Source organism: Falco rusticolus, chromosome 2 (assembly GCF_015220075.1).
Source record: "Falco rusticolus isolate bFalRus1 chromosome 2, bFalRus1.pri, whole genome shotgun sequence".
In the NCBI taxonomy this organism is placed as follows: Eukaryota; Metazoa; Chordata; class Aves; order Falconiformes; family Falconidae; genus Falco; species Falco rusticolus.
This window is the reverse complement of record NC_051188.1, coordinates 56,337,653-56,458,179: the sequence shown is the minus strand read 5'-3', so window position 1 is coordinate 56,458,179 and position 120,527 is coordinate 56,337,653. Positions and strand designations below refer to the sequence as shown.

Sequence of the window (120,527 nt, the reverse complement as noted above, 5' to 3'; positions counted from 1 at the left end):
ATCTACTACCACTCTGGGAAACCTCTTCAGTGTTTCACCACCTCATTGTAAACAATTTCTTCCTTATATCTAGTCTAAATCTACCTTCTTTTAGTTTAAAACCATTACTCCTTGTCTTATTACAACAGGCCCTACTAAAAAGTCAGTCCCCATCCTTCTTAGAAACCCCCTGTAGGTACTGGAAGGTGCTATAAGGTCTCCCTGGAGCCTTCTCTTCTCCAGGCTGAACAACCCCAACTCTCTCAGCCTGTCTTCATAGGAGAGGTGCTCCAGCCCTCTGATCATCTTCGTGGCCCTCCTCTGGACTTGTTCCAAGAGGTCCATGTCCTTCTTATGTTGGGGGCCCCAGAGCTGAACACAGTGCTCTAGATGGGGTCTCACCAGAGTAGACGGGGACAGTCACCTCCCTCAACTTGCTGGCCATGCTTCTTTTGAGGCAGCTCAGGATACGGTTGGCTTTCTGAGCTGCAGGCACACATTGCTGGCTCATATCCAGCTTGTCATCCACCAGCACTCCCAGTCCTTCTCCGCCGGACTGTTCTCAATGTCTTCAGCACCCAGCGTGTATTGACACTGGGGGTTGACTGAACAAAGGTGCAGGACCTTGCACTTGGCCTTATTCAGCCTTATGTGGTTCACATGGGCCCACCTTTCAAGCTTGTCAAGGTCTCTCTGAATGGCACCCTGTCCCTCAGGCGCATTAACTGTACCACTCAGCTTGGTGTCATCTTCAAAGTTGCTGAAGGTGCAAATGATCCCACTGACTGTGTCCCTGATGAAGATATTAAACAGCACTGGTGCCAGTATGGACCACTGAGGGACACCACTCATCACTGATCTCCATCCAGACATTGAGCTGTTGACCACTTCTCTCTGGGTGTGACCATCCAGCCAATTCCTTATCTATTGATCAGTTCATCCATCAGATCCAATCTCTCCAATTTAGAGACAAAGATGTTTCGGAGGATTGTGTCAAAGGTCTTACAGAAGTCCTGATAGATGACATCAGTAGCTCTTCCCTTGGCCACTGATCTAGTCACTCCATCATAGAAGGTTACTAGGTTGGTTAGGCAAGACTTGCCCTTGGTGAAGCCATGCTGTCACCTCCTTGTCCTCCATGTGCCTTAGCATAGCTTTTAGGAGGATCGGTATGTTGCTACAACTATTTTTTAGATTGTACTTCATAAAGCAGAATATTTTAAATGCCTTGCTGCAGAGTAAGCTCTGTACGAGTAAGAGGAACTGATCTAGATGACGTATGAGCATATCTGAAATGTGTGTTTAAAGGTGAAGCGAACTTGAAATCTAAGTAGTCTGGCCCATAAAAGCTACAAAGTATGAGTGATCACTCTAACAACTAAGTTGGGGAGAAAACCACTAAAGAGAAATCCCCATACATATCTGCAACTGCAAATAAAACTGTACTTGAAGAAGTTCAGCCTCTGCCATCATCCAGTTAAAAGGAAATAAAATGAAAAGTCCACAGGCCACAGGAGGAGTAGCCAGTGTGCTTCTACTGTCGCCCATAAGCACTTAGCATGGACTCTTTGAGACAACGGCTGAGGAATGGGCAGGGCCATCAGCCCAGGGCTTCTCCAGTGATTGGTCTTGGAAAGTTCACTCTCATGGAGGAGGGAACTGGTTCTCTATTAGAAGAGTTCAGCCTCATTTATTTCCTCTAGAATGGGTATAAAGGAATTACTTTTAAGGTCAATGGAGAGGGAGAATGCTTTCTATCACACCCTGTAGTTAGAAAACCTACCGGAACCTGCTCAGGGCTGACCACTTTTTTTCCATGTGAGTCCTCCTTTACTTGTACTTGCTTACATGGCTCATCTTTTGAGCACATTCGGTTTGAGGAAGGACACAAAACTGGACTCGCCTTTCACCATTTATCTTAAACCTGGAAATGAATCTGTAGGCTCTACCTAACGCCTGTCCAAGAACAGCTTGTTATCAAGGCTTGCAGACAGAGAAATTAAAGCAATGTTACTACATTGGATGGAGCAGGGTACAGTTGTTGCACATGAATGATTTGCATACAGGGACAGTCCATTCCACTGCAATTGCATTCAGACTAAGTTATATGGACATCACACCTTCATTGGCATAATAATAATTGAACAAAGCCCATGTGAAGATAAGCCTGAAGACATTATATTACATGCCAAAGGGTTACCATATTTCTTCATTCCTTCCTATAACGTGGTAAGAGATAAGAACATCTTGAATTCACCTATAAAATTTGTGTTGACAGTTTTAATTACTTTCTCAAGAATTTTATGAGCTGCTCTTTGCCTCCATGAGTACATGGGCACGTCAGGTGACATGAAAAACATTTGTAGGCATCATGGTAGGAGAAAAAAAAGCTTCAATATGCGAGCTGAATGTACTCCGAATACCTACAGAGAAGAACAAGGGTTTTAACTATCAGATTATTTAAGCCAATGTCATGATTTTGTGATTTCTTGTCCATGATGGTCTTTTAAAATCCATCAAAATTATTGTTAAGATTGACAGGCCCTTGTGAAAACAGGTGGGATACATGGACTGAACTCATCTGGGTGTTAGTATCTGAGACACCTGCATGGGGCTGGCAGACTTAAGAGACCCTTCCAGACCTGTGCTCGTCCACAGCAGCAGCTTTAGGCCACGTGGGTACCCTGCAGTGTCTGAAATGATACACAACAGCTACAGAGAAAAGGTCAGATCCCACCCTAACAGCTTTCCAAGGGTGACAAACTTGCTTGCTCGCAGTCCTGAGCTGTGCTGTCAGCTACCAGCTTCAGCATCTCTGAGGGTGCTCTGCTGGCATTCAGTGTGGGGACTGCAACCATAAAACAGGGACATAAAAGGATTTCCTCCGTCTGCCCCTCTGTGGAAGGAGAGGCATTCATGGCAAATGCAAACTGGGGCTGAGCGTAGGCACGCACCTGCACGGCCACCCCTGGGGGCTGTTCCTACCGGGTGAACCTTACATCATTGTGGTCACCCCTGTCACCACCACATCCCAGCACCTGTTTGGTGATCCTCTGAAGAACCACTCGCCACACGGGCTACACCCCAACTGTTTTGTGGCAATTAGGCTAAGGAGGACACTCACCGGAATTTGTATTCCTTAAAAGTAGTATCCAAATCCAGCTCTTTGAAGATGAGAGGAGCAGGGCGTCTTTCCTGTAGTGATTTTCCTAAATCATAAAGCCAAGTGTATTTTCCTCACTCTGTAAGAAGCTTTGGTAGAAATAATGCAACTGCAACACAACGTTGCATAAGCAGCTTGCAGCCGTATCCTCCCTCCACATTTCTTAGTGGGTTTTTTTCCCCTGCTGCAGCAAAAGGTATTTTCATTTAACTAAATGTGTAGTTTATTTTCTACAATTTCCATGGTTTCTACAATTACGAATTAGAAGAGTAAGAATTTAGAAGACATTTCTGTAATTTATTAATTCACAGATTATCTAACTATGTACTACCACTTTCTGCTGTAATACATTACATACCAGCAATAATAACTGCTGTAATGCAACAGCGGAGATGGCATTGCCCTCGCACCCCCACTCCAGCAATAAAAATCATCTTGACCCATGCAAAAAGCCTCCAGAACTGTCAATTATCTGACCTTAAAAAGGCAGGTTACTCGATAAAAGGCTTGGCTAGAGATACGATTGCAGACGTAAAAAGCATGGTATGCATATGATCAGATGCCAAGGAAGGTTTTCAGCAATTCCAGGCAGGGCATTTTTGGGGGGTCCCATGAATTCATGCAATAAATGCCACTCAGTGCCCACACTGTCGAGCAGCCTTGCCCACAAGTCCTTTTTTTCCGTCATCACCCACAGTACAGAAATGTTGGGTGGTTCCTAGGCTTTCTTCTGGAGTGAAACAACTCTTCCTGAAACAAAACCCAGCTGCTGTTTTAGTAATTTGCTCAGTGGACACTCCCAAAATGCAGCACGGACAAGGCTGAACCAGTTTTGGCTTCCTTTGCTGTGTACAAACTCATGCCAAGCTGTCCCAGCAGGCTCTGATCCGTCAAATGTCACATCCCCTTTTGTTTCATGCTATTAATTTCAGCAGGCTGCAAAAAAAACCCCAACAAACAAAAACCCAAAAAAACCCAAACCACCCCAGCCCTCAGATTACTTCAGACTGTTGAACTGAAAACCAAAACATACTGAAGATAATAATTATGCCTTATGGTCATGGCTACATCATGTGGGGCCGGAGGAAGTAAGACAGCCGAAGGCTGTGAGCATGGACCCGGCCATCCTGCTGTAGAGAAGGCTGGTGCTGAGGAACACGATGCTGCTGCAGCGCTTGGGCTGGGGTGAGGGTCTGCTCCTTGCCGGGGAGCAGCTTTTGGCATCAAAGCTGTGGCCACCTTCCATCTGTGAAGACGTGCCTAGCAGGGGAGATACCAAAGGTTTCTAAAGCCTCTTTGGAAGTATCTTGCTTCATTTTGGAAACACTGACAGTATCTGGCAGGGGCATGCTCCGCACACAGAGGTGTATGAAGACCGCTGGTTTGGTGTGGCTCTCAAAGCTCAGGGCTCCCACCAGCGCTTCTCCACTGCCGAAGAAGTACCAAAGCTGACAAGAAACAAAGCAGCTTTGAGGTAAGTAAATTGACACGTCCTGACCATTTGTCCTGGTTTCAGCTGGGATAGAGCTAATTTTCTTCTTGGTAGCTGGTGCAGTGCTGTGTTTTGGCTCTGATGTGAGAACAATGTTGATAGCACACTGATGGGTTTGGTTGTTGCTGGGTGATGTTTATACCGAGTCAAGGGCTTCTTGGTTTCCTGGGCCCTGCCAGCGAGAGGGCTGGAGGGGCACGGGACATTGGGAGGGGACACAGCCAGGACAGGTGACCTGAACCAGCCAACGAGGTATGCCATACCATGGGATGGCATGCTGAGCATATAAACTGGGGGAAGAAGGAGGAAGCTGGGGACATCCAGCATTACGGCATTTGTCTTCCCCAGTAACCATTAGGGAGCCCGGCTTCCCTGGGGATGGCCGGACACCTGCCTGCCCGTGGGCAGCGGTGAATGGATTCCTCGCTGTGCTTTGCCTGCGTGCGCGGCTTTTGCTTTACCTATTAAATTGTTCTTACCTCAACCCTTGAGTTTTACACTCCTTTCCGATCCTCCTCCCCATCCCTCTGGGCGAGGGGGAGCGAGCGAGCGGCTGCGTAGGGCTGGGTTGCTGGCCGGGGTTAAACCACGACACCATTCTCGCTGCTGACAGCTGCCCAGGGTGGGGTTTAACAGAAGAAAGTGCCAGCAGGCAGGGCTTCTGCTCCCGAATCCTTAGCGTTGAATTTGAATGGTTTGCTGCTCCTGCTCTGCAGTGCCCTTGCAGCCCACGCCTGCTCCAGTCCTTCTCTGTCCCTGCACACCATCCCCGTACCTCTCTCCTCAATCCCACATGCTCATTCTCAGCAGGCTTCTGGCTCAGTGTGCTCGTGATATATCCAAACTGACTGGTTGACCTGGTGGTTTTCCACATCACTTGTGACCCTGGACTCCTTTCAAACCAGCCCCTTGCTGACAAAATGTACACAACTGTATGAGACAAGCTCTTGTTGATTCTGCAGGAATTGTATTTCCTTTCTTTACAGCATTACGGGAAAAAAAAAAAAATGGATCAGAGAAGGAACTGTGCAGCTGCAAGCCAGAGGTTTTAATCCCTCCTCCATCACTAGCTTGCTGTTAGATCTCTGCCCTTCGGCAACTCCTCTGTAATGCTGCCCTCCCCGGAGGAACCGGCAGGTAACGGGGGTGATTTTTCTGTGTAATACTGAGATGCAGGCAAGGAAAGAGGATGCAGAGGATGCAAGGGCGAAAAAAAATCCTCTGACAGTTAGGCATCCGCGAGCCATGCTGCTGGGGTAACACTGCCTACCCGCACCCCAGATGCAGGGCTGGGCAGAAAGGGCACGAAATAGTTGCTTGGGGCTCAAGCCACATGGCGCAGCACCCTCGGCAGGCAGGAGAAGGGTACGTGCGTCCTCATGCAGCACCTGCCTGTGTCCTACACCTGGGGACAGATGGCGCTTAAGCATTGGTTACTTGAACATGCAATTAAGCGGAAAAAAAAAAAAGTAAATTTAATAAAATAAAAATAATAATAATAAAAAAGTCTTTTTAAAGACTCCTCCGCTTTCTTTTGACTGTTTTTGTTACCCCAGGCCCGTCTTCCCAGAGCCGCACCACAAGAAAGGACTGCCCGGACTCCACTCTCATTTTAAAATGCTTCTTTTTATTTCAGTGGTTGTACATTGGGTGAATGAATTTAACGTCACAACAGAAATAGAATGGCTATTTAACAGACCACTAGTAGTTATATGCTGAAAAAGAGTGAACGGAGGGGTTTCTTTTAACTGTTACTGAAATATTCATCGTACGCGTCGTCAATTTTGCTGGATGAGAGAGGCAAACAAAAAGGTATTTTGGTGAGGTGCTGTATCCTTTGAAGAAAATAAGCACTGAGACATCTCAAGTCACTCGAGACTGTGTCTCAGCTACAGTATTCACTGTCTCTGTGTTGGCCCATCTCATGGTTCTCTTAGGGGGTTTTATTTGTTGTTTTTCTTTTTTAATTAAACAAAGCATTTAATCATTTTCATTAGACTTTTTTTTTAAATATAAACAAAGTTTTGGCAAATAATATTTATACAGAAAAATAGTTTTAGATCTTCCCAAATTTTGAAATAGTCTATAAAATTACTTTATAAATAAATAAAATGCAGAATCTGTTGTACACGTATTTGCACATCTCTGTAATTGCCTCCTTACTGTTCGCATAGGTTTGTACTTGTACAGTTTTCAGGAATATTACAAAGTCATAAAGTCGGAAAGTGGATCTCTTATTAAAAATACATTTTCTCTTTTTGTCTGTCAGTTTATCTGGATGAAAGACCTGATGTATCTGAAGCTTCGTCATCCATGGGCAAAAAAATAGTAGAATTGGATTAATTGTAAAAAACATAGAATAACAGTTATTTTGAAACATAAAAAGTTCACACAAAACAATGTCTTGAAGACTTATCTACATAAAATATTTAAACAACATGGATAATTTACCATTTAGTATTATACAATAAGCTACCCAAATGCCTAAATTAACTATTATAAAAAAATAAAAACAACTTTGACAGATATAGGCAAGTTGCAGTGTCAACTACCTAGTTATAATGACTGAGAAAGTCTACAAATATTAGTGTTTTAATAGTATATAATGGTGATACCTTAACTGCTAAAGTAACAAGTTAAGATACGTTATTTTTCCACAAATTAAAACTAACGCAACGTTACAAGCACTATGTTAATTTTACAATCGAATTGTGATTATTTTTTTTTCTTTCGGATGATCAAATCTCCAGCTTTATATATAAATAGATAGTAATTAGACATTGGACAAACAAGATTTAGCCCGGAAAATAATTTCCTAGACAAATAATTATATGATTAGTGCCTTCAGTCGTTCAGAATAGGCAGTGCTGCCAAAGTTTAAAATAGTTTACAATCAATCTGAAGAGGTTAAGTTAAAATACTGCAATCACTAATAATGTCCACATAGAAAACTTATGCTGCAAACAATTATACATAATATCCACTTATAACAGCTGTCTTGTTTTTTTAAACAATAATTTAAAAACTATGTAATTTATGTGATACATGTGCAACATATAAAATGTGAAATATGAAATATTTGGTACAATAGTGCTTGAAACAAATCTCAAATCAAACAAATGAAATTTTAATTATACATATATAATCACCTTGTAAATCAACAAAGTATTTAAAAAAGTAAACAACATTAAAATCTGCTTCATCCATATATATGTATGTATGTATATATAACATGTATATAATTGTATTAAAGATATCTTCATACTTTTGTGACATAAAATATGTTTTTAAAGAAAAACAATTAAAGGAACTATTTTTTTTCTCCACTCTAATCTGGTTACAATCTTATAATCCAATTAAAAAATGCAAATACAGTAACGATTTATTAAACTGAATCTCATTCTACATTCTTAAGTGTTCAGTTAATAGTCTAGATTAAAGTCACCTACAAAGTTTCGGTGACTCTACTGAATTTTAATTAAATTAGAGTATCATACAAATCTCTTCATCTACAGCCTTCTTTTTTGCCTTTTCTTTTGCTAGTTTGGTCTTTTTGTCATTTTGCTGTTTGATTTTACACTTCTAGAAGTTACTTCTTAACAGCTTGGATCTTTTTGGTAACCTGACTATGAGTTTGAAAGATTATTCGCTCCGGTGAGATTTGACTGTTGGCATCAGGCTCACTTTCATCAAGTCTGATGTGACAAAATTTAGGCACTTCTGCAAAGTCTCTTTTAAAAACATTATAAATATACTCGTAAAATAATATTCTCAAGACTTTGTTCTTTTGGGGATTGAAAGGGGTATGAAGGTCATACTGTGCAAAATTTTTTAATTTTCTTCTGCTATTCTGCTATGATTCAAATGCAACTTCTCCATACAAGCCAAACACCAACCATGTGCATCTAAAGAATTTGTGCTTTACTTTGGATTTCTGGCTAAAAATACTCAGACTGGCAGGGTGATGTGCAGGACACTGGGCTGCGTTTCACTTCCTCTGTCTTGGAATCAACTCACTAGGGAGGCAAAACCAAGATTATCATTTTTTAACCGAGAAGAAAAAACCCCAATCGTAGTTCGGGTGAAAATTAAACTTGCAAGTGGGGTAAGTTTTTAGCCAATACAACTCGATTATTGCTCAGCTCGGAAGACTCATGAACGCTGAATCTCACGAGACTAACTTAACTGGACCATTTCCGTTAGGTATCATTATGGAGAAAAGACAGTATTCGCAAGAATTAAACTATGCTTAGAAAATCTTTAAAACTAAATGTTACCCTTTATGTCTTGAAACATCACAGCTGGTATCAGGTAGTTAACTATTTTAGGTTGGAGTATAGTAAGCATACCATATTTAATATTCATATATGACATAGCAGCACTAGCTTTTTTGAGTTTGTGATTTGTCCGTAAGAACAAATTCTTGACTTAGCATGCAGTTTGTGGCAACTCTAGAGAGGAGGAGATGGGGTAGTATGTACAGTAGCCGTGCTTGGCCGTCCGCAGGGAGGCTTCGTGACACTCCGTTCCGCTCCTGCCGGCTATTTCAGGATTATCTGTTAAGAGAAAGGAAAGCGTGATCGCGCTTTTAGGTGACGTGGGGAGAAGCAGTTGGCCCAGATGGCCGGTGCTGGACTAACTAAGCTCGGGCGCAGCTCGCACGGGACAGCGTCCCGTATCCTCACGCTGCCCGGGAGGCGTTTGCGCTTCACAAACCTGGTCGTCTTCCTGCCGCGCACACATCCCCACGTGCGCGAGAATGTGCAGAGGGGGCGTTTCAAGGGTCAAAATACTGGAGATGGTGCCGAAGCCGCAGAGGGCGGGCCCGGCCGCAGGCGGGTGTGCACCCTCGCGTCCCCGCGCTCAGCGGAGTGGGAAGCAGCCCTGCGCCTCCCCAGGAAGCTCGGAAGTGCATCGGTGCCCGGTGCGATTCTCCAGCTCCCTGCTCCCACCAAGTCAGGAATGACAAGGGGAAACGGTGGAGGCAGGGCCCTTGGCACTAACGAGCAAAAAGGTGTATCAAAAGGGCCGGGTGTTTTCAAGAAGCTAAACTTTAGCTAAAGTGCTAAAGTGTCTTTTCAATGCACTTTTAGCAGCTGCTCATTTCCTGAAAGTATTATCTGCAGGTCAGCAAACTCGAGAGGCTTTTTTCATGCTTCCTTATGTTGGGGGGATCCAGGGGGATGACCGTAACGGTACCTCTGTGCACCTAGCTAGTCACTAACCTCGCTGCTTTACCTCTACCCTGTCTCTAAACTGAAGGCACAGCAACCGTTTTACAGATGCAAACTCTTGCACTTCCAGTACTGCGAAGGTTAAACGCACAACGTGCCCAGCAACGGACTCAGCCTGCTCACAGTATTGGAAAATGGTCGGGGTTTCCATCGCCTGCCTGAAACAGCTGCTGGTGAAAGTGATGTCAAAAGCCAGGGGTGTGATGTTTTATCCCACCATTGCCAATCTGTGCTCTGGACTTAAGCACAAGTCAAGGAATTAGAGTGCAACGCCTGCTCTTCCCGTTTGATTTGGCACTCGACGTATTTTTAAGCTGTATTTGTAGGTGGTATGCAAGACAATCATGACAGCACTTTGACCTACTTGTGTGTTACAAAGCTACACCGCTGCTTAATGCAGTATTTATTTAAAAAAAAGGGGGGGGGGGGCGGGAAGTGTTTTGAAAATAACTTCAGCAACATACTACCTCTGACATACAGATTGCAAAAAAGAAACACGCTTGCCTCTGTGTGGAAGGTGCTTGTTCTAAGTCCCCTGCCCGTCCACCTCACAGCTGTAACCACCTCGCTTTCTGTACACAGCTACTACCTCCCGGACCCCCCCTCACTTGCCAGAGTGCCAAAATGTCATCGCTGATTACCATCAGCACTGAAAATCTGGTGACACGCGAGGCCCCATTGTAATGGCACTGTACAAACACCTGCTGCTCCAAAGGGCTTAACATCTAAATACATCATACATACAACAAGGACATATATTTTTAATGAACTTCCACCCATTGTGAGTTTGTTAGCTTATCGCCTGTCTTCTGTTTCCTACTGAAATAACAAAGAAATACCTTTGCTGAAATAATAAAGCCCCGCCTGCGATAACCCTGGTCCATCTACAACACAGTGACTTGACAGTACGTACAAAGAACGTGGCCGTGCTGAAAATAAGAAGTGACCGAGATTATCAGCACCGATATTTTTAGCACGTTACAACCCAACATGTCAATGTAATTAATAAAGCAGCTTTAGCTATACGGGTTAGCCATAATCACACAAGTGTATTTAAGGGATCCTAAGGTCTGCTTTAATGGGACACAAACTGAAATCTACTCAAGTGTAAAACCCCAGAATTTCAGACGGTGCAGCTGCTTACATCATACGCCAACTTTTGAGGGTATAAACTTGCATTTTCCTACAGCTTTTTTCCTCCCTGTACAGGGAGACAGATTGCTGACCCTTGTGCCGAGACATCCTAAAAGGTCAGGGAGCCCCACAAGACCGACGCTCCCAATTCCCCCAGCACGTGACAGAGAAGGCAGAGGGCCTCATCTCAGGCTGTTTCTTGGGAAACGAGTAGGACTACCCCGGCACTTTGATTAACTCAAGTATATCTCACCCTGCCACGTGCCAGGCAGGATGCAGGGGTCCTGGGCAGCGTAAAAGAGCAGGGACCCCTTCTCCACCCTGCTCCAGCGAGTGGCAGAACCCAGGAAAAGGCTTCCACTCCCCTGTCCCTATTCCTGCCATTTCTCCCCTCTTGAAACTGGGGACACAGCGAAAACAATGTAAACACTTTCCTTTTGTGCGCCAGCATGTCCTGTTTACACGGCTGCGGGTGCAGGAGGAGCAGCTGGAGCTCTCCCCACCATGCTCCTCTGACAGCGGCTATGGAGCTGGCTTGCTCCCACTGCATCGTCCTCGCCGCACCGCCGCTCGTGCATGGGATGTAACTAGGGCATGTCGCACCCCAGCTATTTCTAGTACACGTAGGAGTCCACCTAGGGAAAAAACCCTCCAGTCTCTCCTTCAGAATAGGCTTCTTCAGTGCAGAGATGCAGAACCGAGGAGCTACTGCTTTTTTTTTTCCTTTTTTTTTTTTCTCCCCCTTAGCCACAAAGTGTAAAATGTACCCCGTAGTCTTTAATTATATGTTCACACCCTATTTCTGAAAAGAGATCACAACTCCGCCATAGCTGCATACACATGTATCAGCTTCTGCAACTGTTTTTTTCTCTGTGTCTGACAGAGAAACCTAAAATGCTAAACTACTTTACATGGAACCCACACTGCGAACCTCTTCTGTTTAATCTATAAATGAAGTAATAAACTGCGATGGAAGACGGAGACTATCTGAACCTGCATTGCTGCTAATTACTCCATCGCTTGCATGCTGGAAAAGGCGAAGCTGTACAGAACACACTGATGAAGGAACATCCCTGCAAATGCTACTACAGGCTGCACTCCCTCGTTACAACAGGTCCAACAACCCTCATGTTCTGTACTGTTTGAAGAACAACATCTTAGATGTACATATATATGACTTGTCATATTTGCAGTGACACTGTTGTATCATTACACTTCACAGCAACTTGCTATAATGTATCGACACTTTTACCATAGAATATATATGCATGAACAACTTCAGAATGAGTGTGCATTGTCCCCTGTACAAAGGTCTACAGGTCAGCCGTGGGAAAACATTTTCTCATGCTCTGTATGGGTAAGAGCCACAGCTGTGGATACAGACGTGCCAGAAAACATACCTTCTGCTGCTGCATTAAGGGATCTCGTAAGAATACTATTTCTAGCATAAGCAGAATGGCCTGGCATTTATGGTCAGGAGTAGTAATGCACAAAAGACTTAATAACAGTCAAGGGCATTTTTTTGGAGGCAATCACAGACATAGGGTATGCTCTCCATTGCCTTCATGCTTGGTACCTGTCTGACATGCCAGAAAGCTGGCTACCCTTCGGACTAAAATCGCTGAAATTGTGCTGATGTCAGTTACTAGACCTCACTGAAACAAGCAGCACACAGAGCGAGCCTAAATTTCTGCAAACTACTTTCTAACCACCAAAAAGCATTCACTCTTCCAAATTTTCCAGCTCCTTAGAGGTGAGATTTTCAGCTCCCAAATGGCAAGACTTTCTCCCTTTTCCATCAGAGCACGGCTCGTTTAGACCTTTACCTTCAGGACCTCCGAATGACCACAGTGGTCATTAAGCCCCCTGCACAACACGGAACAGCCCTGAATTCAGCCAGGGTTGCTCCCAAGGGTGATATACTTCTGCAGTGTCATCCAGGGGAATAACAACCAAGAGAGATGTTACTGCCAATGGTTTCAGCTTCTCACTGAACTACCAACCCACGGCATGCAGCAGACAAATCGACATCTGCTTGGGACTTCCTCACACTCAGCAAAGGCAGCTGTGATCTGTTATCGTCCTGAAACTTAAAAACCTAAACCTGAGAAACTCTTTTAAATTAAGGTGGAAATCTCACCTTTGTGAACTCTTCTGACACCCAGGTTACTACGCGCACTGCTTTACTTGATACAGCTCACAGAATTAACCAAATTACCTGGAATCACAGCTGGGTGCTGGGAATTTAAGGAGAGAGGTTTTCTGTTTTGAAGCTACAACTCACAAAGCTTCTTTATACTCTCTGTTTAATTCTGTTTCCAGTTCCAGATTTAGTATACGACGACGAATACAGAAGATTTACCATCCTGCATGAATCCAGTGTACATGAACTCTTGTTCATCTACAGACCTGTCATAGTGGGTCAGCTGGAAAACATGACTTTGCATCTACCTCTGACATGTTTCTCTTTCAGAAGTTTTGAAATCATTTCCCCAAATCACACTCTGATCTGTAAGCATCATTACACTTTAAGGGGGCACTAAGACTACATTTGACCTCCACATTGCAAAGCAGTTATCCCTCCAAAAATGAACTCATACACAGGAAAAACATTTCAGACTGCTCAGCCTTCCATTTTAAAAGCAATGTAGTAACCGGAGTTTCTTGCAGACAAGATTAGTCTCTTATGATTTCAGATATGTACAGCTCAGCTGGTCACCCTATTTTACATCTTCCCAGCCTACCTCTGGGAACTTGTTTTAGCATGAGACAGATTATCAACTCATGATGCTTTTTCCCCCCTCCACCAAATGGGAGAGTCTGTGGCAAATAGTTCACACTGAGGTATTTAGCTTTCAGGCACCTGCACTGGGGCAGATGAATCCTTCCACAGTGACATTTTCTGTTTTCATGCTTTTTACACAAGTAGCAGACTGGTCAGATATGTCTAGGGTATACATTAAAAATGACAGATATTTTCAGACAGACAGCTTGTATCAAGCTGTCTCATAACTTCTCCCGCTTTCTAAAAATAAAACTAACACCAAGTATTTCTTCCCTTTGACATGAAACCCAAGACTATTTATATTTCACCATGCCTTTGGGAAATGCCTCCATCTCTTTTATTTTTCATTTTCTCTTAGAATGCTGTTTTGTGGCATGTGCCTTGTTCTTCAAAATGAATCAGTCTTTTTTTTTTTTTTTTTAAATCAGAAGTGGACAAGGATGAGTAAATATTCAGGCATTTACTGAGAGTAATCACTATCGTATCAGTGATGCTTGGTCTTAAGTCTTAAATAGCCTTACCAATGAACTTTTTCACCTCCTATTTCTCCATAGCTTCAGCAGCAGCACAGAGCCTCAACCCAAGCTTTCCAATCCCCCTCCCCAGGACTCCCACTGACACTCCCCAACGGGATGGGATTTGCTCCTGTCCTCAACTGGCCCACAGCTGAGCCAGCTCCAGCTCCCACCTGCATGAAAAGCAGCCTGCCTGCTCCCAGCGCTCGGGCTGGAAAGGTGCGTAGGGGTACACAAGCCTCATCTTTCCCACCACAGCTGCTGTCCTACCCCCCCCCCTGGTCCCGGCACCAGCAGTAATCCCCCTTGGAAGTCCCCTCCTGACCTACGCAGGTCTTGCCACTGCTGCAAAAGACTCCCTTCATTGTCTCTACACTTGCACATGTGTGCATCCATCTAACCTGTTTTTCCATTTCAAAATTCACGGTCAGCAGTCTGTACCCTTGTAAAACTGGTGAAACTAGCATCTTTCTACAGGGTCACCTGCAGACACTGAAAAGAAACCAACCCGAATAAATGCATCCCCATACAAAACCTAAAGGAACTACCAATAGGGTTGGAGCGACCTGCTGAAAGCACTTTGTTACTCCTGTTATCGCTGCCGAACACTTCATCAGTTTTCATAAACACACTGAGCTCCACCTTGCATCGCTGGCTTCTTTTCTTTGCTGCTCCTCCTCTCTTGATGGCCAGAAACCTCATTCTCATTTCCAGCATCTTATGATTTAAGGTACACGGGTTTTGTTTTTCTCACTGACTGTGAATGTCTCCTCAACTCAGGGGTGAAGAAGGATTTTTATCTTATTGCTTCTCCATTAATCCAGTGCATCCCCAATATATCTGTCTACTTTGCACATCAAAAAGATGACCTCTGGTTTGTATATAAAGGGTGAGATATCTAGGCCACAGCTTTCCTTGGCTGCCTGCCCATACAGTCTAACATAGGGGGCATCTGGTGTTTCCTGAGGACTGGAAGTCCTACTCGCTTGGATTTCTCACAGCCCATCCCCTGACACAGTAATTCTGGTGCCCTGCTCCATGCCCTCTTTTCTTCCCTAAATCCTAGTTCTGCCTGTCCCATATGTTGATAATATACTTCTGGAAATGGCTGAGGGTCAATGTCCACGCTGAAGTGGACACTACCTAGCACGTTTTCATTCCACCAGGTACAAGTTCTTGGCCATCAGGGTGTCATAAAGCTGACAAAGACCTTGTCTGAATCCAGCTCTTCAGGATAATCTGAAGAAAAGATCAAGGCAACTACGGGATCCCAAAGGGCTCAAGGGTTCAAAAGCATCATTCTTCTCATTTGAATAGTCACAGGCTCCCGACAGCAGAGTCCAGAGCCACTTGTGCTGCCAACTCCTTAGCATGCTTATAAGCTTCAATAGGTATTTACTCAAGTAATCATAGAATCATTTAGGCTGGAAAATATCTTCAAGATCACCGAGTCCAACTGTTGACAGGTACTTACTCACTCCAAAGAAACAGGACTGGTTGTTTTAAAAATGAAAGCAATCTGGCTTTATTTATTCTTCTTTGAAGTAATAAATAATGCAGTACTAAAAATTGATCATAACATACTCTAATACATTCTACCAAAATCTATTTTTAACTAATCATCCAGGCAGCAGACAGACTCCATAGAAATGAGAAAAGCACTGCTGTAATATTTTAGGAGCACCCGTCCAGTGACTGTTTTGAATAGGCACTCAATTTCACCTTTCAGCAGGTCTGAGCTACTGTAATCATCTGTTTTTCACTTCCTACTTTCCGGTCATTTTCCTTCTCTTTTTGAATTTTAGAAACTGCCAGAATAGGCTTATGTGGAGGAACTGAAAGCGCAAGGGAGTGAAAGGCCAAGCACAAGCTGTGCATTACCTGTGAGAGTGCCCGTATTCCTCTTGTAGGGGTGTTACTTCTCCAAACCTGCATTTTCTTAGGCCTCCTCACCTGGCTTTTTTTTTTTTTTTTCTTTTAACAAAACCTGCTTTATATCTTTTTCTCACACCTCATGCATGCCCAAAGCATGCAAGACAGGGCTGCCAGTACACATAGGCATTCCTTTTAGGTGAAGAGTGCCACGGCACGCAGGGCATGGCTAGCAGGTTCCCCAGCAGTACCCAAGGCTCTGAAACCTCTCCTCTCCCAAAACCTGGCGCTCCAGTTCAGACTCCCTTCCCAGCAAAAGGTGGTCCACTGCAACATCCAGAACTAAACTGAAACATAGAGAGGTACCACATTCCTGTTCATCAAGGATATTCGTCAGAGACCGCACTTAAAACATTTGTGGCAGTTCTATAAAACTCATTACAACTTCTCTGAGGAAATCTTTATGTTCCCGACCTTTGACTGCTTAGCGCTTCCTTAATTCCTTCTTGTCTGAATACTCCCACATAAATAGAATATATATACTATTGTGTGTCACTGCAGGTAATATTGTGGCAAAAATGAAGCCAGCCAAACAATCAACAAATCTCTGCCTCGAGCTGGAAGTCATGACAGGCACAAAAACAAACAAACAAATGAACAAACAAATAGATGCCTCTATTGCGGGGACTTGAGCAGCCTCCTGCACACTGAAAGCCAAAGACTGGCATTTCTGGTGGGCAATAAATCATACACTGAGATAAAACCATGATATTCGTTTAATTCAAGGGAAAGTAGCTGGAACAGCTAGAGATGTCTAGATGCAATTATTTTGAAGAACAGAATCCCAAACAAGCTCATCTGGAGTGCTGCACTGCACTGTGTTGTTAAAAATTTATGACGGAAAAAAACCAGACTCACATGAGACCCTGTGTACATGCTAAACACAATGAAACAAAATAATTTTCCCCCAAATGCCTACAAAATGAGCTGACCTCAGAAAAATGTCCCTATGTTTAAATAATAAATACATGCCCCAAAACGCTTTCACTCAACTTGTCGAAGTATCATTTGTTGACAACAGAAATCAAGAACACAAAAGAGAGCTACCATGTCAAACATAAATACTTTTTTTTTAAATTGCAGTGATATGAAAGCTAAAACAGTCTGCAACAGGAAAGGGAACTATGTCTTTATTTTTGTTATGTAAAAGAAGTGTTTGCCTTTGCTGACTGCTGATGTGATGTGATGGTGCCATCTAGCAGGATACCAGAGGAAGTCAGGTTTCAGTCCTCTACAGCAGCAGGGCTGTGTGTGTGTGGGGAATTTCTAAAAAAACAAACCCAGAGATTTTCCATTTCTTCCCACTGGCTTCTTCTATATGAGCATCTGATCTAAAACTCTGTATGCAACCCTGCCAGAAGTCTTCATCATCTACACAGAAAAAAACACACTATCTTAAGACAGAAAAAAATGTTATTAAAAATAAACCCAAAACTTGGTTAAATTTTGCATGAGACTTTGTTTTTAGAGCTGCTTTACATTTTCAAGGGTAATCTTTTGGCCTTTCTCCTTTCCTGCCTTAAAGTTTAATAAAACAAAGTTCTGCCACATCTTCTGTAACATCAGTTGTTTCAAGGCAATTCAAAGGGTCTTTTCTTGACACTGCTTGAGATTTGTTGTGGGCTTCAAGATAAGGAATTCCCACTTCTTGAGTCTGCAAACTGTTAATTCTGAAAGTTACAGATACTTACATGTAACTCAGCATCTTTAGACAAAATAACTTGATTGCATTAAGGCCTGTGATTCTTGGGTGTGCAGCATGAAAGAGGCAGCAAGCCACTGAAGTTTGCCTATCCTACCGTGGCAAGCTATTGCTATTCAAATACTTTCTCCAGAGAAATGACTCTTCACAATGACGGATCGTTTAGGTTCATTTTTTCAGCCTGGTGCAGGTACAAGGCAGGATGTTGAGTCCAGCATCCCTGACGCCAAGGCCTGCCGGTACCTCTGTGCGGAGCAGCACTGCACCACAGATGGGCTTGCTAGACGCCCAGCACCGTTCCGCCCAGGGCACGCTCCCTGCGAGCACCTCCTCTGATGATGTGTCTGAGAAAGGAACCAGTTCCTCCGTCTCCTTTTTTGGACTCTTTCATATCAGATTCAAATTGCCCTTTCTGTTGCTAGAACAGAATTTTCTATAGGAGCATTTAACTTGGTACTTTATAGAATTTTTAGACCAAAACTTTCAATCAAAGAAAGCAGACAAAAATTGTTCAGATACTTATTATTCACTGCAGAATTGCTTTCCTACCTGTTCCTCCATTCCCTTAGAAACTGCAGTTGAAGCTTTTAAAATCACTAAGAATTTTGCATAGGCTCTTATTTGTAACGTTGTATACTGGCACTAAAGATGTAAATAACATTTGTTTCCCCTTCCCACCTTCCTTCTCAAAAGCTTGCCTTTAGCCAACAAAAAAGGCCGTTTACTACTACCTTCCAGATTTTTCAATTAATTTTCTCAGTATATTGCTACTTCTCCCCGTTTACAAGTTCAGCAGGTTTCCACCAGGAAGAAGGGGAGTGTGAGACAGGAAAAGCCTTGTCGGCAGCGCTGAGCACGGCCCTCCGTCCTGCCAGGTGGCTTCCTGGGGTTACGTGGGTAGACTGGAGGGGCAGCCCTTTTTCGGGACACCAGGCAATATTTGCAAGAGGGAGAAACTGGCACTTCTGCTTTGTGTAGAAGAAAATAACTTCAGGAGGTGCAACATGACATTTCAGTCTAAGGAGACTGCCTCCTTTGGGAGCGGTGGCTGCCTTTGTGGGCACCTTGGCAAAGAGGGGTGCTCTGTTGCTGCAGGTCGCAGCTCCCCTCCCTCGCTGCCACACGTTAATTCCCGTTAAACATCTGGCATGTTTGTATTTCATCCTGTTAACTACTTTTTGAATTCTGGGGCAAATATTCTAATTGTCCTTTTGTTTGTGGCATAACTTTTTATTTTCACTTCATTGTATTTTTACAGATTTTGACAAAACTGAAGGCTACTGAATGATTTCATAATTAATATCTGCATAATTGCCACCTAATTTAGTGCAAACACTGATGCATAATTTAAAACAGCTGCGCTAGATAATCACAAGGCTTAGCATGAGACAGCCTGTTGATCTTATATTTCTTTTCAGACATGGCCTATGAGTATTTAATTTTCCTACTGGAAATGTTATTTTTTTTTCCTTCTTGACTAAAGGTCACATAAGCAGTAGAATAATGCTGTCACTAAATAACATCTTTAAGCAGCATTCTCTGTAATGCTATTTTTATACCGTCAGTCTTTGTCCCACTTCCATTGCTACAGAAAATAAGGCCATGTACTACTGTTCTCTATTGATGTGAGCAAGACTGTTTTCATTAAAGTAATTTGGAATTTGGTTAATTGTCCTGTAATAAGCAAGAGCTTAGGAAACACCCGCTGAGCTTGAGGACACAGATAAAAAAGGCCCAGAAGTGCCAATGCCTTAACCTACCGTCGCAGTCAATGGGGTGATACGACCTAGTCAGTAAGCCAACGGAGCCTGGAGATCACTTCATGTGATCACCCACTGCTGCTCATTTGCTCACCAGGCTTTTAGTACCACTGGGCTAAGGTCTCCTGTCTGTCATCCAGCTGCCAGTTCAGAAGTATGCAGATTGTCTAGCTCCTGTACTGCATCTGTCAAGCTTGTCAAAATGTCCTGGATAACCTACAGCTCCAAGGTTATCTTAGGACGATCTTAAACGTCAGTAGACACATGTTTAGGCAACTGAACCAAGCCCTGCGTGACTTTTGAAGGTTGAGCCAGACTGTTCTCCAGAATTCATCTGACTGTGTTGATAACCTTCACAGCCTACACTGGGTACTTAAATCTTCTACCTTGCACGTAGACACCCATACCCAGACACCAACACCCACAAGTCTTAATTTCGGGCTGAGTCCTAACCTTTTAATCCTTGTAGGGCTCACCAATGCATATACGTACATGAAGCAATAGTAAGGCTTTCTACTCAGAGATTTCAAGTCCCCCAAAGCAGGTGTGTTAGCATTATTCAAAACTGAAATTCAGTCCCAGAATTTAGAATGACACCTCTCTCAAATGTTAGGATAGATTATCCTGAACATTGTTCCTCTGTTAACTCATCTTTGGAGTGCAGAGTAGAGGAAGTCACATTTCTCTGCATCTGTATTAGCATGAACATCAACACCTCCAATCTTTTTCCCAAGTTTCTAATCCTGTATTTACTTATAGAACAAGTATTAAAACAAAAAGAGAACCAAACTTCCAAATCCAATTTTCCTTATGGTCTTATGACTTCAGTATCACCCTGAAATTACAGTAGTGTACATAAATATAAATAAAACTCAATAAATATTGTTTTGTTCCTCTGCAACTACCTGAAAGGAGGTTGTAGCAAGGTGAGTGTTGGTCTCTTTTCCCAAGTAGCAAGTTATAGGATGAGATGAAACAGCTTCAAGTTGTGCCAGGGCAGGTTTAGATTGGATATTAGGAAACATTTCTTCACTGGAAGGGTTGTCAAGCGCTGGAAGAGGCTGCCCAGGGAAGTAGCTGAGTCACCATCCCTGGAGGTATTTAAAAGATGTGTAGATGTGGCACTTAGGGACATGGTTTAGTGGTGGACTTGGCAGTGTTGGGATAATGATGGGACTCAATGATCTTCAAAGTCATTTCCCACCTAAATGATTCTATGATTCTACCTGTGCGTGAAGCTGAGCAGGTAACAGTTTCCTTGCCTGCTCGAGTATTGCTAGTCCGCTAGCTACAGGAGTAATAATTAAAAGCTTTATAATAAAGATCTCTGAAGTATATATTTACACACAATGACTGTATTAATACTTTAAATAAGATGTTTCACATATCTCTGCCCTCACGCATGCACTAGAGGGAGCTAGGATCAAACCCTCCAAATACTTGCCCTAATGCTGCTTCTCACCGTCGTTTCACACTACTTGGAACTTTGCTGGTTCCATCCTCCAAGAACAAGCTGTCAGCATCCCCAAACAACAACTGAATGGAAGTTTATTAAGGATCTAACCCTTAAGCGAGATTAAGCAGCTGTGGCTTCCAGCCCCACTCTGGTGGGAATGGCTGGAGCAGTTGTGGAGGGGGAAAGAGCAAAAGGGAAAGGACCAGTAACCTCTTGACTGGTCATGCTCCTGGCCTCCTCACGTACCTTTGGAAGTCCACCTGCCTTTCACTGGAAATCCCAAGCTGAAGTCCCCCACCTCCACCTCCTCTCATCACAGCCTGGCAACTAGAGTAAGTAGGGACACCCCCTCACAAAGATGTCCACATGCCATGAACAGCAACACCACCAGTTCTTGTATCAACTGAGTCAGTTTTTAACCAGGATTTGTAAAACAGGATTTGCTAAAGCATTTTTGCTCCATCCTGTTTTCATTGCACTGAGCCCAAAGTGATTCTCTTCCCCTCTGAAGGACACTGCAAGAAAATTATTTTGGTTTTAAAACCTGACTTCTATGAGTCAGGAAAAGCAAGAGACTTCCAATTTTCAATATATTCTTAACTGTCACCCTGCACGGATGTACTACAGTAAAGCCTTTAACCCTACACAATGTTCTCACGTGCCTCATGCCATACATTGAACACGCAACGTAGAGCTGCTGGCCGAGCATGACCAATTGTGAGTGTCAATGCAGGCACATTTTGAGCTGTTACTTGTGTTATTTTCAGAGAAAGGACATACAGAAGACACGAGACACAGTTCATCTTTTTTCAAAACACAAGCTGACAGCACATACTAAATAATTTACTGGAACCAACAGAGTTGTTCGGGTTTTTAGCCATGAGCTGAGACTCTGTAACTTTTGGGATGCTGACTTGTCCTTCCACTGGTGCTTCAAAGACACAAGGATCATCACACTCCCCCAAAGAAGTCCAGCAATCTCTCCCGAGGCCAGAATACCAAGCCAAATGACACTGAGTGAAATGATTAAGCCCTGCTACAACTTTTATTTCATGCCTGGCTTTGTGAGAAGCCATGGGAACTGAAATGGGATGAACCAAAGGCTGCAGGTTGATTTAAAAAGTGCAGTAGAGACACTAGAAAGAGGAAACTGTATCCCACAAGTATGTAAAGCAGAGTGGCACAGACCCGGAAAGAAAATTTTATCTAGATGGGAGTAAAAAAAGTCCTTTTCTGAACAGAGGAGGGTTTACATCCATACAAGAGGACACAAAGGACATCACGACCATGAACAAAGTCTTAACCCAAGTTAATTACCTGCTCCTTCTGTGTTTCTTGGGCTAAAGAAATACTGAGAGTAAGGACCACAGAGTGACTACGGGGCCCTTCCCAGTGTTGCAGCTTTGTCTCCAACTCTTAGGAGGTTGGAAACAAACAGCAAACTTGGAGATCTGCCTTTTATAAAGCAGCAGTAACTACTACTACTTTCCCTATGTTCAAATACAGTTTTTTACAGTAGCTTTGAAAGATCTGCAATGACTAAAAGAAAGGGAAGAGTGAGAAGAAAAAGACAGGAATGGCACATGCTACAGAAGCCAACAAGAAAAGCTGCTGGGGTGGGGCTCATCTCCTCCACGTGCAGTTGGTGCGGCTTTGGTTACACATCTACGCTCCTTCCACAGGCAACAGAACAGAGGCAGGACCCTCTAGGGCAATTTACCTTGCCCTAACACGGACTTCTAGAAAGGTAGATGAACTGGATGCCAAACTTCCAAATGGCTGAAGTCAAACAAGTGAAAACCCATCCCCGTGTTAAACCATACTTTAATTTCAGCATGAAGTTAGATGTATACAAATATATGCAGCCAACTAAATACACACAGACACTTCTTACAACCCCTGTTAAAATTTAAAATGCTTCAATCCTCCAATGCAAGCAAAATCTGCAATGGGAAAGGAAGGGCTCTGCCTGCTACTCTGCTAGATGAGAAAGTGCATTAAGGCACACCTATGCCTCCCCAGTTGCACTAGTTACTTGTGTACCAGTATTCCAATTTTAACTTAAGAAAAATAATTAAAAAATAAGGCTGTTTACAGGTCCTTTTGTAGCACATGCATTTATGCTACTTCAGCCACCATCGGTCCCTCTGGTGCTCAGGAGTGTGGATAGTGGAGCCGCCCTGGCTGCATTCCCATGCTGGAGAGTGTCCCCAGCTGACCACCCCCCCCCCCAGACTGCCCCTTGGCATCTTCAAGTCTCTCTGTCACCTCTTTGGGAACACAAAACTACACTGGGTACCACCAAACCGTTTTCTGTTGCCGATGCTGTTCTGGGAAGGACAGTGAAACGTGCCATTTGCCTGCTGTACTTTCCCACTCGTCCTAAGCATTTTTCCGTCAAAAGAAGCCAGCTCTCAGAAAAGAACACACAAAATGACAACCCTCTTTGGGTGAAAATGCTAGAAGCACAAACACCACAATGTCGGCAAACGAGCCTTTCAAAAAAAACGGAGAAAACTGACTGGTTTGTGTTTCTTTAAGAAAGTAGGGTGTATTTCAGAGGTAGTATATTTTTCCTAAGTTATTATAAATAAACTCTTGAGGCAACTTCTATTTTTCCATGGGATACTTAAATAATTTTGGGACAGACAGCAAAAAAAGGTAAATCCGCTGGTCTAACATTATTAAGCAAAACGTTTTCACCGATTTCTTTGTCATCCCTTGGCAGGTGGAGGGGCAGGGTTTCTACTGGGTCTGCAACAGCTTGTCAGTCTGGCCAGGAGCAACACCAGGAAAGGTGAAGGGGTCAGAGCCCTTTGCTTTCTCTTGGTGAGCAAATCTGCTTGCTTCCTCCACAGTCTGACCTCTCAAAACCTGAGAGAAAACAGCTCTCGGGTTGAAACACCCGAGCATGGTCCCAGAGCAACAGAAAAGCCAGAGCGACCCAACTGCTGCGCAAGCCCCTCTCCTGGCAGATGCTGGGCACACCGGGGGTGGGGGAATCTCTACAGCCCCCGAAGGGGAGGTCAAAGCTACACGCTCTGAGCTGCAATAGATACATTCTCCCTGGGAATCGGGTTCTACAGGAGGAGGGGGGAAACCCTACCAAAATGAAAACTGCCATTAACATGACAAACCACAGAAGAAAAGGAGAAAGTATCATCTTTCCTAGCCTGCCTCTGCCAAAAACCCTAGGGGTTCTTTGTAACAATGTCCTTCCTTAGGGAAATACAATTCCCAGGTTCAAAATACACTTTCAAACATTAAGCAGGCATAGTCATAATTTTCAGCACTTCAGTGCTGTTTTGGTCACTAGCATTTACTGAAAACATTCAGTATTTTTTCTGGTTTTTTGCTAGCTGCCTTGTTCCCGCTTGTGAGTTTAGTCAGCTTCCATGCTCACAGATTAGTCACTTCCACACACCCCATGGAGAAGGCTACATTAACACACCTGAACGTTTGAAACCTGTGATGATTTTTCTTTTGAACTTAGGAGTTAATAATAGACTTTTGTAAGCAGTCCAGTCCTACAGTGATTCTAACTCCAGCTGGGTTAATTACACAATAATTAGGTACAAACATCGCAACACAAAACACAGCTACATCATTATTTGCAACAAATGTTAACTCTAAATAAGTGCAACCTGTCCCACAAACACTTGCTATAAACGACTTAAAAATAAAATTAAAATTTGATGGGGTAAACACAGAAAGAAAAAAAATTCTCTGGGAGAATTTTTTTTGTTAAAAAAAAATTAAAATAAAAATCTCAGCACTCATTTAGAGTTCGGGATCTTGTGAAAGAAAGCTTTAAAAGGAGCAAACCTGATTTGCTGTGGCTGTTGCGGCGAAGGGAACACTTGTTGCAGGAGTTGTTGCTGCAGAGACAGTGGCGGCCGTAGCGTTGTGCATCATGGGTACTTTCAGGAGGGGAACCATGGAAGCAATGAACAGGAGGGTGCAGCATTATGGTAAGAGAAGTGGTATTTTTGGCATGGTGAATATCAAGAGCGGCAAGCCATCGTCATGGGTTAAACCGGCAGATGGCATGCAATCACAGTGCAAAGCGAGAAAGCGTGGCGGAGAAATAAAAAAAAAAGGGAAAATAGCTTATTACAAGTACAATTAAAGGAAGGTTGTCAACACAATCGGCGATTCCCAGAAAAAAAAAGCAAGGACCGTTGAAAACACGGGTGTTATGTCTAAGAAGAAGATTGCTTGTGCAAACGAGGTGTCTATCAAAACTGCCTGTTACCTGAGAATTGTTACATGAGCAATTTGTTTTCCCCCAGTATTGATTTAAAGCCCCGCATAATAAAGTTCTACTAAAAAAAAAAAAAGCCAAGAGCGGTTTGTACTGGGAAGAAAACCAATAAATGTTTACCTTAATTTTCAAATGCAATTAAAAACCGAATCATTTTCACTTAACTTCACTTTGAAGTAAGCCTGAAACTTGCCATCTTCCTTCATAATGTTATCTACCCATTTTTTCTGCTAGCTCTGCCTGTTAAAGACTTTATCAGAGTTAAATTACTATCTGCTTTGAGGCAAAAATCAGAAGGATGATAATAATTTTCCTGATCTAAATACTACTTTGCTTAACCTAAAAAAGCAAGGTTGATTTTGTGAAAGTCATTGTTTTTGCTCATTTTAAGAATGAATTTTAATAAGCACCTTCATAGGAGAATTATTAACTTGACGTTTTAAAGGCTTGGTACTTTAAATGCTTATCTGAGTAGTCCCACACACACAAACAAAAATATCACTGGGACAGGGCTACAGAATATAAGAAAGATTACTCTTCTGTCTTAGAGGCTATATTATATTGCATTGGACTTCCACTTTGCATGCTCAAAATATTAACTCCAAGCTGCAAATATGTTTAACAGAGGAGTGAGATTCAGATCGCGGGTTTCAACAGAGCCTCTGTGGATCAAAGTAGGCATTTCTGGGAAACGCTGATAAAACTTTCTAACACACAGCAAAAAGGAGAAATAGGCACACCACTATGAAACTTTAAAACACTGATGAAATTTGCTGGCTTTTCTCCAGTATTTTATGATTTTATAGTACTAGACAATATAAAATATAAAGAGAAATAAAACTTTGAAAACTGAAAAGCAGACTGGAATTCATGGTATTATGCTTTTGCAGTGTAGTTGTTATAGCAGGTGATATCACATCTAAACTGCAGCTTTCATCTATAAATCTAAACACTCTGCGAAGTCAACCAGAATGACAAGCGAACCTTTAATTCTAGTCAGTGTCTGAATCTTGCCTAGGATTTTTGAAACAAGTGAACATACATCATATACAGTATAAAAAGAGATCAATAAAGAAATTTGGAACCTACCAATACTGGTAGCGGGTGTCATGCACAAAACTGACCCTGCGTGTCATGCAATGATAGGTGAAAAAAGTGGATAAAGGGAAGAAACAGGTTAGCTGTTTAGAGTTAACATTCAAAGTGAGATTCAAGCATAACCACAGAGAAGTAAGTTAGTTAAATGAAACTGTAAGGTCATTCATAGTTTTGCTTTAATACAAAAAAAGGTGATTATGACCTTGCTGAACTCCCAAGCATATCGTGCGACTTTTGGCACTTTCTGTGTATATACCAAATACTTCATAAACCTTTTTATTTGGTACTTTTATCCTTCCACTTAGTACTTTTGCAGCAACAGGTTTTTCTTTGCAGAAACATCTTTGGTCAAATGTCACATTATTTGGGAATTTTAGAACTCGTTGCGTAATTCAGACAGCTCCATGTTGTGCGGATCAACACTCCCCAACTTTTTGATGTGCAGCAGAGAAAGAAGTTAAAATGGAATTAGCTGATATTGTTCTGCAGGGGCTTTATGAAATTTGTGTTTGATGTTAATGTGCTCATTCTTAACACAACACCAGAGGTGGAGAGGTGCTTCTGACCAAAGAAAACAATACTTTGACAACTCCCCAAGCTTAAAACCTTAAAGTGTGTAATGTTCCAGCAAAAGGCTCCCAGCGCACTTCAAAGGTGCTCTGGAAAGACTGCCATGTAGTTTACTTTTGGTGCCCTTAAACCTTTCTGGGAAGACCAAACAAAAAAAAAAGAGCAGCAGCGGTGTATTTTCAGTACAGTGCATATAGCAAGCTGGTGAAGGCAAGCAGGTAAGTAGACTAGTCCCAGGTAGATGCATATTTGATACAAAATCAAATATGCTTCCTGTAGTCCTGCTTAATTACTACCACAGCCCCGTATCAGACCATCGCAGTAGCAGTGTTAACTATGAATGACCTTACCCAAGAAAGTCCCCAAAGAATACACAAAGTTCGTCCTCTAGAGGCTACAGAAACACTAACAAACAGCAATGGGAAGAGAGAAAAGATCTGTTGTTTTTAAGATCATTCACCAAACAATAAGGAGAAGGTGACAAAGCAATCAAACAGATGTAAAACAAAGTGCAGAACTTCAGAGGTAAGCCATGCTAAGTCAAGCCCCACACTTCTTATTAGAGGAGCGAGTGGTTAAGAAAGCAAAGAAGTTATATAAAACAATTAAGTTTTATATATATACCAGCAGCAAAACTTGTCTTAAAATTTAACTTAACACACACACACAAGGAACACATTTGAAAATTATACCAGTTCAGAAAATACCGCATAATCATTTTAAATCCAACAGATAATGTCATGCATTGTTCCTTAGACCTGGGCGGCGTAACAGTCCTTACACCCACCAAATCCAACCTTCCCAGGAAATGTGGGAATGTCAGACACAGCACCATTAACGAAAAGCTCATGACACCCACTCATATAGAGGGGGTCCCCTTTCCTAGCCTCCTCCCATACACCACTCCTCTCTCTAACATCCTTTCTAGGTGCTGATGGTGTTTGCAAAGAGTAGGGTGTTCAGCACTTTGAGAAAGGTTTTCAACTCTGGGCTTGGGCTCCATCTGCTATGTTATCCCTCTGTTTCTTCTTTTTTCATGCACTTGTTTTGGGGATGCCAACAACCTGGCCTTTAAGGTTTGGTTCCAAGACCCACCCTTCCTACCACCAGAAATTTGTAAGATAAAACTATAATTACAAACATTAGTTGTAAAGAGGGATGGACAATAAAAAGCACAAAGAATGAGCTACTTAAGGAAGCATGAGCACTCCAAAAGTCTGGAAAATATCCAAACGCTATTTCACTGAAAAAGGTTTAGACTACTGTATTTTCCATAGTTAATTTAAAATCCTTGTCAATTGCAAATCATAGCAATAAGCCCTCAGAGAGAGGGCTTAGGAGAAGGAATAATGCATATATCATACTGCAGCTTCTCAGGGTTACAATGTAAAATAAATTTGTGTATGTTTTTAAGCACAGGGCAGTCTTCCATTCATGTCCAAATAGGCAGGCTCACAATTTATTATTTTTTTTTCAAACACTCCCATAAATGTCAGTATGTTTTCTGCCACAGATATTCTGGTGCACCAATGTGCTAAAAATATGGCATGTATAATTTACTATTATAAACAAAGGGGCAGGCTCCAAGGTTGTTACTCAGGCCTTATAGAAAAATTCCATGAAGTCAAAGCCATCTGTGTTTGTTTTCATCTTTAGAAACATATGGGAATGCTGATAGATCAGGAAATCATCATGTGTTGCATTTCATTCCTTGTTTAACCGATATTATTTCTATATACTAAAATAACATCGCTGAAATGTCAAGTGCATTTGCAAACACATAGTTTTAAACGATTCTGAAAGTTCACACTCGATTAACATTCTGGTACAAAACCATATAACTTATTATTTACAAAGGAAATCGGAGAATTCATTAGGCAGGATTTTACCTTTGGGAAGTTTGGAGTGGGGGTGACCGACTTAATTTAGAGGGTTATGTTGTTATTGTTTACATGAGCACCTAGCACATTCTTTCTCTTGCAGTGCTAAAGAGAAGCCCTGCCACCAGCCACGGTGCAGTTCAAGCCATCTCTTCATGCTCTGACTTTTACAGAGCTCTGAGCACTGAAATGCAAATTACGTTCACTCGTCTTCAGATCACCCCTATGAAGAATTAGAACCCCAGCTACCAGCCGCAAATGCTAGGAAAAGTTCTGCTGGTGTTCCAAAAATGAAAACCACAAAAACGCCTCTGATGCTTCAAAGCCCTTTAATGGAGCTGTGGGGAGCAAAGTGTTTTGCTGCGGCTCCCACGCAGGTGTCGACTAGAAGGTTAAGCCCTGTGCTCCCCTTCTTGCTCCACTCGTGGGCAGCCGGGGTAATCCCTGCGGCTGTGACACAGCACCCGAGGGAGCAGGAGGATGCACCTCGGCCACAGCATACTTCCTGCAGCACCTCTGAAGCGTGATGATCTTTCCCAGCATTTTTGTTAGCAGAACTTTGCCCTCTCATCTCCGAGGAGAGCGCTGGCAGACATAAGTCAAAACACAGCCAATTTAAGGTAGGAAAAAAGGGGAAAACTCTGGAAAATGATGAACGAGGCTAAGAATGTGAAAAGCAGCCTGACAGCATATTGAAATTTCTGCTGGAGTTCTCTTACTTTGCAAGAGGAATTAAAATAACGTGTAAACATCTGTGCAGACTTCACTTCGAGTAGGGTAGGGAGCATCAAACATCTTCTGTTAAGTGCAGCTGCCTGAGATGGAAGCTGCCTGAGGAATGCGAAACTGGTTCAACAGAAGTACAACATACCTGTTGGGATAAACGCTGCGTGTTGCTGCAACTGAGCATTGGCAAGAGCCTGTTGATAGTGCAAGACACTGGGATTGAAAACGGCACTGGCACTATTGCTTTTTTCAAGTGCTTGTCTCTTTGGTAAAGGGTGAAGAACACCAGGAGGAAAGGCCTGTGAATAAGAAAGTTAGTTAAAATGGCATAATTTTCAAGACGTTGTCTGTAACATATACATAAATACAACAACTTATTGTTTTTTAAAGCAGCTGAAGATGCCTCGCCATGCATATTAACTCAAAGCACAGCAATGTAAAATGAGTGAAATTTTGTTACTGATAGCAAAAGCATGGTACTATTAACCTAAAACTGTAGCAGCACAACTACTGAAAAGAAAGGCCTTTAAAGCAACGAAAATGGCATTGCCTTTAAATAGGTTTTCAAATATTACAGGGAGAAAAAACCACTTGTGTTTCATTGCCAAGTATTTTATTTCTTAAATTTAAATATTGTTTCCTATTATTATACAGATTAATGGATTACGTTAAGCACTTTCAATTACAGAAGCAGTTTTATCTCAATTCCACTTTTCATGAGAGGATATTTAAAAAAATGAAACCATGTTAGGAACCAAACTAAATCGTCTGCATTTATTACATATGAGAATGAGATGGATAAATAGAGTTTCTGGTAAATTAACGAGTATGTGAAATTATTTCCGGTTGATGTTCGAAAGTAAAGCGATACAAATTTCATTAGTTGCTTCTCTGAAAAAATAAAAAATAAAAAAGCTACATGCAAAGCAAAAGGTGAAAGGTCAAAGTACCAGGTCTACAGTTGCTTCGAGAGGTCGCTTCATTGCTTTGGCAGTCGACTGAGTCTTTTAATAACAGGCAGCGAGCACATGATGGCAGTGGGCCAATGGGATTCAAGCGAATTAACATACAGGTAAACAGCAAGCAGAGGTGCATCATGGGAACGGCATTGCATTTGTGGATAGGTGAGAAGGAAAAAAATATTCTGAATGCAATATACAACATACAAAACACTAGGCATGCACAACAACAAAAATGTCTTCTAAAGAAATGAATATTACATTTTGAATTAGTACCGAAGCAAAAATGCATCTACTATACCTTAGTTAAAAGCATATAAGAGAGTAAAATATAGATGTTTGAAATTCAGGAAAGTTGAGTAAAACAGCAGCTTGCAGACACTATTAAGCATCGTATAAACACTTCACAGAGATGCAGAGAGTTTTAAGGATACGCCTATAAGAATTCCTGATAAGTTAGTTAAGTCACATTTTAAAGTGGAAAAATCAATTTAGAAGGCTACGTTTTCAAATACAAAGAACTAGTGAAAGTTGTAATGCATTACAAATGCTATTAATATCAGTGCTTGCAAGGTGAGGGTATTTTAATTAAGATAAGTGCATCACTCAATAGATTTGGGGTTCAAAATAAAGAGAGGTTCTCCTTTGCCAATACAAAGCAGAATAAATAATATGTCCAGTTACACTAACTTATCATTAATTCCTTTTTTTTTTTTCCCCTATAGTTGGGTCATTTTTGAAAAGTTTTTTGCCTTGTAACTTACCACATTACATTCAGAAGGAAAAAAATGTCTTTCAGAATTTAAAACGTATTTTTAAATTTTGCTACAACCTTCAGTACTAGCTTCTGGAGCAGGGAGTAAGAATACGGCTCTCAGTTCATAAGCGAACATTAAAGTATGAGTTATGATACTAGTCCAGCATTATTAATCTTTTTAAAAGAAAGTATTTAGGCATAATACATAGGCATATACATTTATGTATACTTCCATAATAAGATCAAACTTATGGCTGATATGATGGCACTGTAAAAAATCATCTCATATAAAATATCACTTTCAAGTTTTACAGTGTAAGTAAGTCTTACAAACCTTTAGAAAGGAAAGGAAAATTTACTTAGAAATCAGAAATTTTACTTTTGTTTTTTGAACACAGGCTGGTATTTAGCTCTCATTAGGATATGTAGATTATGTCTATCTTGACATCAGTATGTGGAAACAGGAACAAAAGTAGAAAAAAAGTAACAGAGGACAACGCACAAAATGCTTACAAACAGCCTACGGCCACAAGCTTAGCTAGTGCCAACAGGGTATTTTGCACGATAGCCCTCACTTCACCTGTTCCTTATTCCTGGCTCTGTTGCACCTATGTTGCATGAGGCTTTCCGATGCCCTCCCCAGCTCTCTCCTTCAGCATGTTTCTGGATGAAATACCCTGACCTACGGGATCTGCTCACCTGTCCAGGTCCAAGACTCAGACATAACAAGAAACACCTGGTGCAAAGTGACCATCTGGAGAGATTTCTTGCGTCTAAGCAGGGTGCTGTGCAGCCAACGTGCGGTACCCCCCATGGGTACCCCCATGGAGGACATCACTCTGTCTGCACGGGACACTGCCTCAGATCCACTCCGTATCCATCATGGATGGTAGGCTACATGGAGGTGAAGCACTAGAACTGAATTCAGCATTATGTGATGATGAAGTCCACACATTCAAATCAACATCATTAAGAGTAAAGCGTTTCAGTTAATTACCTTCATTAATCAGATCTTATCTGAACTCACTTGTTAACTTATCAACTCTGTGCTTATGACTGCCTTTCTCCACTTCTGCTCCATGCTTTTTTTAACCTCACCTCCCTCTTTTGAAGCTTTATTCCTGGCTTTCCCCTCATCTTCCACAGCAAGTTCAGTCTCACAGTTTTCCCCACTTGAAGGTTTTAACTTGATCTGTTCCTAGACCTACTCATCAACCTTGTTTCCATGTAGTCTCTCACTCTTTTCAGGCTTTCAGACCAACCGTCCGTTCTTCTCTCCCACCTTCGTCTTTTCTTCCATTTTGTCCTGATGGTAAAACCTCCTTTGCCTCACTCTGTTCCATCAGGTTATCTCCTGCTCAACATTTGATCTCCTACATAACTAACAACCAAAAAAATCAATAGCTACAGACTCAAGAGGAAAAGGCTATGGAAAGGAAATAAAAATAATAATAAAAATGATCAAACATATTGAGGCATAGTATTTCTCTGCCATACATTGCATTGGTATGCTATAATGTCTCCTAGAATACGAGCAAGATCCACACTGTGGATGCCTGCATGGATGCGCATGGAGCTCCTGACTAAACTCAAACACAAGAAGGGAAGCACACAGAAGGGGGAAGCAGGGACTGATGGCCCCAGAGGAACAGGAACACAGCCTAAGCATGCAGGGATGGGCTGAGGGGAGCCAAAGACCACCTGGAGTTGCATCTGGTAAGGGATGTGAAGGACAACAGTAAGGACTTCTCCAAGTGTATTGGCAACAGAAGGAAGACTAGGGATCATGTGGGTCTGCTGCTGAATGGGGCCAGAGATCTGATGACACAGGACATGGAGAAGGCTGAGGTACTGAACATCTTCTCCACTTCAGTCATTACTGGTAAGACTGGCCTTCAGGCCAGTGGGAGACCAGTGAGAAAATCTGAAGTGAAGATTTACCCTTGGAGGAGGATCAAGCTAGGGTATGTTTAAACAAACTGGATGCACACAGACCCACAGGACCTGACAGGATGCACTGATGGGTGCTGAGGAAGCTGGCCAACGTCACTGCAAGGCCACTCTTAACTACCTTTGAAAGGTCCCTAAGACTGCAAGAAAGTAAATGACACCCCTATGTTCAAAATGGCAGGAAAGAAGGTCTGAGGAATGACAGGCTGGTCAACCTCACCTCAGTCCCTGGGAAAGCAATTGAGCAAATCCTCCTGAAAACCATCTCCAAACACAAAAGCCAAGAAGGTGATCAGGAGTTATCAGCATAGACTTATGAAGGGGAAATTGTGCTTAACCAATCTGACAGCCTTGCATGATGAGACTGGCTTAGTGGGTGAGAGGTGAGCAATGGATGTTGTTTCTCTTGACTTCAGAAAGGTTTTCAACACTGTCTCCCATTTCATACTCACAGACAAACTTACTTAGCATGGGCTAAATGGACAACAGTGAGATGGACTCAAAATTGGCTCAACTGCCAGGCTCAAAGGGTTGTGATCAGCAACACAAAGTCCAGCTGGAGGCCAGTGGTGTAAAACTTGGAGGAGTGGTTGACACACAAGATAGACATGCTTCCACTCAGAGGGACCTGGAAAAGCTGGAGAAACGGGCACAGAGGAACCTCACTAAGTTCAACAAAGAGAACTACCAAGCCCTGCACCTGGGAAGGGACAAGCACAGGCACTGGTACATGCTGGGGGCCACCAATGCTTGGCAGAAAAGGCCTTCAGTGCCCTGGTGGACACCAAGCTGAACATGAGCCAGCAATGTGCCCTCGTAGCAAAGGCAGCCAACAGCGTCCTGGACTGCATCAGGAAGAGCCTCACTGGCAGGTTGAGGGACGTGATCCTTCCCTTCTACTCAGTACTGGTGAGGCTGCATATGGAGCACTATGTCCAGGTCTGCGCGCTCCAGTACAAGACAGACATGGACATTCTAGAAAACAGCCCCATAAAGGGCCCCAAAGACGATTAAGGGACTGGAGACCATCTTGTATGAGGAAAGGCTGAGAGAACTGGGACTGTTCAGCCCGCAGAAGATGCAGGGGGATCTCACCAGTGTATATAAACACCTGATAGAGGACTAAAGATGGAGTCAGACTCTTCTCAGCAGGTCCTACTGACAGGACAAGAAGCAATGGGAACAAATGTAAATACAAGAAAATCCATTTAAATGTAAAAATTCTTACAATGTTTTTATTGTAAGCATGATTTAACCATGGAGCAGGTTGTCAAGAGAAGTTGTGGAGTCTCCATCCTTGGGAGACTGTCAAAATCCAATTAGGCACGTCCTGTGAATTTTCTCCAGCTCATGCTGCTTGAGCTGGAGGATTGGACTAGGTGATCTCTAGAGATCCCTTCCAACACCAACTATGAATTCACATTTTAATTTAGGCTGTACATTTTTCAGTGACTATTTATGCTCTCTAATGCACCATATGAATATTTGGAGCTCCCCAAGTACCATGACAGATGACACTGTCTTCTAATGCACTTCACAGTTAAGCTATACAGAGTCTACAGCCTCCTTCACAGTCCCCTTTCGTTTTACTTCAAATGATGAGGTCACCTAAGATACTGCGGTAAAAATTCCTAACCTTCAGGGTACAGAAATACAGACAAAGCATTTTCTGCAAAGGTTCCAGACTGCAGGATTCATTGACCTTCAGTGGTTTCACAAGCTTTGCCTACAGTGCTCTAACCCTATCCACAATGCTCACCTATATGAGCACCCTCTGGACCACAGCAATGCAGCCAGCTCCCCCAGGAAGGAAAACCTCTCAGACACAATTTCTGTCTGGGAGCAACCTCAAGCTACACAACCTACACATAAGCACTTGTATTTCAGCCTTACTTTCGCTCTCTAGATCCAATTGAGTATTCTTAGTCATTCTTGGGGGGCCTTGCAGGCATATGGTTTTTCTACCACTTTTTTGTTGTTATTGCCATTCCAGTGATTTTTCATTCACTCTATCTGATTGTTTCAAATCTATAAACAAAAAATAGCTGGATTGTAAAGAAGCTTTTCTGTCTGGTTGTCTAAATAAGCCTTTAAAATATTCTGTACGTATTTTTCTGCAAAAAGTTACTGAATTACAGGTCCCTGCCTTCTCCTGTGACATTAGAGTGCCAACATTTCAATTCTGTGCTTCATCTTGCTTTGGGGCTAATGTGAGTCCAATTACGGCTTATTTAAAATCACAGGATATATATCCAACTATTACTGAAGCACAAAAACATTAATCCCCTCATCTCTCTCCTTTCTTCTTTAGTACACTGCCTAGAAATATTACATTCTCTAAATAGACAATAAATATGGCACAATAGAAGCTAATTAGAATAAGAAAACCAATCTCCTTTGCTTTAATTTCCAGATGGTATAAAAATTCTGCCAGCACAGGAAAGTTTAACTAAAAATCATCCAATTCAAAACAGAGACTGGGGATACTACAAGAGAAAGAATATTAAAACTTAAGAAATGTTCTTCTGTTTGGCGGTTTACTTTCTTGCATAACTTACCCTTTGTCCCTCATAAAAGTCTGGTCTTTGCTAATTTGCTAAATACAATAGCTTGGGGTAGTTATACACTGTACTGTATTGTGTTTCTGGTAGGCTTTTTAACCAGAGAATAACTGTATTGTCTGTAACTATTGTATGCACTGCCCACAAGTCCACAAACCACATCTGCTTAATTATTCGTCCACTGCCAGCAATGAGGACAATGATTCTTTGATTTGCTGCCAGAAATTTTGTCTCCCAAGTCAGATCCTGCATGCTCGATTTATTTAACTTTATCAATACCACTCTATTTAAATGTATCAACTTCCGTGGTAGCAACCGTAAGAGAGATCCAATATTGGTAAATGAATAGGCTGACTTGTCTAAACAGTTTTAAGTAAGAGCTCAAAATATGTGAGAATAGAAAGCCCTCAATCTCTTCTGACTATAGTTACTATGCTTTTTCTTAATGATTCCCATCTTAATTTACTATTTTCAGACCCCACCATTCAAGTAACTTGCCCATGACAGTGGGAGAGGCAAGAGAAGTCTCTAGGCATGAGATTCATCTAACCAAAGTTCAAAAAGATACAGTTGATACTCTTTAGTCAGCAGGGACAGATGTGTGTCCACAGAGAGCAGTTCCTTCTCATTCTCTGACAGACACTAATGGTAGATCAGATGAATGTGCTGGTTTTTCTCTACTACCTATAAAGCGAGACCAAGGTGGCTAGACTAGGCTCAGGTATCTGTCTGGCATCTAAGGTGGAGGGAGTTGAGTCTTAATGCAGGTTTCTTTTCTACTGCCAATCTCCGAGGCAAAAGCTCTCTCTTTGCTTTTCTTCCTTTTCTTCCAAATTTCCACATGTGTAACTATCGTCAAAGAGCTAAAACCCCCTATGTGCTCCGGTTTTCAAGCTTAGCTTATCATTTTTGTTTCTGTTTGGAAATATTACAGGCAAATTTAACATATAATCAAGGCAGAGAACAGAAGTGGTATAGAGCGTCATTTGCTTCACTGTCTTGGATAGAAATACAGCATCAAAATAAGGGCATAAAGAAAAAAAGTGCTTCCTCCCATCAAGCAATAGTAATAATTTCAAAAATTCTTATATTTTAAAAAAAAAAAAGAGGCAAAAGAGAAAAGAAAGTATAAGCAAACAGCATTAAGTTGAAGCAAAATAGGCATCAAAGAGCTTCTGTCAAAAAACAGGCAGCCATATATGCCAGCACTTACCATCACAGTCGCAGCTGCCGCAGCTGCCTGGGCTGCCACCGCAGCCTGGTTGGCTTGGTGTTGCGCCGCTTTGATTTTGGCCTGCAAATGTGCAGGAGGGTGAAAATACTTGCATTTCTCCCTCATGCATCGACCTTTTATGTAATCCATACACACGGTTACGGTGTTGTCGTTTGTGTCAATCATTGTGCTGTCTGCTGGATGCGCAAAGCGGCAATCAGTCTCTCCACGCGCACAGTTTCCCCGCTGGAACTCCCTGCACACCTACGTGCAAAACAACACGCGTTGCAGGGGAAGAGTTTGGCGCAACGCGAAAGGGCAGGGAGAGCCCCATGCCCCAAAAAGACAGACCTGCCCCCTTCCCTGGTTAGTTCAAGTTTTTCAGGGAATTCAATTTAATAAATGCTTCATCTTCTTCTTGGAAAGGGAAAATGCATCTGTTTTACCCTTGATGTACTTGGCTTCTCAGGTAGCTCTGTGGTACGGCAGCTACATGAACTTGACATGCAACAGAAGCGTTCCCAAATGCCTTTCCTCTTCCCTGTCTAGAAAACACCTGGGAAGGATACTTACTGAAGTAACTGCCCCTGCAAAATTAGCTGGGAATCACAAGACATTCAATCCCTTTCTGGCTACAGTTTATATTCTTGCAGGTCCACTGGTAGGGAAGGAGTTCCTCTTGCTGAGACCTAGGGAGGGTATGCAGCAGATGCACTCTATTTTTTTATGGGGTCTACAAACAAAATTGAGAGCCTCCATAAAAAATCATTTTCAAAAACGGACAGAATGAACACACTGATTTTCCTAAGGAGAAACACGCTCTAGCCACTAGTGTTTAGCCTTTTGGGAAAGGACATTCATTTCTGCAAGACCCATTTGGCCATCTCATGTACTTGGATCACAGATTCCTCTGAGCCCGGCCATGTGGAGATCCACCAGCACCAGGGAGGCTCTGCACACAGCTGGAGGCTTGCCCCTTCAGCCTGCTGTGGGGTTTGTAACATTCGACATATCGATTTGTACCTCTAGGCTGAAGGGCTATACCATTCCTCTAATATCAATCCATAAGGCTACGGATTTGTGGGTTTGCTACCACCAGATCCTTAATATCAATGCATAAAAACAGGGATAGAATTAATACTGCCGTAAAAAAGTGCTTGTTTGATATTTCATCCAGGCATACCTTTACAGGCATGTATACTTGAGGTATTTCAGAGGAGATGAACTTTACCAATGATGAAAATTCATGCTGATGCCTGTGTATTAAATTCGAGCGCATGCACCACCTTAAAAGTAACAGTGTTTAATTACCACTGTCTGTAAGTGTAGAAATCCTGCCCAGTTTTTACTTGTAGCAACTAAATTTAAGTATCGTTTCTAAAACAATGGAATTTTTCCCCTGCAGGATCTTTCACACAGCCTAACTGAGGATGCATTTCTAGTCATGGCAGTGTTTACAATACCTCCAGTTTATCAGTCCTGAGGAGTTTCTGGGTAGCAGTTGAACCGGGGACTGAAACCGGTGGACTTCCAGGAACAATGACAGGCGGCGTGGGTAGGATCTCAGTTGGGACTAAGCCAACTCCTGGTGTTACTGGCGTTAGGTAAGGAGCAAAGCTAATAGCCGTGTTCGTTCCTATTGTGGGACCCACTGGAAATGTGGGCTGCAAAAGGAAAACACAGACACAGATGAAAAAAAACATCCCCTTAATCAAGAGCTCACTAGTTGTCTTTTGCATGTTCTTTCTGGCACCGATTCATTTTCTTAATGAAAAAATTTCAAACAGCTGGAAAAACACATGGCATACTCTCTTCTTTTAATCACGTAACACATTCCAGCAGCATATGAAGAACTGCCTTTGTAGCTCTATTATTGGAAAAGAGGCTGCCGATGCAAAGGAAGTCGTACTTTGAACCTGAATCTCTATGGAGGTCTAGCTTACATCGCAGGCTTATTTACACATCTAAAAGTAGAAATAACATACACTTTATTGCTTTTTCTCAATACCTGTTTTCCTTGGGAACACAGGCTATTTTTCAAAGTAACAGATTTCATAGGTGAAGTGCTATTAACTATATTAAAGCCATATTTCTAATAAGAGTATACATAATGAGTTCTTTGGCATGTACCTTCCATCTGTTTGCATGCTGTATTTTGCCACCTCCTCCAATTATATGTTACTATGGCTCTCACATTGAAAAAGCTCACCTTTGCAGATGTTTGTGTGCTCAGCTGCCACCAGTGGCGAGCAGAATAAATATTATAATCTCAGCCGGACACAATATTTAGAAAGGGATTACTCAGGCTTAGCTAGAGTTCATCTGACGAAAAAATCTGATTGGAAGGAATGATACGGTCTAAAAATCTGTTTCATGCCTTCCTACAGCGAATCAGTGAAGTCATGACCAGAAGAAAGAGCACTTGTGTGATGCTAAAACGCAGCCCTACCAAGGCAGAATGGTGGGTTTGTTACCACCAGTTCCATGGGGGGTGGAGGCAGAACATCACCACAGTCAGACCACGGCGAGACCTGCAAAGTGCTTTAGTTCTGCAAAACTGACATTTACCCCAGAGAGTGAAGCTATAATTATAAATGAGGAAAAACTATGCAGAATACAGGACACAGATCAGCTTTGTCAGAAATTAAGTTCCCAAATAAGTCAGCAGCTAGAAATGAACCGCACAACAGCAGAACACTAAGGAATGACAAAGGACACTAAGGAACAAAGGAGGAATGTCTTTCTCCTCAACATGGCCCGCACGGCCTCTGCTGGAGAAAGGAAGCCAGCCACGCACAGTAGGTAGAAAACACACAAGAGAGCACAGGAGCAGAGGTTTATTTCTGTTTGGTTCTGGTTTTGATATTTTTTTGTCTTTGGAATGAACTACTAAATTATAAATGAACTTGACTTAGTACCAAGAAGATGCTTTGAGCAGCAGATCAGTTAGGATACCCAACTGTATGGAAATGGCATCTACCTGCCCTAGAGAGTTGAAAGTGAATAATGCTCTGGTTTTATCAGAGATCAAAACTGCTTGACATCAAACAGCCCAGTTTATATGTCAAGTGCAAACCAAATTCTTAAGAGCATAATAATGAACATTTATATGAAACAAGAGTTCAACTATGTTGAGGACAATATGTGTTATGTAAAATACAAATAACAGCTTTGTATCAGACATAATTTTAAAAATAAATCCACATGTCAAGTGACTTCTATGGAATTTTCTTTCATTTTTTAATGAGTGGTCAAGGCTGAGTCATCTTAATCTGGCAACTTATGCGAGACAGAGAAATAAAACCCGGCGCACTTATCACAGCCATCAGTACAGATTGCATTACATCAATAAAACTGTAAAGTTCAAATGATGAAATGGGTTAGTAGAAAAAGGTATAATTTTGCCACTTCAGTGTTTCTCATAATACTACGAGGTAGAATCTACTACTTCATCAGAACTTCTTCTGTTTAAAACTCAAGCAGTAAAAACCCAGGAAATAGCAGAACACATTATGCCAGTATACCAAGATACATTTTGATGACCATGTACCAGAAATTCAGGGACTTCTGACACCCAAATTTTGTTCATGCCTCCCACCTTACAGCAGATGTTTCTCACATTTGAAAAAGGCTTCTGGGATGAGCTTCCTGTGACCAAATACAGACGTCTTGCTCTGAGAGGCTTACACTTGGCTCCTGTGATAGCCCGTGGAAAGACAAAGGCACTTAAAAAACCAGATCATCTAATCCAAATGCAGGCATCTGAAGCAAGCCGAGTGAATAGTAATTAGAAGTGCCTATGTCTTTTGATAAACTATAAACGGACCTTGGAAGCCCAACTCAGAAGTTGATGCCAACACTCCAGATGCCTCAAGTTAGAGAAAGAAATCCTACTCCAGTGGGATGCCTAACACTAGGCATTCAGATTGAGAAAGCATCATTAGCAGCCATGTGTGAAAAGTTTAATTCTGATTATTTGCCTAACGAAGCTTTGGAAGTCTGGTACAATGAGGAGCTCAACTGCAAGGGCAGCCCAGAGCAACTGATCATTTTAATGTGTATCCAAAGACGCTGCTCATGCATGTAAGACTCTGGTTTTATGTCACCTTCTGGATTTGAAGTGTTCCGGGCACTATACACATTACCTTAAGATAAAATGTCAAGTTTGTAAAGTGCATGCACCAGCAATTCTGTCTTATCCTGGGACACTTCAGATCTCAAGAGAGTAAGAAAAGCCAGAATGACATTAACCTTTGTTCCTGGTACTGGGATTAAATACTATTTAAAGTCATTCAAACTCATAGACTCCTGAGAAACTTTGCATTCCTACTCAAACAGCTTACTAGCTGCTGCTGCTGCTGCTGCTGCTGCTGCTGCTGCTAATAATAATAATAATAATAATAATAATAAATAAAAATTCCCCTCCAGAAGGATTATTGGCAACACCCTCATAAATCTAGACTAAACCTGACATGAACTCAATGAAGGGGAAAAAAAAAAAACAAAAAAGAGAGGGAGCAAATGCAAATTATTGTGGGATAAAAAAAATATATCAAATCCACAGCAACACTCCATTATATCTTCTAATGCAGATATAAATGACCATATCTCTAGCATCTCGGCAATTCCTTAAGTCAACAGATGGGGACTATTTTTATTGATAGTAGTTTAGAGAACTTCTGTGGGTCAGTATAGTCTTCAACTTTACTTACCATTAACACCATCAGAGAAATATACTTACCACTGGCTGTAGTGGTGTCCCTGGAAACATGAACTGCATTTGCTGGGCAAGCATTGCTGCTGCAGTTTTTTGTTGGATTAAGTTGTTCCTGCCATTGATTTCCAGTTGAGTTTTTAAGTGTGTTGGTGGGTGAAGGTACTTGCAGTTCTCCCTTGTACAGCGACCCTGGAAAAAGAAGTCACACTAATTGGTCTGCTGCTTTTGATGATAGTTTAATGCCTTCAAGCAAAATATTACACCATAAACTAAGCAAGAACTAATGAAATACAGGGTGTTTCCTGGGAACTATGTAGCAGGCTTGGGAGGAGCTGATGGCCTTAAGCTCTGCCTCAGCCCACTACCTCTGATTGATCACTAAGGCTATTAGCCATGAAAAACAAGAGAAAGACTTTGAAACAGCATTTTCATTGTTAAGTACTGATCACTGCCCTACAATTAATACTCTATTATCCTGACCGCCTGAACTGCCTCTCATGGTATCCTGGCTAGAGTATCTGGTGTTACCATAACATAAATATCTTTTATAAATTACTTTACATTATGAATAACAAATTTAAGCCTTCTTTAAGAGAAATTAAGCTTTTAAGTACATTGTATTAAAAAATAATTGTGTGCTCATCACCGTAAGGATCTAAAGTGACCACTCTCTGCTCATGTTCTCTTGTATGTTCACCCTTATTCCAGTTCACTGCCTTCCAGCCTCCTGTTTTTATTACATCAGCACAACTTTGAACTATTTCCATTCAAGTATAAAAGAACAGAAGTCAAGCTGGCACTTTTGCAACCTAAATTTAGAAGTGGCGCATGGAGCTAAATCTGAAGGCACACAGCAAAAGGAGACCTCCTGATCAACCTGAAAGCAGGAATTTTTAAACAGTTACGAGACAATAAAAACAAGGGTGGGCAGTCACCTCTGAGATGGCTTGTGTTGGAGGAGACGGACATGGAGCACACCTCTACAAGCAGTGCATGCTGACCAAAATGTAAGTAGAGCAGCATATTATGTGCTGATATGTTTTCCCCCAGAAAGAGAAATCGTGGAGTGCACTGGCAGGTTATGCAGCTATGGGGCAGAAACTGCTGAGATCTGAAGCTCCTCCATGACACAGCTCACAAACAGTCATAAAATTTTAAGAGTTGTGGCCAGAAGACCTAGAGCATTACTCCAACTGCGCTTGACACACTCAACTTGTAGAAGGTAAGTTTCCAAATTGAGATGTTTTTAAAAACCACCTTTTAAACTTTCTGTGCACTGGTATAAGGGCTTTACAATTTGTAGCCACGCAGGAATATCCTCCTATCGTCAAGAAAACATTAAGATCCCTATACAAGCACATCACACAGTCCACATGTGCACCGACTCTCTGTATGCATACACACACACGCTCTGCTACAAAACCTTCAGTACGCTTCGAGTGTCCCAGAGTAAACAGTGTTAATGTTATATACTGCTTACTCAGACACCAAAACACCTCTGATTTTGCCTGTAATCTGCTGTAAGGATGTAGCAACTACCTACACAGGAGTGACAAACCTGTTCAGGAAGGTTCTCATGCACCAAGGCCCACTGGAATGCCACCAGCCATTTCCACACAATCAAACTACTGAGAACAGACCCTTCCTGAACTGCGCCTGGCCACTGCTCTGGAGTATGCTGAATGGCAGAGGCCAGAAGAATTAAAAAAAAAAATAAAAATTTGAGAAAAGACACAGTCTTGGCACTCAGGAACACTTCTTGGTGCTGTTTTAATCTGCTAGTATAGATGCAGCCATTGTCAGGACATCATGCCTTCCTTCTGACTTCTGTTGTGTGAGTCACTAATCCTGTCTGGTTTAATGAAGTACACAAAAGGAAAACTACTCCGTCAGCTGGCATGAACAGAACCAGAAATAGTCACAATTTGATGGACGCAGAAGGCGGCTGGCTCTTCCATTTGGGGGGAGCAAGGCTGTCGCCTTCATAACCTTAAGCTGGTGCATGCTCAGTGCAGGCAATGAGCATGTACGCTTTTGTGTCGGCTGATGAGGCCAACCGATTAAGACATTTTTAACTGGGATCTATTTAACCCTAACCAACTTTGTATATGAATGGTTCATACATCAAATCTGAAAATTAGAACAGCAAAATCAAATCAAACTCCTCTACCTCATGGAAATACCTACCTATGGAAACGAAAGTGCTCCTCAAATAAAGATTGAGAGCAACTCTCAACCACAGTGTCTTCTGAAGTACCTTAAGTCTGAAGAGTGCCTTCAGACAGCCCTCCACTTTTATCTCTGAAAGCACACGGCTACTATATACCATCACTTCAAGCTCTGCAAAGCAACCCACAGTGCACAAAAGATTGGTTATTTCAGAAAACTTTCCAAAATAATCCAACCATACAAAAATGTACTGTCCTCTCTAAACTTATGCATGTATGTGCCTCATTTACTAGTTTTTTGAGCTCCTGGTTACCAAAGAACGTACTATAAGAGAGCTGTGTGGCCCCGTCATGCTACTATAGAAAGCGCTGTAAACAGATCAAGCCTTGTTGAAATTAAATGACCCAAAATAAACCGCAGTGGAATGAGCACTGAAAATAGTGAGCAGATTAATCCAGCCCTAGCTACCAAAATTAAATAAATTCTGAGACCAGCTTTCTGGACCTACAACAGTTGTGGGAAAACACCTATAAGCACTTTTCATTCCCTTTTTAACATATGCTCCATGTCCCTGTGAACTCCTGATGAGATTAGTTTCAGAGAGGAACAGGGCTGACTCCCAAATACCAATCATTGCAATAACAAAAATTCAAACTTGTAGTGTCCATCTTAGTCAAATGGGATCCTGGATTTTTTTGTTTATTAGAAAGGCAAATATTAAGTCCAACTGAGATGACAGCACATATGAACCAAGCAGCAAAGCAGTCAGCTGTACACAACATGCAGGGTTATTCAACATGTTGGTTGGGTCAACATCTACAATAAGAGTCCACTTTGGATTCTTGCAAAAAACTACTAGGCTAGCAAGGTCACCTTGTAACAAATACCGAGACAAAACTGAGTGCTTTAAATTTAGGGTGCATCAGTATCAAGCCTCTGGAGTGAGGCTTGGTTCATCACTGCTTGTAAAACCACAGCAGCTCAGGAACTGCTCCACAGACACTCAGTCCCCTGGTGCACGGCAGCACAAATTCCATCAGCAGGATGAGGCAGGCAACAGGGAAAATAATTGCTTCATACAACTTTTAACCTGCTCCCACATATGAGTCAGAGTCCTGAAACTGAGGGCGCAGACAGATTGGTTTGAAACTCGTTCCCTAGAAACTCCTGTCATCCATGAAGCGAAGGTTATCAACAAGCACATCGTAAGTTGTTGTGCACTTCCCATGCGAGTTCACCTGAAAATACCACTTTCAATGAGCTGTCTCCTTATCTGCAATGGGTAGTAACAACAAACAGATTATCACACTAAATTCCCAGCACTCTGCGACTCCCCTCATCCTACAAGGATGGTACCTGCCTCTGACCTTTCATTTCCCTGCCTTTGTCCTCTAGAACTAGCCTAGCCTAATGCATAGGGCCACATTTGAGGAGGGTAATAGAAAGTTTTAGCAGAAAAACTACTTTTCTGCCGCTGATTATCCAGACTGGGAACAAGCTGTGGCTTGCATTGAGGGTGCGCCACAGGCTTCAATTCAGTATAGAAGTGAGAGAGGGCAAGAGCGCACCAAGGAGCTGGGGACTCAAAGGACTCCAGTGCCCATCACCCAGGCACTGTAGTAAGAGGCTCCACTTCTGCAGGGGCAATGGTCTTCGGAGCTGCTACCTGGCTGGCTTAATATCAAAACCACGTTCTTGAACAAGCCATGACACATTCCTGTCTTTATTTTTTGATTATTATTATTTTAAATGAATAATCTCCCTATTAAGAACAACAAGTAGTTTGCTTAAAATCAATGGCACAAGACAGCCCACAGACTGTATTAAAAAGCTAAGCATGTGCTAAGAATTATAATTTTAAAACAAACAAAACAAGGTGAGTGCAGAAGTAACAGCCCATAACTTTGCATATTAAAATACTAAGAACCCACTTCCTGTCTAGAAGTTGTATGGCCACATCGTGTCTTGAATATTTTATAAATCCACAGCTTTCTTCAGTTTTTTACTTTTTCTTTAGCAGCAACAAAAATAATAATTCATCCAGGCCCAGGCTGGGAATTGCTTATGCATAATAAATTAGTTCGGTTTTACTTACTAAAATTACCTTTATCTTTCATAAAAATAAGATTTTTGAATAAAATAAAATTTTAAAAAAAGCAAAAAAATGTTTCTTTTATCTCTTGAGCCAAGAATCAACTAATGCATCCACAACCATTTTGCTCAGGTACTGCATTCTGCTTTTAAGACAGGGTTCAATACATATTCTTAGCATGCTTATCATTGATGTCCCATTCATAAATGTAACACCCCCAACCTGTACAGTCAATACCGAACTGCTGTAAGACACTTTTCTGCAGCACAACATGGTGGGGGTTTTTTGGCAAAAGGAAAAGCTAACTCGGGTTGGAAAGGACATCGAGACGTCCCCAGTTCAACCTGCTCAGAGCAGGGTCAGTCCTGGGCCAGACCAGGTTGCTCCAGCCAGGTCTTGGAAACCTCCATGGGTGGAGCCTGCACAACCTTTCCATGCAATCTCATCTACTGCTTAGCTGTCCTCACAATGAAGATGATTTGCCTTATATTCAGCCTGAACCTGTCTAGTTTTGACTTACTCCAGCTGCCTCGCATCCTCCCGATGTGCACAGCTGCGAGGAGCTGGGCTGCACCTATGGACAACCTCCTTGTCTTTGAAGGCTGCTCTTACAGGAGAAGCATCACCATGCAACGTCGTCATGTTTTCTTCTGTTAGTGTGCCTGTCTCAGGTTTGAACCCTAAGGGATATGTGTTAGGCTTTCTAAACCATACCAGCTAAATTAAGACTCCCTCTACACCTTACCTCATACTTTGGGATGACGGCAGCCATGGTTACCTGCCATCTTATCAAAGCACCACTGTTATCAATCATCAAACCAATCCAATTATTTATATTTTCCTTAAGTAGTTGAAATGGGGAAATTCCAGCCTGAAGCCAAGTGTACAAATCCAAAGTTAACTGAGGCAACTCACTGATGCTGTTAGTGGGAAATAACAGAGCGTGCCTCCCCCATTACTGCACAGTCTAACATCTGGCACGGGGCACCCCATCACCCTTAAAAGACAGGTTATCCCACGAGGAGCAGAAACAAGGAGGCCTGCTTCCTTGCAAACGTCAGTCTCTTGCCCCCAACCTTGCTCCACCCACCCACCTCTGTTCTCCCCAAACGCCCACCTCCCTCCTTCCTTCTCCCGCAGAACACCCTCCCACCCCTCCTAACTACAGACAAGGAAACAACTCACATGATAAATATAACCTGCTCAAGCTGTGCGTGCCCTGAAGGGCCAGCCAAAATGTGCATGTGGCTGGCAGGCCATGCTCGGGAACAGCTCATGCACGCTCTAGCCTTTTCCTTAACGGGGCAGTAATGTGGATCTCTGTCTTCTACCCAGACACTAATTTTTGCATAACCACTAAGAACTTTACAGTATGTCTTTGAGCTGCCTGCTTCCGGCGACTTTGCCTGAAATTGGCCAGGGTGTTCAAAAGTTATTAGGGTGTGAGGATGATGCTGGCAAAAACACAGATAGTGCAATTATGCAAAACCTGTTTCCTTAAGAAAACAAACTAAAGGTAACAAATGCTGATGAAATTCCATGATCTCTCAGGACTAAATATGGAGTCTTATGGGGGAAGAAAAGAAAAAAGGACATGACTTCCAAGACATGGATGGTTTTAGAAGGCATGTGAGCAACCGGTTCTACAAGGGCAAAAAGATTTTCTGGTTTCCATAGACACTCTGAGGTCCAAATATCTCCTGGAGTTTAGATACACCAAAAAAATATTTTAAAAAAAAAGTAATAATCACCTGATGCCACAACCACCTCTCCTACTGGAAGAAAAAAAACCCCAAACCGTACAATTTTCTGTGTCGTGCAGCTTCAGCAAACTTGTACATGCCTGTAAAGGTCAGGTCACATTTTAATAAACTAATGCACTTGCAACTGTGGGCATGCTGGTGAGCTAGACATCATCTGCTTGGTATTGATATTACATACCTGAAGATATTACATACTGTTCAAACTTTGACAGAGCAAGAGGCCACTGTCTGGGGCAGTGGCAGCACACAGCAAGAACAGCCACAGAGACAGCAGTGCCAGCAGCTGCAGAGGTACCTAAGCCATAAACACTCCTCTGGAAGACTTTCTGACAAAGAGTACAAACTGTTTCATCTCCTTTGGGATTCCTCCTAGGCAGCCCCTCAGCAAATTCTGGTTGGGAACGTGTGTGGCCTCAATCAATCAATTTAACAATTTCACCATTGCATAATCAGGAACTTCTCAATTCCAATAATCCCAGGCTCCCTGGGGCTAAAAATAGTCCCAGTCAATAGGAGGGCAGGGTGTTTTGAGATACTCAAGCTCCTGCTCCTGTCTATAGACAGCCACACTAACTCTACCACCCCAAAACATTCAGTTCAGGTATTATTTTTCAAATGCAGAAATACCAAAAAGAAAAAGAAAAAAGAAAACCCACAAAAAACAACTAAAGAAAACACTGACTATGTATTCATATGCAGAGGGATGATTCCTCTTGTTCTACAGGCCTTGCATTTATGCATTTCCCTATATATTTTAGTACATGAGAGCTCAATAACCAACGGCACTTTCAACACTCAAGAAAAACCACTAGACTTCAGTTTGGACTGAGTTTACAACTATTTTCCATCTAGCATCACAATGTGGGAATTCAGTGTTCCTATGCAGGTCTATCTGCTTCCCAACTTCTCTCAGAAAGTAAAAAACCAGATAACACATTTTCATTAAAGTATTCCCTTTGCACTTGCTGTGAATATGTACCATCTCACAGAATCTGTAGGGCTACACATGCCCACAGAGTTAAGCATATGTGGAAGGACTTAGGGGATTTAGTTAAGTTTTAAGAATGACTAGTCATAGATTTTTAAAAATGTAACTTAGCATTTTACTTCTTCCTTAAGGTATAAAAAAAATCTTCAAACTTTTTTAATTTTGCATAATTTCACATCTAGAGTATGTTGACTTGCAAATATGCATGCTTATGAAAACACGATTCTTTTAGCCTAAGTAGAAACATATCTAATTTCATAGAAAGAAATGGAGATCAGAATAAGATCCCTTATCTTGAAAATGAGACATACTTGAACTATTTAAGAAAAAGAAAAATAATGTCAAAAGGACCAAACTGTCCTAGTAACAGAAACACTAAGCTTTTAATGGAGAGTTCAAATTCCTCAGACTTCACTTGGTGCCATACACCTGACCAGCACAAAGACCTAGATGAAAAAAAGTATTTCAAAAAAACACAAGCATCTCTTATATTGCACTTGAAATATTTCAGCTGTTGGATTGTTGGATCTATTTTCCTGTAAAAAAAACCACCAAAAAACCCAACAAACCAGAAAACAAATAAAACCAACAAAAACAAACTTGGAAACTGCTGATAAATTAATTCTGTACTTCTAAAGCCACCTTGCAAGTCCACCCACTGAAGTTGGTGAGTGTGCATACATATTTATATGCACCTACACACTTCTGTTTCTAGAAAAAGTGGAAAGCAAATTCACTTTCTTACTTTAAAGTAGGAAAGGAAGAGAAGGCAAAAAATTCTCAGGTGACTTCAGCTTGCTTCAGTTTCCAACAAGCCAAGAAAACCCATTAGCTGCTCTTCTGAAAATTTCAATTATTTGTAAGAAACTGAAAGCTGGTAAAATAAAAATGATCATTTTATTCATAAAGATAGAGAACAAGAACTGTCTGTAACCGACAGAAAAAATAGAAAAATACTGAAGAAAAATGGAAGTCTTACAAAAAAATGGAATGTCCAAATGATGTAAGAGTCTTAACACTAAAGACTTAACAGGAGATATTCATTTAAATGGAAAAAGACAAAACGTTCTGCTGAAGAGCACATTTGCAATGCACAAAGAGCTTTGAGTCTCTCAAGATGATCTTTCAAACAAATGTTGAGAAGGATGGCTATAGAGAATGGTTTAATAATTTGCCTTGCAATATCAAGGGAAGTACACTCAACAGTAAATTGCTCAGAAGAGAGAGAACTCAAGCAGATTTTTGCAGACACCAAAAAATAAGACACTTATGAAACTGTAAGCCATTTGACAAACATCCTTGAGATTACTCTAACAAATAAGACGAAGAAAATTCAAAGAAACAAACAACAGTTTAAACTAACACCAATTTATTTTATTTCTGTGTTTACTGCCTTGAAAATAATTTGAGAATAATAAGGAAATAAAGATTATTTCTTCCCCAATTACGCAGCTCCTTTTCTTTTTCTTTTCCCATTTCCCCCCCTCACTGGCTCTCAAATCTAAACCAGTTATTTTTATCTAAGTTTCATGTTTGGCTACCAGCGTCAATCAGTACATCACAAGCAACTGTGGACAACCCCTGAAATAAATCTCTAACGCACACAGGCAACTTTCATGGAACGAGAGGCAGCCAACGCATAGTACAGGGGAAGACCCTTATGGAATGAACATAAAGCAAGCAGAATGAAGCATGACCTCATTTAGTTAAAATTCCTCAGACGTCTGATTTCTATTACATGGGTGGTGAGACCCTTCACAGGATGCGAAGTCACCTTGTACAGGGCTCTAAAAAACACACAGCTCCTCCCGTGGAAGGACCAGGTGCAGCCTGCCATGCAACTCCAAACAGGCTGCAGTAGCAGAGCAGTGATTTATGCCCTCCAACTCTGCCCATTCAGAGAAATCAACGTATCCACAGATAGAACATTATAGAACATTATAGAACAAGTGTCTAAAATCTCTATGGAGTCTCATGATACTCAGCATTGCACACAGTTAACTGATGGCTGGGCAGCTTTAATGTACCTACCCATCACAACGATCAAGTGTTTCCATGGAAGACAGAAGACTGCTGTGTAAATTGCAAATGGGGCCACAGGGTAACTGCAGGTGACATGGATTTTTTGCTGGTAAACAACATACTCCACCATTAAGTTTTAACTAGACTGAACTGTAAAAGAAGAAGAAAAGAGCTTGGAAAGAGGCAATTTTCTTCAACTTTTCTCAGTATCTCAAGAGCGGACAAAAACAGCCATTCCAGAAGTAATGCCAGTAAAGAAAGGTAAGTTGATTGACTGCAGGTCAGCTGGCAAGAGAAAAGGCAACAGCAGTGTAGCAGAAGAACAGAAGACCAAGCAAGAAGATGGCCATGGCATGGTGCAACTTCCTGATGTACCTCTTCTTTACTCACCTCCTTTACAATTCCCATAAAAGCCTTCAAGCAGATGTATGCTGACTTTAATGTGCAACCTTGCTCATATGAACAGGACCGAGATTAAACTCCCTTGGTATGGAAACATCATTTTGCAGTGAAAAGGTAGGCAAAGATAACTGCAGAACAGACAGTCAAGCCCTGAGACACCCTACTGCTCTCTCGGTGGCCTATGAAGGAAAGCCACCACGTCTAAGCACATAGACTACACCCTCCAGCATCCATACCACATGTCTAACCAGGTTAGAAAAGAGCGAGCAAGTAATGAACACAGGTCTTCGCTGCTGCGATGGCTGTGAGCCTAGATGGTGAGCAGCCCAGCAAGGACAAGGCAACGGGCTGGTACGCTGGCAACGGTTCCCTCAACAATGCAGCAGGAATCTTAATGTGCCTCAGGAAAAGCCATAAAATCAGTTATATGGCACCAAAAAGGAGCAGGAGACACGCCTTGGCAGTGAGGAGGCTGGCTGATCGGATCAGAAGCAAACAGCAGACTGCTGTAAAACTGAATTAGCTTTCTACAGCGAGTCACCTGCCCAAGGTGACTTGAGAAGATGGTTCATTTGAGAGTTGCGAATCAAAGATTTGGAAAAGGCCTGTTATTTGGAAGAGTCCCACCGTGTGGAAAAGGCCATCAGTATGATGTAGCAAGTCCCTCAGGTACCAAGGGACCTCACTGGTGTTCCATAGAGAAAGGTGGATCTAATGTACCAGGAGCAAGTGACTGCCTTGGCCACCAGCATGGCACAAACCTCAGCTCTCAAGCTGGATGCCCAGCAGCCATGAACTGCTACGGGGATGACCTGTTCTGCTGCTGGCAAGCCCCTCTGCCACTTCTGGCAGGGATGCTTTCACCCTGGCCAGGCCACCCCACACCTGTGTGTGCGCCAAACAATGCACCAGGACTCCCAGTCCAGCTCGGGCTCACTGGCCCTCTTCCCTGTTGGGGATTCCACACTTTCTTGGCCAATCACTTTAGAAACAAATGGAAAAAGCAATGGTCGAGTTAAAGACAGAAATTGCCGAGAACGCTGCATGTAATTGCAGAGGTGAAAAGTACACTATCTTGTCCCTCTGCAGAGGAGGAGTGTTTACCCGCCCTGAGTGGCAGTGCTGGAACTGCAGCTACGTTATTAATAAATCATTGGCTTTGCTCCCTGGATGAGCTAGCAAGGGCTGGAGTCTGACACCAGCTCACCCACTGGAAAGTTGCTGAAAATGCACAGAAACTTCTTGGTTGTGTTAGAAGCTCCATGCATTTGGAACTGCATTAAAAAGCAGAAATTAAAAACTCCTAAAGATGAAAATACATTTGTATTTCCAAAGAAGAATCACATGTAAAATCCCCCATACTATCTATAACCACATGAGAAATGGCAAACAAATTATCAAGATGAAAAGACACCATACCACTACGGGACCACCCACAGAGAGCAACCAAGTATGCCCGACATAAAAAGAAAAAGGCCAGCAGGCACCTTTCCTTGTCTTTTCCATACCCAGTTCAAGCTCCTCCTCTTCTGGGAATTGGTTTCTTAACATCAGTGGTATGTTTCAGTTTTATCTTTTCTTGCAATCCAACACACCTCGGATTTCCCTCTTCAGGGAACTGGAAAACCGGGCAGTGAGACCCCTGCCCTGAAGCAGCAGGACATGAGAGTTTTCAGTGAGAAATACCCAGAGAATCACAAACCACATCAGCTTAAAAAAAAAAAAAAAGAGAGAGGGGAAAAGGGTGGCAAGAGGTCCAGAAATTCAAGCAAGAGGAAATAGTGAAGCCCTGTCATCCCAGTAACGCCACAAAACTATTTTCTTTTTTGCTGAAGGGCTGCCTGTCCCCCTCCACCCTGTATTAGGAAGCTTCCAGAAGATCTAGCAAAAACAGCAAGAAGTATAAGGTAGTTATCTTTATCTCAAATGGTAGCTTACAGGATTAGGCAGCTAAGTCGTGGTTATGAGAAAAGATAAGACACATTAGGATGTCTTTATTACCTTCCTTGAATGTTATATTCATCTAAGTACTAGAATATGTGATTGTGGTCTTGAGAGTGCTTATACCTTTTCAGTACTGTGTTGAAGGAGCAGATAATTATTCTCTTCCTTAAGACAGATTCAGCACCAACTAAATAAAATTCTAGGTTAATCTCAAATTAAAATACTGCCTCTAGGTTTTCCAAGGCATATCCATGACTTTCAGGGGAATGCACACACTGGACTCCCTCCCATTTATTATACAGCAATGACACTGCTAGTGTATTCCGATGTCCATGGTTCTGTCTTCAGTGTCAAGAGTAAATGCGGTGATGTCAACCTCAATTACGTGACCACATCTACTATTTTACAGAGCCTTCTTTTCCCAGACAGCGAACAGGCAGTCAAATGGTCTTTCTTTTAACCCTGGCAGTCAGTGGGTAGCAGTACTCCAACGTGTGTTCATCCGTCTTCTGGCCTGAATGCAAGATAGTTACTTGCTTTTGGGCCTGCCCATAGGGCTGGCTCTATAGGATCACATTAGGAATGGCTCTCAGAATTATTGATGATTTCTCACCCTATTTGTGATATTAGACAGCATTACTCCCACTCTGCACAGAATAAACAAAGACTAAATATGGTTAAAGAGCTGTGAGTTCCTGCAGATGTGTGCTGCAGATAGATCTCTGCCCTCCCTCCACTTTCCCACTGCATCCGCCTGGCACATGTAGGTGCTCCACTAGACTCCTACTGCTCTTGGGCTTGGCGAGTCCAACCACCTAACGGCTTGCGGTGAAGATGCCAGTTTCAGGGATTCGCTCGCTGGTCTCCAGGGGAGCAGTGAACGCCTGACCAGGAGGCCACCTCCTGCCAGCTCTGCCGCTGCTCGCCTCACTTGCTGCACCGGCACCCTTTGGATGGAGACCTGACCCCCTCCACGCGCCACCCCCTCTCCAGAAAGCTGTCTGCGACACACACCCACTGAGGCAGAGGAAAATAGAAGGCTGGAAGACAGCATACACTAATGCTAGCTGGACAGCACCTCTCCAGGACGTTTTCCTCAGCTCCCGGTTCCCACCCAGTTCATCTGGGCTAACTCCCACCTAGTCTCAGATCTCCCCTTCCTCTGCCTTTCCCCACCTTCTGCACTGCCTCTTCCCAGCTCCGGGCCCCAGCACCTGACGTGAGATGGAGCAGACACAGACAGCGCTGTGCTCAGTCCTCAGTCTGAAGCCAGCTCGGTGCACACGGAGCCTGTCTGGTCTGCACGCCAGCCTGCACACAGCCCCTGCCAAGCGTGCAGAGATGGCAAGTTTTCATGCTTACAAAATGACCAAATTTGGGTGAAATTTCAGAAAAACAGCCTAAGGCAAATTACTGATACCGGAGCAATCCTTCAGCTGCTAGATCTTGAGGTTCAGTTGTAAACAATGAGAAATAAAGTTCATTACTGAACCAGTGTTAAGAAACACTTAAGAAGGAAAACCAAGGTATTTACGTCTCAGTTGTTTCTCAAAGATGGTTGAAGTGTTTCGCTGAAACTTTAAATAAACACTCTGAGTCAGTCACTCATCTGTTTCAGCCCAGATAATTGCATTTTGACAGACTTACAAACCACAGAAAAGGATATTATTTGGAAAGTGGTAGGCAAGATTAAACCCAGGTGATGATGGCACACTGTTGGCAATAAAACACTCATGCATGCTTCACGAACACACCCGACCAAAGGCTAATGATCACAGGAACTCCAAGCACTTAGGGAGAAATAAAATATATAAACACAATGACAGTAAACAAATAATTCACTAACATCTTAAAAATTAAATCTGCTGGACCATTTGTCCAGAAATACTTTAATGCAAGTAGTCATAATACATCCCAGCTGATGCACTCCACCACAGAACAGAGTCACCAAACAGTGTTCTGAGAATACCTATAGCATACAAACACCATTTCAAGGCAAACTCTTTGTTATATTTCGAACGGCATCAAAAGGGATTGTGTACTAGTGTACCAAGTCTTTCCAGTGTCACAGCAAAGCACTAACGATCTCTGCAGAAAGAAAAAAACTTGTGACCATTTGACTTGAACAAGGACTTCTCTGCTTTGTTTTCTCCAGCATTTTGAAGATGAAACCTTTCTACCCTAACTCTTAGCAGGTAAAAGAGGTTCATCAAGTACTGATAAACTATTAAGAGATCTACTATAAAATATGCAAACCCATTTGGATAAAGGAACCACCTTTGTGACTTGTTCTTCCTTCCCATTAAAGTTTCCACAGGAGACAAACAGGCTCCCCTGCAACAGTGACACACTGACTGCTTTCAGGGTCTATCTCCCGGAAGCCTTCACAGGCTTGGAACAACTCATATGTTTCTCAGGAGAAACTAACACGGGGTCTGAAATACTGTTCTCCACAAAGGACCACAGAATTTATAACTCTCCCATGTGGGTGAAGCATTTTCACTGCTTGCACCTTATCCGAGCAGTAGTCACAAGATGGCGGTTCCTATCAAACACCTTTTTGTCAAATGCTTCCCTTTGTTTAGGTGCCCAGGAGGGAGAGGCAGGATGCGGTCAGAAGCCAAGGGCACAGCCGAGGTTTCCATTACTGCTTTTTATGCCAAAGTGGTAGTAACAACCAAGTGAGAAACTCTAGTGAAGATTATACCACCTGTGGCTGACAGACCTTCTCCCTTCTGCTCCCTAGCAGGAGTGAACAGAAGCGCTGAGAACTTTCCTCTCTGGAGTAGGAAGGGGGAGAAGATCACAACCACGAAGTCCTCAAAACTGCACGCAGACTTTTGAGAAGGTATCTGGCTCACCACCTGTCCTGGCAGTGCAGCTGAACTGTGTCTTCATTCCCAGGAGAATCATACATCACAGCTACATTGCAGGACTTTGGTTTAAATATTCTTTATAAATACCACAAAGCTGAAGAACATAGTAAACTAAAACTCCACAAACCAAAGTTTTATGGAATTAAAAAATGCGTAATGATCTCATGCTTTTGACCACAATGGCTCTTTCGCAGCCAGGAACCATGAAGTATTTGTTTCTATTTTCTATTTTTATTTGTCTGATACACACATAAATTGATTACAGTTGCAGTGGCATGTCAAATTCAATCTGAAGGACGGTCAGGTTAAAATGTAGCGTGGTATGAAATGTTAACCATAATTGAAACTATCTTGATTCAGATTTTTCAAAAGCCTTTGTAATTGCAGACAGTCTGGAAAAGAAGTATTTAACTGGCCAAATCAGTGTTTTTTCCCATCCTGCTGCTTTTCAGTGAAGAAAAATTGTGATGGATGAGTACCATTCATCAGAAGAAATAGTCAAAATATGAGATCACTAACCAGAATCTAGACAGGGTTTAACCATCTCGCTTGTTTAATCACTGGGGATTCAGTGTCTGGATGGAGGGAGGGCGGGAGGGAGTTTATACAAGGCTACGAAGTTAACACCAATGTATTAGAAATATTTTAAGCAGCCTGTAATACCTAGCAATAGTCACTGTGGGTTTCCAGAACAGCATAAGGAGGATTCTCTCAACCAACAGTGACCACATGAAGGTTGGTGTATGTAGCACTAGGAGCTATTTTGCCATGTTAGCAAGGCAAAGAATAGAGTTAGGTTTTCTTTGTCAAATGTAATGTAAAATCATGCCCAAAAGATACAGCTCCTGATACAAGCCGTCATTTACCTCCTACCACTCATTCACAAGGCTGCCTACAAAATATCACTCTTCAGGCTATTAAATCCCTATTCTACACTACTTAGTAAATAAATAAAACAATGAAAGTAAAAAGATAGATCTACTTTCAAATATGTTTTCACATCTTCAGGTCAGTCTTGGAGGCACATATGCTGCTCTATAGGGGTAAGTATCTGAGTACCAACACACACAGTATGGGAACCTAAAACTCATTAGGGATTCTCTGGAAGACCTATGAGCCAGATGGAGCATCTTCATACAAGGTCAAAGCTCTGACCCTAAATACTGCCAAACAGATCACAAGCACACAGGTAAAAGATGCAGGAAGTTGGAAGAACTGCACTCATCTCTCTTTGGTAGGCCAGATACACACTACAGGATATGTGGATTATATATATAGGCAGACCAACCACACACAAAATGTGAGATTTTTATAAGGGTACCTCTGTACCTCTAAAGATAACAGCCTCTGATGCAAGATTGCTTTGGAGATGCGTTAAACATGAATGCACCCCAAACACATCATTATTAGCTTTTCAATTATTTAGTTCTACTTATTTTCACAAATTTTTAGATACCTTAAAAGCAGACTGATTAGAATTATCTTGCCTTCTTACAACAGATCACATGGAATATAGTAAATAATCTTCCTTGGCAAGTATCTTCAGTAGAAAGGAAGAAACTGCCAATGGGGAAAACAGTTTTTAATGAATTTTAAATTGACATTAAGACTACAGCAGCACTATTAACATTTTTTAAAAAAATTGTCTCCTCCAGCAGATGTCTCTGGGGTTTTTATTTATTTTATTTATTTTAACTGAAAGCCCAGCGTTTCATCAGCAACTATTTATCAGATTTCTTCTCAGCAATGATAGTCCCAGTCTCAAAGTTTCAGTGAACACAGAATGCCAAAACAGCTTTAAACATCAACTCTGCTTTGAGAAGAAGAAACACAGTGAATCTTAAAGGTATTGAGGCCTCAACAGAAGGTTCATCGTATGTAGAGCCACCCACCATACTGCAGACCACGCTTTATTAGTCTTCCTGCGCTATAATTCTGAGAGCAATGATATAGGGAGCCAGCAAAGAATGGGGATGTGTGCCCAAAGGATTCCCTTGGCTGGCTGTATTTAACAAATAAAGTGTTCAGTTTTAACTACTTAAGGAACATTTGCTTAGTGTATCATAACAAAACCAGATAAAAGGTAACAGCTATGAAAAAACTTTTCAAACATCAAACAGAAACGAACCAAGTTTATAAATAGAGTTGCCTGCAAGCAAACAATTTCTGGAACGTACTGGGGGAAGCAGAGGAGAATCCCACAACAAAGGAAATTGCAAAAGCCAACCCAGTTTAACAAGTGGAATTACCAGTTTGGAGACTACAGGGAAACAATGCAAAAACACCAGCAAGTCTGATAAAAAGAACTTTTCTCAGCATTTAACAAAAACCCCAACATAAAGGCCAATCACTAGGTAATTAAATATGGCTCTTTGGAAATAAAAAGCCTTACACAGCATTATTAACTACTCATGGAGTACTAGAATTAATGAGGAACTGAAGGTCTCAGCATAAAGCTGAACAATTTCAGACACCTCTGATCACAGTTGGAAGATGTTAAGCTATTCGAGTACCAGACAACAATTTATATACTATCAAACAGCTGTCTGCCAATTCATCATGTACTCCTTGCAGATACAGAAAGAGCTGATAACCTATGAAGACCTCTAAAACATGATTCTAATGTTTTAAATCTACCTTTTATGCTTGCTATTAAAAACAAACTCACATACACACTAGACCCTAGATGTACAATGAAGTATTTTTCAAATCTCTCTGACTGCAACTAAGAGGAAGATGACAACCCTGCTACACTGGAAAGGTGATGGCTACCACTGCTCTCCAACACTAACCATCCACCCACCCTGCCCCAAACCCCCTAATGCTGCAGGGGAGTACGGGTATTTGAGCATTTGCCGGTCATGGAATGCGAGAGTAATTTTGCAACATTTCTCCATGCCTGTGCGTGGCCCCAGCAGGCACCGTGGCTTGTGGATTCAAGCAGCGAGCTGTCTACAGAGGCAGGCAGAGATTGGACACCACACTGTACAATGCTGTACTCCTCAGCAACATTCAGTGCCCCCAGTTTTCATTCTCTCTTCCCACACAGAGGGATTACCTAGGATGACTCTGAGTAGCTGCACTGGGAGGTGTGGGATTGCTGGTGCTGTCCACAAGCCAATACCCATCTCCGAGGATCCAGCTGAAAAGACAGCAAAGCAAGCTATCCAACCCACGCCAACCTCTTGGACCTTAGCACTGGCAGGTCCCAAAAAACATAGGGCAAACCAGCTTGAGTGTGTTCAAATAATTAGCTATACATAAGCACCTATTTAATGGTCTTCAGATAAACATCGTCTTCTGTTTGGAAAGGTAACTTACATATAAAACAAACTGCATCTGGTCTTTTCTTTTGCTCATGTTCATGAATAGATTAGGGGCTAACCCTAATATTCCTTTGACTCTTTATCTGCCCTACAGTTAGAAAAAAATAAATGCATATTCCAGAATTTTAATCTTTTTCTTTGTTTAAACCTAAAATAAAAATACATGTTGGCATTCCTTAAAAGAAAAGTGTTTCAAGGACAGTAGAGTCAGATAAGAATGTATTGCTTGTTGGCTAGTACACTATCAGTGGAGAAGCTGAAAACTGCTATTTCCAAGTACCCCAGCGAGGAAGTATTTAGGACAAATATTCGGCCAACTTTAACTAACTCCTGAGCAGCAAGTCAACAAAGCCCAGTATCTGTAAATGCTCTAACAATTTGTAACATAAAAACAAGGGTAAATGTTTTCAAAACCTTCTAAAAATACAAAAAAGAACCTACAGGTGGAAGATGAGTGCATCAAACAAAATTTCGGAAAATGGCATGTGAAAAACAATAACCCTAGAGAAAATTAAATCAGGTGATAAATACATCCACTTAATTACAAAATCAGCTCTGATGATTAAATGGGTAAAAATACAGTGAAAGTAAAATAAAAGTCTAACTTTGATGTCCAAATACAGAAATTGGTTGGAAATTCTGTGAACACAAATCCTAATCCCAAGAAAACTTGCACCTTTACACACAGCTAGGTAAACAGGTAAAATTAATGCCCAGGGATCTCAGAAGACCTCATTCCGAAGCTATCATTGCAAGACCATCTTCGTCAGCCCAGTGTCATTAAATAACAGTATTTCTGTGATTCCCAGCCATGTCTGGGCTCACTGCAGCATATCACAACCTGTTACTGACTTCAGGGGTATATGAATTAGGAATACAAAAAAAATCAACATTATAAGGAAACAGAGCTCACATTTCTATGTCTGCTTCTTTAAAAAAGAGAAGTTAACTTTTTATCATCTTACATATTGAGAGGAAAACATATTTAAGGATCAAAATCAACATTAAAACACAGAAGTTTCAAAAAGAAGGTCTGAAAAGTTGTAGTTGTGAGCCCTTAAAGTTTTCCTAAACTGACTATCTAATAAAACATTTACCATCTACAGTTTTGATAAGTTATTATAGAATTTGGATACTCCGCTGCCCAGTTCTCTCCTATTCCCCTTCCTAAACAGTTGCAACAGCTACCAAGTCTCAGGCAGGTTTTGTTCCCCTATGGCACCCATTTTTTCCCTTCAGAGTGCAAGCCTGGGTAGATCCCCTCTTTCCCTGCTGTTGGGGTCTCTGCCACTTTTCCTCAAACATCCAGACTTTCTGCAAGTTACACACTTCACTGCAACACACGCTCACTGCCTCGGTGCTCAACAGAAGGTTACAATTAGGAACACTTCTGTAATTACTTAGATGAGCTGTTGTACACCTCTGAATTTGTCCTCATATTCTCAAGAGCAAACCACAGACTCTGCTGCTCAAGAGCCACTGCAGCTGCATGTAAATAAATAAAAATCACTTTTTCTGTCAAATGATTCAGCATTTAAGAAAATTAAAACAGCTGTACTGTGTTAGACCAAGGTCCATCCAGCCCAGTATCCTGTTTCCAAAAGCAGGCAGCAGCAGATGCCTAGGGAGCAGTATAAGAACAAGGAAACCATTTAATGATATATATTGAAAATATTTTTCACATATCCTTGATGGAAAACAGAGATGGAATTTTGACAGAAGGGGAAAAAAAGCAAAAGAAAACAAAGAGTCCAACACACACACCCTTTGCAAAAGCATGAAACATTCCTTTCAGAATAAAAAGAGAACTGAGGGGTAGATAAATCTTACATATTCCCTTCTTTTTTTTTTTTTTAGAAAGAAGCCTGCAGAAGCAAGAAAAAGAAAAATAGAATCCCACTTGCTATTCACAGAAACAGTGTAAGCACATATTAATGTACATCACTGGCCAGACAATGTTTAAGAACCCTTGACTACAAGTGTAAATGGCTTTTCTCTTGTGAAAGGGTCCTTGTGGAAATGTGCAGGTAGGGATTCATGTCATGGTATCACAGATGAGAGCTCCCAAATTATTTAAATTAATGGATTTATCAATACAGCTTCAAAAAGCATATAACTCAGACAGAGAGAAAGCCTGTTCCACTTAATTCCCCAGGCAGAGGAACAACCACTGAGGCACGATACAGCAAACAGGCAAAACAGGCTGCACTTCAAAAGGTACAGAAAACATGGGGACAATGAAGTGCTCCATGAGACAAACTGGAGGTTTACAATTAGCTTAGTTGGACATGGGATCAGTCCCAGGAGAAGACATCCATGGGGATACAGGCTGGAGGGGCTATAAAGTCACAGATGCAGAAAGCAACTGCTTTGACTGCACTGTTAAGCTTCATGTCTCCAGGACGCCAAATCTGTGGTTTTTAGGAGCTCTCGATAAGCCAATGAAATGTGCTGATGACTCAAGCTCATCTGGCAATGGGAAGAGAGAAGAATCAGAATGACAGAATGACAGAAGATGATGACCTTGAAATCCGGAGAACAAGAACTAGTATGAAAGAACGAAGTATTTCTAGGCAACTGCATGAACCCCACGCATCAGCAGACACAAACAGGAAGGTGTCTGGCTATAATGTGGGGATGGAGCTAGCCATGGCACAAGAGAGCATCATGGATGCTTTGATCAATCAGTGACTGACAGTGGAGACACTGGTGTGAGAAAACTGTGGAAAAGGCAATCACAGCCCAAGGATGTATCAAACAAGTATTGCCTAGGAAAGCCAGTAGGGTGCTGCAGCAAGGCTGCTTCTGTCACGACGAACTTCTACTTGCAATGCCGTGTGTGCTTTATCCAGATAAGATGGATTTGGCCTGGAGCAGGCATGGGCAAGGGCTGCCAAGGAAAGGAAAGCCTTACAAGCAGAGAAATGGAGCGTGGTGGGTTTTTTTGGCTGAGTAGAAGAAAGGCTGAGGAGGGGTATGCCTATTTCTAGTGAACGTCCCAGCAGAAGTTGGAGTGGCCAGGAGGGGTGGCAGGAAGAGGCAACGCAGTTGCTTCAGCTGTAGAGTAACAGGAGCCTTCAGCTGAACAGAGGTAAACTGGCAGTGAGTAAGTCCATGCTGGAAATGAAAAGAACGCACATGAGAATTGGAGCTATAGGAAAGTTTTCTGATGGAAGCAGAAAAAAAATCCTTCCAAAAAACCCCACCCACATTTGGCATGGAGATTAGTAAATAACTTTAGCGAGGAAGTGATGTGGCTGCCTATGACAAAAAACAGCACGGAAATCTCTACTTCCACGACTCCCTCAAAGCTATCTTTCTTACCTGTCATTAATACAATAGGTATCTGCTAAGCTGCCTGAATGATATCAAGGGATTCAGAATCATAGAGTGGTTTGGGTTGGAAGGGACCTTAAAGATCATCTGGTTCCAACCCCCCGCCATGGGCAGGGACACCTTCCACTAGACCAGGGTGCTCAAAGCCCCATCCAACCTGGCCTTCAACACTGCCAGGGATGGGGCATCCACAGCTTCTCTGGGCAAACTGTTCCAGTGCCTCACCACCCTCACAGTGAAGAATTTCTTCCTCAGATCTAATCTAAATCTACTCTCTGCCAGTTCAAAGCCATCACCCCTTTCCCTATCACTACAAGCCCTTGTGAAAAGTCCCTCTCCAGCTTTCCCGTAGGCCCCTTTAGCTACTGGAAGGTGCTATAGCATCTCCCCGGAGCCTTCTCTTCTCCAGGCTGAACAACCCCGAACTCTCTCAGCCTGTCTTCACAGGAGAGGTGCTCCAGTCTTCTGGTCATCTTTCATGGCCCTCCTCCGGATTCATTCCAGCAGGTCCATGTACTTCTCATGTTGGGGGCTCCAGAGCTGAAGGCAGTACTCTAGGTGGGGTCTCACAAGACCCAAGTAGGGGGAACAATCACCTCCCTTGACCTGCTGGCCATGCTTCTTTTGATGCAGCCCAGGACAGGGTTGGCTTTTTGCCAGCGCATGTTGAGCTTCTCATCAACCAATACCCCCAAGTCCTTCTCCTCAGGGCTGCTCTCAATCCATTCCCAGCTCAGCCTGTGTTTGTGCTTGGGATTGCCTCGACCCATGTGCAGGACCTTGCACTTGGCCTTGTTGAACTTGATGAGGTTCACACGGTCCCACCTCTCAAGCCTGTCAAGGTCCCTCTGATGGCATCCCTTCCCTCCAGCATGGCGACTGCACCGCACAGCTTGGTGTCATCAGCAAACTTGCCGAGGGTGTGCTCAATCCCACTGTCCGTGTCACTGACAAGGATGTTAAACAGTGCCAGTCCTAATACCAGCCCCTGAAGAATGCCATTCATCATGGGTCTCTGCTTGGACATTGAGCTGTTGACTGCAATGATTTGAGTGAGACCATCCAGCCAATTCCTTATCCACTGAGTGGTCCATCTGTCAAACCCATGTCTCTCTAGTTTCAAGACAAGGCTATCGTGTGGGACAGTGTTAAAACACTGCACAAGTCCAGGTAGACGATGTCAGTCACTCTTCCCTGATCCATCAATACTTTAACCCCACCGTAGAGGGCCACCAAATCTGTCAGTCATGATCTGCCCTTAGTGAAGCCATGCTGGCTGCCACCAATCACCTTATTTTCCACGTGCCTTAGCATAGTTTCCAGGAGCATCTGCTCCATGACCTTGCTGGGCACAGAGGTGAGACTGACTGGTCTGTAGTTCCTTGGCTCTTCCTTATCTTCCTTTTAAAAAATGAGGGCTGTGTTTCCCCTTTTCCAGTCAGTAGCAACTTCACCAGCCTGCCATGACTTCTCAAATATGATTGGTAGCGGCTTAGCCACTTCACCCACCAGTTCCCTCAGAACCCACAGATGCATCTCATCAGGTCCCATGGACTTGTGCAATTTCATATTCCTTAGATGTTCTTGGAACCTGATCTTCTACAGTGGGTGGTTTTTCATTCTCCCAGTCCCTGGCCTTTGCCTTCTGCAACTTGCCAGTGAAAACCAAGGCAAAAAAGTTGTTGAAGTCCTCGCTCAATAAAGTACTAACAAGCAAAGCACTCAAGTGGGGTCAGGGTCCTCCTGCATCAGCAAAGCACTGAGCGTAAAACACTGCAGCAGTATGCTTAAGAGAAAACCTTTGTTGAGAAACAGACGAGATGAAGGATGTATATATATTAAATAATAGACGTCATATATATATGATATCTATTAAAAAATAAAGAAACAACCAACATCACAGGATTTTTAAGCCTCCAATTCCACACCAAAGAGCTGCATTACAGGTAAAAATTTAAAAAGGTGAGGGAAGAGTGTATTCAGATGTTACTACATACCTTTCAAGCGTCAGTTTTGATGACTAGAGAAAACCTCAACAAAAGAGCACAATCTCCTATTCAAACATTAAAAGAAAAGATTACATCAATCTTCAGCAGATACCTGAGCATGAAAACAAAAATACTGTGTGCTTGATAGGCTTTGAGAATCTCTGGCATGCCTTTTTTAAAAAAATAAAAGCTGGGAATGAAGCCTCACTCTCCGTGGGAGGAGACATTAGTCTCTTCCAGTGCAAACCAGCACTTGTAACCTGCTCTCTGCAAAGCCCTCAGCACAGCGCTGGGCTACAGGTGCGGCAGTGAGGCGGCTAGGAGATGTCCCTCGCTCAAGGGGCTCCTCAGGCAACCTGCCTCCACTTTGGGGAGCCCAAATTTAAACTGGGCCAACAGTTCAGAAGTGAGAGACACGACTTTAGGTACTACATCCCAGGGACTGGATTAATGACCTGTTTTTCCCCTGAGCACTGGAATCCAACTTACACTTCAACCACCAAGCTGCTAGAGGTAGACACAGGTCCTTCCATAATTCTGGGTAGGAATTGCTTCTCTGAGCTGCAGAAGCCATTTACAGTGCTCTTAATTCTACCATTTCACCTTAATCTAGCCAATTTTTTGGGCGTTAGGATCTCATGGACAAATTACAGTTGTACTGCATGAATGACTCTATGTCCAACGTATTCTGGGTTCACCAACTCTGGTGTACAGCACACACTAAATATTCCACATTTCTCTCTATGTGTATGTATGCGATCTACGCATTCATAGACTCCTAGGTAAATAAATTCTGTTACAGATGCAGCCTCTTCCAGATATTTTAGAAGGCTTTTTTTTTTTTTTGATGAATGAGTATCAACAGACATGCTCTATACTTCCAAGACACTCTCTAATTATCCATAAATATGACCCAGAGAAGGGCTTGTGGGCAAAAAAGTTTGTCTGCTTCTTCCCAGCTATGTTAGCAAGTCCAATAGAAAGTACTGTCTCTCCTTACTAACCTTGAACAGCTAATTAATTTCTCCTACTTCTAAAAGAAAAGTAAATAAGAAAACCAGGAGTTAAATTCCTTTCACAAAGGCAAAGGGTCAGAGACGTTAAACAATCTGCTTCAAATAACACAGCACATCATGACAAAAGCCACCATTTTAATAAACATCTTCCAATATCCAAGGTTATCTATTTGTCATCCTATAGAGGTCTGCTATGACGTGAATGGTTACTATGACCTGTAGACTGAAGACTTACATTTCAGCTCAAAAAACGCAGATACAAGTATTTTGCAAGCAGAGGTGTGTTTAAATATACATATAAAGATTGATACCTTCTGATTTACACTAATTTTAAGATTGGTATAAGAGAAAGACATACTCATAGGAGATCTATAACTAAGACTTACAAATACTGTAAATTTTACACAGATTTTTAAGATGTCTGCACTGCATCATCAGACAAATGCAGCCTTGTAAAGAAAACAAGAGAAAAAAATACATTTAAGAAATCGTAATTAAATAGAAAACACATCCCCTCCATGTTCTTGGGGAAGAGAAAGCACATTAACGTTACTGTAGTTATATTGAAAAATTATGGCTATCTATGTAAAATGGGTTCCTAACTTATGCATACACTATACACAAACAAAGTACAAAGTCAAAAAAATACTGAAGTAATCAATTTTCATAACAATCCTGCAGATGCCATATCAGAAAGTTTCAGCCCTCTGTTTAGATCACTTAAGGCTTTTTTTTTTTCATTTTTCTTTGCCTATAGTTGCACATCAAATTTTTATTATGCTAACACTGTTCTCCAAGCCAGTCTGAATTAAACAGCCAAGGCAGAGAACATGCAACACCACTTAAACACCCTCATAACAACACTGGCATTCCCATACTCGCTATACCTGCTGGTTTTTACCATCGTACCAGAAAACAGTGAGTTTAGAGAGAAGGTTGCTTCACATTAAGTGCAACAGTAGCACATAGTTCTGCCTGCAGCCTCCCTCTTTCTACGCACTGGCTTTATTCTTACAATTGTCACTGAAAAAAACAGCACAACATTTTCCAAACTGTGTTGTCCTCTCTGTGGTCTCTCCTCCTGGCATCTGCAGTGATGCAGGGGTACCAGTGTCTACTACCGGGCTTTGCTACCTCACGAGCGTCACCCTCTCTTCCTTTGGGCTGCTCTACTCGCATCTCCTTTCAAGCGATAAAGCAGTCTTAAGATCACAAGCATGCTGGGATCAACAAAAGCTGTTAGGTATATCAGTTAATTAACTTCTGTTGAACTGAAGCACAAAAAAAATAATATTGCTTTATGGCAAAATTAGATGCCATAAAGAAATGGCCATAAAGCTACTCATTTATTAACTTACTGCACTACTTTTCCATTTGGTATATCCACATCTATATCAATACGTAAACCCACTAAATAGAATTTGGCCATGTATACAGATATGAGTTAACTGAGCTTCATTTGCTACTTAATTAGCCAGTAATGACATTTCTCATTTCACATAAAAAAACTTGCTGTCCACTTTCACACCCCTAATTCTTTTGTGCATCGCTGAGATGCACAGCTGCTTTATAGCAAATCAAAGCACACCAAGCTACAACTGACACAGATCACAGCAGGTCTTTTTGCAACATCCAGGACTGAAAGGCAAATAACTAATTAGAAAGAACTGCCTTATTCAATTACCTAATAATAAACTCCCTTGCTCATTAAACACATTACATATATTGTAACAGCTGGCATGCTGAAATATCTGATAAAGGAAAACCTGTTTATAGAATTGTTGGTGCTTTAAGGAAAGCTAGCTAGATCTGTGGGGTTTTATAGCAGTACTTCTTTAAAAGATCATCATGCACAAAACAGTGGATGACAATTACACTGCAAAAATGTCAAGTCTGGGGGAAGAAAGAGCAAACATCACTTAGGCATTCCTGCTTTGAGTAACGCCAAAGACCAGCTTCTTCCTGCACCAGGATACAGGAAGAGCCTTGTGGGCTGCTGCCCTGAAAACAAAATGAGATGCTAAAAGCTCAGGACAAAGTGGCATATGGTTCTTACATAAAACATAGTCACCTCTGCTTCCAGGACAGGTTTTGTTTTTTCATCAACTGGCTATCTAAAGAAAATATGCCTCTAGAAACCTAGCAGCAGGGATGGTAACTGCAAACTCCCTCCTTCCAGATGAGTCCTAACCACAAACTCTAGTGTGTTACACCTTCTCTCAGTCTCTCTTAATGCCTTTTGTAATTTCTGTGGTGCTTTCTATACAACAGCAAGCTTCAGTGAAAGGTGTCACCTTCCCCACCTATCAACCACAATCCTTTCGCTGCCTTGGACACCCATCTAAAATGAGACCTAAACTTGCACTCCTAATGGAAATTGCCTTCTCCCTAAAGAAAAAGAAGTAAAGGTAAGTACCAATGACTTGGTAAGATAAATCTGCTATTTGAAAAGGTCAGGAAAGGAAAATATCATGAAAACTACATTTAACAAGCAAGCAGAGGCTAAAGGTAAAAAGGGAATGACTGCAAGCAGTCCTCTGCAACAGTTCTGCTCAGCACAAAGACTGTTAGTATCATTAAATGGGTAGTGCTGCAAGCACCAGCACAAATGAAGTCGGGGGCTTTACACCTTTGCAAATCCCAAAATGCAGCTTCCTTGAGGTTAGCTAAGTTTTAAGGATCTTCTCCTGCTGGTGCTCTTTGAGAACCTTCACTTGTCTTGCTCTTTCTCCACCCTACTGACTGGTTGCCTGTTTTTACAGAACTTGTGGAATCATAGAATAGTTCAGGTTGGAAAAAACCCTTAACATCATCAAGTGACACCGTTAACCCAGCACTGCCAAGTCCACCACTAAACTGTGTCCCCAAGTGCGATGACTTACACGTCTTTTAAATACCTCCAGGGATGGGGACTCAACCACTTCCCTGAGCAGCCTGTTCCTGTTCTTGACAACCCTTCCAGGGAAGACATTTTTCCTTATACCAAATCTAAACCTGCCCTGGTGCAACTTGAGGCTGTTTCCTCTTGGCCTTCACTTGTTACTTGGGAGAAGAGACCGACCCCCACCTGCCTACAGCCCCTGTCAGGCAGCTGCAGAGAGCGATAAGGTCTCCCCTCAGCCTCCTTTTCTCCAGGCTAAACAACCCCAGTTCCCTCAGCCGCTCCTCACAGGACTTGTGCCCCAGACCCTTCACCAGCTCCGTTGCCCGTCTCTGGACACGGTCCAGCACCTCAGTGTCCCTCTTGCAGTGAGGGGCCCAAACCTGAACACAGGATTCGAGGTGCGGCCCCACCAGTGCTGAGTGCAGAGGGACAATCACTGCCCTGGTCCTGCTGGCCACACTGTTTCTGACACAAGCCAGGATGCTTAATTACCCTTCAGACTATGATCTCTTTGTCAAACTTGGCTGAAACTGGCCAGAGGGTTCACAAGTTAGCGGGGGAGGAGGGAAAGAGCCTGACTGCGTAAGCCTCATTTCCTCAAGGATCCAGGCTAAAAACAATCATAGCCAGAAGGTTCAATTAAAGAAAGAGAACCGTAGACTCTTCCTGCATTTTGAACATAAACCAGTTCACGCATTCTAATCAGCTAATGCTGCTCTCACTGAAGTAATGAGACTTTTGCAGCAAATTAATATTTGTATTGATTTATACTGATGACTGTCGCAGGCTGGAACTTCAATGACATCATCATCTTCAGCATGAAGCACAAAATCGCCTTCATACCAACACCGTAATTTACAGATCCTGACAGTATCTCCACAGTTACATCCACATACCACCATGGCAAACCCCATGCCTCCATTTTTAATAACACTGGCATACATTGTACGACCAGTCCTATGAAGTACACAGGTAAGGCAAAATATGTTTGGGGAGTAGCCTGCATTTTCATGACATTATTATCCACTACCTTAAGAAAATCACCATTAAGATACTCTTTGAAAAGCAAGTATTTTTTCCCTTTTTTGTATCAGAAAGCAACTACATGCACATTTGATGGCACTTGACATATGTTCACATCTGGAAATGAAGTAATTGAGACTTATACTTCATGGGAACGGGATTTCCTTGTTGTAACTTTCATGGTTTTTCAAATGCATAGAGCATATTCTAGTTAATTTCTAGCTTTAAAATCTTCATGAAGAGGTAGTTATGATAGCCATTCAATTTGAATTTGCAAAGGGTTGCCCATCTTTTCATGTTTAAATAGACTGAGTTCATTATCATAACATCCCTGTGCCTGGGAAGATTTTCTTTCTTGTCACAGATATCAAAAGACGAGCCCAGGTACACGGTCACAACTATTTCAAATCAACAAGTTTATGTGAGCTGTTAGCTTTACAAATGCCAAGCTATAAAGTACAAGCTAAAAGCGTTCATCCCCTTTTGGTCTCCACAAGGGCATTCTTCTGCTACAGAAGCCAGTTTCTTCTGGGTTTGGCGTATACCCCAGCTTTCCTTTCAGCCAGGTCATCACGGTGGCAAACACATCGTGAACCTTTTCACTTAAAGCAGTTGATGTTGGAGCCTCCAGTCAGTACAAGAGCTAACGCTGCCTCCCAAAAAGGGCTTCACTCTGTTGCCACAGAGAAGTCAGCAGGACCATTTGGAGCACCCTGGCACATCGCGGACCTCTGCACAGTGCCAGCAGATATGACACACTCCTCTGACACGTCACTGGAAAGCTATCAAGAGCGCTCTAGGTAGCATCAGATGCTTCTGTCTGGGCAACCGATGCAAGCCCAAAGACTCAGGTCCTATACACAGCAAATAAAACCACCGTGATTTTAAAGTGATGGCTTAATCTAGCAAGTGATCTTAGAGGGAAAAAAGGCATTACACGTTTTGTGACTTTCACACATTAGATCTAGCTTAAAAAGTTGGCTTTTGTTGAGTTTTTTTACTTGGCTGGGGTTGAGGGTTAGAGGCCTGTTTGACAACAGGTGGTAGGGTTTGGTCTAGTGTCTGACATGCTGGATTTTATTTTTTGGCTCACTGTGAACAAACAGAAGGTCACAGCAGCTCAGGTTCTGAATCACAGCTGAGCTGTTCTTACAGCCATTGTGTATCTTCACAGGTGCTCCTGACAACACCTAAGATGGTACAAGAACCCATTCAGTCAGAGGTATGGCTTCACTGCAGAATACTAAAGGCCCAAATTAAATTTTGAACAGAAGTAAATAAATTAGTTTTTTTACGAAGTTTAAAAGGTCTGTGGCCTACGGGACATGCAGGTGAGGCAGCAGCACACTTGATGGGCTGCTAGCACAGGTCATCCATGCAGCTGCCATGATGCTGTGCCCCGTAGACCCCCTCTTGTTCAAGCCAAACGAACCCAGGAAGGAAGCAAAGGCTGAGAACTCGTAATGCCTCATGCAAAAGAGTACACCTGCACTGCAGCGACTGCACCCGGTCACCTTTCAGTCAGAAGCGCTGTGGAGCAATGCACAAGCCCTGCAGGGTTACAGCTGCCTGCTGGGAGCAGGACGGCTCCATTAGCTCCTTGAGCCAACAAGTGCACACAAGGCTGCTGCATCACAGCTGCTACATCTCTCATAACGTTTTCATGCAGTTTCTTTTTACTGATCAATCATTTGTCTTTCCAAGTATTGGGGCTATCTATCTGACTTCTGAGGTGTTCACAACACCTTGCTATACAGCTCATGGACAAAGCAGATGAGAAGACAGTTTCTTTTCCCCATTATTAATTTCTTCTTTGTTGTGGTCAAAACCTTGCAGGAATTGAATCCTAGGTGGCACAGCATGCCCACAGCCACAAGAAGCACATCAATGTGGAAGATGACAGATCCTTACGATTTCCTCTTGCATTTCAGTTGTGGGACAGGTACCTCACATCAGGCTTTCAGTGATATGTTCCAACATCTCTAAAACCACAACAGCTTTCCTTCTATTGCAGTGGGTTTCCAGTACAATCCACCTCCTCAAAAACAACGTGCCAGTCTTCTTATGAGGACAGATGAGTCAGGAGATCGGTATGGTTGTCAAAGAGACTTGCATATATACTCTCCAATCCTTGTTGTGCTTCTTTTTTTTAGATTTAAAATAAGTTTCTAGTGCTGGGGATGACCTGGACTAATAGGAACAACATGGGTCTCGTCTCTGCTATGCTTCATCAGGAAGCTCCCTGCATCTGAGCATAGCCTTGTCATTTGTATTGATGATGCAGTCAAAGTATAACAGCTTGGGAAGAACAGCTGACGCCTGTGCTGACAGAAAGCTTCATACACAGGGCCAAGGGGAAAAAAAGCGCTTGGAATGAAAGAGGAACCACCTGCCAGAAAAATAAAGGAGTAGGTGGGGAGACCTGGAGAGAGCATGCCTGTGGGAACAGTGAGTGACCCGTGTTAATAGGGAGCGTGGGGGAGGAGTGGGCAGAGAGCAATTGCTCTTGTGTTCAAAATCCTAGTGATGGGATGAGTCAGAGACTCTGATTGAATTTTGCCTTCACTACACCCACAGATTGGTTATTATAAAGCTATGGGGAGCACGGGCTGGTGCAACAACAAAAACTACACAGTGAATCAATGGGTATATGAAGCACTCCCAAGTGCCTGAAAATCTGAAGAACATCTGCCAAACCCCATGCTCTTTCACACAAGGTTTCCTGCAGCTCTAACTAGTCTGCCTAGCTGCTCTCCTTCACGTAATAAGACTTAGACTGATAACCGATTGGCAGCTGTATCCAAGATGAAGGGACAGGACAGACTACCTGGGAATGCTCTTCTGCTGGGGCTTAACTGGAAGCAGCGAGCTTCAGGAGTTAACTCAGCAAGATCACTGACCAGGAACTACTAAACAGTCTGTTAGTCCCTCAGGACAACATGATTCAGTGAACAAGGAGATGCATTTGTATTAAGTCCTTCAGTGATGGTTCCTTCACTGCTTTTTCTTTCAACTATTTCTGCTCCTAGTGCTCATCTCCCTCCCCAGCCCAGGGGCCAGGTGACCTGCTCAGCAAGTTCTACCACACCAAGACAGTGAAAACTGCTGGTCAACGCCCACACTTGCTCACATTGGGCAGTCCTAACGGGCCAAAGGAGGCACAAGCTGTTGTGAGGAGTCTGCCTGTGAAAGGCATCTGCTCTGACCATCAAGTGGTTTGCCACTGAATGGTGCAATTGGGAAGAGGGGCTTCCCACATCTTCAGAGGGGAAGGAGGCCTGGGTAGCTCACTTGTCAGGCGTCCAGCTGAGTTCTCCTTTGAGAACGTAACTTATACCAAGTTAAAACAAGGTGCACAGGTTTAAAATCTGACAAGTCAGGTGGTGACAGGCGATACTAGTGACAGCCAGGACAGCTTTGTGCTCTCAGTGCTGCTGCTAAGAGACACAAACACAGAAACAAAAATGGGGCCTGAAGGACACACCTGGTTTTTCTAACAGCCTACATAACCAACTTCAACTGGTTCAACTCCTCTGCTGAGGGCAGAGACAGTGGCAGCAGGTCAGGACTTGCTCCTCACAAGTTGACTTGATGGCAAGTGCCCTGTGCTGCAGCAGCCAGCCCCTGGCTTGGCACCAGCGGCCTGCGGCCGGTTAAACCTCACAGGCTGAGCTGTGCCTCCAGACTTTGCTCTGAAACAGATTAGAAATGCCCCTCTCAAAAGTGACAAATCCTAGCAAGCGGTATGGGCCCCCTCTGCAGTGAGCAAACACCCACAGCTTTTTGATTTATCTTTTAAACGTAACACAACAGGTAAAGACTTCTTTTAGTTCTGTTTAACACTCTCCTAACCAATTTAAGCGAAGCTCACGGATTTTTTTCAAGGGCATCCGCTCAGCAGTTCAGCTAGCTGGTTGTTAACCCTACCTTGCTTTTAACCCTTCCAAGCCAGAAAAGCTGGCATGGAGACAGCTACGTGAATAGACGGAAGGGAGGTAAAAAGGAAAAAGGAAGTGTTAAAGGAACTTGTGCGTGCTGGGAGGACAGCAGAAGAACATTTAAATATTTTTTGCAGAAAACAAACAAGAACAGGTGACTGAATGCAGGGAATACTAGGAGTCAATGAACTTAGAGACAAGGGGGGGTCTTAAGATAGAGATTCCGCTTTCTTGAACCCCACTGTATCTCAGTTTATGCTAGATGTTGCTGCCTGAATTCAGTTTCATCTCACATTTCATGTAGTTCTTTGCTTTCCTTTGCATCAACTCAAAGAAGTTGCATGGCTGCATGATTATCTGAACAGAGATTAAAAAAAAAAAAAAGGGGAGCCAGTTGTGATAGGACATGGGACTGAATGTAACCGTCTCTTTTTAGCAGCAGCTCACAGTTGCACGGGTTGGATATAAGGTGAAATATAGTCTCAGGAAACAGGATGGCATAATTTCATGTAGCATCTGATGCCTTGCACTTTATTCTGAGCCAAAAAAATTCCCACATCCTGAAAAAGCAGGGCCCTTCAGGAATCCTACAGTATTTTCACATAGTAGATTTAAAACAATGAGTCTTCTCTCATGAGACTTCCTTTGAACTCACTGGGGAGAAATACAACCCTTCCTGAGAGAAGTCAGTGGAAAAAGTCTCACCCAGATTCATCCTTAGGACAATTCAAGGGAGAATCTCCCCTGATTTTCCAATACAAGAACTGGGGCCATCCATGAGACAAGGAGGCTTGAAATGAACAACAGAAGTTGGTTTCCATGCTGTATGTAATGAAGTTGTGGAAGTCCTTGCTGTAGAATGCTGTGGGTGCTGAAGATATATACGGTTCAACAAGCAGTGAGACAAATTCAGGGGAAAGATGGTTGGGCACTGAGAGCTGTTAAGCACCACCATACTGTGCCTGGCTCTTGATGCACCCAAGCAGCACACCGCCAGGAGCTAGGAGAGCACTCCAGGAAGACATTGCATCTTTGCACATCACCTTCTAAATATCCACTACTGGCCATTACTGGGTCACTGGGCTAAATGTGGCTTTGGTCTGACCTGGGGTGGCCAATGCTATTCTAATACAGCGGGAGCCTACAGAGTTAATTCTCAGTCATCTAAAACTGGCCCTGATTGACACTTTCTCTTCATGCCCACACTTTGCAGCAACTCAGACACAAAAAGCTTCTGCCAGCTGGTATTCTCAGACTACCTGTAATTTATTGGACTATTTACAAGAGAAAAAAACAGAAGTGGGTGAAAAAAAAAAAGGATGCACCCAAACTTGTTGCAAGAAGTGTGAGACCTGGATTCTGCATCCCCCACCTGGGAAGTTTCAGCCTGCAACTTCCACATCCCCAGAGCCCACAACTACTGAAAATCACAGCCTGTATGCTCCCATCCTGCTGGAATTGGGTCACTGTGCAGCAAAGCAGGCAAAATTCATGGGCCCAGCAGGAATAAACCCCTCTGTCACCCAGAAGAAATAAGTTTGCCCATTTCATTGTTCCCCAACAGCTGTAGGCACAGCCCTTGAACTCACCTTGTCTTTGAACACTGTCACACCACATAACCGGGTGATGGGCAGAAATTCAGCCAGCTAGCACACTGAACACCCATTTAAATGCTTTCTAGTACAGACAAAACTAGCCAATCCCCTCTGCATATGGTGCTCATCTACAGTCTGTCCAGATGCCTCAGCTGCCAAGGGAGAGTGGATATCACCTACTTCAAAGTATGAGGTGATCCTGGTCCTTGATAATCGTAAAATATTTAGAGATCCACAAAAAAATTATCGGAAGGTAAATGACTACCTACTGCATCCCAGCTCTGAGCTCACCTCTCTTACAAACAGCCTGCTCACTTTACAAAGACTTCCCCCCCCCCCCCGCCCTTTATTTTTTTCTAAATAAAGCTGAGGCCATCTTAAACATATTCTTTTCAGTTCCAGATATTTTATCAAAGTGGATGTTCCTAATTTTTTTTCCCCCCCCTGGAACCCTTTTAAGTTGGTAAACAGGTCTCTGTGTACAGCTTTCAATTACCTTTTATTCTGTGGTGCCAAATGAGACCAGATAGGCATATTCTTAAAAGGCTTTCATGAAAATGCAAATGAACAGTTCACACTAGTCTGCTGGCTCAATAAATAGAAGAGCTCAAAGTGTTTAGACACTAGTAAATAGATAAAAAAATACAGAAAAAGCCATCTGTAGCCCTAAAGAAGCTTTCATTTTCTTGTTACCACCATAAAACTTGCAATGACAGTATCTTCGAGATACCTCTGTTATCTGTATTAGCTTAGACAACATATCCTTCTAGTAGCTGACCTGCAGAAAAGGGTGTAAATCTGAGTCAAGAAATAACACACGAATTTAAAACACAGACTTGCCTGCAAACATGATAGTCAACTCCCAGCAAAATGCACATGATCATATTTATCTGCCAAGCTTTTCCTCCTCCTCCTAGACACCACCATTCATTTTAATGTTGTTGGGTGTTTTATTTTTTTAATTCCAGCTCAAATACAGCACACTGTTGTGAGGTCTTCTCCCCACGCACTATATTATATATTAGCATCCTTTGAAAGGATTTTGTTCTTTACTAGTAGCCGGACAAGAAAGCCTTGAGAAGAGGTTTGCTTACCAACTTGGAGGGATCTAAATGTGATATATTACATGTTATATAACCACGTTCTTCAATTTTAAATTAAGCTACTGAAACCCAGCGAGAAGTATAAAAATACAAACAGAACAGCTCCTGAAATTCAGACTTCCCAGCTAGACAGCCCTTTTCACAGACCCTTCCTGCTGCACAAATACTGCAGCATCCAAAGGGGTGCCCCTAAGGGCTCCAAAAAGACTTTGAGAGGGTTTAAGGCAGCAGACAAGGCTATGGCAGTGCTTCCCCAGCATCCTCCATTGTCCCACCCACTGGCAGGGCTCTGGGCCTTGCCATGGAAGTACCCCTTCATTTATCTCAGGCACAGTCAACCAGATTAGCTCAGAGACACTTTCATCCTTGCATTAACCCCACTGAGGCCACTGCCTGGTACAGTTGCCTGCACAGCCACACCAGCTGGCTGAGTCACAGTGGGCAGCTTCTGCCAGAGGAGCCCCATCACTGGAGGTGATGTTATGACGGGCTAACAGGCACTCATCTGGCTGACTGCCGCATCTATCATCCATTGGGTGCACAGGAATGACCTATCTGTGCTCTCCAAACACCCCAGAAATGCTTTGTTCAGAACAGACTGGGCTCTGTCCTTTAAAGAGTGAGAAACAAATGCTGAGCCGCATCTCAGAAGTCCACGCGGCAGAACCTGGCTTGAAATCAGCAAGTTCCTGGCCTGAATTTGAACCAGGCTCATTAGTCTTCAACTATTTCTGTCTAGCTGGAACATCTCAAAAGATATTCAGAGCTCAGACAGTCTACAACAGTGAGCATTCTGGATCCTCAAAACTAATTGGTCCAACGGGTTGCTGTTGCAACTTTTGCTGGGCTTAAAGTCAAGTATTGCAAGGACAGGTATTCAGAGCCAAAAATCCCTTTTGAGTTAAAAGCAAACAAGGTCCATTAAATTCTGTTGACCTTTTACTTGGAACCAACAGACCTACAAATACACTTCTTTAATATAGCAAAATTTGGTTTCTGATGCAATCCTGTTAACTCCAGAAGCCTAGCCTAGGGCCATAGCACTATCACTGACAGAAGTCACACACTGCTCTGCTGGTGCCAAATGGCCCCTCTTCCTTTCTGTCAGCAGCAAATGCAACAACTTAGGTTTAACCACAACTTCCCAACCTGGTGCACCAGACAATCATGAAGACATTGGTGGGAGCACAATGGAGGACATGGCACAGCATGGAGACAGGTGTCCCTGGCTGGGATTATTACCTTCAGTCCCAATGTCAGCTTTTCCTAGCTTAGAACAACCCTGAGGCTACGGGCAAGTCAGTGTGAAGATGCTTCTGGTCACATAATCACAGGATGGTTGAGGTTGGAAGGGACCTCTGGAGGTCATCTGGTCCAATGCCCTGCTCAACCAAGGCCACCTAGAAGCCGACTGCCCAAGGACCATGTCCAGACAGCTTTTAAATATATCCAAGGATGGAGACTCCACAACCTCCCTGGGCAACCTGTGCCAGTGCTCAGTCACCCTCACAATGACAGCATTTCCTGATGTTCAGAGGGAACCTCCCATGTTTCAGTTTGGGCCCATTGCCTCTGGTCCTGTCACTGGGCACCACTGAGCAGAGCCTGGCTCTGTCCTCTTTGCAACCTTCCTTCAGGTTTTTAAGCGCATTGATAAAATCACCCTGAGCCTTCTCTTCTCCAGGCTGAACAGTCCCAGCTCTCAGCCTCTCCTCATAAGAGATGCTCCAGACCCTTCAACAATCTTTGTGGCCCTTTGCTGGACTCTTTCCCATAGCTCCATACTGCTGCTTTGGCAGCCTCATCCAGCTGGCAGATACCATGCTCCCTTCCCTCATCTACCCTGGAAATCTGGAAAGAAGGCGGCATGCTGGAGCGCATACGTCCCTTTCCAAAACAGGGGGTCTTTTGATCTATCAGTGTGTAAAGGAGAGCCCTTTCAGAGCACTAACTTGTGGTTGACTGACTTTTTAAGGAGCAACTGTAACTACCAGGCACCACCAAAAGTAACACATACCTCGGAGAGTAAAAAACAATTCTGTCTTCTCTGGGTAGCAAGATGTTTATTCACAGAGACTCAACATACTCGCTATAATTTATTGTTACAGCAGGTACACCAAACCAAGACAGTTAGAGCACTGTCTCCAAAGTTCTAGATATTATGTAAATAAACTCTAAATAATTACCTGCATTAAAGTGCGGTTCTTTAGTGCTCATTAAGGAAAACAGCTCTTGGTTTTTTTAATTAAATTCTGATTTTATCTATAATTCTATACTCCTGTTTATTTACATGTAAAGTTATCCTGCTTGTTGAGTGCCAAAGCCTTATTCTGAAACAGTATGGCAAATACCAGTATTCCCAACTCCTATGCATCAAATAGATTTATGTGACTAATGACGTCAGCCCCTCAACCAGCAGAATAAGCAAACTGAGCTAAGCAGGCACATTCCTGCTGTACATAGGGTAATTTACAAAAACTCTTCCAAATAACAGAGATAATGGCTGTGAGGATACCAGCTGATACAGCCAAGAGCCACTCACTCACCATGATCCCTAACAGGTCTTTTTTATGCACTGCAGGGGCAGGCAGCACACAAAACACACAGAGCTCCAATTCATGCTAAGCTGTGAAGAGTTGCAGTTTAAGACATTGTCCCGTTACTGGATCTCCCTCTGCCTGCAGCAGGGTTGGTGAGAAGAAACCTGTACCTTACTTCTGCTGCTTCAGGCCAAAATCTGACTGCTTGGTGTAATATCATCTTTACCAGCAATTTAACCCGATAGACTCAACCTGAAAACACGACTTAAGTACATGCTCCCTTCTGCCAGCTGGGAAGAGCGTGAGGACAGGCAGCACGATGGAGCAGCACCACTTCGGCCACCAGAGGCAGGCTGGAGGGAACCGGCCCCTCGGAGCAGATGCCCCCCTGCACTAGGAAAAACATGCCTACTTGCTATGACTAAGTTTTTCGCATGGTTTTGGACTTCTCTCCACTGAGCAATGGTGCTGGTTTGTCAGGAAGTTATCCACAGTGATCCCTCAGGACTTCTCTTCACGTATTATTAGCTTAGGTTGTCACTCCAGTTTCGGTTCATGGGCAATAACCATCCCTGCACAAAAGCCTCCAGCTTGAATAGCTGGCACCTCCGCTGTGAGCACCCTTGCCAGGGAGAGTGATGCTGTCCTCGGGCAGCAAGGACAGGCGCATCTCTGCCGTCCAGGATGATGTAGTGGCAGCAGCACTTTTTGCACTGCAAACCCACCACACCCTGCCAGCCCATGGGTGACTGAGCCCTGCTGCCAACCTCCAGCCTCCCAGCCACAGCCCTGAGCCTTTACAAGACTTAAAAACTGTTTTTAAGAAGAAACTTCTACCAAATTTCTTATTATTCATAAAAAATTATTATTGCCCATTTATTGCAGATGCTAGCCTGCCTGTTTAAAAACAAAAGTATTATCCCATTAGCAGGCAACCATACACAAGAACATCTACAAAGAAGCTGTTACAGTTTACCATGCAGTAATCCGTGGATTAAGGTCATTAATATTACTCGATGACATACTGCCATGACTCCAAAGGTGGTGTTCTGGCTCGCAGGGTATACAGAATATAACCCCCTCACAAACACTTCCCCTGAATTACTTTCTTCTGAATCTTCAAAAGAAGAGAAGAAATGAGAAAACCCAGAAGAAAGTTGCCTAGCACAGTATCTTGCACTGCACCAGAAAAAAAAAAAAAAGTTTTAATGAAAATAAATCGACATTTTCAAATAACACTGAATTTTCTTCTCATTCACACTGATGTTTTCACAGGAAGAACGTTCTCTGTGAGTAACTGAAATTTTGATCTACAGAGCTAATTTAAAAAGCAAGCTAAGATGATCTCCCATGCCCAAAAGAAAAAGCCACATCCAGAACTTTCAAAGTAAAATCTTAAATGCTCGAATTTGCTCTTTAATTATTTATATGTAATAAGCGTTTTCTGTTGACATAACACACATATGTCATCACAGAAAACACTGTGTACTTCCAAAAGCCCACAGTCATTCATCTTCTTTTATGCAGTACACGAAGTATTTTTACAGAATTTTTTAAAGTTTTCTAAAGCATGCCTGGTGTCATTAGGAAATCAGAAGAAGTTGATGGCCTAACAACGTAATTGCTAACTCTCCTCCAAAGGAGGAAACCCCTTCACACTGTTCTAAACTTACACTGCTGTCTGCACTACCCATATATGTAAACATCAATGCTATTAATTTATCTGAGAGTCCCCAATACCAAGGGTAAACAACCCATTGTATCAAACCTGAAGTAATGGATAGACTTTTTTTATTTCTCTTGATTTAAATGAAAGAATCTGCATTCTACCCGTGTGATTTGTTTCATTAGAACTCTGGTAATGGCCTAGTATTGCGCTACCATGTACTTTCATTTCCCATGAAACATCAATAATTCATAAAATGTACTCTGAAGAACACAATTGTCCCACCAGCTGTAAGCAATCCTGTATCCCACAGTCATATGCAATTTCTGTAAACAACATATTGACACTTGAAAAGAATATCCTTAGAAAGAAACCATTTAAAAGCTTCTATAAATAGAAGTTATGACAAACAACATTTGTATTAATATACAACTTACGACAACTAAATGATTTTCTGATTTATCTGGTTTAGTTGTAACCCATCATTTCACATTTTACTTTCAGTACAATGCAGTAGCACTTTTACTACATGTGCAATGTTTTTTTCTTACCTTTAAGGAATCAAAGCAGGCAATAACTCTTCCATTTTCAACCTGGCAACTTTTAGGTGGGTGTGCAAATTTGCATTCTTCATCAGAGCGTGAACAAGTTCCCCTCTGAAATTGCCTGCACACTTCTAATGTTAGCCATTTTGTATCTCTTACAGGAGCAACATTCAAAGCCATGATGAAAAGCTGATTTTGAATGTGTAAACTGCTGTCAAGTGAATGATACTGAAGAAATTTCCCAAACTAACGATGAAGGGAGAAAAAAAGGAAACTGAAATAACAACAACAAAAAACCCCCTGAAAAATTAATTTCAATTGCAATCGAGAAGAAAATTAAAAAAAGTGGGGGACCATTAATGATGTCCAATGCACACAAAGCAGAATAAACAGAGAAAGTTTATCAGCAAGCAGTCACTCATCAATCATTAAGTCCCGCTTGTAGACTTTTGGCTGGGAAAAAACATGCTCAGTTGCATTTCTGGCTGTAAAACACGTGGGCTTGTTGATTGTGTCACAGATGCACCAGTTTTAAGCCAAGGTCCTTCAATGCAATGGCACTCCTTGATAGAACAGTAGTTGCTTGCTGGTATCGATTACACGAGAAAAGCAATGCAGTCATTTGTTCATGTCCCAGGAATAATAATTATTATTCTTCCTCTTTTCCTGCTTTCAGTTTTCCATCAACTAATTGGCAAATGGAGACAGCTGAGGTATCTTCTGCCAGGTGTAAGGTGAAGGCAATGTCTGGCTGGCAAAGACGGGGTTTTGAGAATACAGGTGTAGCAGTCCTCGCTCATAAAAGTGACTTGACAAAGGCACTTTTTAAGTCACTGACCTGACAAAACAAATACGGCATCAGTTCACGTGCAACTCATTCGAATCAACATTACAAAACCGATCATCCCTTCTCATCAAATATTATAAACTTACTGCCAATGCTCACTTGTATTTCTTTTTTCCAAACAAAATCAGCCTCCTTCATGAAGTTACATGTGACAAGGGAATAACCAGTTGAAACACGTATTACTGTAATATTCTAGGCAACAATCCAAAAGTTGGGAATGACTTAAATAGATGAATGTGGCAGACACAGTAATTAGGCGTGTTGATTGTGAAACATTTCAGCCTAATGTGCTTAGTCTCCAAAACAATATACAAGAACCCATTTCCATTAATTTATCATTTGGCCCTTTAGAACGTGTTACTACATATTATTACTTGTTATTAGTTCTTCCTTAGAAGGGAGAATGGTAGTATTCTATTTAGATTATTTGTCTCTCCCTCTGTTTCTCAAGGGAAAAAAAGCAACACCCCACAAAAGTCATTGCAAAATTACAGGGGAAAAAACCCTCTTACATATCCAGGAAACACTCAGTTTCCCTGTTAAGCTAAAGGTTGTTCCATAAAGGCTTCATGAAAGGGCTCACCACTAAAGTCATCATCCTCTAATGAGTTCTTTCTAATATGAAAAAGTCTTTATCTAAATTTTCCTTTGGTTAAATTAGCTTTCATGTACCTTTACAAATACATGTTTCAGCATCAAAATCTAAGACATAAATATGGAACTTAAGCTATTTGGGGACTATAAAATACCTAGGATATTTTATAGATAAACAGATCCAAAAATCAAAACGTCAGATATTATAAATATTTTTAATAAATGACTGTATTTTATACACAGACAGCAAAACCACAGACATGATATTTCCTTCTATTCCACTTCAAAGGAACATGACTTTCACTTTGCAGATACCAGCCAGAAATATTTGATGGATTATTTTTGTCCAAGAGTAAGGGAAGGGGGAAGGACTGGAATAAGTGAGGTTTAAAAACACATCAATAAAAATAGCTCTAAAAACAGTCAGCTTTCCCATGCCAGAATAATTACCATTATGTGCTTGGATTCTTCCAATTTCATTGAAGTCAGTACTGTTAGTAATTTGAGTAAGAATTAGTGTTTCAGGAATAGATCCTAGTTCTGACTTCCAGGTCTTCACAATAAGGCCTATTACTCAGTGATGTTACCAGAAAGGGTTTTACTACATGACTGATATCTATACCAAAATTTGCTAGTGCTAGAGTAAATAAAGGTAATGCAACGCTAACTGCTCAAAAACTCAGTTTCAAGTGCAACGTGCACTAAGATGGGTCTGCGTGATACTTAGCTAGCTTTACTTGGTCATCAAGAATAATGACCCGCAAAAGAATCAGTGCATTTTTAGGTAATTCTACACTATTGCAGCATAGTACAGTACATGAATTATATATTCCTCAAATAAAAATTCTTCAAATTAAATATTCCATTGATGCTGTCCCAGAGCATCAATGAAGAGTGAGGTTAAGCTGAAAATGTACAGAGGTGAGAAAATACTCATAACTGATGGCAAGGAAAGTGAAGGGGAGAAGACAAGGAGAGACTCTCCACAAGAGCTTGTTGCACCGATAAGCTCGTTGGGCCGATGATTTAGCTGGTTCAATGTAAAGAAGAAATATTCTCCCTAAAGCCACCCAGTCCAATTCAGAAACATCACTAACAGTTTTCAGTAATAGATGTGGGAGACAGAAATTTGGGGAAAAGGGTAAACATTGTACCGCGCACTGCTGTAAGTCATGAGGAGTAATACTCTTGTCGGGCTGCATACTACCACAATCGACAAAGTCATTTCTCAAATAGTAGGTGTTAAGGCTAAAGAAAACCAGACACTGCACACGGCAGCAAACTGCACCGCTATATAGATGGCAGTAGCCATGGGTTTAGAAAACTGCACAACAGAGTCACATACAAGATTTGAGAGATTGCATCAATAATTGATACCAAAAAACATGTAGGTGGCAGAGAGTAGAAGAGAGTGAGATACAGCATCATCCTATTTCCTGTCTTCTTACTACATGAACATTTTCTAAAGAAAGGGAAGCACGAAAAACTAGTCTCAAAAATACGCAACTTGTAAAAAATAACGTTATCTGATTTCCCAAGAGGCACTGGGTGCTCTGGCAGTTTCTACCAATGGAGGTCTAGGAGAGACAGAGCTGAGACCTTTCTGAAGGAGGTCATGCCTTCATCAGGAGGCAGGTGCAAACATCCCACCACGGACATGGCCTATGTGTTCACAACCACACCCTAGGCAGCTGCCACCCCTCCTCTGCCCATCACCTGCACGCGGAGGGGGAAGGAAGAGGTGCCACGTGGAAGGCCTGAACGTGAGAGGGAAACAATACAAGAAGTGAGAGGAAAGACAAACTGAGAAAAAAATTATGGGAGGAACCAAGGAATGTAGGATTTGCGACACGAGGGAAGAGCTCAAGAGAAGGAAAAATTGGGAGTGGAAGGTAGGAAAGTGAAACAGCTGGTTGTGGAAGAGGGAAGAAGGGAGAGGCTTTGTGGAAAATGAGGAAAAAATAAGACGGGTGTGGAAGAACGATGGAGGGAAGATGCAAACACTGCAGGAGAGAAGGGCAAGAAGGAGTTTTAGAAGAAAAACAGAAGAGACTACAGGGGGAAATCTAGCAGTTTGGGTAAACAGAAGGAAGTAAAACAGGGAAAAGAAACTCTAGATTTACAGAAGAAAATACAATAATAGTAACAGTAATAATAATAATACGCAACAAAACACCTCCCAGGGCACAAGCCATTACTAACATCACAGCCCACCCTGACCGTATGGAGAACACCAGGGCCTCCAGTAAACATGAACTTTGCTGCTCTTTCCACTGCTTCTAACTTCTATTTGTGTTCCAACATACCAGCCAAAGTTAGCTGACCCGCCAAAACCCACGGGATCTCACCAGCCTAGAGCCCTCAGCACCAGTGGGGTCCCTTATCCAAGCAGAAGGTTTGCTTTTTGGTTTGCTTGGGCTGGGTTGGTTTAGTTATTTTGTTGTTCTTGTCATTAACGACTCCAACTCAAGCCTACACTCCCCCCTGTAGCTAAACAAACTACCAGAATTTACACATTGACAATTGTGATGCAAAATGTTCTCACTGAAGCTGAAGAAAGCACTCAACATACAGTAAGTAAAAAAGAACTTACTTTGTTTGGTTTTTTACAACTATTGCTGTTCATTTTAAGTCTCTCACACACTCGGACAATGGAATTGATCCAGAATACACACCTACAAATGCAGGTTTTTGTATGCTAAGTGAAATAAATTCATAGACATATATTTGTAAAAACTAGTTTTAGACTCCTCTTTTCAGATAATCATCAGTTCCCCTTTGTGGAAAGCTAGCAAGGCATGGATGAGTAGGAGGCTTTTGCCAATCCTGTGCTCTCCTGAGAGTAGGACAGAGCCTGTGTTAGGCTCCAGATCTTTCTTCTATTCCAAACCACAAAATCATTTCTCATTTTCCAAGCAAATAAACAAACAAAAAAAAACCCTCCTGGTGTAAAAAAACAAAAATCCTTTTAATTACTAAACAAGGCAAAGCACACAGCCACTAGGAGCCCTCAGAAAATGTTCTCATTCTGAGGAACACCAGGCAGCCAGCATCTTTAGGAGTTGCAAGGGAGCACAGAGCCCTGTCATGTTGCAAACCAGCTGGAAAACAGGAGCTCTTGCTATATACAAAATACAGGCTGCTCTGATGCAGTAGTTCTACTTACCAGAGATATTATGTGGCAATGGATTAGGTAGTATCTGTCTAATGGAGAAGCTCAGACTTCCTGGACATGTTGTATTCATGCTTCAGTAGATAGCGTGTAATAATGAGCAAAGACCTCATCTTCAAAAAGTCAGCTCCTCAGGTGATGACTTCCAGTAAAGGAGCAGAGTCCTCTACACGATCTCAACACAGATCTCTAGTGGAACCACCAAGTTAACCCAAAAGGCGTTAAAATGGTTTTTCACTTTACTCTTTAGAGATTTAAGCACTCAGTATTATAATCTGCAGTAAGAGGTGTCAAGACTGGGGCTCAATTTGTCGTTCCTACTGTCAAATTTTATCAACATGATTCATATGTTTCCTCTATATACACACCAGAAACTCAAGAATTAAGAGGTTAGAAAACCCTCAGTCGTACCTAAGAGAGACTGCACAGTTTGAAGTATACAAACTCTTCTTTCCCAACAAGCCAGAAGATGTGATAAATATACTTAGCTTTACAAGTTTGATCATTTACAGCGATCTGTTTTAAAAATAAGGAACTAAAAAAAAAAACCCACAAAACAAAGACTCACTCTGCAGTGGAAAGAGGGTGTTCCTCTTTTAGGTCACTAGCAGGGCAGCAACCTGTTGACTGTCAGAACAGATTGCTGCCCAAATTCAGTTATATACCTGAACTCAGGGGGGATAAAATTCACCTTTCAGAACCCACCTACCAGAACTTGACTTGCTAGATAGTCTAATACCAAGAAAATGTCTTGAGAACTTAACTTTTCTTGATTTAAATAGCATTCAAGGCCTCCAAACCAAATAGAAGCTGCACACCAAAGGACTGCCATGACCCCACAAGCATACTCCAGTATTGCTTTCAATTCCAGCTACCTGCCATCTCCATGGCTCAGCCCCACTGTTTTCTCTTGCCCTCCCTCAGACTCCATGCTGAGGAAAGCAAAGCTGCAGCATAATCCCAGACTAAAGCCGGATCTGTTATGATCTGCCTCCCCAGGTGCAGAATAAAGCCAACACAGCAGCATAAAGCACCCTGCACCACACGTGCTGGCCAACTCAGCCGAGACGTGCCCACCTGCCCATGCCCCACACCTGATGAAGTAAACAGCGGAGCAGGCACGGCAAGGCATGATGGCACGGGCTGCAGCCCTATACCTTCCCAACACCACACCTGCGGCTCGTCTGGCTCCTCGTTGCAAGCTCCTGTAATTACAATGCTCTATGCCACAGGACATGCTCCCTGTCCCTGGAAAGCAAGGCTGACCCTTAAGTCATCGCACGCTAATTTAAGCCTCACTGTGCAAAATCCTCCACTAACCAAAACAGAGAGTATCTTATGTCAAAGATTAATTTTTTTAAAAAGTTATTTTACAAATAATGTGACAGCATGTTTGTTAATCACATTTTAATAAACTACACTCTTAAATAGAGAACATGCAAGAAGTGTTCATGTGGTGGATTGATTTTTCTTACTCCATCAGCCCACCAGATTAGGAAACAGGACCAGAAAATGATGTGATAGCTCACAGGTATCATCAGTGAGCACTATGCTAGCTTCGCATTCTCCTCTTGAATTTTTGCTACGTACCTAATAGTAGATATCTAGTAAGACAGGACAATGTAAAGTTTAGTACTGTCTTTGCATAGTTCAGTAAAATTAGAGCATTAAAACCAGACTCAGGCTTCAGGCTCTCTTCCAAACTGTTGTGAAGTTACAAAATTAACATTCCCTATATTCAAGAAACAAGAGAAAATAAGACAGATTTCCATGAAACATCATCCATTCTTTGACAGCAAATATGAAGGCAAAACCTTTCTGCCACTGTAACTTTTTTAGAAAAAACGTCCAATTATAGTAGAACACAAAGCATACATTTTCTTCTACAGATTTCAAATGAAACTCATGAACATTTCTTTAATAATTTTAAGGGGGGGTTTGTTGGTTGTTTTTTTTTTCCACTATAAGATGTTAAGCAGCTTCTATTTGGCATTGAGCAAACCAGCATTGCTCAAATGAGGAAGAAGCCAGAACCGCCCTACCAGAAAAGCAGCCCACTACTTTGACCAGGTGGCCAGAAGCCAAAGACACTAAAATTCTAACCCCAGTTCCTGTATTAATTCGACCTGAACTCAGATGAAGTCAAAAGTGTTCTGACTTACAAAAGAGCCATTATTTAATTTGCTTGAGTTGGAGATAACTATTGCAACATCTCTCTTTGCATTATACAACCAGAGATGAACAGTTGTCAACTGTAATTCAGAACACATTACCCTGAGTTGATCCCAACTATTTTAGTTAAGCCAAGAGAAGTCCAGGGACAGGTTAGAAAACACCAGTCTGTTTTATTTAAACTGAGCATGACCTCCAAATATCAGTTTTGCTAAATGAGCCATATTCTCCTTGTCAAGATCATTAATGTGCCGGGTTCAGGCTTTTTAGTGTGTCCCACACTATTTACAGTATGGCAATTAGCTTCATATTAAAACCTGCCGGTTCACTTTGAAGCTGGCTTTACAGTATAATAACGCTAATGTCCTTTGTCCCCAGGGAAGCAGGTGAGGAGGAAGGAGCACCACTGACTGCAAAACAGACACAGCCTGGGACCTTTTCAGTGATCCACTATACGACTTTACTAATGGACCATGAAATATTTCTGCTGAACTTTAAGTCTGTAGATGACTGGAGCGCACAAGAGTATTTTCTAACTTCGAAGTGCTTCAAAGTCATGCTGATAAAACCAATGCTCATTATGCTTCAGTTAAAATGCAACTGCAGAAAACAGTTTTTCTTCTAGCAAATTTTTTTCTTTTTTTAACAATGATACTCATCCCACTCCACTTAACCTCCTCTCTTGGTCTGTACCTTCTCTCACAGTCTGTAACTTCAACACGTCTTGTTTTTAAGTCCAAAGAAGCCTGATTTTATCCTCTGTGAACATTATACACAAAATTCTGCTCCCACCTTGACAAGAGGGTGAAAGCAATTTCTGTTTCTGTGCCTCTGTGAGCAGAGTTAATCATCCTCGGCAGCAATGACGTTATCACTCGGCCTCTTGTGGACACAAATGTTTTGCTTTTGGCAGAGTGCACAACATAATAGCTATTAATCAAACCCAATACCACAGGGAAGGGTACCCTAGTGAGTTAGGAGCTCCTACTCACACCCAGCTGCAGACATGCATTGTGTTCATTTTCTTTTTAGGACTGTAAAAATATTTATAGAAAAGTGTGCCTATGTACTATGAAATTTTTATAGACTGGCACCGAGAGAACCATGATCAAATGACTGTTCTCACCTGCCAAAGGACCGATAACATGCTGTTACACAGAAGCACAATTTAAAAAGAGCTCAGGTTGTTGTCAATTTCCTATTTTCACTACTCTGGTTTCACACTAAGCTGAAAAGGCAGAACTCTCACCAAGGTATTTATGTGACAATGAGCATCCCTCCACACTGAAAGACAAGGATAGGTCCAAATACACCAAGGACTCCACATAAATTAAGATATGTTAAACTCGCAACCTGAAAGTATGTTTAAGACTGCCAACAGTGTTATTAATAATATAGTCCAACAAATTACACAGCTCTGGGAAGCTGCATGGCACATCCAAACAAAGCTCCCAAGGTGAGGACAGCAACAGCACTACCTAATGCTATTAACTCTGACCGCCTCCTAAGTGCTAAACCCATTCTGCTGAACAGATGCCCCGCACAAAATCCAAGCAGCATCGCTGTTCTGAGATAACGTAGCTACAATTTTGTGCTTGTTTTCTCCATCTGCATTTTACTTGACAACAGGATACCAAAGTACACAAGGATGACTTCAGCAGGTCAGCCAAAAAGCACATCTTGCCCAATATCTGCTCTCCAATCACGGTTAGTACCAGACGTCTACAGAAGAACACAAAACCAGGGCAGGCAGAGCGTGATGATTTCCAAGAATCTTGTCCCAGCAACCTGTAATTGATGTCTTTGTATTTAATAGGTCTCACTGGATTTTTCTTCCATGGATTTGCCCAGTCCCTTTTGAACACTGCTCTGTCAGAAGTGTCTTTCATCATGTGCATGGAAGCAGGATACAGAGAGGGAGGCTGACTGTTTTTCACAACTGTGGACAAAAGCCCAGACTCTCAGGAGGGGAGCATGGATATGGAAGGAAACACTCCAGGACTTTGGAGACAGAAAAATCTGAAAACAGCAAACAAAGCTTGGGAGTTAAGATGACTGATTATGGAATGTCTTCGATAATCTGCATCATTACTGTCTTTTTATTACCCCTGAACAGGTTAAACTAGAAGAGAGAATATACCTTTTCCTTCCAGCAAAAGTGGAGCTTGGAGAAAACCACTTTTACAACCTACCAGAGGAGAAGCAGCAAGATCGCTCCTTCTGCACCCCAAGCTGCATCACCTAGAAGCCTTCCCAGAAGCAATGCTTTCTTAGTGATTCAGCAGAGGAGGGACGACCTGAGAGTGTGCCCGAAGGAGCCCAAGCAACACACTCCAATCATGTTCCGCCAGACCCCAAGCATTTCACAATCATCTCAAACACATTTTGGAAACAGCAATTCATTACAATAGGAAAGTGCTTCCAAAAGGGCTAAGAAAAAGCCTCAATAGTGTTTTCGCATAGGGTTGCCCAACCAAGCCTTCATCAGTGTCCATTTTATCACAAGGATTCAATTCCCCTTTCTCTCTCCATCAGTAGCACACACATAACATGCAACAACAGTTTTACTTACTTCCAAAACTAAAGAAATCCTCATGAAGCGGAACATATGCAAGTGCTTTATTTCCTATGTATCTCATGGGACGTACTGCAAAGCCAGATTAAGTGTCTGTGTCAGAATACTTTATATCTTACAGCGGTTAAAAAGATGGAACAGCAACCTAACTTTAAAGTCACCTATGGAACAGCACGTTGTTGTCAAGTACCTTCAAAGGCAATTTAATTTTATTTTTTTTAAATAATGTTTTTATGCTAACATTCAGACAACAAATGTTTTATACAACAGAAGCTGAACTCTTCCACTAAAAGCTATTTTTCAAAGACATTTCCCAGTCAAGGAAAAACTGGTAATATTGTTGGGGGGGTTTTCTGGCATAGCCCTGGAGGAAAAAAAAAAGTAGTATTCAACAGGTTATTGGTCTCTCCTGAAGGTAGGTTGCCTTTGTGTTTTCAACAGAGAGATTGCTTCCTGACTGATCATCTTTGGTCATCCAAGGTGAATAAAGAAAGCACCTAATCAAGCTCTGTGTGAAGATGACAGTAAAAGACTTTTTCCAAAATTCACACCATTTATTTGTCAAAAAAAACCCCCCAAAACCAAACACCCACAATCAAAAAAAAAAATCAAAACAAAAAACGCAAACAACTAAACCAAACCTACCGCATCAACAACTAACATTTTAAACTTCAGAGGCTGAGCTGTGTTCGACAACACTAACAGAAATTTATTTGCCCTGGAACAAATATGCATTTAGTGAACCACTATTCTGTTGTGAAATAGGTATCAAGTTCAGAAACAGAGTGATTTTCCTCTAAAATTGTTTTTGCAACTGGTGGCAAAGAAACAAGAAAGAGTTTTTCTCTGAGTACTTGCAAGTTCCTGGGAAATTATGTTTTCCTGGAAATCTTGAAAACTTCTATTTAATACTGAGGCAAATAATGGAGTTACAACTGGAAGGAGGACAGAGTAACTGTCTGCAGATACTGGCTACCAGAGCAAACGGGGGTTTTTTGATCTCTAGGTTGATGAATTTTGGGTTTGGTGTGCAGTACTGCTACTGACCTTCCTTTTTGCTTGCATACCGATTAAGAAGCAATGACCCAATAAAAATGGGACCTATCAATCTCTTGGTTTAATCTGTGTAAGACATCATCCTCAGTCCAAAAAGCTCACCACCCATTGCCACTTGGAGAAAGTATTTTTTAACCCAGTTTCATTTTAGAAAATAAACTTCTTTTTTTTTTTAATAAGTAACAGAAGACAAAGTATTTAAAACAACGCACAGAGAGGATACACAGGAACAAATTCGGAAAGTTTATTAGCCTACAGTAAGGACATCAGATGAGTTCATACTCATTCTTCTGCCATGTGCATAGTTCAGTTGTCTGCAACAGTAAAAAGGGACATAAACTACATACAGATTTCTGGAAGGAGAAAAACCAAACTTGCCAGTTCTTGTAAAAGCAACTTTAATGTACAGAGACTTCCTTTTTCATTTCTGTTAGCTTAAAAGTTGAAAAGGGAATGGATTCAGGCAGCGATACTGGATGGTTAGGCGGCGTTAGTCCAGTACTCCTCAGTCCCAGACCCAGCCACGTCCCTGCCTTAAATCAAGAAAAATTCGCAATTATTTAAGCGACAAACCCTCTCTATTTTAACTCAGCTATTTAATATGGAAAGAGAGCAATAGGAAAAAAGTAAGTCTTTCTGACTCTCACTAGGTCTTGTTGAAAACCTTCCTGAATTTCAGCATCTCAATGCCTCCTCTGACTGGTGAAAATATGGGGGGTTGGGGGGTAGAAGTATTTTAGCAGTACTGAAACAATTCCACCTTGACACTTTATTTTCATATGGATAAGCACACAGTTCTTTAGGAATACACCGCAAATTGTGTTTCAATAGGAAAATTGAAAAAGAGTTCTTTCATCCTTTGACACAATGAATTGCAATATTTTTGCAGTGAAAACTGAATACATTTCCCAGAAATGTTTTGACAGAGCACTTTTCCAGACCTTTTTCTACTATCTCTGCTTACGTGTAACTGCAGAGATTTCTCCCTCCTGCTGGGGATGGCAGTACTACTAAGCCCAGCCCAGTGTCCACCAGCGCTTCCAAAGCAATGGATACACTTGTGACACCAAGTACAACAACTGGCTTTTGGCAAGAGAGACTTTTCTGCTCACATTGCAGTGAAAAATTTAGACTGGTTAAAATAAGTCTCGACAGTTTTGTCCTTTTCAAAGGTTTAATTCATTTGTTGTACTTCAAGCTGAGTCCCAAATGGGCATTCAAAGCCACGTTTTGTTTTGCACTGTACAATCTGTATTACCTTGCACAACTTCTGTATTAATTGAAATTCAAAAACTTCCTTTAACCCTGCATAAATCTCACCTTGATAGACAGCACTATTTTTGAAAGATAATGTCAAATTTTCAGTGTTACAAAGTCAATAATGGCATAAAAAAAATATTTTGGATTCAGTCAAATAACATCAAAAACAATATTGAGAGATAAAAACTGTATATGTATAAATATAAAAAGTGGACTGGTGCTGTTATAATTACACATTTCTATTTTAAAAAAAACAGTTTAAATTTCTGATTTGAATGTGCCTCATTTTACTGCAATATTTGCTTAGTTTGTAAATAAGAGATTTTGTATCTTCTAACCTCCAGCCTATGTACACACACTGGCCCCTGACACTTGATAGGACTTCCTTGCATTTCATACAGCATTTCCAGGACAAAGCAGATGACACACAAAATCAAACCAGAACAGAGAAGAAAAAAACAAACGAACCAAAATTAACCAACTCTTTCTCAGTGAAAATTATGCCCTCCAGTAATTCTCTTCAACTTTATGGCCTTCAAAGTATACATTACCAATATTTGGCTTTCACAGAGATACCCACTTTATTACAATGCATAGCCTAGAAATCCTGAAAACCTACTTGAAAGGCCCTTCTCCACGTTTATCCTTCTGTCCATCATCTGAAACAGTAGTAACCATGGCACCATTTTATAGCAACTGAACAGAACTGCCTGTCCACTACCAAAAAAAGTACTATTATACTCTGAAAAGACAGAAAAAGGGGAAACTAAGAAGATACAGTGGTATCCTGCTTTTATGCTTTTAGGATTTCTTACAGAAAAAGTTCACTGTTTACATATTAAGAGGGTTGGGTGTGGGTGTGTGTAAGTTTAATTATTACGGTTCTGTAAAGTTGAATGGAAATCTACAATTTAAGGTCCCAGGTTTTTTTCTGGCCTCACTATTGCCAAGCATTCGCCAGACGAGTTCTGCCAGGAAAAAAATTTAAAGAACAGTCCTGCTGATCCACAAGGCACAACACAATATAAAGTTCTTAACTGCAGCACCAGAGTCAATACAACCACACAAAGAAAAAAGTCTAGTATTTTAAAATCAGAAAAGTAGAAACTTGCTTGCTGTTTCTAAAGTCCTGTCTCATAGCAATTGTGCTTACCTTCCAGTGAAGCACTCTAAAGATGCAAACCATCACATTTACCTTTCCCCTAAGTGAAATGTATGCTGTCATTTCAGTGTCTGGGGGGCCAAGAGGGTTGAGATCTGAGTGGTTATCTTTACCAAAGCAGACCATTACTACCAAGTCTTTCATTAGTACTAAGAAATTTCATTTCTCTTTAAGAAAAAAACCACACCCTAATTGCTTCCTGTGACAAGAATCCTCAAGTTTAAGAAGCCCATTGCACAACCCTACTGCAGCACAGCTATGTCTCACCCATTTCACTGGAAGCCTGAAAACACCAAGTGCATTTCATAAAGCCTCATTACCTACAAGTATGTTTACAAGGAACTGTCAGTTTTTATTAAAAAGTACAATTCTGACAACTATAGAAAAGAGCTAGACAATACAATCCTAACAGCCCAAAATTAAGCAAAATGAAAGCAAATGAATCACCTCACCTTTGTAACCTGATGATTTTTGTGGGACCTAGTTCTCGTGATGACATGAGTCTTATAGATGTTAAAAGAAATTTACTGTAAAAGGCTAGCTAAAAGTGCTGAGCATTTGCAGACTGAAGTCGGAGCAAAGTTCAGGGTCAACAAATTCTACAACAGCCCCAAACTCAACAAATTCACACAGTTAAATATCATGCTTTTACTTCTAATAACCTACTGTAATTTTCATAATGAAGTTTACAAACAGACTTGTCCTCTCCTTTGCAACGTAAGTATAAAAGATAATTTGCCGTTAAAATTTTTGCGAAGTCATACCTGAAGCCAACCGTGAAGAACTGTGAAAGGGTCTCATGATAATAAGTACACTGGATGATAAAATCAGAAAACAGTTTAACATAAAGATAGGCAAAATAACGCAGATGAGGGGGAAAATGAAAAGTAACAAACAGCACACACAAAACACTAAGTTCAAACAAGACACTTCTACAAAGGAAAGATCCTGTGGACATCACGGGCAATTTGATGAAAACTTCAGCAAAACAGCAGTTGATGGAGTATAAGGCAAACAGAACATTTGGTAATATCGAAGGAAAGCAGAAAAGAAGTATGCTACTACATATAGTCATGGAGCATGTTACTCTTGAGTGGTAAATGAAGTTCAGACACACACCCTGTCTCAAAGAGATTACCACAGAGCTAGAAAACAGGGGGAGAACAGCCACAGCACACCAGCACTACAGAAAGGCTTACATATACAAAGAGGCAATGGCAAGGCTTCTGGCAACAGAAAAAATACTGCATTCATGCAGACTGATGAGGACCACTAAATTTTGACTGGGAGGCAGGGGGCACTCAAAATTTCCAGTCAGGAGGCCATATAAAAGACAGCTACCTTTGCATACGGCAAACAGCTAGAGCGTGAAGCTAAATGGCAGGTGATGTACTGAAGGTCAGAAATATAACAAGTTAAAAATAACTTTTCAACTTAAAAATCAGGTTATTTAAATAGTCATCAGAATCACCGATGGCTACAAAACTCAATGGTCAAGCAGTAAAGTCCTCTCCAGAAAGCCTTTCACCCTTGGTGACTAACAGCTAGAGTCACGCGCCAGCCAAGGCATGTACTGCTGTCCTCAGCTTACCCTTCTGCCTTCTCCGCCTTGGCACGGCAGCTCCTTACAAGCAGCCTAGCCCTGCAGACAGGACTGGCTATGGATCCATAGGGACATGCTGATCCTCAAGCCCTCCCATGAGAAACTCAACACTTCCATCTCCTGTTTCAAGCAAACAGATTTCAGAGATGGCGGTCTCATTCCGCCTATCTTCCAGCACTTCAATGTGTCCTTGGTGACCAAGGACCACAATCTCCATCATCCTTGTGCCAAAGGGCAGACAGGCACTTCCAAAGGATGATTCAGAACATGAAGGGACAGCTTTATGTCCTGGGGCCACCACAAAGCCACCGACCTAACTAGACAGACGCATGCCCGCAAGGACCCGCAGATCACGCGACAGACTGTGCCACCTCCTCGGCTCTCCAGAGATGCAGTTTACCAACTTTGGAAGGCAAAAAAACCCTCAATAGAACAGTTTTTCCTCAGGCCTCACTCCCTTGCCCTTCAGTGGCTGCGTCCTGCTCCTCAAGAGACCGGGGAAAGAGGGGGGGACAAAGTGGGAAACCAGAGAGGGGAGAGAGACTAGATATCTCACATCCCACAGAGTATCCAACCACTTCCAGCTCCCACCAGGGATAAGGTCCAGGTCCAGGAGATGGATTTAGCTCCAAATACTGCTCTCCAGCTTCTCACCTTGAGATGGATGTTGTGGCTTCTTACCACTGAGGCCCTTTCACACCAAGGATTTTAAGCAGCTGGCTTGTCCCCCACTGGTGCTTCCACTTCACAGAGCTGCCTCTGTGGATGCCAAAACCTTTGAAAATGGCCTCACTGCACAATGATGTGGCATTAAACAAGGTCTTTAAAAAAATTTTTTTAAAAGGGGGTGGGTGGGGGGCGGAGGGGTGGTAAGCACTGTCTTTATAAACTCATCAGTGCAGCCACTTTCAAAGCCTTTCATGCCTTCTCCAGAGCGGCAAAGAAAATCTTAGGCGTTCTGGGCTTCCCTCCCCCTGCCCTTAAAATTATGGCAATAAAGCGATCCAGCCCCAAAGCGTGCCCCAGCGTTAGCAGAGGGGACCTACAACACGTGCAGGAATGGTAAAAAAAAAAAAGAAACCAAACCAACAAAAAAACCCCACACATGAAGCAAAAAAAAGTTTTTAAACGCAAGCGCTGGAGCTCCAGGAGAGCGGCCCGGCGCCGCCGCACTGCAACCGGCCGCCCCTCGCCCGGCGCGGGAGGTACCCGCGCCCCAGCGCCCGCAGACGGCGGCGGCGAAGCCAGCGTCGGGGCTCCCCCCGGCACCGAGGCTGCGCTGGGGGTTGCCGTGCCGCGGCTGGGTGAACGCAGCCATCGGGGAAATCCCGTACGTGTTATCGCAGCCTTTTAAATAAATAAAAGCGAGGCGGTGCTCCAGTCCTGAATCGTTCCGCAGCCGGGTGCAGAGGCACGGGCCTGCCCGCCCCACCGCAGGCGCTGCCAGAGGCGTGTGCTGACTAACCACGCAGCTCTAGGCTTGCAATACGTATAGAGCTGCAGAAAACCGCTCTGCAGACCAGCTGAAAAGCGAGGAGGAGTAGCGAGGAAAAAAAAAAAGGGGGGGGACGGACGACTAAAACTAGGCTTCGATATCCCATAAGGCAGCCGCTTCCCCCACCCCGCCCTCAGGCGTCCCCCACCGAGGTGCATGAACCTCACACGCTGAAACCCAGCACTGAAAACAGTCCTTCCGAGTGCTTGGAAATAAACAGAAGTCTTGCCACTTTGCAATTTAAGGTTAGTTTTAGACTAAGTTCAGAGCACTGCCCATACATAGTACCTATGGGCAAAATCCACGTCAAATTCGGGAAACTGGGGGGCAGGGGGCTGAGCCATCTAGTATACCCGAAGCATACATAACAGAACATTGGGGTGGGAGGTGTGAACCAACCAAAAAATCCTCAGGAACCAGGAAAACAAAGTATTCAGCCTGGATAGAAGAGAACGCTACAGGGTTAAAAAAAAATATTAAAAATTATTTGCTAGGCCTAGCTCTTAAAAGTGATCAGACACAAAAAGCATACTGAAAAATTGCCTTCAGAATTCACAAAAAGGAAAGAAAAAAAACCAAACATTTTAACTGAGTTCTAGCTTCCTTCCATAAAACTACAGAGGGAAAACATTTCTGTATTTTTCCTTATTTCTGTTCTCTAATTCTTCCTGTTGTCAGAGGTGGTGTACTCTCTGGAGGAGACAAGATTTTACAGCACATGAACCTCCAAGACCGACCCTGTCTCTATCTACAAGTGCAACGATGTGCAGACACCCAGACCTTCTTGAAACGCCATTTACCATTTACTCAGCAACTGATAAAAAATAATTGATCTAAACCAGAAAAAGTTAATAGACTCCAATACAAACCATCCATTCCTATTTCATATTCCATTTCTTTATGTAACAACTGTACCACAAAATCCCTCCTACTGTCTTTATTATCTATTGGTTTTGTATTGCAAAAATCACAAAAAATGAAAATCCATTTTTATTGGTGCGTATATATTATATATGTGCGTACACATTTGTGGACACACATCTAAGTATAAAAAAAAAAGGGGGGGGGGGGGGGGCACCAGCAAGTGTGAACCTGTGTATTCATCCCTTTTGCTCACAGCTAAACTCTTCTAATTTATAAAGTTGAAGGTATCACAATCCCACCAGGTCCTTTGCCACACTTATAACCCCAGGAATCCCACAGGTCCTGGCAGTTCCCAACAGCTTTAGTGATCATCAACAGCACAAAGAGTCTTCCACAAAATCAGTATTTGTGTTAGTTGTAAGGATTTTGCATTTAACCTCCTGTTGGTGACGCTCTTCAATTTTCACAGCCCCAAAGCAAGAACTTTACATTGCCAACATTAGCAGAGGGAGAGATTGGTGTTTTAACAGCCTTATCAAAAAAGAATAAAAAAAAAATAGGGAGACTAAGAATTTGGCAGATTCTAGGAAGGGACTGCACAATTTCTTTCTCCTCACAAACCCTCTACCCCAAATAAAGCTAAAAAGTTTGTTTTTAAAAGGCTTTGGACTCCATATATCAATAACCAACTATTTGCTAATAATGTATAAGAAGATTAATTAGTCAAGCACTTAATACTACTATTATTTGAACCACTTTTCAGCACTGATACCCTCTTGAAATGAGTTTTATTTTCCTCAGGCTGTAATTTCAGCCTGTTTATAGAGACCAGTTACACAGCACTAGTTCACACTAGTTAACCATAACACATTGTATTAAACATATCCAATTGCCTTCACAATCAAAGACTGGAAATCAGTTTTTTTTAAAAAAATATACTAACAAATTCTAAAGCAAGTGATTTTATTCTTTTTTTGCTACAAGTCTGTAACAGCCATACTCACAAAAGGGGGAAAAAATCATTGGGCTTTAAAAAAAAAAAAGTGTTTCTCCTATGAAAAAAAAAATTAAAAATCTTCAAAGCCAGAAATTTCTAGTAAATTAGAAAACTTAGTAACTTAGAAAAAGTATCACTAATACCTATTATGTGAAATTCAAATCTTTGCAACGTATCTAATGATTTAGGAAATTAAAATTGTATGTGAAATCATTAATGAGGAATTTCATTTGAACAGTCTTTTTTCTCATCTCTCAATACTACAAAACCTGAACATTTTGCAGAGCTTTTTACAAATAAACACAGTACAGATTATTCCTGACATACTTGTGATTAAGAGAACATTCACAGCAGAGTTACCAATCTGAGTGCCTGAAATCTCACATAACATTAAGAGCTATTTTTCTTGCTCAGAAAAATAAAAATATTTGTAGCACACAATTAAGATTTCTATAAAATGTATACTTACAAATTAAGAACTGGATTTGACTTTATGAACACTATATAGTCAAACACTATACTTCATGACCTATAACTCATTAGAAAATCTTACCTTAGGAAAATGGAGAAACTAATTCTAAACAGAGTAATCATTCCTTGAAAACAGACAGACTGCACACAGTTATGATGTTATTGCACTAACAGTTCTGATGAAAACCACTGAGCAATTAAGCTAAAGATACTACTGAATGAAGACAGGTACCAGAATCTGGTCCAAAATACTTTAATTACAAATATTTAAATAACAAATGTAAATACAGAATATTTACTACCACCTCTACCCTCCCAAGACCAAAGCCTACTTACCTATCCATACAGAAGTAGTAGTATACACCTTGAGCAGGAAATATTTTTTTTTTTAAATCCTTTTGTCACTTGATTGTCAATTGTTTGGTACAAACTGTGAGTGATGAATGCAAATTTTCACTTTAGTGGTCAGGCATAAGGAGGATAATTCTATCCACTGCAATCTCAAAGGTATGAGAGACAGCCACTTAAATTATCTATCTTAAAGTAAGAAGCAGTCTCAAAACATGAGACTGATTTTTTCTGAAAGCTGTGCATGAAAATGGTTTTAACCGCAAAACTTAAAAAATCAGCTCACATTTTCTATCTTGAAAAAGATTATTTGACTTGCTTCTAATTATCAATTTTTGCCTCACATGCTTAACACTCTGCACACAAACACACATCAACAGTGATAGAAAACCATACATATCCATACCCCATGGATTTTTAATAATAATGCACTATACTCTGACATGTGTTTCACTTGTTAGCAGAGTTTGAAATCCTAAGACACTGGGTTTAAAAATAACTCGTTCATCAGCTGGAGATGTGTCAACCACCTAGCTGCAGGTCTTCAGCAAGTATTTAGTCAGGGACCGGGGAAGCAGAATCAACCCCATCTGAGCAGTCAGCTGTGACAAGCCAGGAGGCAACATCGGGAGATTTAAGCCTATGTCCTGTACTTCTTGGAAAAGTGGGGCGATGGACAGTTGGTCTAACAGGGCCTTTCAAATGCAATACTTTTAAAACTAGTGTAATTTGTTCCTAGGATAAAAAGAATCTTGAAACTTTCCCCAGAATTACACCATGGAAAGCTTTTCGAGCCAGTAAAAGGTTCTTCTACCCAATTTCTTTTTTAAGAAATTGATCTTTAGTCTTTCTCAGTTCATAGACTTCATTCTTCTACCAACATCCTATTTGAATACAAGTATCTATATGCAATGTTCATGGCTATTACAGGAAAAGTAAGAAGGTAACATCTGCTTGCTGTTACACCAACTGTTAAATCTTTAAAAAAAAAAAGAAAAAACTTTATTATATACTGTACATATAAATGATGCTGCTATAACGCAACTGAAGACAGCATGTTGATTCAGGCTGCCAGCTGGGTGAGATCCTGAAAGGTGCCGAGCACCACCAATGCATATGGCAGTCTAAGAAAGTTCAAGAGGCTTCAGGGCATCACAGAATGAGTCAATGTTCTCAGACCCCTCCCACAATATGACTGTAAAGTTTGCTTCCAATCTAAGAAATAATAAGAAATGAGTACTCTATTATTCCAGAATTTTACAGACTTCTTCCTTTTCCTTCTCTCCAGCATTTAACATAAATCATCTCCATTCCTTCCGGAGGCTCCTCCTCTGCAAGAAAGTTGATGTGCCTCAGCACAGTGAAATCATTACTCTAAAAGCCAGCCTGCTCATTAAATTATTCTGCTAGCTGTGTGTTCTCTCATTAAAAATGTATGAAGATCAGATAATTGCAGCACGTATTATTAACCTTGTTTCCCTTGTTTTCATGTACAGGTTCTGTTTTGCTGCCGAGACAAAGACCTGGAAAGGGCAGGGGAAACGCTCAGCTAAACTACAACACAAAAAACTCTCCCAGCTCGTGTTCAAGAGCACAAGAAATCACGGTGCAGTCAAAAACACCCATGCTTTTATAATGGGGTAAAATATTGTAATCTCATCGCATGGCTCCCACAAGTCTAAGACAGGCAGTCTTGTCTTTAGTTAAAGCCTCCAATAGGGAATTATTTAGATCAGCCTGCCTATTTCACCTAAATCTGCAAATGTATCAGCGATAAACTTCACAGATAACCAGGTTGACTCTCTTACAGCTAGGAAGCACTACCAGACAACAACCCAGCTAAAAATCCAATTAGGGTAACAGCACTTCCGAAACACACTGACCTATTTCTTTTTTTACTTGCGTTAATATGCATATACTCACATTCTATTTCTGAAGAGAGCTATTTACACTGGAAATTAATTTCCTTTGAAAACAAGTTACCATTAAATCCACCTACTGCACCCGAACAGAATATATACACTAGAGAAACGCTGTTTCCCCAACTCCCCCAAGCAACACATACAGTATGCAGCATACTGCAGCAAACTCTTTAAACATTCAATAAAAGACAACGATCCTCCTACCTTGTTTAGCCCTGTCTATTCGGCACATTCCCAACGTGAACAGGAACATCTGATATAAACAAAGAGCTGTATCTTTCCCATTGCATCATGGTGAGTAATTCTGACATGAAACGATGAGCAGCCAGTATTTTTTTAATTTTTTTTTTGTTGGGTGTTTTTTTTTCCCTGCTCAGAAAGCCTGGTGCCTTATCTGGGGATTTTTCCTCAGATGATGAAGCAAAGACACAGCCTAAACTCTGTTGCTGAAAGACTGCAGCCCTTCCTTCTCCCAAAGCCCTCCCAGCATATGGCAGCCAATCACACCCAGCTTCGTCAGCCCTACTGCTCTTAAACTGATCCTAACGGGATGATTGACACAGCAACACAGCACTTCTAATGTGTAAAAACAATGCACCCATACTGATGAACCAGGAATTTCCCTTGCACAGGGAAAGAGTTTTACTGGCAAGGTAAAGCGATACCTCCATGAAATAACATACCCAGCAAAAGCAAACAACTCCCTTCCCCTCTGCTGCAACAGCAGCTGCACCGTTTCTTGCACAAGGATTTTCAAAGCTTTTGCTAATCATAAACGCGTACACAAGCAACGCTGCCGAAATCGCAGAACTGCAATGATGCTGTTTCGTTTTGAGGGTGAGGGTGAGCTGTACCCCATAAACCAAACAAGCTATCCTTTATTTTGACATGCAGCCGAAACGCACTCCGATTCAGGCAGTAATAGCCTCATTTTAATACTGCATAATCTTATGTGCAGTGTTTGCATATAACAGCAATACATGCATAACATCTTTCTGAATATTTGAGACCGGTTGTTCAGGACTGCAGGTATGGGATGCTTCTTGAGGAAAACATAATCTATATGATGGTGTTTTAATATCCTTGGCAGAAAAATTACATCAGCAGGGTCTGAACTGCTGTTTGTGTGATTAGCTTACAACTGATGTTCATTTGTATCAAGGTTCTGGCATAAGGACTACAATACCAGTTGCCATCTTCAAGTCAAACTGTGCGCAGCTTGATATGCTTGGTACACAAGGTCTGCTGTCAATCAGTTTTCCCACAAATTTTGCTGAAGTTTTAAAACGAGAGAACAAAGCAGCCAAGGATTATTGAACAAGACTTGCAATTAAGGAAAAAAAAAAAAAAAAAAAAAGGAGCTTAAGCTGAAAGTCAGTCTTTATCCAGAAAGGAATAAAGATTGCAGTGCAATATTACTTTAGACAGCAGTTTATGCAGTTCATGCCATTACATTAAAAATGTGTAAAATGTGTTTAAAATTCCACTAAAAGTTTAGAAACATGAATAAACAAGAAGAAAACAAAGCTCTCATTCAGTGGCAGCTCTGTCCCAAGGCCCCATTGTTTCCTATGGACTGTTTTGCATATTATAAACACGGCTTCCCAAAAATCCATTATTCTCTATCCCACAAGCAAAAACTCTCCTTCAGGCTCCACCATCTCCCACCCAGTTTATGAAAACCTTCCCCTCCCTGGCACAGCTGAAATGCGCTCCTGCCAGCCAGCCCCTTGCTCTCTGCTCAATCACCCCCTCCACTCTGCTCTGTTTCGCCTTATATAAAAAAACAAAACAAAACCAAAACCAAAAACAAGACCCCCAAGACCCCAAAGAGTTGATTGTGACAGGTCTCGAGACACCCTCAGGGACAGGAGTGGTAACTCTATTCATAATTAAGATGGTCTGGTGCACATTGTCGGTATTTTCCACGTTCTTTTGACTTTACCCAACTTGAGCTGCCTGTGTTAGAAATTTTCCATGCTGGACATCTGCTGCAGGATTTATTTACTTTTCTGCCAAAGCACAGTTTGCCCATTTCTGAGACAGCCTAGACAAAAACATGTTGCTGTGCCACCCTTGTCCCCCTCACCAGGGAACTCCGGCTCCTCTGCCTAAGTCAGGGCAGTCGTTCAAATTTGGCAGAGTGCTGATCCCTTGCTTTTTTGGTTTGGGGGTTTTAGGGGGGGGAGGGGTGTTAAATCAAAGCTATGGCTTTTTGCTATACTTAGGAAAACATTTTCCTATTTGATAAAGCTTTAAAACCTGCTAAAATTCAGCAGACACACACCGTCTTGTTATTTTTTTTTTCTGATCCTTAAAGCGCAAACCTCAGAAAACGTTCTGCAGCAAGCATCCACCGCCTCCTCCAGCCGTCCGTCCCTATGTGGCTGGAAAGGCACCAGCCCCACAGTGCGACTGAGCATGTAATGGGCTCAAGTTACAGGAGATTAGCAGGATTTCCCCCGTAACTGCTGCTCCCATCTGCCAGAGACCAGACATTGGAGCTGACAGCAGGAAGACAGCCCCGCCTGTTGCTCTCATGACCCTTCAGCTCATGCCCCACGGACACGCAGGAGACTGGCCCTTGAGAGCACACTGCAGAGCGGGTGTGAGGGAGGTCAGGTGGACCGAAACGGAACACAACGCTGGGCAGAAGAGGGAGAGCCAGCAGTGACAGGGTCATGGAAGAAGAGACTCAATAGCCAGAGTACACCCCCAAAAGGCAAGGGTTCAGAACACAATCCTGTTTCAGCGGCAGCCCTCCACAGCTTGTATGCCAGTCTTCAAACCACTGCAGAGCTTCAGCAGTGGTCAAACAGGGCTGAGGTGCTCCTAGATATCATTCCTGGGACCCCTGAATCATGAACACAAAGCTAGCAGCCATGCGCCCACCCAGCTCCTCATCTGGGTTATCGTTTTGGTTCCTCCCTTGACAAAGGATCAGAAGCCCCTCAACTCATTAGGGCATGCTGAAAGTAAATAACCCACTGTTGGTGGGTTAATCTTGGCTGGGCACCAGGTGCCCACCAAGCCCCTCTACCACTCCCCCTCCTCATTTGAAAGGGGACAGAAAACATAACAAAACGCTTGCAGGTCAAGATAAGGACAGGGAGATCACTCAGCAATTACTGTCACAGGCAAAACAGACTTGACTTGGGGAAATTAATTTATTGTCAAACAAATCAGAGTAGGATAATGAGAACTAAAAAACAAATCTTAAAAACACCTTCCCCTCACCCCTCTCTCCTTCCTGGGCTCCACTTCACTTCCAATTTCTCTGCCTCCTCTCCCCGAGCAGCGCAGGGGGATGGGGAACGGGGGCTGCGGTCAGTCCATCACACAGTGGCTCTGTTGCTCCTTCCTCCTCACACTCTTCCCCTGCTCCAGTGTGGGTTGCTCCCACAGGGTCAAAAGTCCTGCCAGCAAACCCGCTCCAGCATAGGCTCCTCTTTCCATGGGCCTACAGATCCTGCCAGCAAACGTGCTTCAGTGCGGGCTTCCCACTGGGTCACAGCCTGCTCCACCGTTAACCTCCACGGACTGCAGGGGCACTGCCTGCCTCACCATGGTCTCTGCTCCAGTGCCTGGCGCCCCTCCTGCCTCCTCCTGCGCTGACCTGGGTGTCTGCAGGGCTGTTGCTCTCACACAGTCTCACTTGTCACTCTTGCTGGCGCATCTTTTGGGTGTTCTTTTTTTTCTCCTTCTTAATATGCTATCCCACAGGCACTACCACCGTCACCGATGGGCTCAGCCTTGGCCAGCCCCAGGTCCGTCCTGGAGCCAGCTGGCACTGGCTCCATTGGACATGGGGGAAGCTTCTGGCATCTTCTCGCAGAAGCCACCGCTATAGCCTCCCTACTACCAAAACCTTGCCATGCAAATCCGCTACAGCGGGTCAAGATAAAGGCAGTTTAATAAAGCAACAGTAAAGGTTGCATGTGCGGAAGCAAAGTAACAAAAGATGTTATTCTCTACCGCCCATCAGCAGGTGATGTTCAGCCACTTCCCGGGAAGGGGGGCTTCAGTACGTATAGCAGTTGCTCCAGAAGACAAACATTGTAAGTAAGAAATGCCCCCCACCTTCCTCCTCCTTTCTCTTAGCTTTCGTTGCTGAGCAGACGCTGTATAGTAGGGAATATCCCTTTGGTCAGTTTGGGTCAGCTGTCCTGGCTGTGTCCCCTCCCGAGATCATGCCCACCCCGAGCCTACTGGTGAGGGGCAATGTTGGAGACACAGCCTTGATGCTGTGCAAGCACCGCTCAGCAGCGGCCACAACCCTGGTGTGTTACCCCCACCTTTCTAGCTACCAGTACAAGCCCAGCACTATGAGGGCTGCTATGGGGGCTCAGCCAGACCCAATAGTCACAATTGTGAACCCTTCTGCTAGGCCCCATCAAAAAGCCCAAGGGAAAATGTCTGATCATCCTCAAAAATGGCGCTTGAGTAGTGTAGAGCAAATAAGGCATGAGTTCACGGACTGAAGAAAAAGAAGTTTTTAAAAATACCTGCTCTGTACCTTGAGAAGTTCCACCGTGGCTGATCTCAAATTGAGGTATGTCCATGTGTCCATGCATTCTTCACACCAGTTACAAAGAAAAAGCCCACGATTTCAATTTTCAGGCTGATCTATACAGACGTTTTATGTATTTAATTACAAAATTACAGGACCTTAGAGAAGCCAAGAAATTCAGGTGTCAAACACAGCAAAGAATAACAAATAAAGGTAAACTCCCAACTCAGAAAATGCTCTGCTCAACTTGCTTGTATAATTAATGAATCAAGGGAAAAATGCTACTAAAAGTATCTATTACACACAATCTTCCGAAGCGTGCAGATGTAACTTTTGGAGAAAAGTGGACTATTTTGGAAGTAGTAAAGAGGAAAACTGGAACATGCAGAACCTGCACGCTTGCTTCTCCTTCTTTACTCTTGAATCATAGCAATTAGATCTAATCCCAGAAACAACAAATCTTCTCAATTTAAAGGGAGTTTTGCCACAAGTGCGGAATATATAAAACACTAACACTGAAGACACCAAGCAACTCACGTGACGTTCACTACAGCAGAAAGACAATTTTGAGCCTTGCATAGATGACCTATGGCAACAGTGATATTTTTGTAACTTCAGAAATGGCAAGAACAACTTCAAAACTATTTCCTGTGTCAGTAGACTCTTCCCTTAGTGACTACCCACAACCGCTACTACCAGCAAAATTAAACTTTGGTAGCTATGGTTTGAATGACAGCATAAAAAAAAAGTCAAGGCAGCTGCCAAGATTTTAAAACTAGGCACCTAGACCTATTAAGGCATAATACCACTGATGCCAGCCTTTGCAAAATACCTCTCTCTCAGGGCTGAAGTGATGGTAGAAATCATTATAAGGTACAAAAATAAAGAATAATGCCAAAATTAAAGTTTTTAACTGGAAGCAGGTATGTTGCTGTGAAAGAACACTGCTAGGTCTAATTTTGGTTTAAAAAATATGCTTTTCAGAAGAGCTTTTAAGTCCAGGACTTCAATTGTTTTAACTTCCTAGCACCCAGACACCCCAACATCTCCATAACCTGGGGAAATTGGAGACTCACTGTGCACAGACAGGAAAACAGCTTATTCTATTTTCATTACATATGCTGAGAGAATTATGAAACAAAAACACACACAGAAGCAAGTGTATATTCAAGTTACACGTTAGGATTCAATCTTACCAAAATTAAGGTGGCTTCTGGAGGCCTTCCAAATCCCCTCTTCTCCTTCCACTGGCTGCACAAGGAATTTAAGCCACGTCTAAATTGTAAGATCCAAACACACAGGTTCAGGCACACATCAAGTCTGCATCCTGACTTTATTTTGAGATGACACCAGCTCCCCATCAGGATGAAAACTGAGTACACATGCATCATTCCTTCACAAGTTGGTTCCATTTGGGAAGGGTGATAAAGGCACCAGCCTGAGAGCTGCAGTACACTCCAACCAGGCTTTGTAGCTGAATGTTTGAGACATAATACCCCAGGTGCCATGCAGAGCTTGAGCTGCCTCTGGATTGTAGTCTTATGCATTTAGCTTGAAATATATTTAGCCAAATATAAACAACCACTTCTGAGTCACTCTACTCCCCCTCTTTACAGTCACTGAAGAGAAAAGGCATTTGTGGGCTGTGATTCATCCTATCCCAAAGTAGCTATTCTAAGAGATGCCATCATATCCTAAAAGCATCTGTATTTCTGTTGTCTACCTGAGATGGTCACCCTTAGGCTCCTTCTATCACGTCCTTCATTAAACATATAAGAGGCTTATAAATCTTACTACAGAAGAGGCTTTATTACAAACATAAATATTTAGACACCTAAGTTACACATACTGAATAGCACTTTTGATTTTTCAAATTCATTTAAAATAACTAAAGATGCTAACATATAGCTAAAGAACACCTGTATTTTGACAATGTACAGTTACAGCTTTGGTGTAAATCCTCAGCTTGCCATAAGCATGTTCCAGCTATGTTGCTATATAAGCTACATAAGCTTGTTCTCTAAGCTATGCTGAACATGTTCCAGGGTGGTTTTTTTTTCCCCCCTGACTGAACATCAATCCTTGCACTCACTCACGCTTTCTTCCTCTGAACAACTGATTGACACCAAATTAACCTAAGAGGAGCTGCTCTGGGATCCTCCTCCTGATCTCTTTGGTTTTTGAGGGGGGGATTTTGGAGGGCAGGGAAGGTCGGTGCAACAACCAGTATCTTGCTGACTCCCATCTATACAAACTAGGCAATTAAAACTGGCAAAATAATAACCTAGGTAAAATAAATTGGCAAAACACTTATATTGCCTTATTCTTACAATGCTGACCTATGCAAAAGTTTTTTCAGGAAAGTGATTCTATTTTCTTCATGACAGCTGAAAAAAGCTGTGTGCAGCTTGCTGATCTGAAATACCAGATCACAGAAGCATTAAAACTTTAACATTTACATTTTAATCATCCAAACCAGACATCTAGTGCCTTCTTGCATGCCCTGGAGAATTCTTGTTGGACTCCAGTGGCCACTGCCGGAAAGACTGGGTTACTGGTATGTCCTGGTTTTTATCTGTCAGCCCCATGCAGATGTCCCAGACACAAAATGGTCTTTTTAGATGCCATATATTTAGGTACCTGCACCTATCCAAAAATGTAAACCACTGCCTCAGAAATATTCCTATCAGAATCGATCTTCCCAATGCTTATAGGAGAATCTAAAAGGGTTACATAAAAAACAGAAAGCCTTTATCTTCAGCTGCTGAACCCTACTCAGAATAGATGTTTTATGAATCACAGGGTAAAAGCACAAGCACTATTTAAGCCAGCAACATATATCATAAATTCGAGATAAATCCTTCTCTTTGCTAAACGACTTCATGCCCTCCTATTTTGTGCAGCATCTACCACAACCAGGCAATCATCTGACAGAAGTCTCCCAAGCATCTCACTCCAGACGAAATAAACACCAAATACTTAAGTCTTCATAAAAAAGGTATTTCAAATCAATGTGGTTACAAAGAATACTTTCCAAATGTGTCAAATTAAGAAGAAAGGAAGTGTTGTACCCTTCAGTCCTTAATACCCAGTTTAGAAACAATGCAAAGGTGTAAACCACCACTACTCAACTAATGCCTAAATTATCTTTAGCAAGACCCCTGTGTATTGGGAAGTTCTTCCATTGCTGATAAAAACATGCTCCTTCCCCCTCAGATCCCTCCATGACTAATTTCCTCCATAGCTATTGTTCTGGCCTCAAATTAGGAGTAGTTCCTATTTAAACCCACAACAGGAGGAAACTGTTCTTTTCAGAGAACATACTAACCTCAGCCACAAAATCACATGGGCATAGGAAAACCCTCTTGTGTTTCAGGGAGCATAGGTGGAGGATGCATATATTAAACTTCTGCTGCTTATCCTGAGAATTCTCTGACTTCCTGCAATAGCCAACCTATTGGGAAGACAGAGGAGCAAGATTTGTCCTCTAGAAAGTTCCTAAATTACCAAAAATAATACTTCACAGCTACACAATAGAACCAATTACAACCAATTACATTTTCTGCAGGTAAACCAAATATTTTTTTTTAATCTTCTATGAAGTTTCACTTATCAGCCTCTACTGTATACCAGATCCTGCATATAACTCAAGCAATGTCTGCAAATAATAAATCTTCCAACCATGATGTAATGAGGACTCTGTAATTATCCTTTAAATCCAAAAGCTCTATTTTATTACTCCATCATAAACCCAAAGGGAAAAAGATGCCACTGAAACTAAGCTACATTTTTAATTTTCCCATCTTCGATTAGCACAAAAATAATTCAACTCTAATTCATTAAAATTATCCTATTGGTTTTGCACACTACTGCAATACAGGTGTAAAACATTCCATTGCTATTTAATAGGTGATGTTAGCTCCCTTTTCCCTACAAGCTGCCACTTAACAGCCTGAGTCTGCAGGGTAGATGCTCAGGGGCATGCAGCAAAATCAGCATGCAATCTCTACTGTAAGCAGAGAAAATAGGCTCCAGGAGACTTCAGAGAAAACGAGAGCCAATTGGATAATTTTTGTTTTTTTAAAAACAGTAAGAGTAGGATTCAATCACTCACCCTTTTACAGCAATTAATAATCCACACATGTAAGAGCAGAGGACTCCATATAATTAACAAAGCATTACTTTGGCAAGGAGGGAAGGCCTGGAGTATGTAAGTACAGGGTTTTATTTCTTTCTGTGAAGTATGGATGACAGGTAGGAGAAAGCAATGCCAAGTGAACTGTTGGCAAGCAACTAGTCTTTTGGTTAGCAGGCTGCTCTGTTTTGTGAAGTCTATGAGTCTGTGTTCACATAGGCAAGCTTTTCTTTAAACATCAGACTTGCATGCATTCAAATGGTCATGAGTTTTGCATCAAATTTCCATTTTCACCTCAAAAGAGGTCGTTTTGTTTCATCTTGCTCTCAGATTACTGCAAAGTGCTAGGAATACTTTTATTCGCATAATGTTTTTAAACATGTCGTGTGGATCTTCGCCTAATTACTCTGTCACGTAAGACTATATACATGACAATGAACCTTCACTTTTCCCCAAGGTCATGTAACAGAAACAAAAATAAGTAGCTATATACACAGGAAGAAACAAGAATTGTTTTCACTCAGGAAAAATAAGCAATCAAGTAAGAGTAATGAAGGGCAAGAAACAAAGTCCTCTAGCAGAAGCACTAGGTGTGGGATAAAATGGCATCCAAAAGCTTGATCTCTGATGACAGTGTGCTTCAAGGAACACACATCAACATCTAATCCCACCACCTCAAAAATGAAGTAAATTCAGAAAGAACGTCTCAAAAATCAAGATGGATACAGGACTTCATTCACCAGAGATCCAAAGATAGAAAATCAAGTTTATTTGCAGGGAAAGGTCTGCACAGGGATAGCACCCAGGTTTTCTAACACGCTGTACTTCACCTCTTCTGTATTTTTCTCTGACTCTCCTCTTCTCCCTTTCCCTCATAAAAAAAAAAAAGTGTTATAAAATTTACAAAGCCATTCATTTGGCTATTCCCCCTCACACCAACTCTAATAATAAGAGCACTAATACATACTAGTAGCACCAAAAATATATTAGAAGGCACCCGTCTGGTACCTTTGGCTTACTTAAAGGTAGTACTAGGCAAAGGGGACTGCAGAGGAAAAGCACAAGGTGAAGATGACAGATCTTTTGCTGTGGGTTATATAGACTTATGAACTGAAGATCAAAAGCAAATTTCAGTGCAGTCCACCTACCCTCCTGGCAACTGTAATGCCACCTCATCCCCCAAAGCCACCTTGGGCAGATCCCCAAGGAGGGGTTTGCCTGTTCTGCTCCCTCCCTCTGGGCCAGGCGAGACCACAAGAAACCTGTTGACAAAGTAACCTGCAGGTCCTCAGGTCATAAATACTTAGGCAAACAATACTGATCATGAGGACATGAAATTAAGTTTACCATCAAGCATCCCACAGTAGCCGGTCAGCTCAGTTCAAAGCTGTCTAAAATTCTTCATTGTGCTAGTATCTGCGACAATCTCCTAGAAACTTTGGTTTCTCTTGGAAATCTCTGGAGGTCACCTAGTCCAGCCTCTGACTCAAAACAAGACTATCACCTGCAGCAGATCAGGTCAGCTATGGCTTTGCCTTGGTGAGTCTTGAAAAGCTCCGAGGACAGATACTAACTTCTCTGGATGACCTGCTGCAGTGCTGCACTACCCTCCTAGTAACAAGATTTGCCCAACATCCGACCCAAATCTCCAAAGCAACAATTTGTTGTCAATGTCCCTTGCTGCCATCTGCCACTACTAAGTAGAGTTTGGACCTATTATCTTCAGATCCATCCTGTAGTAGCTGTAAACAGCTACTGGATTGTCCCTTAGCCTCCTTTTCAACCAACTACAGAAGCCCAGCTTCCTCAGCCTAGATCCCTATTCATAGCAGCAGGTCTTCACTGGTTCTAGACAATGAACTTCATCTGAGCTAGAAGTACTGCCTTTGACAAAAGCAGTGACCCTGTGCTCAGATCCCAATGGATGAACTTAAGAGACTTACAGCCTTACCTCCTCCCTTTACTATTGGCAGCATATACAAGGGAATATCACTCAGATGTTTTGAATTTGCTTCTTTGATTCTTCTTTGAACTGCTGACAGAAGGAATAGGTTAAAATCTCTGGATCCTGTACAGAAAGGTTCACCACATTTTAGACCTTACTACTTCAGTCATTTCAGATATTTTGCATATTGAATGTGCTTCCATTCTACAAAGGTATCTATGACTAAACCACCTAACAATAAAAAATGAAGTTACTTTATAGGTCCTTCAAAAACCAAAATTTGATGCAGACACTTCCAATTATGGCCTTCTCCAAAGATTTATTTTTCATACTGTGTAACTTCCACTGTATTGGCAGCTCCACAAAAAAAAAAAAAAACAACCCCAACCTTTAAGGATATCCCATTCATTTTGCTCCTCTTTTTCAGTCTATTATGCAGAAAGCAACAAATAACTATGAACCCACTGACAGAATCCTGCTGAAGTAAGCAAAGTGCAACTACAGCAGTTTCAATCATTCATCCTGTTTAGAAAACTCATCACCTCAGTCCTAAAAGCCTTCTGCACAGTTCTACACAAACTGACATTTTCCCCCTTTCCAATTCATTACCAGCAGCAGACTCCCACCAGGGACTGAGCAGCAGCAGGGGACCAGCTCCAGCAGGTTTGGCATTGCTGGTACCATGTAAGAAAAAGTGCTTCAATCATCTTTGAAATGTGTAGAGAAGAATGAGGTAAGCTTTCTAGAAAGCAAGAACAATGCTGTAATAATCCTCCTGTCAGCCCCAGGGCCATCGCCGTAACTCAGATGACCAAACCGCTCTGCTGCTCCATGAGGGAGGAGTACTGAGCTCCACCCAGCCCTGGCCTCCAGTTACTGCCACACTATTAGTCCAGAGGCCTCTTAATAGCTCAGCAAGTGTATTGATTTTTTCATCCCCCTTCCTCCAATTCACAACAGCGAGGACAAGTTATTTCAAGAAAATGACCGACTGAAGCCACCAACACCACCTCCTAATGCTGGGATGTGCCTTAATCTTACCATTATGGCTATTACGCCCTCACCCTCCCTGTCCACACTCACCACTGCTCCCACGGGATGCATATCCAGGTCTAACCATTCCCAGGATTCAACAGCGTGCATCTCCAGAAAGAATCACAGGGTGTCCACTCCTCTTCCAGTGGCACCCAGCAATCCAAATGGCACAGCCCACTTCACCTGGCATGGTGTAAACTGGAATGGGCTGTTTGCAGAATTAGGAAAAGACCCAGAGAAATCGGATCCCTTCTAATAGCTGCAAGTAGTGGGAGAAATACACACCACAAGCAGGAAGCAAAGAGCATAAAGCATTATGAAATTAAGTGAATGAATTGAGTAATGTAAGACCTACCTCTAACTGCCAACAAGCAATACACAATCCCAAGAGTGAAATACCTGATACGAATTGCATCATCCAAAGCCGTCTAGTTGAGATCTAAATCCCATGTCATCTTCTCCCTCTCACAATACGGAGTCAAAGACTTGGGCACAAGTGGATAGCAGGCAGCACTTCGTTCACCTGTTCTGCAAATGTGAAATCTAAGGAGCCCTCCAGGAAGGCATCTTTTTCAGATTTCGTTAATCTGGAAAGCTAAAGTTCACACTTGTTCACTTAAAGACTGCAACAAACAAACAACTTTAGGAAGGCTAGCACTGCTATCTTGGAACAGAAGGTAGCAAAATGTACTAGAACAATAAATCTTTGCAATTTCCACAAATACATTGACAAGGCCGAACATGCTCAAGTCCCCAAAATTTATCTTCCCGTGTTCTTTATGGAAAGCTGGTTTCCTCATAATCCTCTTGGCACCTTCACAGGTCACCTCTGGTCCGACGTGCAGCATTGGTCATATTTTTGACCTGACACTTGACAGAGAAGTTGAACATTAAGGATATCACAACACCACTGCTGTTTGATGCTGATGGAAAGAACATCACCTCATTCAAGCAATTAAAAGAATGTGCAATATCCCAGGAACTAGAGAAAGCCTCTGTAGAGCAAAAATCAAGAAATTCCAAAATTTTTTCAGCTCACAAATGGCCATCACAGCAAGGGCCTGAGGGCGCGGGGAACCACACACTATCAGTGATCAAAAACAGTCAACTCCTAACAACCACTGCTCCAAGATGACCTTGGTGTTTTCAGTATCTCACCATACACACAGGGGACAAAATCCAGATTTTAGAATGGCAAATAAAGGCTGCAATAATTAATGCATCAAAGCCTATGCTAAGGCCTTTAATGCTGAGGGCCTATAATGCCCACACAGACATACTGCACTGCAGGGAAATACTCCATGAAAACATTGTATGCACTTGGAAAACCCTCCCAGGTAACAAAAACACACTTCATCCATACCCACCAACAGTCAGCTTACACAACTCAAAGGCAAGCACATTAAGACACCCCTTTAAAACCATAAAACAGATGGTTTTTTCCTCCTCTGAGATTTGTGAATTCAACCATACTCCTTACAGTTTGAAATCATTAAGAAAATACTGAAAAGTTTCCTTCCTCCTTGAAAATGTAACAGCCCTATCATTGCTGAAGAAACCCACCGTGAACATTCTGCCCCAAGCAACCACTGGCTCGCGCCAAATCTCCCGTTCCTGAAAAAGGTCAGTAACAAAGCCAACTATCAGATCACTTAAATGAACCTAATGCTATAGACCAGCAACACAAAACTAAAGAAAGGACATGGACCTTCTTACACTTCAAATTATCTCCTGTCAGAGGTGGTGCGGGCTGATACATACTCAGCCTCCCAAGACCTCCTTTTTGATGCCACCAGGCATGAAATATTTGCCTCTCACCAGGAGTGCGGGGATACCTCACAAGGACCCACAAAAAATACAACGAACAGTCTGGCTCCTTCCTGGATAAACTAGGAGCAACGGGGAAACAAGCAGCAGGGGGAAGCTGCTCCCCCATCACTCAGTCCTTCCCCTGTAGGGAACCTACAATACCCAGCTCCCTCTATACTACTTCGTAACATCAGCACCAAATGACCAGGTGACCCAGCCAGAAAGCCTCAAATTCTCTCAATGTGGAAACACAACAGATCTATTTATCCTTCAGCACAAACACCTGCAACACCATCAAAACAAGGAGGGGTAGCTGAAGTTAAACCTAACCCTGGAATTAATTGGTAAGCAGAAGAAAACACTGTCAAGAGTTTGCAGCCACAGACAGACCCTGGTTTTGTTGCTTTAAGATACATGATCCCAACTGGTCATAGGTCATAAGTATTTCTGGACTTTACACTGACATTATACTTTCATACTGAAACATTACTCAATGACAGTGTTGCTGCCTCAGCCCTATCTAGGCAAAGAGTGATCTGTGTCGCCACCACGGTGCAGGCAGCTCATGAAGCCTTCCAGTCCAGGAAATCTGAATATGCCAGAACATGCTATATCTTTCCCCAGTAATACAGTTGCATATCACCACCCATCTTCCAGGCTGCATCTGTACAGTACTCAAACATCTACCCACAACCTTACAGCTCTCTGTGGCCCCGGCCCTGGGCAGCAAAAGGGCTACCTTGGGCTCCACAGAGGAACAGTCCCTGACTGTCATCGTTGCCATCAGTCACCCAAAAATGTTGGTGTGCAGCTGCAACTCAAGATAAACAGAGTTATTCAACACTTTAAGCTCTTTTAAGAGGTTTACTCCTCCTTACATACCTGTAGCTGATTGACCCCTACCGACTACATTTTTATTCCAAATTGAGTTGAGTGTTTGGATACTGTGGTTCTCTGAAGCCATAAGCGCATTGTGTCAAACCCAGTTCTCACAAATAATCCAACCACAACGATCAAGACAGCAAAAAGCACAGGGGAAATATCAGCAGTAGAAAAGAGATTGTTTTTGTTTTAAAAGGTTTATTCACCAGAAATGAGTGACTTGAAACTGAAAAGCATTATGATCAACACTCTTCCTGACTTTCACTTCAGTGACATTTTAATGAACACTTTCTAACTTGCTCTACTTATGTAAAGTTGCGAATAAATGCGGAAGAATACTGAAGAAAGGTAAGCGTGTGTATGTGTATAATTCTATCAGGCACTGTATTTCTCAGATGCATCTGAGAAAATAAATAATAATTCATCTGGGGGAAAGTGATCCAGCAAAGATTCAACTGGCAAAAGACATCCGGAAAGGAGTAGTAAACAAACAGAAAGAGTCTGAATTATGACAGAGGGACAGGAAGAAAGATACAGCAAGATCTGGAAGCCAATCAGGGTACTTTGTAATACTGTAAAGATGAAGGTAGTGTGTTCACATCTGTCCCCAGTACTTCAGCCCCAGAGAGCCAACGATAAACTCCAGGGAAAAAAAAAAAAAACCCAAAAAAAACCCACACCAAACAGAAGAGCAGTAAATGTGATTGTAGGACTGGTTGGAGCCATGTGAAATGAGATTTATATCCTGAAAACTGACAGTATGAAAATACCTAAATCAATAACAGATTTAATATGGTTCATGGTTCTTTATTTCTGTTTTTATTTACAGATTGGACTAACTTCTGAAACCTTCAGTAGAATCACAACAAAACCTATGAGGGCCTATTACAAGTGGGGAGGAAAACCACAATCACCTGGCATGGCATGAGTTTCAGTGAGAACATGCATAACCTAAAAAAAATTACGCTATGTAACTTTACTCAACAGTGCAAGAAGTAAAATAATCACGCAGTGTTGCTGAGATTCCAAGAGCTATCCAGAGGATGCAAAAACATCTAAAACCATCAGGCAGCAATGGGAATAGCAATTTAATATGCTTTTTCTTCTTCCTGCCGTAAATCGTTAACATAACTTTTCCCGGTGTCTTGTAACCAAGCTTTTAACCTAAGAAAAAGCAAGACTAAGAAGGTTCCCAAAATGGCAGTCACATGCCACGGATGGCAGGATTCACTTCTGCTACAGCAGCTATACCACGGTTTAACAAACCCTAGGTTAGCAGAAAATAAATAGTCTATTTAGTACTGCACACTACGATTCTAGAGACTCCGCAACCAGCAGAGAAAGTACAGAGCAGCTGTAGCAGAAGAGATGAAAATTTCACCCACCAAGTGTTAGCAACAAGTAGACTTTATTTTTAATCTTCTTATGACAACTGTTATTCTGTAAAAGCCAAATTTAAGAAAATGATGTTCAAATGAAGATTTCAGCATCGCAATCCCAAACACACCAGTGCCAAAGATTTGAGATTTTGGCAGGTTTGGTCATGTCTAAAAACAGGCCATTTCTTCAGAGAGAGGGCCGTAAATGATAAAGAAGGTAAGTTTCAGAGGGAAAGTACATTGAGGTGACACATGTCATGTCATCCAGCCACCTGTCTACACAACGCAGAAGTACCACTCCTGTGGTGACAGCAGGGATGCTGCAACAAAGCAGCCCATCTCTTCAGCTACAGGAAAACATTACTGTATAGCCACTGACCTACAAGTTACCTTGGACAGACAGATCCTCACACCAGTGCAAATCACCACTGTCGCCCACTCCAGATTTCACTTGCATGTAAGAGGAGCCACAGCATATACCAGCAACTGTGGCAAGTGCCAAAGCCTGATGTGCCCCAGCTGGGAGCTCCAGCCTGTGTCAGAAGCTTTGTCGCCACCACCTCCAACAAGCAATTCCAGGTGGCACACCACCACCACTACCTTACCACAGGAGAGAGAAACCACAAGGCTCTGTGGTTTATACTCTGCGGTATAAAACCCAGGGTTTATACACCCTCTAGAAGCATATGAGGTTGATGGCACACAAAAGGGCCTTGTCCTTTTGGAATTACATGCCTTCCAGCAACCGTATCAGCTGCACTGGATGCATGCAAATAGCATCAATGCCAAATACAAGTTACAAATTGGCATCACTGATGCTGAGGCAACTTTTTTTTTTGCCCAAGCATACTCAAAAACTGTATGAAAGAAGCCTCCCGCTAGTCCTTGACAGTAACTTTAGACCATTTCCCAGAAGAGTTTAAATACGTATTCGACCCTAAAGCCTACCACAGGTACCTTCCTCGTTTGTGCAGCATGGTATGTGTACACACAAAGGGAAAACAGAGGACAGATGGCTAAATCTATACATATTTACCAAGTTACGAATACCAGTTAAAATCATAAGCACTAGGCCAAGTCACATGTTTAAAATTAATTACACTTCCGCTTCTACCTACGAGCCTGCACTGCTTTAAAAATCTACAAGTCCGAACAAGATACGTCAGTGTGACATGACCGCTTAAGTATATTAATCCCACATGGTTACGCTCAGCAGCTGAATTAAAGGCACACAAGTTGTTCCACGCTACCGTTCAAATACATATTCAGCAACATCACTGCTGCTTGTTCCCCTCCCAGCAGAAATGCAAATTGGCCTAAAAGAAACAGAAAACAAAACATCTGGGAACAGGAGCCTATAGGCAATGTTCTCATAGCTCAAAACGTAAGTGTATATATTCCATGTACGCACAGATAAATATACACGTACATACGCAGAAGGAATAAATATACAGGGTTTCCGCACAAAACTGACAGGAAGAAAACATTTAATTCCTGACAGTTTTTCCCTGCTGTCACACTCACCTCCCCGCGTGGCAGTGCGTGTGTCCCCCCCGCCAACCTGCCCAGCGCTGTTCGCCGCGCGCCGCAGCGAGCCCCGGCCGCAGCGCTGAAGTGGGGGGCTGGGGCGGGGGGGAGGGGTGGGGGGGCGGTTCGGAGGAAGCCCTTGGGGCGGCCACGGCCCCGCGGAGCCCTTCTCCTTCCCCTTCCAGAAGTACCAGAAACTTAGGACTGCCGCTCGCTGCTGCTCCCCGCGAGCACGCCCTGCCAAATGCTGAGTTAACAAAACCATAAATCACCGCCGAACCAGATGCGACGGGCAGGCGGCAGCTCCCGCCGCCTCCCGCCCGTCCCACGCCGCGGCGGCTCCCCCCGAGCCGCCAAGGGGAAGCGAGCGGCGGGGGCAGGGGGCACCCGACCGAGCGCCGGGCCCGGAGCGCCTTCCCGCGGCCCCGGCGGGGCGGCAGCTGCCGCAGGAGAGGCCGCGGCGGGCTCGGGGGCGGCGGCCGGCCGGCCAGGTGCGGCGGGACGGGCAGCGGCTCGGCCGGTCGCGCTCCGGCGGCCGCTCCCTGCGCAGGGAGGCGCCGCGGGCCGCCGCCGCCGCCAGGGTCCCCCGGGGCCGCCGGCACCGCTGCCGCGACTGCCCCCCGGGGCGGCGGAAAACGAAACTCCCGCCGCCGCGCACCGCAACGTCCCCGCGCGGCCCGGGGGACACGCGGGGGACACGCAGGCGACACGGAGTCGCTGCAGGACCCGCTGCCCCCCCCCCCGCCCCCGGCCCCGCCGCCGCGGGGAGGCCGGCGGCGGCGCGGGCCGTTGCCTTACCTCGGAGCGGGGCGCGGAGAGGCGGCGGGGGGAGGGCACCCACTTCTCCCACCCGGGCGGAGGCGGCTCCGCGCAGCAGCTTGTCACCTCTCCCGCCGCGACCGCGACGGCGGCAGCTCCTCGCGTAGGGGCGGTACGGCCCCTCCCTGCCGGGGCTGAGCGCCGTGCCGCACCGCCCCGGGGCCGGGCCGGGCCCGCCCGCCGCAGCCCGCACCGCCCGCCGCAGGCCGCGCCGCCCCCCGCACCGCCCCCCGCACTGCCCCCTGCGGCCCGCACCGCCCCCCGCGCCGTCCCGCGGCCGCCGGGGCCGGACTCCGCAGTGTTGCGCGGAGAGCCAGGCCCGACCCGGCGGCAAAGCCGAGCGCTGCCTCCGCAAAAACAGCCGGCGCGGCGGCCGGGGTGCTGCGGCCGGGCTGGACCGCCGGCTCTGAGGCGGGGTGTTCCGTGCCTTGTTATCGCTGGAGCCGGGGAGTGTCACCATGGCCGTAGGCGATCTTCTGGAGGGGACCAGAGCCTGGTTTGGCTCCCCCAGCTCGTTCTTCCCGGATTTTGACTCGAATTCCTGAGCAGTTTCTGGTCCCCTTCAGTGGCGTTCACAGGCGAGAAGCTGCGCTCCCCTCGCCCGCAGCAGCCAGAGCAGGCCCCTGGCACCCCCCGCCTCCCACAGCCCGCTCCCCCTGCGGCAAGGGCCGCCACCTTCCCCTAAAACCCACAGAATATCCCCAGCCAGAGCGATGGGGAGAGCAGCGACGGTTCCCGGTTGGAGTCCCGCCGTGCCGAGCCGCGCTTGTGCTCTGCCCGGGGAAGCTGGCCGCGGGGTTCAGCAGAGCCGTGGGGGCACCGCCGAGCCCGGCCGTGGCCGCCGCCTCGCCCCCGGGATCTCTGCGGAGCCCTGCGCCGTGGCTT

General features: G+C 42.6%; 1 protein-coding gene and 1 long non-coding RNA gene across 12 annotated transcripts; one reads left to right on the top strand and one right to left on the bottom strand.

Annotated features, from left to right (window-relative positions):
• Nucleotides 1–5,200: 5,200 nt before the first annotated feature.
• Nucleotides 5,201–7,638, top strand: LOC119142645. Its single transcript, XR_005102370.1, has 2 exons — nucleotides 5,201–5,771; nucleotides 6,191–7,638. It is a non-coding gene; the product is annotated as an uncharacterized LOC119142645 (long non-coding RNA).
• On the bottom strand, nucleotides 6,242–119,774 carry MBNL2 (muscleblind like splicing regulator 2). 11 transcript variants are annotated; one of them, XM_037375763.1, is made up of 11 exons: nucleotides 119,622–119,768; nucleotides 113,626–113,754; nucleotides 81,070–81,901; nucleotides 41,872–42,036; nucleotides 38,594–38,794; nucleotides 37,131–37,394; nucleotides 30,641–30,694; nucleotides 29,836–29,989; nucleotides 26,506–26,541; nucleotides 24,978–25,072; nucleotides 6,242–9,190 (listed from the first exon to the last, which is right to left on the bottom strand). In XM_037375763.1, the coding sequence occupies exons 3-11, from the start codon at nucleotides 81,241–81,243 to the stop codon at nucleotides 9,176–9,178; spliced, it is 1,158 nt and encodes a 385-aa protein (XP_037231660.1). In that variant the 5' UTR covers nucleotides 81,244–81,901; nucleotides 113,626–113,754; nucleotides 119,622–119,768; the 3' UTR covers nucleotides 6,242–9,175. The 11 variants fall into 11 exon arrangements, with proteins under 11 accessions (XP_037231660.1, XP_037231658.1, XP_037231659.1 ...); XM_037375761.1 differs by lacking the exon at nucleotides 113,626–113,754; XM_037375762.1 differs by lacking the exons at nucleotides 113,626–113,754; nucleotides 119,622–119,768 and adding an exon at nucleotides 101,806–102,028.
• Between the last annotated feature and the right edge of the window lie 753 nt (nucleotides 119,775–120,527).

Bases quoted from the DNA above. Each gene is read 5' to 3' on its own strand.
- MBNL2 (XM_037375763.1), bottom strand. From the start codon at position 81,243: ATGGCTTTGAATGTTGCTCCTGTAAGAGATACAAAATGGCTAACATTA. The intron at 42,037-81,069 runs GTAAGAAAAAAA...TTCTTTTTCCAG, and splicing joins CCTGCTTTGATTCCTTAAAG to GGTCGCTGTACAAGGGAGAA. The intron at 38,795-41,871 runs GTAAGTATATTT...TTCCTTTTGCAG, and splicing joins GGACACCACTACAGCCAGTG to CCCACATTTCCAGTGGGTCC.